The sequence below is a fragment of the Lissotriton vulgaris genome, chromosome 2_1 (genome assembly GCF_964263255.1).
Source record: "Lissotriton vulgaris chromosome 2_1, aLisVul1.2, whole genome shotgun sequence".
Taxonomy (NCBI): domain Eukaryota; kingdom Metazoa; phylum Chordata; class Amphibia; order Caudata; family Salamandridae; genus Lissotriton; species Lissotriton vulgaris.
Genome location: NC_141687.1, coordinates 741,638,429 through 741,782,607, shown reverse-complemented (window position 1 = coordinate 741,782,607; position 144,179 = coordinate 741,638,429).

The following is a 144,179-nucleotide window of genomic DNA, read 5'->3' as shown; positions in this document are numbered from 1 at the left end:
CACCCACATGGCCTGCCCCATGAACACCCCAAAAAATTGAAAAACACAGAAAAATCAGCACAATCCCAAACCATCCACGCCCTCCATGATGTTTAAATTCAAGACACCCCACAGAAAGACTAGGCCCATGCAACACTCACTACCCCTGCTGAAAAGGCCACAACAACAGGCCAAAAAAACGAAAATCACAGAAAAATCTGCACAATCACAAACCATCCAGGCCCTCCATGATGTTTAAATTCAAGACACCCCACAGAAAGACTAGGCCCATGCAACACTCACTACCCCTGGTGAAAAGGCCTCAACAACAAGCCAGAAAAACGAAAATCACAGAAAAATCAGCACAATCCCAATCCATCCAGCCCCTCCATGATGTTTAAATTCAAGACAACCCACAGAAAGACTAGGCCCATGCAACACTCACTACCCCTCGTGAAAAGGCCACAACAACAGGCCAAAAAAACGAAAATCACAGAAAAATCAGCACAATCCCAAACCATCCAGGCTCTCCATGATGTTTAAATTCAAGACACCCCACAGAAAGACTAGGCCCATGCAACAGTCACTACCCCTGATGAAAAGGCCCCAACAGCAGGCCAAAAAAACGAAAATCACAGAAAAATCAGCACAATCACAAACCATCCAGGCCCTCCATGATGTTTAAATTCAAGACACCCCACAGAAAGACTAGGCCCATGCAACACTCACTACCCCTGGTGAAAAGGCCACAACAACAGGCCAAAAAAACGAAAATCACAGAAAAATCAGCACAATCCCAAACCATCCAGACCCTCCATGATGTTTACATTCAAGACACCCCACAGAAAGACTAGGCCCATGCAACACTCACTACCCCTGGGCATAAAGGTTGAAAACTAGGCAAAATGGTTGCAGGCCTAACAACACTGCCTGAATTCAAAATGGCCGCTTGCCTCCCAGCACATGGCCTGCCTGTACCAGCACTCAAAATGGCCCCCACCCACATGGCTTGTCCCCATGAACACCCCAAAAAATCGAAAAACACAGAAAAATCAGCACAATCCCAAACCATCCAGGCCCTCCATGATGTTTAAATTCAAGACACCTCACAGAAAGACTAGGCCTATGCAACACTCACTACCCCTGGTGAAAAGGCCTCAACAACAGGCCAAAAAAACGAAAATCACAGAAAAATCAGCACAATCACAAACCATCCAGGCCCTCCATGATGTTTAAATTCAAGACACCCCACAGAAAGACTAGGCCCATGCAACACTCACTACCCCTGGTGAAAAGGCCTCAACAACAAGCCAAAAAAACGAAAATCACAGAAAAATCAGCACAATCCCAATCCATCCAGCCCCTCCATGATGTTTAAATTCAAGACAACCCACAGAAAGACATGGAGAAGTGTGGCTCAGGGGTTAGAGGCGGCAGACCCGGAAGCTGAGATCGGCCCTGGACCAGGGTTCAATTCCCCGCCTCGGCGGGTCTTGGGCTAAAAATTCCACGGTCTCGATAATTCTCGCTCCGGTGCCTTCTCGACTCACGGGTTCACGCTCTGCGACTCTGGGCAATAGCTTGCTTAATCTCCACAACGGCCCCTCGCGGCGGGATGCCTGGCTTTCACCTTGTGGATCCCCTGCCGGGGCCTCTCACAGGGGAATACCAGGACGGGTTCCCTAGGCAAGCGCCAGGATGCCCTTTGTGGTGACAGGTTGCGCTATATAAGTATACCTACATTTACATTTACATTTTTAAATTCAAGACACCCCACAGAAAGACTAGGCCCATGCAACACTCACTACCCCTGGTGAAAAGGCCACAACAACAGGCCAAAAAAACGAAAATCACAGAAAAATCAGCACAATCCCAAACCATCCAGACCCTCCATGATGTTTACATTCAAGACACCCCACAGAAAGACTAGGCCCATGCAACACTCACTACCCCTGGGCATAAAGGTTGAAAACTAGGCAAAATGGTTGCAGGCCTAACAACACTGCCTGAATTCAAAATGGCCGCTTGCCTCCCAGCACATGGCCTGCCTGTACCAGCACTCAAAATGGCCCCCACCCACATGGCTTGTCCCCATGAACACCCCAAAAAATCGAAAAACACAGAAAAATCAGCACAATCCCAAACCATCCAGGCCCTCCATGATGTTTAAATTCAAGACACCCCACAGAAAGACTAGGCCCATGCAACACTCACTACCCCTGGTGAAAAGGCCACAACAACAGGCCAAAAAAACGAAAATCACAGAAAAATAAGCACAATCCCAAGCCATCCAGCCCCTCCATGATGTTTAAATTCAAGACACCCCACAGAAAGACTAAGCCCATGCAACACTCACTACCCCTGGTGAAAAGGCCACAACAACAGGCCAAAAAAACGAAAATCACAGAAAAATCAGCACAATCCCAAGCCATCCAGGCCCTCCATGATGTTTAAATTCAAGACACTCCACAGAAAGACTAGGCCCATGCAACACTCACTACCCCTGAGCATAAAGGTTGAAAACTAGGCAAAATGGTTGCAGGCCTAACAACACTGCCTGTTTTCAAAATGACCACTTGTCTCCCTGGCACATGGCCTGTCCCCATGAACACCCCAAAAAATCGAAAAACACAGAAAAATCAGCACAATCCCAAACCATCCAGGCCCTCCATGATGTTTAAATTCAAGACACCCCACAGAAAGACTAGGCCCATGCAACACTCACTACCCCTGGTGAAAAGGCCTCAACAACAGGCCAAAAAAACAAAAATCACAGAAAAATCAGCACAATCCCAAGCCATCCAGCCCCTCCATGATGTTTAAATTCAAGACACCCCACAGAAAGACTAGGCCCATGCAACACTCACTACCCCTGGTGAAAAGGCCACAACAACAGGCCAAAAAAACGAAAATCACAGAAAAATCAGCACAATCCCAAACCATCCAGGCCCTCCATGATGTTTAAATTCAAGACACCCCGCAGAAAGACTAGGCCCATGCAACACACACTACCCCTGGGCATAAAGGTTGAAAACTAGGCAAAATGGTTGCAGGCCTAACAACACTGCCTGCATTCAAAATGGCCACTTGCCTCCCAGCACATGGCCTGCCTGTACCAGCACTCAAAATGGCCCCCACCCACATGGCCTGTCCCCATGAAAACCAGAAAAATCGAAAAACACAGAAAAATCAGCACAATCCCAAACCATCCAGGCTCTCCATGATGTTTAAATTCAAGACACCACACAGAAAGACTAGGCCCATGCAACACTCACTACCCCTGATGAAAAGGCCCCAACAGCAGGCCAAAAAAACGAAAATCACAGAAAAATCAGCACAATCACAAACCATCCAGGCCCTCCATGATGTTTAAATTCAAGACACCCCACAGAAAGTCTCGGCCCATGCAACACTCACTACCCCTTATGAAAAGGCCACAACAACAGGCCAAAAAAACGAAAATCACAGAAAAATCAGTACAATCCCAAACCATCCAGACCCTCCATGATGTTTACTTTCAAGACACCCCACAGAAAGACTAGGCCCATGCAACACTCACTACCCCTGGGCATAAAGGTTGAAAACTAGGCAAAATGGTTGCAGGCCTAACAACACTGCCTGAATTAAAAATGGCCACTTGCCTCCCAGCACATGGCCTACCTGTACCAGCACTCAAAATGGCCCCCACCCATATGGCCTGTCCCCATGAACACCCCAAAAAATCTAAAAACACAGAAAAATCAGCACAATCCCAAACCATACAAGCCCTCCATGATGTTTAAATTCAAGACACCCCACAGAAAGACTAGGCCCATGCAACACTCACTACCCGTGGTGAAAAGGCTACAACAACAGGCCAAAAAAACGAAAATCACAGAAAAATAAGCACAATTCCAAGCGATCCAGCGCCTCCATGATGTTTAAATTCAAGACACCCCACAGAAAGACTAGGCCCAAGCAACACTCACTACCCCTGGTGAAAAGGCCACAACAACAGGCCAAAAAAACAAAAATCACAGAAAAATCAGCACAATCCCAAACCATCCAGACCCTCCATGATGTTTACATTCAAGACACCCCACAGAAAGACTAGGCCCAAGCAACACTCACTACCCCTGGTGAAAAGGCCACAACAACAGGCCAAAAGAACAAAAATCACAGAAAAATCAGCACAATCCCAAGCCATCCAGGCCCTCCATGATGTTTAAATTCAAGACACTTCACTGAAAGACTAGGCCGATGCAACACTCCCTACCCCTTGGGCATAAAGGTTGAAAACCAGGCAAAATGGTTGCAGGCCTAACAACACTGTCTGCATTCAAAATGACCACTTGCCTCCCAGCACATGACCTGCCTGTACCAGCACTCAAAATGGCCCCCACCCACATGGCCTGTCCCCATGAACACCCCAAAAAATCGAAAAACACAGAAAAATCAGCACAATCCCAAACAATCCAGGCTCTCCATGATGTTTAAATTCAAGACACTCCACAGAAAGACTAGGCCCATGCAACACTCACTACCCCTGATGAAAAGGCCCCAACAGCAGGCCAAAAAAACGAAAATTAGAGAAAAATCAGCACAATCACAAACCATCCAGGCCCTCCATGATGTTTAAATCCAAGACACCCCACAGAAAGACTAGGCCCATGCAACACTCACTACCCCTGGTGAAAAGGCCACAACAACAGGCCAAAAAAACGAAAATCACAGAAAAATCAGCACAATCCCAAACCATCCAGACCGTCCATGATGTTTACATTCAAGACACCCCACAGAAAGACTAGGCCCATGCAACACTCACTACCCCTGGGCATAAATGTTGAAAACTGGGCAAAATGGTTGCAGCCCTAACAACACTGCCTGAATTCAAAATGGCCACTTGCCTCCCAGCACATGGCCTGCCTGTACCAGCACTCAAAATGCCCCCACCCATATGGCCTGTCCCCATGAACACCCCAAAAAATCGAAAAACACAGAAAAATCAGCACAATCCCAAACCATCCAGGCCCTCCATTATGTTTAAATTCAAGACACCCACAGAAAGACTAGGCCCATGCAACACTCACTACCCACTGGTGAAAAGGCCACAACAACAGGCCAAAAAAACGAAAATCACAGAAAAATAAGCACAATCCCAAGCCATCCAGCCCCTCCATGATGTTTAAATTCAAGACACCCCACATAAAGACTAGGCCCATGCAACACTCACTACCCCTGGTGAAAAGGCCACAACAACAGGCCAAAAAAATGAAAATCACAGAAGAATAAGCACAATCCCAAGCCATCCAGGCCCTCCATTATGTTTAAATTCAAGACACCCACAGAAAGACTAGGCCCATGCAACACTCACTACCCACTGGTGAAAAGGCCACAACAACAGGCCAAAAAAACGAAAATCACAGAAAAATAAGCACAATCCCAAGCCATCCAGCCCCTCCATGATGTTTAAATTCAAGACACCCCACATAAAGACTAGGCCCATGCAACACTCACTACCCCTGGTGAAAAGGCCACAACAACAGGCCAAAAAAATGAAAATCACAGAAGAATAAGCACAATCCCAAGCCATCCAGGCCCTCCGTGATGTTTAAATTCAAGACACTCCACAGAAAGACTAGGCCCATGCAACACTCACTACCCCTGGGCATAAAGGTTGAAAACTAGGCAAAATGGTTGCAGGCCTAACAACACTGCCTGCATTCAAAATGACCACTTGCCTCCCAGCACATGGCCTGTCCCCATGAACACCCCAAAAAATCGAAAAACACCGAAAAATCAGCACAATCCCAAACCATCCAGGCCCTCCATGATGTTTAAATTCAAGACACCCCACAGAAAGACTAGGCCCATGCAACACTCACTACCCCTGGTGAAAAGGCCACAACAACAGGCCAAAAAAACGAAAATCACAGAAAAATCAGCACAATCACAAACCATCCAGGCCCTCCATGATGTTTAAATTCAAGACACCCCACAGGAAGACTAGGACCATGCAACACTCACTACCCCTGGTGAAAAGGCCACAACAACAGGCCAATAAAACAAACATCACAAAAAAATCAGCACAATCCCAAACCATCCAGCCCCTCCATGATGTTTAAATTCAAGACAACCCACAGAAAGACTAGGCCCATGCAACACTCACTACCCCTGGTGAAAAGGCCACAACAACAGGCCAAAAAACGAAAATCACAGAAAAATAAGCACAATCCCAAGCCATCCAGCCCCTCCATGATGTTTAAATTCAAGACACCCCACAGAAAGACTAGGCCCATGCAACACTCACTACCCCTGGTGAAAAGGCCACAACAACAGGCCAAAAAAACGAAAATCACAGAAAAATCAGCAAAATCCCAAGCCATCCAGGCCCTCCATGATGTTTAAATTCAAGACACTCCACAGAAAGACTAGGCCCATGCAACACTCACTACCCCTGGGCATAAAGGTTGAAAACTAGGCCAAATGGTTGCAGGCCTAACAACACTGCCTGCATTCAAAATGACCACTTGCCTCCCAGCACATGGCCTGCCTGTACCAGCACTCAAAATGGCCCCCACCCACATGGCCTGTCCCCATGAACACCCCAAAAAATCGAAAAACACAGAAAAATCAGCACAATCCCAAACCATACAAGCCCTCCATGATGTTTAAATTCAAGACACCCCACAGAAAGACTAGGCCCATGCAACACTCACTACCCGTGGTGAAAAGGCCACAACAACAGGCCAAAAAAACGAAAATCACAGGAAAATAAGCACAATTCCAAGCGATCCAGCGCCTCCATGATGTTTAAATTCAAGACACCCCACAGAAAGACTAGGCCCATGCAACACTCACTACCCCTGGTGAAAAGGCCACAACAGGCCAAAAAAACGAAAATCACAGAAAAATCAGCACAATCCCAAGCCATCCAGGCCCTCCATGATGTTTAAATTCAAGACACTTCACTGAAAGACTAGGCCCATGCAACACTCCCTACCCCTTGGGCATAAAGGTTGAAAACCAGGCAAAATGGTTGCAGACCTAACAACACTGCCTGCATTCAAAATGACCACTTGCCTCCCATCACATGGCCTGCCTGTACCAGCACTCAAAATGGCCCCCACCCACATGGCCTGTCCCCATGAACACCCCAAAAAATCGAAAAACACAGAAAAATCAGCACAATCCCAAACAATCCAGGCTCTCCATGATATTTAAATTCAAGACACTCCACAGAAAGACTAGGCCCATGCAACACTCACTACCCCTGATGAAAAGGCCCCAACAGCAGGCCAAAAAAACGAAAATTACAGAAAAATCAGCACAATCACAAACCATCCAGGCCCTCCATGATGTTTAAATTCAAGACACCCCACAGAAAAAGACTAGGCCCATGCAACACTCACTACCCCTGGTAAAAAGGCCACAACAACAGGCCAAAAAAACGAAAATCACAGAAAAATCAGCACAATCTCAATCCATCCAGACCCTCCATGATGTTTACATTCAAGACACCCCACAGAAAGACTAGGCCCATGCAACACTCACTACCCCTGGGCATAAATGTTGAAAACTAGGCAAAATGGTTGCAGCCCTAACAAAACTGCCTGAATTCAAAATGGCCACTTGCCTCCCAGCACATGGCCTGCCTGTACCAGCACTCAAAATGCCCCCACCCACATGGCCTGTCCCCATGAACACCCCAAAAAATCGAAAAACACAGAAAAATCAGCACAATCCCAAACCATCCAGGCCCTCCATTATGTTTAAATTCAAGACACCCACAGAAAGACTAGGCCCATGCAACACTCACTACCCCTGGGCATAAAGGTTGAAAACTAGGCAAAATGGTTGCAGGCCTAACAACACTGCCTGCATTCAAAATGACCACTTGCCTCCCAGCACATGGCCTGTCCCCATGAACACCCCAAAAAATCGTAAAACACAGAAAAATCAGCACAATCCCAAACCATCCATGCCCTCCATGATGTTTAAATTCAAGACACCCCACAGAAAGACTAGGCCCATGCAACACTCACTACCCCTGGTGAAAAGGCCACAACAACAGGCCAAAAAAACGAAAATCACAGAAAAATCAGCACACTCACAAACCATCCAGCCCCTCCATGATGTTTAAATTCAAGACAACCCACAGAAAGACTAGGCCCATGCAACACTCACTACCCCTGGTGAAAAGGCCACAACAACAGGCCAAAAAAACGAAAATCACAGAAAAATAATCACAATCCCAAGCCATCCAGCCCCTTCATGATGTTTAAATTCAAGACACCCCACAGAAAGACTAGGCCCATGCAACACTCACTACCCCTGGTGAAAAGGCCACAACAACAGGCCAAAAAAACGAAAATCACAGAAAAATCAGCACAATCCCAAGCCATCCAGGCCCTCCATGATGTTTAAATTCAAGACACTCCACAGAAAGACTAGGCCCATGCAACACTCACTACCCCTGGGCATAAAGGTTGAAAACTAGGCAAAATGGTTGCAGGACTAACAACACTGCCTGCATTCAAAATGACTACTTGCCTCCCAGCACATGGCCTGCCTGTACCAGCACTCAAAATGGCCCCCACCCACATGGCCTGTCCCCATGAACACCCCAAAAAATCGAAAAACACAGAAAAATCAGCACAATCCCAAACCATCCAGGCTCTCTATGATGTTTAAATTCAAGACACCCCACAGAAAGACTAGGCCCATGCAACAGTCACTACCCCTGATGAAAAGGCCCCAACAGCAGGCCAAAAAAACGAAAATCACAGAAAAATCAGCACAATCACAAACCATCCAGGCCCTCCATGATGTTTAAATTCAAGACACCCCACAGAAAGACTAGGCCCATGCAACACTCACTACCCCTGGTGAAAAGGCCACAACAACAGGCCAAAAAAACGAAAATCACAGAAAAATCAGCACAATCCCAAACCATCCAGATCCTCCATGATGTTTACATTCAAGACACCCCACAGAAAGACTAGGCCCATGCAACACTCACTACCCCTGGGCATAAAGGTTGAAAACTAGGCAAAATGGTTGCAGGCCTAACAACACTGCCTGAATTCAAAATGGCCGCTTGCCTCCCAGCACATGGCCTGCCTGTACCAGCACTCAAAATGGCCCCCACCCACATGGCTTGTCCCCATGAACACCCCAAAAAATCGAAAAACACAGAAAAATCAGCACAATCCCAAACTATCCAGGCCCTCCATGATGTTTAAATTCAAGACACCCCACAGAAAGACTAGGCCCATGCAACACTCACTACCCCTGGTGAAAAGGCCACAACAACAGGCCAAAAAAACGAAAATCACAGAAAAATAAGCACAATCCCAAGCCATCCAGCCCCTCCATGATGTTTAAATTCAAGACACCCCACAGAAAGACTAGGCCCATGCAACACTCACTACCCCTGGTAAAAAGGCCACAACAACAGGCCAAAAAAACGAAAATCACAGAAAAATCAGCACAATCCCAAGCCATCCAGGCCCTCCATGATGTTTAAATTCAAGACACTCCACAGAAAGACTAGGCCCATGCAACACTCACTACCCCTGAGCATAAAGGTTGAAAACTATGCAGAATGGTTGCAGGCCTAACAACACTGCCTGTTTTCAAAATGACCACTTGCCTCCCTGGAACATGGCCTGTCCCCATGAACACCCCAAAAAATCGAAAAACACAGAAAAATCAGCACAATCCCAAACCATCCAGGCCCTCCATGATGTTTAAATTCAAGACACCCCACAGAAAGCCTAGGCCCATGCAACACTCACTACCCCTGGTGAAAAGTCCTCAACAACAGGCCAAAAAAACAAAAATCACAGAAAAATCAGCACAATCCCAAGCCATCCAGCCCCTCCATGATGTTTAAATTCAAGACACCCCACAGAAAGACTAGGCCCATGCAACACTCACTACCCCTGGTGAAAAGGCCACAACAACAGGCCAAAAAAATGAAAATCACAGAAAAATCAGCACAATCCCAAACCATCCAGGCCCTCCATGATGTTTAAATTCAAGACACCCCGCAGAAAGACTAGGCCCATGCAAAACACACTACCCCTGGGCATAAAGGTTGAAAACTAGGCAAATGGTTGCAGGCCTAACAACACTGCCTGCATTCAAAATGGCCACTTGCCTCCCAGCACATGGCCTGCCTGTACCAGCACTCAAAATGGCCCCCACCCACATGGCCTGTCCCCATGAAAACCAGAAAAATCGAAAAACACAGAAAAATCAGCACAATCCCAAACCATCCAGGCTCTCCATGATGTTTAAATTCAAGACACCACACAGAAAGACTAGGCCCATGCAACACTCACTACCCCTGATGAAAAGGCCCCAACAGCAGGCCAAAAAAACGAAAATCACAGAAAAATCAGCACAATCACAAACCATCCAGGCCCTCCATGATGTTTAAATTCAAGACACCCCACAGAAAGACTCGGCCCATGCAACACTCACTACCCCTTATGAAAAGGCCACAACAACAGGCCAAAAAAACGAAAATCACAGAAAAATCAGTACAATCCCAAACCATCCAGACCCTCCATGATGTTTACTTTCAAGACACCCCACAGAAAGACTAGGCCCATGCAACACTCACTACCCCTGGGCATAAAGGTTGAAAACTAGGCAAAATGGTTGCAGGCCTAACAACACTGCCTGAATTAAAAATGGCCACTTGCCTCCCAGCACATGGCCTACCTGTACCAGCACTCAAAATGGCCCCCACCCATATGGCCTGTCCCCATGAACACCCCAAAAAATCTAAAAACACAGAAAAATCAGCACAATCCCAAACCATACAAGCCCTCCATGATGTTTAAATTCAAGACACCCCACAGAAAGACTAGGCCCATGCAACACTCACTACCCGTGGTGAAAAGGCTACAACAACAGGCCAAAAAAACGAAAATCACAGAAAAATAAGCACAATTCCAAGCGATCCAGCGCCTCCATGATGTTTAAATTCAAGACACCCCACAGAAAGACTAGGCCCAAGCAACACTCACTACCCCTGGTGAAAAGGCCACAACAACAGGCCAAAAAAACAAAAATCACAGAAAAATCAGCACAATCCCAAACCATCCAGACCCTCCATGATGTTTACATTCAAGACACCCCACAGAAAGACTAGGCCCATGCAACACTCACTACCCCTGGGCATAAAGGTTGAAAACCAGGCAAAATGGTTGCAGGCCTAACAACACTGTCTGCATTCAAAATGACCACTTGCCTCCCAGCACATGGCCTGCCTGTACCAGCACTCAAAATGGCCCCCACCCACATGGCCTGTCCCCATGAACACCCCAAAAAATCGAAAAACACAGAAAAATCAGCACAATCCCAAACAATCCAGGCTCTCCATGATGTTTAAATTCAAGACACTCCACAGAAAGACTAGGCCCATGCAACACTCACTACCCCTGATGAAAAGGCCCCAACAGCAGGCCAAAAAAACGAAAATTACAGAAAAATCAGCACAATCACAAACCATCCAGGCCCTCCATGATGTTTAAATTCAAGACACCCCACAGAAAGACTAGGCCCATGCAACACTCACTACCCCTGGTGAAAAGGCCACAACAACAGGCCAAAAAAACGAAAATCACAGAAAAATCAGCACAATCCCAAACCATCCAGACCCTCCATGATGTTTACATTCAAGACACCCCACAGAAAGACTAGGCCCATGCAACACTCACTACCCCTGGGCATAAATGTTGAAAACTGGGCAAAATGGTTGCAGCCCTAACAACACTGCCTGAATTCAAAATGGCCACTTGCCTCCCAGCACATGGCCTGCCTGTACCAGCACTCAAAATGCCCCCACCCATATGGCCTGTCCCCATGAACACCCCAAAAAATCGAAAAACACAGAAAAATCAGCACAATCCCAAACCATCCAGGCCCTCCATTATGTTTAAATTCAAGACACCCACAGAAAGACTAGGCCCATGCAACACTCACTACCCACTGGTGAAAAGGCCACAACAACAGGCCAAAAAAACGAAAATCACAGAAAAATAAGCACAATCCCAAGCCATCCAGACCCTCCATGATGTTTAAATTCAAGACACCCCACATAAAGACTAGGCCCATGCAACACTCACTACCCCTGGTGAAAAGGCCACAACAACAGGCCAAAAAAACGAAAATCACAGAAGAATCAGCACAATCCCAAGCCATCCAGGCCCTCCGTGATGTTTAAATTCAAGACACTCCACAGAAAGACTAGGCCCATGCAACACTCACTACCCCTGGGCATAAAGGTTGAAAACTAGGCAAAATGGTTGCAGGCCTAACAACACTGCCTGCATTCAAAATGACCACTTGCCTCCCAGCACATGGCCTGTCCCCATGAACACCCCAAAAAATCGAAAAACACAGAAAAATCAGCACAATCCCAAGCCATCCAGGCCCTCCGTGATGTTTAAATTCAAGACACTCCACAGAAAGACTAGGCCCATGCAACACTCACTACCCCTGGGCATAAAGGTTGAAAACTAGGCAAAATGGTTGCAGGCCTAACAACACTGCCTGCATTCAAAATGACCACTTGCCTCCCAGCACATGGCCTGTCCCCATGAACACCCCAAAAAATCGAAAAACACAGAAAAATCAGCACAATCCCAAACCATCCAGGCCCTCCATGATGTTTAAATTCAAGACACCCCACAGAAAGACTAGGCCCATGCAACACTCACTACCCCTGGTGAAAAGGCCACAACAACAGGCCAAAAAACGAAAATCACAGAAAAATAAGAACAATCCCAAGCCATCCAGCCCCTCCATGATGTTTAAATTCAAGACACCCCACAGAAAGACTAGGCCCATGCAACACTCACTACCCCTGGTGAAAAGGCCACAACAACAGGCCAAAAAAACGAAAATCACAGAAAAATCAGCAAAATCCCAAGCCATCCAGGCCCTCCATGATGTTTAAATTCAAGACACTCCACAGAAAGACTAGGCCCATGCAACACTCACTACCCCTGGGCATAAAGGTTGAAAACTAGGCCAAATGGTTGCAGGCCTAACAACACTGCCTGCATTCAAAATGACCACTTGCCTCCCAGCACATGGCCTGCCTGTACCAGCACTCAAAATGGCCCCCACCCACATGGCCTGTCCCCATGAACACCCCAAAAAATCGAAAAACACAGAAAAATCAGCACAATCCCAAACCATACAAGCCCTCCATGATGTTTAAATTCAAGACACCCCACAGAAAGACTAGGCCCATGCAACACTCACTACCCGTGGTGAAAAGGCCACAACAACAGGCCAAAAAAACGAAAATCACAGGAAAATAAGCACAATTCCAAGCGATCCAGCGCCTCCATGATGTTTAAATTCAAGACACCCCACAGAAAGACTAGGCCCATGCAACACTCACTACCCCTGGTGAAAAGGCCACAACAACAGGCCAAAAAAACGAAAATCACAGAAAAATCAGCACAATCCCAAGCCATCCAGGCCCTCCATGATGTTTAAATTCAAGACACTTCACTGAAAGACTAGGCCCATGCAACACTCCCTACCCCTTGGGCATAAAGGTTGAAAACCAGGCAAAATGGTTGCAGGCCTAACAACACTGCCTGCATTCAAAATGACCACTTGCCTCCCAGCACATGGCCTGCCTGTACCAGCACTCAAAATGGCCCCCACCCACATGGCCTGTCCCCATGAACACCCCAAAAAATCGAAAAACACAGAAAAATCAGCACAATCCCAAACAATCCAGGCTCTCCATGATATTTAAATTCAAGACACTCCACAGAAAGACTAGGCCCATGCAACACTCACTACCCCTGATGAAAAGGCCCCAACAGCAGGCCAAAAAAACGAAAATTACAGAAAAATCAGCACAATCACAAACCATCCAGGCCCTCCATGATGTTTAAATTCAAGACACCCCACAGAAAGACTAGGCCCATGCAACACTCACTACCCCTGGTAAAAAGGCCACAACAACAGGCCAAAAAAACGAAAATCACAGAAAAATCAGCACAATCTCAAACCATCCAGACCCTCCATGATGTTTACATTCAAGACACCCCACAGAAAGACTAGGCCCATGCAACACTCACTACCCCTGGGCATAAATGTTGAAAACTAGGCAAAATGGTTGCAGCCCTAACAAAACTGCCTGAATTCAAAATGGCCACTTGCCTCCCAGCACATGGCCTGCCTGTACCAGCACTCAAAATGCCCCCACCCACATGGCCTGTCCCCATGAACACCCCAAAAAATCGAAAAACACAGAAAAATCAGCACAATCCCAAACCATCCAGGCCCTCCATTATGTTTAAATTCAAGACACCCACAGAAAGACTAGGCCCATGCAACACTCACTACCCCTGGGCATAAAGGTTGAAAACTAGGCAAAATGGTTGCAGGCCTAACAACACTGCCTGCATTCAAAATGACCACTTGCCTCCCAGCACATGGCCTGTCCCCATGAACACCCCAAAAAATCGTAAAACACAGAAAAATCAGCACAATCCCAAACCATCCATGCCCTCCATGATGTTTAAATTCAAGACACCCCACAGAAAGACTAGGCCCATGCAACACTCACTACCCCTGGTGAAAAGGCCACAACAACAGGCCAAAAAAACGAAAATCACAGAAAAATCAGCACAATCACAAACCATCCAGCCCCTCCATGATGTTTAAATTCAAGACAACCCACAGAAAGACTAGGCCCATGCAACACTCACTACCCCTGGTGAAAAGGCCACAACAACAGGCCAAAAAACGAAAATCACAGAAAAATAAGCACAATCCCAAGCCATCCAGCCCCTCCATGATGTTTAAATTCAAGACACCCCACAGAAAGACTAGGCCCATGCAACACTCACTACCCCTGGGCATAAAGGTTGAAACTAGGCCAAATGGTTGCAGGCCTAACAACACTGCCTGCATTCAAAATGACCACTTGCCTCCCAGCACATGGCCTGCCTGTACCAGCACTCAAAATGGCCCCCACCCACATGGCCTGTCCCCATGAACACCCCAAAAAATCGAAAAACACAGAAAAATCAGCACAATCCCAAACCATACAAGCCCTCAATGATGTTTAAATTCAAGACACCCCACAGAAAGACTAGGCCCATGCAACACTCACTACCCGTGGTGAAAAGGCCACAACAACAGGCCAAAAAAACGAAAATCACAGGAAAATAAGCACAATTCCAAGCGATCCAGCGCCTCCATGATGTTTAAATTCAAGACACCCCACAGAAAGACTAGGCCCATGCAACACTCACTACCCCTGGTGAAAAGGCCACAACAACAGGCCGAAAAAACGAAAATCACAGAAAAATCAGCACAATCCCAAGCCATCCAGGCCCTCCATGATGTTTAAATTCAAGACACTTCACTGAAAGACTAGGCCCATGCAACACTCCCTACCCCTTGGGCATAAAGGTTGAAAACCAGGCAAAATGGTTGCAGGCCTAACAACACTGCCTGCATTCAAAATGACCACTTGCCTCCCAGCACATGGCCTGCCTGTACCAGCACTCAAAATGGCCCCCACCCACATGGCCTGTCCCCATGAACACCCCAAAAAATCGAAAAACACAGAAAAATCAGCACAATCCCAAACAATCCAGGCTCTCCATGATATTTAAATTCAAGACACTCCACAGAAAGACTAGGCCCATGCAACACTCACTACCCCTGATGAAAAGGCCCCAACAGCAGGCCAAAAAAACGAAAATTACTGAAAAATCAGCACAATCACAAACCATCCAGGCCCTCCATGATGTTTAAATTTAAGACACCCCACAGAAAGACTAGGCCCATGCAACACTCACTACCCCTGGTAAAAAGGCCACAACAACAGGCCAAAAAAACGAAAATCACAGAAAAATCAGCACAATCTCAAACCATCCAGACCCTCCATGATGTTTACATTCAAGACACCCCACAGAAAGACTAGGCCCATGCAACACTCACTACCCCTGGGCATAAATGTTGAAAACTACGCAAAATGGTTGCAGCCCTAACAAAACTGCCTGAATTCAAAATGGCCACTTGCCTCCCAGCACATGGCCTGCCTGTACCAGCACTCAAAATGCCCCCACCCACATGGCCTGTCCCCATGAACACCCCAAAAAATCGAAAAACACAGAAAAATCAGCACAATCCCAAACCATCCAGGCCCTCCATTATGTTTAAATTCAAGACACCCACAGAAAGACTAGGCCCATGCAACACTCACTACCCCTGGGCATAAAGGTTGAAAACTAGGCAAAATGGTTGCAGGCCTAACAACACTGCCTGCATTCAAAATGACCACTTCCCTCCCAGCACATGGCCTGTCCCCATGAACACCCCAAAAAATCGTAAAACACAGAAAAATCAGCACAATCCCAAACCATCCATGCCCTCCATGATGTTTAAATTCAAGACACCCCACAGAAAGACTAGGCCCATGCAACACTCACTACCCCTGGTGAAAAGGCCACAACAACAGGCCAAAAAAACGAAAATCACAGAAAAATCAGCACAATCACAAACCATCCAGCCCCTCCATGATGTTTAAATTCAAGACAACCCACAGAAAGACTAGGCCCATGCAACACTCACTACCCCTGGTGAAAAGGCCACAACAACAGGCCAAAAAACGAAAATCACAGAAAAATAAGCACAATCCCAAGCCATCCAGCCCCTCCATGATGTTTAAATTCAAGACAACCCACAGAAAGACTAGGCCCATGCAACACTCACTACCCCTGGTGAAAAGGCCACAACAACAGGCCAAAAAAACGAAAATCACAGAAAAATAATCACAATCCCAAGCCATCCAGCCCCTTCATGATGTTTAAATTCAAGACACCCCACAGAAAGACTAGGCCCATGCAAAACTCACTACCCCTGGTGAAAAGGCCACAACAACAGGCCAAAAAAACGAAAATCACAGAAAAATCAGCACAATCCCAAGCCATCCAGGCCCTCCATGATGTTTAAATTCAAGACACTCCACAGAAAGACTAGGCCCATGCAACACTCACTACCCCTGGGCATAAAGGTTGAAAACTAGGCAAAATGGTTGCAGGACTAACAACACTGCCTGCATTCAAAATGACTACTTGCCTCCCAGCACATGGCCTGCCTGTACCAGCACTCAAAATGGCCCCCACCCACATGGCCTGTCCCCATGAACACCCCAAAAAATCGAAAAACACAGAAAAATCAGCACAATCCCAAACCATCCAGGCTCTCTATGATGTTTAAATTCAAGACACCCCACAGAAAGACTAGGCCCATGCAACAGTCACTACCCCTGATGAAAAGACCCCAACAGCAGGCCAAAAAAACGAAAATCACAGAAAAATCAGCATAATCACAAACCATCCAGGCCCTCCATGATGTTTAAATTCAAGACACCCCACAGAAAGACTAGGCCCATGCAACACTCACTACCCCTGGTGAAAAGGCCACAACAACAGGCCAAAAAAACGAAAATCACAGAAAAATCAGCACAATCCCAAACCATCCAGATCCTCCATGATGTTTACATTCAAGACACCCCACAGAAAGACTAGGCCCATGCAACACTCACTACCCCTGGGCATAAAGGTTGAAAACTAGGCAAAATGGTTGCAGGCCTAACAACACTGCCTGAATTCAAAATGGCCGCTTGCCTCCCAGCACATGGCCTGCCTGTACCAGCACTCAAAATGGCCCCCACCCACATGGCTTGTCCCCATGAACACCCCAAAAAATCGAAAAACACAGAAAAATCAGCACAATCCCAAACTATCCAGGCCCTCCATGATGTTTAAATTCAAGACACCCCACAGAAAGACTAGGCCCATGCAACACTCACTACCCCTGGTGAAAAGGCCACAACAACAGGCCAAAAAAACGAAAATCACAGAAAAATCAGCACAATCCCAAACCATCCAGACCCTCCATGATGTTTACATTCAAGACACCCCACAGAAAGACTAGGCCCATGCAACACTCACTACCCCTGGGCATAAAGGTTGAAAACTAGGCAAAATGGTTGCAGGCCTAACAACACTGCCTGAATTAAAAATGGCCACTTGCCTCCCAGCACATGGCCTACCTGTACCAGCACTCAAAATGGCCCCCACCCATATGGCCTGTCCCCATGAACACCCCAAAAAATCTAAAAACACAGAAAAATTAGCACAATCCCAAACCATACAAGCCCTCCATGATGTTTAAATTCAAGACACCCCACAGAAAGACTAGGCCCATGCAACACTCACTACCCGTCGTGAAAAGGCTACAACAACAGGCCAAAAAAACGAAAATCACAGAAAAATAAGCACAATTCCAAGCGATCCAGCGCCTCCATGATGTTTAAATTCAAGACACCCCACAGAAAGACTAGGCCCATGCAACACTCACTACCCCTGGTGAAAAGGCCACAACAACAGGCCAAAAAAAAGAAAATCACAGAAAAATCAGCACAATCCCAAGCCATCCAGGCCCTCCATGATGTTTAAATTCAAGACACTTCACTGAAAGACTAGGCCCATGCAACACTCCCTACCCCTTGGGCATAAAGGTTGAAAACCAGGCAAAATGGTTGCAGGCCTAACAACACTGCCTGCATTCAAAATGACCACTTGCCTCCCAGCACATGGCCTGCCTGTACCAGCACTCAAAATGGCCCCCACCCACATGGCCTGTCCCCATGAACACCCCAAAAAATCAAAAAACACAGAAAAATCAGCACAATCCCAAACAATCCAGGCTCTCCATGATGTTTAAATTCAAGACACTCCACAGAAAGACTAGGCCCATGCAACACTCACTACCTCTGATGAAAAGGCCCCAACAGCAGGCCAAAAAAACGAAAATTACAGAAAAATCAGCACAATCACAAACCATCCAGGCCCTCCATGATGTTTAAATTCAAGACACCCCACAGAAAGACTAGGCCCATGCAACACTCACTACCCCTGGTGAAAAGGCCACAACAACAGGCCAAAAAAACGAAAATCACAGAAAAATCAGCACAATCCCAAACCATCCAGACCCTCCATGATGTTTACATTCAAGACACCCCACAGAAAGACTAGGCCCATGCAACACTCACTACCCCTGGGCATAAATGTTGAAAACTGGGCAAAATGGTTGCAGCCCTAACAACACTGCCTGAATTCAAAATGGCCACTTGCCTCCCAGCACATGGCCTGCCTGTACCAGCACTCAAAATGCCCCCACCCACATGGGCTGTCCCCATGAACACCCCAAAAAATCGAAAAACACAGAAAAATCAGCACAATCCCAAACCATCCAGGCCCTCCATTATGTTTAAATTCAAGACACCCACAGAAAGACTAGGCCCATGCAACACTCACTACCCACTGGTGAAAAGGCCACAACAACAGGCCAAAAAAATGAAAATCACAGAAAAATAAGCACAATCCCAAGCCATCCAGCCCCTCCATGATGTTTAAATTCAAGACACCCCACAGAAAGACTAGGCCCATGCAACACTCACTACCCCTGGGGAAAAGGCCACAACAACAGGCCAAAAAAACGAAAATCACAGAAAAATCAGCACAATCCCAAGCCATCCAGGCCCTCCGTGATGTTTAAATTCAAGACACTCCACAGAAAGACTAGGCCCATGCAACACTCACTACCCCTGGGCATAAAGGTTGAAAACTAGGCAAAATGGTTGCAGGCCTAACAACACTGCCTGCATTCAAAATGACCACTTGCCTCCCAGCACATGGCCTGTCCCCATGAACACCCCAGAAAATCGAAAAACACAGAAAAATCAGCACAATCCCAAACCATCCAGGCCCTCCATGATGTTTAAATTCAAGACACCCCACAGAAAGACTAGGCCCATGCAACACTCACTACCCCTGGTGAAAAGGCCACAACAACAGGCCAAAAAAACGAAAATCACAGAAAAATCAGCACAATCCCAAACCATCCAGGCCCTCCATGATGTTTAAATTCAAGACACCCCAGAGAAAGACTAGGCCCATGCAACACTCACTACCCCTGGTGAAAAGGCCACAACAACAGGCCAAAAAAACAAACATCACAAAAAAATCAGCACAATCCCAAGCCATCCAGCCCCTCCATGATGTTTAAATTCAAGACAACCCACAGAAAGACTAGGCCCATGCAACACTCACTACCCCTGGTGAAAAGGCCACAACAACAGGCCAAAAAACAAAAATCACAGAAAAATAAGCACAATCCCAAGCCATCCAGCCCCTCCATGATGTTTAAATTCAAGACACCCCACAGAAAGACTAGGCCCATGCAACACTCACTACCCCTGGTGAAAAGGCCACAACAACAGGCCAAAAAAACGAAAATCACAGAAAAATCAGCAAAATCCCAAGCCATCCAGGCCCTCCATGATGTTTAAATTCAAGACACTCCACAGAAAGACTAGGCCCACGCAACACTCACTACCCCTGGGCATAAAGGTTGAAAACTAGGCCAAATGGTTGCAGGCCTAACAACACTGCCTGCATTCAAAATGACCACTTGCCTCCCAGCACATGGCCTGCCTGTGCCAGCACTCAAAATGGCCCCCACCCACATGGCCTGTCCCCATGAACACCCCAAAAAATCGAAAAACACAGAAAAATCAGCACAATCCCAAACAATCCAGGCTCTCCATGATATTTAAATTCAAGACACTCCACAGAAAGACTAGGCCCATGCAACACTCACTACCCCTGATGAAAAGGCCCCAACAGCAGGCCAAAAAAACGAAAATTACAGAAAAATCAGCACAATCACAAACCATCCAGGCCCTCCATGATGTTTAAATTCAAGACACCCCACAGAAAGACTAGGCCCATGCAACACTCACTACCCCTGGTAAAAAGGCCACAACAACAGGCCAAAAAAACGAAAATCACAGAAAAATCAGCACAATCCCAAACCATCCAGACCCTCCATGATGTTTACATTCAAGACACCCCACAGAAAGACTAGGCCCATGCAACACTCACTACCCCTGGGCATAAATGTTGAAAACTAGGCAAAATGGTTGCAGCCCTAACAAAACTGCCTGAATTCAAAATGGCCACTTGCCTCCCAGCACATGGCCTGCCTGTACCAGCACTCAAAATGCCCCCACCCACATGGCCTGTCCCCATGAACACCCCAAAAAATCGAAAAACACAGAAAAATCAGCACAATCCCAAACCATCCAGGCCCTCCATTATGTTTAAATTCAAGACACCCACAGAAAGACTAGGCCCATGCAACACTCACTACCCACTGGTGAAAAGGCCACAACAACAGGCCATAAAAACGAAAATCACAGAAAAATAAGCACAATCCCAAGCCATCCAGCCCCTCCATGATGTTTAAATTCAAGACACCCCACAGAAAGACTAGGCCCATGCAACACTCACTACCCCTGGTGAAAAGGCCACAACAACAGGCCAAAAAAACGAAAATCACAGAAAAATCAGCACAATCCCAAGCCATCCAGGCCCTCCGTGATGTTTAAATTCAAGACACTCCACAGAAAGACTAGGCCCATGCAACACTCACTACCCCTGGGCATGAAGGTTGAAAACTAGGCAAAATGGTTGCAGGCCTAACAACACTGCCTGCATTCAAAATGACCACTTGCCTCCCAGCACATGGCCTGTCCCCATGAACACCCCAAAAAATCGTAAAACACAGAAAATCAGCACAATCCCAAACCATCCATGCCCTCCATGATGTTTAAATTCAAGACACTCCACAGAAAGACTAGGCCCATGCAACACTCACTACCCCTGGTGAAAAGGCCACAACAACAGGCCAAAAAAACGAAAATCACAGAAAAATCAGCACAATCACAAACCATCCAGCCCCTCCATGATGTTTAAATTCAAGACAACCCACAGAAAGACTAGGCCCATGCAACACTCACTACCCCTGGTGAAAAGGCCACAACAACAGGCCAAAAAACGAAAATCACAGAAAAATAAGCACAATCCCAAGCCATCCAGCCCCTCCATGATGTTTAAATTCAAGACAACCCACAGAAAGACTAGGCCCATGCAACACTCACTACCCCTGGTGAAAAGGCCACAACAACAGGCCAAAAAAACGAAAATCACAGAAAAATAAGCACAATCCCAAGCCATCCACCCCCTTCATGATGTTTAAATTCAAGACACCCCACAGAAAGACTAGGCCCATGCAACACTCACTACCCCTGGTGAAAAGGCCACAACAACAGGCCAAAAAAACGAAAATCACAGAAAAATCAGCACAATCCCAAGCCATCCAGGCCCTCCATGATGTTTAAATTCAAGACACTCCACAGAAAGACTAGGCCCATGCAACACTCACTACCCCTGGGCATAAAGGTTGAAAACTAGGCAAAATGGTTGCAGGCCTAACAACACTGCCTGCATTCAAAATGACCACTTGCCTCCCAGCACATGGCCTGCCTGTACCAGCACTCAAAATGGCCCCCACCCACATGGCCTGTCCCCATGAACACCCCAAAAAATCGAAAAACACAGAAAAATCAGCACAATCCCAAACCATCCAGGCTCTCTATGATGTTTAAATTCAAGACACCCCACAGAAAGACTAGGCCCATGCAACAGTCACTACCCCTGATGAAAAGGCCCCAACAGCAGGCCAAAAAAACGAAAATCACAGAAAAATCAGCACAATCACAAACCATCCAGGCCCTCCATGATGTTTAAATTCAAGACACCCCACAGAAAGACTAGGCCCATGCAACACTCACTACCCCTGGTGAAAAGGCCACAACAACAGGCCAAAAAAACGAAAATCACAGAAAAATCAGCACAATCCCAAACCATCCAGATCCTCCATGATGTTTACATTCAAGACACCCCACAGAAAGACTAGGCCCATGCAACACTCACTACCCCTGGGCATAAAGGTTGAAAACTAGGCAAAATGGTTGCAGGCCTAACAACACTGCCTGAATTCAAAATGGTCGCTTGCCTCCCAGCACATGGCCTGCCTGTACCAGCACTCAAAATGGCCCCCACCCACATGGCTTGTCCCCATGAACACCCCAAAAAATCGAAAAACACAGAAAAAATCAGCACAATCCCAAACCATCCAGGCCCTCCATGATGTTTAAATTCAAGACACCCCACAGAAAGACTAGGCCCATGCAACACTCACTACCCCTGGTGAAAAGGCCACAACAACAGGCCAAAAAAACGAAAATCACAGAAAAATAAGCACAATCCCAAGCCATCTAGCCCCTCCATGATGTTTAAATTCAAGACACCCCACAGAAAGACTAGGCCCATGCAACACTCACTACCCCTGGTGAAAAGGCCACAACAACAGGCCAAAAAAACGAAAATCACAGAAAAATCAGCACAATCCCAAGCCATCCAGGCCCTCCATGATGTTTAAATTCAAGACACTCCACAGAAAGACTAGGCCCATGCAACACTCACTACCCCTGAGCATAAAGGTTGAAAACTGTGCAGAATGGTTGCAGGCCTAACAACACTGCCTGTTTTCAAAATGACCACTTGCCTCCCTGGAACATGGCCTGTCCCCATGAACACCCCAAAAAATCGAAAAACACAGAAAAATCAGCACAATCCCAAACCATCCAGGCCCTCCATGATGTTTAAATTCAAGACATCCCACAGAAAGACTAGGCCCATGCAACACTCACTACCCCTGGTGAAAAGTCCTCAACAACAGGCCAAAAAAACAAAAATCACAGAAAAATCAGCACAATCCCAAGCCATCCAGCCCCTCCATGATGTTTAAATTCAAGACACCCCACAGAAAGACTAGGCCCATGCAACACTCACTACCCCTGGTGAAAAGGCCACAACAACAGGCCAAAAAAACAAAAATCACAGAAAAATCAGCACAATCCCAAACCATACAAGCCCTCCATGATGTTTAAATTCAAGACACCCCACAGAAAGACTAGGCCCATGCAACACTCACTACCCGTGGTGAAAAGGCTACAACAACAGGCCAAAAAAACGAAAATCACAGAAAAATAAGCACAATTCCAAGCGATCCAGCGCCTCCATGATGTTTAAATTCAAGACACCCCACAGAAAGACTAGGCCCATGCAACACTCACTACCCCTGGTGAAAAGGCCACAACAACAGGCCAAAAAAACGAAAATCACAGAAAAATCAGCACAATCCCAAGCCATCCAGGCCCTCCATGATGTTTAAATTCAAGACACTTCACTGAAAGACTAGGCCCATGCAACACTCCCTACCCCTTGGGCATAAAGGTTGAAAACCAGGCAAAATGGTTGCAGGCCTAACAACACTGCCTGCATTCAAAATGACCACTTGCCTCCCAGCACATGGCCTGCCTGTACCAGCACTCAAAATGGCCCCCACCCACATGGCCTGTCCCCATGAACACCCCAAAAAATCAAAAAACACAGAAAAATCAGCACAATCCCAAACAATCCAGGTTCTCCATGATGTTTAAATTCAAGAAACTCCACAGAAAGACTAGGCCCATGCAACACTCACTACCCCTGATGAAAAGGCCCCAACAGCAGGCCAAAAAAACGAAAATTACAGAAAAATCAGCACAATCACAAACCATCCAGGCCCTCCATGATGTTTAAATTCAAGACACCCCACAGAAAGACTAGGCCCATGCAACACTCACTACCCCTGGTGAAAAGGCCACAACAACAGGCCAAAAAAACGAAAATCACAGAAAAATCAGCACAATCCCAAACCATCCAGACCCTCCATGATGTTTACATTCAAGACACCCCACAGAAAGACTAGGCCCATGCAACACTCACTACCCCTGGGCATAAATGTTGAAAACTGGGCAAAATGGTTGCAGCCCTAACAACACTGCCTGAATTCAAAATGGCCACTTGCCTCCCAGCACATGGCCTGCCTGTACCAGCACTCAAAATGCCCCCACCCACATGGGCTGTCCCCATGAACACCCCAAAAAATCGAAAAACACAGAAAAATCAGCACAATCCCAAACCATCCAGGCCCTCCATTATGTTTAAATTCAAGACACCCACAGAAAGACTAGGCCCATGCAACACTCACTACCCACTGGTGAAAAGGCCACAACAACAGGCCAAAAAAACGAAAATCACAGAAAAATAAGCACAATCCCAAGCCATCCAGCCCCTCCATGATGTTTAAATTCAAGACACCCCACAGAAAGACTAGGCCCATGCAACACTCACTACCCCTGGGGAAAAGGCCACAACAACAGGCCAAAAAAACGAAAATCACAGAAAAATCAGCACAATCCCAAGCCATCCAGGCCCTCCGTGATGTTTAAATTCAAGACACTCCACAGAAAGACTAGGCCCATGCAACACTCACTACCCCTGGGCATTAAGGTTGAAAACTAGGCAAAATGGTTGCAGGCCTAACAACACTGCCTGCATTCAAAATGACCACTTGCCTCCCAGCACATGGCCTGTCCCCATGAACACCCCAGAAAATCGAAAAACACAGAAAAATAAGCACAATTCCAAGCGATCCAGCGCCTCCATGATGTTTAAATTCAAGACACCCCACAGAAAGACCAGGCCCATGCAACACTCACTACCCCTGGTGAAAAGGCCACAACAACAGGCCAAAAAAACGAAAATCACAGAAAAATCAGCACAATCCCAAGCCATCCAGGCCCTCCATGATGTTTAAATTCAAGACACTTCACTGAAAGACTAGGCCCATGCAACACTCCCTACCCCTTGGGCATAAAGGTTGAAAACCAGGCAAAATGGTTGCAGGCCTAACAACACTGCCTGCATTCAAAATGACCACTTGCCTCCCAGCACATGGCCTGCCTGTACCAGCACTCAAAATGGCCCCCACCCACATGGCCTGTCCCCATGAACACCCCAAAAAATCGAAAAACACAGAAAAATCAGCACAATCCCAAACAATCCAGGCTCTCCATGATGTTTAAATTCAAGACACTCCACAGAAAGACTAGGCCCATGCAACACTCACTACCCCTGATGAAAAGGCCCCAACAGCAGGCCAAAAAAACGAAAATTACAGAAAAATCAGCACAATCACAAACCATCCAGGCCCTCTATGATGTTTAAATTCAAGACACCCCACAGAAAGACTAGGCCCATGCAACACTCACTACCCCTGGTAAAAAGGCCACAACAACAGGCCAAAAAAACGAAAATCACAGAAAAATCAGCACAATCCCAAACCATCCAGACCCTCCATGATGTTTACATTCAAGACACCCCACAGAAAGACTAGGCCCATGCAACACTCACTACCCCTGGGCATAAATGTTGAAAACTAGGCAAAATGGTTGCAGCCCTAACAAAACTGCCTGAATTCAAAATGGCCACTTGCCTCCCAGCACATGGCCTGCCTGTACCAGCACTCAAAATGCCCCCACCCACATGGCCTGTCCCCATGAACACCCCAAAAAATCGAAAAACACAGAAAAATCAGCACAATCCCAAACCATCCAGGCCCTCCATTATGTTTAAATTCAAGACACCCACAGAAAGACTAGGTCCATGCAACACTCACTACCCACTGGTGAAAAGGCCAAAACAACAGGCCATAAAAACGAAAATCACAGAAAAATAAGCACAATCCCAAGCCATCCAGCCCCTCCATGATGTTTAAATTCAAGACACCCCACAGAAAGACTAGGCCCATGCAACACTCACTACCCCTGGTGAAAAGGCCACAACAACAGGCCAAAAAAACGAAAATCACAGAAAAATCAGCACAATCCCAAGCCATCCAGGCCCTCCGTGATGTTTAAATTCAAGACACTCCACAGAAAGACTAGGCCCATGCAACACTCACTACCCCTGGGCATAAAGGTTGAAAACTAGGCAAAATGGTTGCAGGCCTAACAACACTGCCTGCATTCAAAATGACCACTTGCCTCCCAGCACATGGCCTGTCCCCATGAACACCCCAAAAAATCGTAAAACACAGAAAAATCAGCACAATCCCAAACCATCCATGCCCTCCATGATGTTTAAATTCAAGACACCCCACAGAAAGACTAGGCCCATGCAACACTCACTACCCCTGGTGAAAAGGCCACAACAACAGGCCAAAAAAACGAAAATCTCAGAAAAATCAGCACAATCACAAACCATCCAGGCCCGCCATGATGTTTAAATTCAAGACACCCCACAGAAAGACTAGGCCCATGCAACACTCACTACCCCTGGTGAAAAGGCCACAACAACAGGCCAAAAAAACGAAAATCACAAAAAAATCAGCACAATCCCAAGCCATCCAGCCCCTCCATGATGTTTAAATTCAAGACAACCCACAGAAAGACTAGGCCCATGCAACACTCACTACCCCTGGTGAAAAGGCCACAACAACAGGCCAAAAAACGAAAATCACAGAAAAATAAGCATAATCCCAAGCCATCCAGCCCCTCCATGATGTTTAAATTCAAGACACCCCACAGAAAGACTAGGCCCATGCAACACTCACTACCCCTGGTGAAAAGGCCACAACAACAGGCCAAAAAAACGAAAATCACAGAAAAATCAGCACAATCCCAAGCCATCCAGGCCCTCCATGATGTTAACATTCAAGACACTCCACAGAAAGACTAGGCCCATGCAACACTCACTACCCCTGGGCATAAATGTTGAAAACTAGGCAAAATGGTTGCAGCCCTAACAAAACTGCCTGAATTCAAAATGGCCACTTGCCTCCCAGCACATGGCCTGCCTGTACCAGCACTCAAAATGCCCCCACCCACATGGCCTGTCCCCATGAACACCCCAAAAAATCGAAAAACACAGAAAAATCAGCACAATCCCAAACCATCCAGGCCCTCCATTATGTTTAAATTCAAGACACCCACAGAAAGACTAGGTCCATGCAACACTCACTACCCACTGGTGAAAAGGCCACAACAACAGGCCATAAAAACGAAAATCACAGAAAAATAAGCTCAATCCCAAGCCATCCAGCCCCTCCATGATGTTTAAATTCAAGACACCCCACAGAAAGACTAGGCCCATGCAACACTTGCTACCCCTGGGCATAAAGGTTGAAAACTAGGCAAAATGGTTGCAGGCCTAACAACACTGCCTGCAATCAAAATGACCACTTGCCTCCCAGCACATGGCCTGTCCCCATGAACACCCCAAAAAATCGTAAAACACAGAAAAATCAGCACAATCCCAAACCATCCATGCCCTCCATGATGTTTAAATTCAAGACACCCCACAGAAAGACTAGGCCCATGCAACACTCACTACCCCTGGTGAAAAGGCCACAACAACAGGCCAAAAAAACGAAAATCTCAGAAAAATCAGCACAATCACAAACCATCCAGGCCCGCCATGATGTTTAAATTCAAGACACCCCACAGAAAGACTAGGCCCATGCAACACTCACTACCCCTGGTGAAAAGGCCACAACAACAGGCCAAAAAAACGAAAATCACAAAAAAATCAGCACAATCCCAAGCCATCCAGCCCCTCCATGATGTTTAAATTCAAGACAACCCACAGAAAGACTAGGCCCATGCAACACTCACTACCCCTGGTGAAAAGGCCACAACAACAGCCCAAAAAACGAAAATCACAGAAAAATCAGCACAATCCCAAGCCATCCAGGCCCTCCATGATGTTTAAATTCAAGACACTCCACAGAAAGACTAGGCCCATGCAACACTCACTACCCCTGGGCATAAAGGTTGAAAACTAGGCCAAATGGTTGCAGGCCTAACATCACTGCCTGCATTCAAAATGACCACTTGCCTCCCAGCACATGGCCTGCCTGTACCAGCACTCAAAATGGCCCCCACCCACATGGCCTGTCCCCATGAACACCCCAAAAAATCGAAAAACACAGAAAAATCAGCACAATCCCAAACCATCCAGGCTCCCCATGATGTTTAAATTCAAGACACCCCACAGAAAGACTAGGCCCATGCAACACTCACTACCTCTGGTGAAAAGGCCACAACAACAGGCCAAAAAAACGAAAATCACAGAAAAATCAGCACAATCCCAAACTATCCAGACCCTCCATGATGTTAACATTCAAGACACTCCACAGAAAGACTAGGCCCATGCAACACTCACTACCCCTGGGCATAAAGGTTGAAAACTAGGCAACATGGTTGCAGGCCTAACAACACTGCCTGAATTCAAAATGGCCACTTGCCTCCCAGCACATGGCCTGCCTGTACCAGCACTCAAAATGGCCCCCACCCACATGGCCTGTCCCCATGAACACCCCAAAAAATCGAAAAACACAGAAAAATCAGCACAATCCCAAACAATCCAGGCTCTCCATGATGTTTAAATTCAAGACACCCCACAGAAAGACTAGGCCCATGCAACACTCACTACCCCTGGTGAAAAGGCCACAACAACAGGCCAAAAAAACGAAAATCACAAAAAAATCAGCACAATCCCAAGCCATCCAGCCCCTCCATGATGTTTAAATTCAAGACAACCCACAGAAAGACTAGGCCCATGCAACACTCACTACCCCTGGTGAAAAGGCCACAACAACAGGCCAAAAAACGAAAATCACAGAAAAATAAGCATAATCCCAAGCCATCCAGCCCCTCCATGATGTTTAAATTCAAGACACCCCACAGAAAGACTAGGCCCATGCAACACTCACTACCCCTGGTGAAAAGGCCACAACAACAGGCCAAAAAAACGAAAATCACAGAAAAATCAGCACAATCCCAAGCCATCCAGGCCCTCCATGATGTTTAAATTCAAGACACTCCACAGAAAGACTAGGCCCATGCAACACTCACTACCCCTGGGCATAAAGGTTGAAAACTAGGCCAAATGGTTGCAGGCCTAACATCACTGCCTGCATTCAAAATGACCACTTGCCTCCCAGCACATGGCCTGCCTGTACCAGCACTCAAAATGGCCCCCACCCACATGGCCTGTCCCCATGAACACCCCAAAAAATCGAAAAACACAGAAAAATCAGCACAATCCCAAACCATCCAGGCTCCCCATGATGTTTAAATTCAAGACACCCCACAGAAAGACTAGGCCCATGCAACACTCACTACCCCTGGTGAAAAGGCCACAACAACAGGCCAAAAAAACGAAAATCACGGAAAAATCAGCACAATCCCAAACCATCCAGACCCTCCATGATGTTTACATTCAAGACACCCCACAGAAAGACTAGGCCCATGCAACACTCACTACCCCTGGGCATAAATGTTGAAAACTGGGCAAAATGGTTGCAGCCCTAACAACACTGCCTGAATTCAAAATGGCCACTTGCCTCCCAGCACATGGCCTGCCTGTACCAGCACTCAAAATGCCCCCACCCACATGGGCTGTCCCCATGAACACCCCAAAAAATCGAAAAACACAGAAAAATCAGCACAATCCCAAACCATCCAGGCCCTCCATTATGTTTAAATTCAAGACACCCACAGAAAGACTAGGCCCATGCAACACTCACTACCCACTGGTGAAAAGGCCACAACAACAGGCCAAAAAAACGAAAATCACAGAAAAATAAGCACAATCCCAAGCCATCCAGCCCCTCCATGATGTTTAAATTCAAGACACCCCACAGAAAGACTAGGCCCATGCAACACTCACTACCCCTGGGGAAAAGGCCACAACAACAGGCCAAAAAAACGAAAATCACAGAAAAATCAGCACAATCCCAAGCCATCGAGGCCCTCCGTGATGTTTAAATTCAAGACACTCCACAGAAAGACTAGGCCCATGCAACACTCACTACCCCTGGGCATTAAGGTTGAAAACTAGGCAAAATGGTTGCAGGCCTAACAACACTGCCTGCATTCAAAATGACCACTTGCCTCCCAGCACATGGCCTGTCCCCATGAACACCCCAGAAAATCGAAAAACACAGAAAAATAAGCACAATTCCAAGCGATCCAGCGCCTCCATGATGTTTAAATTCAAGACACCCCACAGAAAGACCAGGCCCATGCAACACTCACTACCCCTGGTGAAAAGGCCACAACAACAGGCCAAAAAAACGAAAATCACAGAAAAATCAGCACAATCCCAAGCCATCCAGGCCCTCCATGATGTTTAAATTCAAGACACTTCACTGAAAGACTAGGCCCATGCAACACTCCCTACCCCTTGGGCATAAAGGTTGAAAACCAGGCAAAATGGTTGCAGGCCTAACAACACTGCCTGCATTCAAAATGACCACTTGCCTCCCAGCACATGGCCTGCCTGTACCAGCACTCAAAATGGCCCCCACCCACATGGCCTGTCCCCATGAACACCCCAAAAAATCGAAAAACACAGAAAAATCAGCACAATCCCAAACAATCCAGGCTCTCCATGATGTTTAAATTCAAGACACTCCACAGAAAGACTAGGCCCATGCAACACTCACTACCCCTGATGAAAAGGCCCCAACAGCAGGCCAAAAAAACGAAAATTACGAGAAAAATCAGCACAATCACAAACCATCCAGGCCCTCTATGATGTTTAAATTCAAGACACCCCACAGAAAGACTAGGCCCATGCAACACTCACTACCCCTGGTAAAAAGGCCACAACAACAGGCCAAAAAAACGAAAATCACAGAAAAATCAGCACAATCCCAAACCATCCAGACCCTCCATGATGTTTACATTCAAGACACCCCACAGAAAGACTAGGCCCATGCAACACTCACTACCCCTGGGCATAAATGTTGAAAACTAGGCAAAATGGTTGCAGCCCTAACAAAACTGCCTGAATTCAAAATGGCCACTTGCCTCCCAGCACATGGCCTGCCTGTACCAGCACTCAAAATGCCCCCACCCACATGGCCTGTCCCCATGAACACCCCAAAAAATCGAAAAACACAATAAAATCAGCACAATCCCAAACCATCCAGGCCCTCCATTATGTTTAAATTCAAGACACCCACAGAAAGACTAGGTCCATGCAACACTCACTACCCACTGGTGAAAAGGCCAAAACAACAGGCCATAAAAACGAAAATCACAGAAAAATAAGCACAATCCCAAGCCATCCAGCCCCTCCATGATGTTTAAATTCAAGACACCCCACAGAAAGACTAGGCCCATGCAACACTCACTACCCCTGGTGAAAAGGCCACAACAACAGGCCAAAAAAACGAAAATCACAGAAAAATCAGCACAATCCCAAGCCATCCAGGCCCTCCGTGATGTTTAAATTCAAGACACTCCACAGAAAGACTAGGCCCATGCAACACTCACTACCACTGGGCATAAAGGTTGAAAACTAGGCAAAATGGTTGCAGGCCTAACAACACTGCCTGCATTCAAAATGACCACTTGCCTCCCAGCACATGGCCTGTCCCCATGAACACCCCAAAAAATCGTAAAACACAGAAAAATCAGCACAATCCCAAACCATCCATGCCCTCCATGATGTTTAAATTCAAGACACCCCACAGAAAGACTAGGCCCATGCAACACTCACTACCCCTGGTGAAAAGGCCACAACAACAGGCCAAAAAAACGAAAATCTCAGAAAAATCAGCACAATCACAAACCATCCAGGCCCGCCATGATGTTTAAATTCAAGACACCCCACAGAAAGACTAGGCCCATGCAACACTCACTACCCCTGGTGAAAAGGCCACAACAACAGGCCAAAAAAACGAAAATCACAAAAAAATCAGCACAATCCCAAGCCATCCAGCCCCTCCATGATGTTTAAATTCAAGACAACCCACAGAAAGACTAGGCCCATGCAACACTCACTACCCCTGGTGAAAAGGCCACAACAACAGGCCAAAAAACGAAAATCACAGAAAAATAAGCATAATCCCAAGCCATCCAGCCCCTCCATGATGTTTAAATTCAAGACACCCCACAGAAAGACTAGGCCCATGCAACACTCACTACCCCTGGTGAAAAGGCCACAACAACAGGCCAAAAAAACGAAAATCACAGAAAAATCAGCACAATCCCAAGCCATCCAGGCCCTCCATGATGTTAACATTCAAGACACTCCACAGAAAGACTAGGCCCATGCAACACTCACTACCCCTGGGCATAAATGTTGAAAACTAGGCAAAATGGTTGCAGCCCTAACAAAACTGCCTGAATTCAAAATGGCCACTTGCCTCCCAGCACATGGCCTGCCTGTACCAGCACTCAAAATGCCCCCACCCACATGGCCTGTCCCCATGAACACCCCAAAAAATCGAAAAACACAGAAAAATCAGCACAATCCCAAACCATCCAGGCCCTCCATTATGTTTAAATTCAAGACACCCACAGAAAGACTAGGTCCATGCAACACTCACTACCCACTGGTGAAAAGGCCACAACAACAGGCCATAAAAACGAAAATCACAGAAAAATAAGCTCAATCCCAAGCCATCCAGCCCCTCCATGATGTTTAAATTCAAGACACCCCACAGAAAGACTAGGCCCATGCAACACTCACTACCCCTGGTGAAAAGGCCACAACAACAGGCCAAAAAAACGAAAATCACAGAAAAATCAGCACAATCCCAAGCCATCCAGGCCCTCCGTGATGTTTAAATTCAAGACACTCCACAGAAAGACTAGGCCCATGCAACACTTGCTACCCCTGGGCATAAAGGTTGAAAACTAGGCAAAATGGTTGCAGGCCTAACAACACTGCCTGCAATCAAAATGACCACTTGCCTCCCAGCACATGGCCTGTCCCCATGAACACCCCAAAAAATCGTAAAACACAGAAAAATCAGCACAATCCCAAACCATCCATGCCCTCCATGATGTTTAAATTCAAGACACCCCACAGAAAGACTAGGCCCATGCAACACTCACTACCCCTGGTGAAAAGGCCACAACAACAGGCCAAAAAAACGAAAATCTCAGAAAAATCAGCACAATCACAAACCATCCAGGCCCGCCATGATGTTTAAATTCAAGACACCCCACAGAAAGACTAGGCCCATGCAACACTCACTACCCCTGGTGAAAAGGCCACAACAACAGGCCAAAAAAACGAAAATCACAAAAAAATCAGCACAATCCCAAGCCATCCAGCCCCTCCATGATGTTTAAATTCAAGACAACCCACAGAAAGACTAGGCCCATGCAACACTCACTACCCCTGGTGAAAAGGCCACAACAACAGGCCAAAAAACGAAAATCACAGAAAAATCAGCACAATCCCAAGCCATCCAGGCCCTCCATGATGTTTAAATTCAAGACACTCCACAGAAAGACTAGGCCCATGCAACACTCACTACCCCTGGGCATAAAGGTTGAAAACTAGGCCAAATGGTTGCAGGCCTAACATCACTGCCTGCATTCAAAATGACCACTTGCCTCCCAGCACATGGCCTGCCTGTACCAGCACTCAAAATGGCCCCCACCCACATGGCCTGTCCCCATGAACACCCCAAAAAATCGAAAAACACAGAAAAATCAGCACAATCCCAAACCATCCAGGCTCCCCATGATGTTTAAATTCAAGACACCCCACAGAAAGACTAGGCCCATGCAACACTCACTACCTCTGGTGAAAAGGCCACAACAACAGGCCAAAAAAACGAAAATCACAGAAAAATCAGCACAATCCCAAACTATCCAGACCCTCCATGATGTTAACATTCAAGACACTCCACAGAAAGACTAGGCCCATGCAACACTCACTACCCCTGGGCATAAAGGTTGAAAACTAGGCAACATGGTTGCAGGCCTAACAACACTGCCTGAATTCAAAATGGCCACTTGCCTCCCAGCACATGGCCTGCCTGTACCAGCACTCAAAATGGCCCCCACCCACATGGCCTGTCCCCATGAACACCCCAAAAAATCGAAAAACACAGAAAAATCAGCACAATCCCAAACAATCCAGGCTCTCCATGATGTTTAAATTCAAGACACCCCACAGAAAGACTAGGCCCATGCAACACTCACTACCTCTGGTGAAAAGGCCACAACAACAGGCCAAAAAAACGAAAATCACAGAAAAATCAGCACAATCCCAAACCATCCAGACCCTCCATGATGTTAACATTCAAGACACCCCACAGAAAGACTAGGCCCATGCAACACTCACTACCCCTGGTGAAAAGGCCACAACAACAGGCCAAAAAAACGAAAATCTCAGAAAAATCAGCACAATCACAAACCATCCAGGCCCGCCATGATGTTTAAATTCAAGACACCCCACAGAAAGACTAGGCCCATGCAACACTCACTACCCCTGGTGAAAAGGCCACAACAACAGGCCAAAAAAACGAAAATCACAAAAAAATCAGCACAATCCCAAGCCATCCAGCCCCTCCATGATGTTTAAATTCAAGACAACCCACAGAAAGACTAGGCCCATGCAACACTCACTACCCCTGGTGAAAAGGCCACAACAACAGGCCAAAAAACGAAAATCACAGAAAAATCAGCACAATCCCAAGCCATCCAGGCCCTCCATGATGTTTAAATTCAAGACACTCCACAGAAAGACTAGGCCCATGCAACACTCACTACCCCTGGGCATAAAGGTTGAAAACTAGGCCAAATGGTTGCAGGCCTAACATCACTGCCTGCATTCAAAATGACCACTTGCCTCCCAGCACATGGCCTGCCTGTACCAGCACTCAAAATGGCCCCCACCCACATGGCCTGTCCCCATGAACACCCCAAAAAATCGAAAAACACAGAAAAATCAGCACAATCCCAAACCATCCAGGCTCCCCATGATGTTTAAATTCAAGACACCCCACAGAAAGACTAGGCCCATGCAACACTCACTACCTCTGGTGAAAAGGCCACAACAACAGGCCAAAAAAACGAAAATCACAGAAAAATCAGCACAATCCCAAACTATCCAGACCCTCCATGATGTTAACATTCAAGACACTCCACAGAAAGACTAGGCCCATGCAACACTCACTACCCCTGGGCATAAAGGTTGAAAACTAGGCAACATGGTTGCAGGCCTAACAACACTGCCTGAATTCAAAATGGCCACTTGCCTCCCAGCACATGGCCTGCCTGTACCAGCACTCAAAATGGCCCCCACCCACATGGCCTGTCCCCATGAACACCCCAAAAAATCGAAAAACACAGAAAAATCAGCACAATCCCAAACAATCCAGGCTCTCCATGATGTTTAAATTCAAGACACCCCACAGAAAGACTAGGCCCATGCAACACTCACTACCCCTGGTGAAAAGGCCACAACAACAGGCCAAAAAAACGAAAATCACAAAAAAATCAGCACAATCCCAAGCCATCCAGCCCCTCCATGATGTTTAAATTCAAGACAACCCACAGAAAGACTAGGCCCATGCAACACTCACTACCCCTGGTGAAAAGGCCACAACAACAGGCCAAAAAACGAAAATCACAGAAAAATAAGCATAATCCCAAGCCATCCAGCCCCTCCATGATGTTTAAATTCAAGACACCCCACAGAAAGACTAGGCCCATGCAACACTCACTACCCCTGGTGAAAAGGCCACAACAACAGGCCAAAAAAACGAAAATCACAGAAAAATCAGCACAATCCCAAGCCATCCAGGCCCTCCATGATGTTTAAATTCAAGACACTCCACAGAAAGACTAGGCCCATGCAACACTCACTACCCCTGGGCATAAAGGTTGAAAACTAGGCCAAATGGTTGCAGGCCTAACATCACTGCCTGCATTCAAAATGACCACTTGCCTCCCAGCACATGGCCTGCCTGTACCAGCACTCAAAATGGCCCCCACCCACATGGCCTGTCCCCATGAACACCCCAAAAAATCGAAAAACACAGAAAAATCAGCACAATCCCAAACCATCCAGGCTCCCCATGATGTTTAAATTCAAGACACCCCACAGAAAGACTAGGCCCATGCAACACTCACTACCTCTGGTGAAAAGGCCACAACAACAGGCCAAAAAAACGAAAATCACAGAAAAATCAGCACAATCCCAAACCATCCAGACCCTCCATGATGTTAACATTCAAGACACTCCACAGAAAGACTAGGCCCATGCAACACTCACTACCCCTGGGCATAAAGGTTGAAAACTAGGCAACATGGTTGCAGGCCTAACAACACTGCCTGAATTCAAAATGGCCACTTGCCTCCCAGCACATGGCCTGCCTGTACCAGCACTCAAAATGGCCCCCACCCACATGGCCTGTCCCCATGAACACCCCAAAAAATCGAAAAACACAGAAAAATCAGCACAATCCCAAACAATCCAGGCTCTCCATGATGTTTAAATTCAAGACACTCCACAGAAAGACTAGGCCCATGCAACAATCAGTACCCCTTATGAAAAGGCCCCAACAGCAGGCCCAAAAAACGAAAATTACAGAAAAATCAGCACAATCACAAACCATCCAGGCCCTCCATGATGTTTAAATTCAAGACACCCCACAGAAAGACTAGGCCCATGCAACACTCACTACCCCTGGTGAAAAGGCCACAACAACAGGCCAAAAAAACGAAAATCACAGAAAAATCAGCACAATCCTAAACCATCCAGACCCTCCATGATGTTTACATTCAAGACACCCCACAGAAAGACTAGGCTCATGCAACACTCACTACCCCTGGGCAAAAATGTTGAAAACTAGGCAAAATGGTTGCAGCCCTAACAACACTGCCTGAATTCAAAATGGCCACTTGCCTCCCAGCACATGGCCTGCCTGTACCAGCACTCAAAATGGTCCCCACCCACATGGCCTGTCCCCATGAACACCCCAAAAAATCGAAAAACACAGAAAAATCAGCACAATCCCAAACCATCCAGGCTCCCCATGATGTTTAAATTCAAGACACCCCACAGAAAGACTAGGCCCATGCAACACTCACTACCTCTGGTGAAAAGGCCACAACAACAGGCCAAAAAAACGAAAATCACAGAAAAATCAGCACAATCCCAAACCATCCAGACCCTCCATGATGTTAACATTCAAGACACTCCACAGAAAGACTAGGCCCATGCAACACTCACTACCCCTGGGCATAAAGGTTGAAAACTAGGCAACATGGTTGCAGGCCTAACAACACTGCCTGAATTCAAAATGGCCACTTGCCTCCCAGCACATGGCCTGCCTGTACCAGCACTCAAAATGGCCCCCACCCACATGGCCTGTCCCCATGAACACCCCAAAAAATCGAAAAACACAGAAAAATCAGCACAATCCCAAACAATCCAGGCTCTCCATGATGTTTAAATTCAAGACACTCCACAGAAAGACTAGGCCCATGCAACACTCACTACCCCTGATGAAAAGGCCCCAACAGCAGGCCCAAAAAACGAAAATTACAGAAAAATCAGCACAATCACAAACCATCCAGGCCCTCCATGATGTTTAAATTCAAGACACCCCACAGAAAGACTAGGCCCATGCAACACTCACTACCCCTGGTGAAAAGGCCACAACAACAGGCCAAAAAAACGAAAATCACAGAAAAATCAGCACAATCCCAAACCATCCAGACCCTCCATGATGTTTACATTCAAGACACCCCACAGAAAGACTAGGCCCATGCAACACTCACTACCCCTGGGCAAAAATGTTGAAAACTAGGCAAAATGGTTGCAGCCCTAACAACACTGCCTGAATTCAAAATGGCCACTTGCCTCCCAGCACATGGCCTGCCTGTACCAGCACTCAAAATGCCCCCACCCACATGGCCTGTCCCCATGAACACCCCAAAAAATCGAAAAACACAGAAAAATCAGCACAATTCCAAACCATCCAGGCCCTCCATTATGTTTAAATTCAAGACACCCACAGAAAGACTAGGCCCATGCAACACTCACTACCCACTGGTGAAAAGGCCACAACAACACTCCAAAAAAACGAAAATCACAGAAAAATAAGCACAATCCCAAGCCATCCAGCCCCTCCATGATGTTTAAATTCAAGACACCCCACAGAAAGACTAGGCCCATGCAACACTCACTACCCCTGGTGAAAAGGCCAGAACAACAGGCCGAAAATCACAGAAAAATCAGCACAATCCCAAGCCATCCAGGCCCTCCGTGATGTTTAAATTCAAGACACTCCACAGAAAGACTAGGCCCATGCAACACTCACTACCCCTGGGCATAAAGGTTGAAAACTAGGCAAAATGGTTGCAGGCCTAACAACACTGCCTGCATTCAAAATGACCACTTGCCTCCCAGCACATGGCCTGTCCCCATGAACACCCCCAAAAATCGTAAAACACAGAAAAATCTGCACAATCCCAAACCATCCAGGCCCTCCATAATGTTTAAATTCAAGACACCCCACAGAAAGACTAGGCCCATGCAACACTCACTACCCCTGGTGAAAAGGCCACAACAACAGGCCAAAAAAACGAAAATCACAGAAAAATCAGCACAATCACAAACCATCCAGGCCCTCCATGATGTTTAAATTCAAGGCACCCCACAGAAAGACTAGGCCCATGCAACACTCACTACCCTTGGTGAAAAGGTCACAACAACAGGCCAAAAAAACAAACATCACAAAAAAATCAGCACAATCCCAAGCCATCCAGCCCCTCCATGATGTTTAAATTCAAGACAACCCACAGAAAGACTAGGCCCATGCAACACTCACTACCCCTGGTGAAAAGGCCACAACAACAGGCCAAAAAACGAAAATCACAGAAAAATAAGCACAATCCCAAGCCATCCAGCCCCTCCATGATGTTTAAATTCAAGACACCCCACAGAAAGACTAGGCCCATGCAACACTCACTACCCCTGGTGAAAAGGCCACAACAACAGGCCAAAAAAACGAAAATCACAGAAAAATCAGCACAATACCAAGCCATCCAGGCCCTCCATTATGTTTAAATTCAAGACACTCCACAGAAAGACTAGGCCCATGCAACACTCACTACCCCTGGGCATAAAGGTTGAAAACTAGGCCAGATGGTTGCAGGCCTAACAGCACTGCCTGCATTCAAAATGACCACTTGCCTCCCAGCACATGGCCTGCCTCTACCAGCACTCAAAATGGCCCCCACCCACATGGCCTGTCCCCATGAACACCCCAAAAAATCGAAAAACACAGAAAAATCAGCACAATCCCAAACCATCCAGGCTCTCCATGATGTTTAAATTCAAGACACCCCACAGAAAGACTAGGCCCATGCAACACTCACTACCCCTGGTGAAAAGGCCACAACAACAGGCCAAAAAAACGAAAATCACAGAAAAATCAGCACAATCCCAAACCATCCAGACCCTCCATGATGTTAACATTCAAGACACCCCACAGAAAGACTAGGCCCATGCAACACTCACTACCCCTGGTGAAAAGGCCACAACAACAGGCCAAAAAAACGAAAATCACAGAAAAATCAGCACAATCCCAAGCCATCCAGGCCCTCCATGATGTTTAAATTCAAGACACTTCACTGAAAGACTAGGCCCATGCAACACTCCCTACCCCTTGGGCATAAAGGTTGAAAACCAGGCAAAATGGTTGCAGGCCAAACAACACTGCCTGCATTCAAAATGACCACTTGCCTCCCAGCACATGGCCTGCCTGTACCAGCACTCAAAATGGCCCCCACCCACATGGCCTGTCCCCATGAACACCCCAAAAAATCAAAAAACACAGAAAAATCAGCACAATCCCAAACAATCCAGGCTCTCCATGATGTTTAAATTCAAGAAACTCCACAGAAAGACTAGGCCCATGCAACACTCACTACCCCTGATGAAAAGGCCCCAACAGCAGGCCAAAAAAACGAAAATTACAGAAAAATCAGCACAATCACAAACCATCCAGGCCCTCCATGATGTTTAAATTCAAGACACCCCACAGAAAGACTAGGCCCATGCAACACTCACTACCCCTGGTGAAAAGGCCACAACAACAGGCCAAAAAAACGAAAATCACAGAAAAATCAGCACAATCCCAAACCATCCAGACCCTCCATGATGTTTACATTCAAGACACCCCACAGAAAGACTAGGCCCATGCAACACTCACTACCCCTGGGCATAAATGTTGAAAACTGGGCAAAATGGTTGCAGCCCTAACAACACTGCCTGAATTCAAAATGGCCACTTGCCTCCCAGCACATGGCCTGCCTGTACCAGCACTCAAAATGCCCCCACCCACATGGGCTGTCCCCATGAACACCCCAAAAAATCGAAAAACACAGAAAAATCAGCACAATCCCAAACCATCCAGGCCCTCCATTATGTTTAAATTCAAGACACCCACAGAAAGACTAGGCCCATGCAACACTCACTACCCACTGGTGAAAAGGCCACAACAACAGGCCAAAAAAACGAAAATCACAGAAAAATAAGCACAATCCCAAGCCATCCAGCCCCTCCATGATGTTTAAATTCAAGACACCCCACAGAAAGACTAGGCCCATGCAACACTCACTACCCCTGGGGAAAAGGCCACAACAACAGGCCAAAAAAACGAAAATCACAGAAAAATCAGCACAATCCCAAGCCATCCAGGCCCTCCGTGATGTTTAAATTCAAGACACTCCACAGAAAGACTAGGCCCATGCAACACTCACTACCCCTGGGCATTAAGGTTGAAAACTAGGCAAAATGGTTGCAGGCCTAACAACACTGCCTGCATTCAAAATGACCACTTGCCTCCCAGCACATGGCCTGTCCCCATGAACACCCCAGAAAATCGAAAAACACAGAAAAATAAGCACAATTCCAAGCGATCCAGCGCCTCCATGATGTTTAAATTCAAGACACCCCACAGAAAGACTAGGCCCATGCAACAATCACTACCCCTGGTGAAAAGGCCACAACAACAGGCCAAAAAAACGAAAATCACAGAAAAATCAGCACAATCCCAAGCCATCCAGGCCCTCCATGATGTTTAAATTCAAGACACTTCACTGAAAGACTAGGCCCATGCAACACTCCCTACCCCTTGGGCATAAAGGTTGAAAACCAGGCAAAATGGTTGCAGGCCTAACAACACTGCCTGCATTCAAAATGACCACTTGCCTCCCAGCACATGGCCTGCCTGTACCAGCACTCAAAATGGCCCCCACCCACATGGCCTGTCCCCATGAACACCCCAAAAAATCGAAAAACACAGAAAAATCAGCACAATCCCAAACAATCCAGGCTCTCCATGATGTTTAAATTCAAGACACTCCACAGAAAGACTAGGCCCATGCAACACTCACTACCCCTGATGAAAAGGCCCCAACAGCAGGCCAAAAAAAACGAAAATTACAGAAAAATCAGCACAATCACAAACCATCCAGGCCCTCTATGATGTTTAAATTCAAGACACCCCACAGAAAGACTAGGCCCATGCAACACTCACTACCCCTGGTAAAAAGGCCACAACAACAGGCCAAAAAAACGAAAATCACAGAAAAATCAGCACAATCCCAAACCATCCAGACCCTCCATGATGTTTACATTCAAGACACCCCACAGAAAGACTAGGCCCATGCAACACTCACTACCCCTGGGCATAAATGTTGAAAACTAGGCAAAATGGTTGCAGCCCTAACAAAACTGCCTGAATTCAAAATGGCCACTTGCCTCCCAGCACATGGCCTGCCTGTACCAGCACTCAAAATGCCCCCACCCACATGGCCTGTCCCCATGAACACCCCAAAAAATCGAAAAACACAGAAAAATCAGCACAATCCCAAACCATCCAGGCCCTCCATTATGTTTAAATTCAAGACACCCACAGAAAGACTAGGTCCATGCAACACTCACTACCCACTGGTGAAAAGGCCACAACAACAGGCCATAAAAACGAAAATCACAGAAAAATAAGCACAATCCCAAGCCATCCAGCCCCTCCATGATGTTTAAATTCAAGACACCCCACAGAAAGACTAGGCCCATGCAACACTCACTACCCCTGGTGAAAAGGCCACAACAACAGGCCAAAAAAACGAAAATCACAGAAAAATCAGCAAAATCCCAAGCCATCCAGGCCCTCCGTGATGTTTAAATTCAAGACACTCCACAGAAAGACTAGGCCCATGCAACACTCACTACCCCTGGGCATAAAGGTTGAAAACTAGGCAAAATGGTTGCAGGCCTAACAACACTGCCTGCATTCAAAATGACCACTTGCCTCCCAGCACATGGCCTGTCCCCATGAACACCCCAAAAAATCGTAAAACACAGAAAAATCAGCACAATCCCAAACCATCCATGCCCTCCATGATGTTTAAATTCAAGACACCCCACAGAAAGACTAGGCCCATGCAACACTCACTACCCCTGGTGAAAAGGCCACAACAACAGGCCAAAAAAACGAAAATCTCAGAAAAATCAGCACAATCACAAACCATCCAGGCCCGCCATGATGTTTAAATTCAAGACACCCCACAGAAAGACTAGGCCCATGCAACACTCACTACCCCTGGTGAAAAGGCCACAACAACAGGCCAAAAAAACGAAAATCACAAAAAAATCAGCACAATCCCAAGCCATCCAGCCCCTCCATGATGTTTAAATTCAAGACAACCCACAGAAAGACTAGGCCCATGCAACACTCACTACCCCTGGTGAAAAGGCCACAACAACAGGCCAAAAAACGAAAATCACAGAAAAATAAGCATAATCCCAAGCCATCCAGCCCCTCCATGATGTTTAAATTCAAGACACCCCACAGAAAGACTAGGCCCATGCAACACTCACTACCCCTGGTGAAAAGGCCACAACAACAGGCCAAAAAAACGAAAATCACAGAAAAATCAGCACAATCCCAAGCCATCCAGGCCCTCCATGATGTTAACATTCAAGACACTCCACAGAAAGACTAGGCCCATGCAACACTCACTACCCCTGGGCATAAATGTTGAAAACTAGGCAAAATGGTTGCAGCCCTAACAAAACTGCCTGAATTCAAAATGGCCACTTGCCTCCCAGCACATGGCCTGCCTGTACCAGCACTCAAAATGCCCCCACCCACATGGCCTGTCCCCATGAACACCCCAAAAAATCGAAAAACACAGAAAAATCAGCACAATCCCAAACCATCCAGGCCCTCCATTATGTTTAAATTCAAGACACCCACAGAAAGACTAGGTCCATGCAACACTCACTACCCACTGGTGAAAAGGCCACAACAACAGGCCATAAAAACGAAAATCACAGAAAAATAAGCACAATCCCAAGCCATCCAGCCCCTCCATGATGTTTAAATTCAAGACACCCCACAGAAAGACTAGGCCCATGCAACACTCACTACCCCTGGTGAAAAGGCCACAACAACAGGCCAAAAAAACGAAAATCACAGAAAAATCAGCACAATCCCAAGCCATCCAGGCCCTCCGTGATGTTTAAATTCAAGACACTCCACAGAAAGACTAGGCCCATGCAACACTTGCTACCCCTGGGCATAAAGGTTGAAAACTAGGCAAAATGGTTGCAGGCCTAACAACACTGCCTGCAATCAAAATGACCGCTTGCCTCCCAGCACATGGCCTGTCCCCATGAACACCCCAAAAAATCGTAAAACACAGAAAAATCAGCACAATCCCAAACCATCCATGCCCTCCATGATGTTTAAATTCAAGACACCCCACAGAAAGACTAGGCCCATGCAACACTCACTACCCCTGGTGAAAAGGCCACAACAACAGGCCAAAAAAACGAAAATCTCAGAAAAATCAGCACAATCACAAACCATCCAGGCCCGCCATGATGTTTAAATTCAAGGCACCCCACAGAAAGACTAGGCCCATGCAACACTCACTACCCCTGGTGAAAAGGCCACAACAACAGGCCAAAAAAACGAAAATCACAAAAAAATCAGCACAATCCCAAGCCATCCAGCCCCTCCATGATGTTTAAATTCAAGACAACCCACAGAAAGACTAGGCCCATGCAACACTCACTACCCCTGGTGAAAAGGCCACAACAACAGGCCAAAAAACGAAAATCACAGAAAAATAAGCATAATCCCAAGCCATCCAGCCCCTCCATGATGTTTAAATTCAAGACACCCCACAGAAAGACTAGGCCCATGCAACACTCACTACCCCTGGTGAAAAGGCCACAACAACAGGCCAAAAAAACGAAAATCACAGAAAAATCAGCACAATCCGAAGCCATCCAGGCCCTCCATGATGTTTAAATTCAAGACACTCCACAGAAAGACTAGGCCCATGCAACACTCACTACCCCTGGGCATAAAGGTTGAAAACTAGGCCAAATGGTTGCAGGCCTAACATCACTGCCTGCATTCAAAATGACCACTTGCCTCCCAGCACATGGCCTGCCTGTACCAGCACTCAAAATGGCCCCCACCCACATGGCCTGTCCCCATGAACACCCCAAAAAATCGAAAAACACAGAAAAATCAGCACAATCCCAAGCCATCCAGGCCCTCCATGATGTTAACATTCAAGACACTCCACAGAAAGACTAGGCCCATGCAACACTCACTACCCCTGGGCATTAATGTTGAAAACTAGGCAAAATGGTTGCAGCCCTAACAAAACTGCCTGAATTCAAAATGGCCACTTGCCTCCCAGCACATGGCCTGCCTGTACCAGCACTCAAAATGCCCCCACCCACATGGCCTGTCCCCATGAACACCCCAAAAAATCGAAAAACACAGAAAAATCAGCACAATCCCAAACCATCCAGGCCCTCCATTATGTTTAAATTCAAGACACCCACAGAAAGACTAGGTCCATGCAACACTCACTACCCACTGGTGAAAAGGCCACAACATCAGGCCATAAAAACGAAAATCACAGAAAAATAAGCACAATCCCAAGCCATCCAGCCCCTCCATGATGTTTAAATTCAAGACACCCCACAGAAAGACTAGGCCCATGCAACACTCACTACCCCTGGTGAAAAGGCCACAACAACAGGCCAAAAAAACGAAAATCACAGAAAAATCAGCACAATCCCAAGCCATCCAGGCCCTCCATGATGTTTAAATTCAAGACACTCCACAGAAAGACTAGGCCCATGCAACACTTGCTACCCCTGGGCATAAAGGTTGAAAACTAGGCAAAATGGTTGCAGGCCTAACAACACTGCCTGCAATCAAAATGACCACTTGCCTCCCAGCACATGGCCTGTCCCAATGAACACCCCAAAAAATCGTAAAACACAGAAAAATCAGCACAATCCCAAACCATCCATGCCCTCCATGATGTTTAAATTCAAGACACCCCACAGAAAGACTAGGCCCATGCAACACTCACTACCCCTGGTGAAAAGGCCACAACAACAGGCCAAAAAAACGAAAATCTCAGAAAAATCAGCACAATCACAAACCATCCAGGCCCGCCATGATGTTTAAATTCAAGACACCCCACAGAAAGACTAGGCCCATGCAACACTCACTACCCCTGGTGAAAAGGCCACAACAACAGGCCAAAAAAACGAAAATCACAAAAAAATCAGCACAATCCCAAGCCATCCAGCCCCTCCATGATGTTTAAATTCAAGACAACCCACAGAAAGACTAGGCCCATGCAACACTCACTACCCCTGGTGAAAAGGCCACAACAACAGGCCAAAAAACGAAAATCACAGAAAAATAAGCATAATCCCAAGCCATCCAGCCCCTCCATGATGTTTAAATTCAAGACACCCCACAGAAAGACTAGGCCCATGCAACACTCACTACCCCTGGTGAAAAGGCCACAACAACAGGCCAAAAAAACGAAAATCACAGAAAAATCAGCACAATCCCAAGCCATCCAGGCCCTCCATGATGTTTAAATTCAAGACACTCCACAGAAAGACTAGGCCCATGCAACACTCACTACCCCTGGGCATAAAGGTTGAAAACTAGGCCAAATGGTTGCAGGCCTAACATCACTGCCTGCATTCAAAATGACCACTTGCCTCCCAGCACATGGCCTGCCTGTACCAGCACTCAAAATGGCCCCCACCCACATGGCCTGTCCCCATGAACACCCCAAAAAATCGAAAAACACAGAAAAATCAGCACAATCCCAAACCATCCAGGCTCCCCATGATGTTTAAATTCAAGACACCCCACAGAAAGACTAGGCCCATGCAACACTCACTACCTCTGGTGAAAAGGCCACAACAACAGGCCAAAAAAACGAAAATCACAGAAAAATCAGCACAATCCCAAACTATCCAGACCCTCCATGATGTTAACATTCAAGACACTCCACAGAAAGACTAGGCCCATGCAACACTCACTACCCCTGGGCATAAAGGTTGAAAACTAGGCAACATGGTTGCAGGCCTAACAACACTGCCTGAATTCAAAATGGCCACTTGCCTCCCAGCACATGGCCTGCCTGTACCAGCACTCAAAATGGCCCCCACCCACATGGCCTGTCCCCATGAACACCCCAAAAAATCGAAAAACACAGAAAAATCAGCACAATCCCAAACAATCCAGGCTCTCCATGATGTTTAAATTCAAGACACCCCACAGAAAGACTAGGCCCATGCAACACTCACTACCCCTGGTGAAAAGGCCACAACAACAGGCCAAAAAAACGAAAATCACAAAAAAATCAGCACAATCCCAAGCCATCCAGCCCCTCCATGATGTTTAAATTCAAGACAACCCACAGAAAGACTAGGCCCATGCAACACTCACTACCCCTGGTGAAAAGGCCACAACAACAGGCCAAAAAACGAAAATCACAGAAAAATAAGCATAATCCCAAGCCATCCAGCCCCTCCATGATGTTTAAATTCAAGACACCCCACAGAAAGACTAGGCCCATGCAACACTCACTACCCCTGGTGAAAAGGCCACAACAACAGGCCAAAAAAACGAAAATCACAGAAAAATCAGCACAATCCCAAGCCATCCAGGCCCTCCATGATGTTTAAATTCAAGACACTCCACAGAAAGACTAGGCCCATGCAACACTCACTACCCCTGGGCATAAAGGTTGAAAACTAGGCCAAATGGTTGCAGGCCTAACATCACTGCCTGCATTCAAAATGACCACTTGCCTCCCAGCACATGGCCTGCCTGTACCAGCACTCAAAATGGCCCCCACCCACATGGCCTGTCCCCATGAACACCCCAAAAAATCGAAAAACACAGAAAAATCAGCACAATCCCAAACCATCCAGGCTCCCCATGATGTTTAAATTCAAGACACCCCACAGAAAGACTAGGCCCATGCAACACTCACTACCTCTGGTGAAAAGGCCACAACAACAGGCCAAAAAAACGAAAATCACAGAAAAATCAGCACAATCCCAAACCATCCAGACCCTCCATGATGTTAACATTCAAGACACTCCACAGAAAGACTAGGCCCATGCAACACTCACTACCCCTGGGCATAAAGGTTGAAAACTAGGCAACATGGTTGCAGGCCTAACAACACTGCCTGAATTCAAAATGGCCACTTGCCTCCCAGCACATGGCCTGCCTGTACCAGCACTCAAAATGGCCCCCACCCACATGGCCTGTCCCCATGAACACCCCAAAAAATCGAAAAACACAGAAAAATCAGCACAATCCCAACAATCCAGGCTCTCCATGATGTTTAAATTCAAGACACTCCACAGAAAGACTAGGCCCATGCAACAATCAGTACCCCTGATGAAAAGGCCCCAACAGCAGGCCCAAAAAACGAAAATTACAGAAAAATCAGCACAATCACAAACCATCCAGGCCCTCCATGATGTTTAAATTCAAGACACCCCACAGAAAGACTAGGCCCATGCAACACTCACTACCCCTGGTGAAAAGGCCACAACAACAGGCCAAAAAAACGAAAATCACAGAAAAATCAGCACAATCCTAAACCATCCAGACCCTCCATGATGTTTACATTCAAGACACCCCACAGAAAGACTAGGCTCATGCAACACTCACTACCCCTGGGCAAAAATGTTGAAAACTAGGCAAAATGGTTGCAGCCCTAACAACACTGCCTGAATTCAAAATGGCCACTTGCCTCCCAGCACATGGCCTGCCTGTTCCAGCACTCAAAATGGCCCCCACCCACATGGCCTGTCCCCATGAACACCCCAAAAAATCGAAAAACACAGAAAAATCAGCACAATCCCAAACCATCCAGGCTCCCCATGATGTTTAAATTCAAGACACCCCACAGAAAGACTAGGCCCATGCAACACTCACTACCTCTGGTGAAAAGGCCACAACAACAGGCCAAAAAAACGAAAATCACAGAAAAATCAGCACAATCCCAAACCATCCAGACCCTCCATGATGTTAACATTCAAGACACTCCACAGAAAGACTAGGCCCATGCAACACTCACTACCCCTGGGCATAAAGGTTGAAAACTAGGCAACATGGTTGCAGGCCTAACAACACTGCCTGAATTCAAAATGGCCACTTGCCTCCCAGCACATGGCCTGCCTGTACCAGCACTCAAAATGGCCCCCACCCACATGGCCTGTCCCCATGAACACCCCAAAAAATCGAAAAACACAGAAAAATCAGCACAATCCCAAACAATCCAGGCTCTCCATGATGTTTAAATTCAAGACACTCCACAGAAAGACTAGGCCCATGCAACACTCACTACCCCTGATGAAAAGGCCCCAACAGCAGGCCCAAAAAACGAAAATTACAGAAAAATCAGCACAATCACAAACCATCCAGGCCCTCCATGATGTTTAAATTCAAGACACCCCACAGAAAGACTAGGCCCATGCAACACTCACTACCCCTGGTGAAAAGGCCACAACAACAGGCCAAAAAAACGAAAATCACAGAAAAATCAGCACAATCCCAAACCATCCAGACCCTCCATGATGTTTACATTCAAGACACCCCACAGAAAGACTAGGCCCATGCAACACTCACTACCCCTGGGCAAAAATGTTGAAAACTAGGCAAAATGGTTGCAGCCCTAACAACACTGCCTGAATTCAAAATGGCCACTTGCCTCCCAGCACATGGCCTGCCTGTACCAGCACTCAAAATGCCCCCACCCACATGGCCTGTCCCCATGAACACCCCAAAAAATCGAAAAACACAGAAAAATCAGCACAATTCCAAACCATCCAGGCCCTCCATTATGTTTAAATTCAAGACACCCACAGAAAGACTAGGCCCATGCAACACTCACTACCCACTGGTGAAAAGGCCACAACAACAGGCCATAAAAACGAAAATCACAGAAAAATAAGCACAATCCCAAGCCATCCAGCCCCTCCATGATGTTTAAATTCAAGACACCCCACAGAAAGACTAGGCCCATGCAACACTCACTACCCCTGGTGAAAAGGCCAGAACAACAGGCCGAAAATCACAGAAAAATCAGCACAATCCCAAGCCATCCAGGCCCTCCGTGATGTTTAAATTCAAGACACTCCACAGAAAGACTAGGCCCATGCAACACTCACTACCCCTGGGCATAAAGGTTGAAAACTAGGCAAAATGGTTGCAGGCCTAACAACACTGCCTGCATTCAAAATGACCACTTGCCTCCCAGCACATGGCCTGTCCCCATGAACACCCCCAAAAATCGTAAAACACAGAAAAATCAGCACAATCCCAAACCATCCAGGCCCTCCATAATGTTTAAATTCAAGACACCCCACAGAAAGACTAGGCCCATGCAACACTCACTACCCCTGGTGAAAAGGCCACAACAACAGGCCAAAAAAACGAAAATCACAGAAAAATCAGCACAATCACAAACCATCCAGGCCCTCCATAATGTTTAAATTCAAGGCACCCCACAGAAAGACTAGGCCCATGCAACACTCACTACCCCTGGTGAAAAGGTCACAACAACAGGCCAAAAAAACAAACATCACAAAAAAATCAGCACAATCCCAAGCCATCCAGCCCCTCCATGATGTTTAAATTCAAGACAACCCACAGAAAGACTAGGCCCATGCAACACTCACTACCCCTGGTGAAAAGGCCACAACAACAGGCCAAAAAACGAAAATCACAGAAAAATAAGCACAATCCCAAGCCATCCAGCCCCTCCATGATGTTTAAATTCAAGACACCCCACAGAAAGACTAGGCCCATGCAACACTCACTACCCCTGGTGAAAAGGCCACAACAACAGGCCAAAAAAACGAAAATCACAGAAAAATCAGCACAATACCAAGCCATCCAGGCCCTCCATTATGTTTAAATTTAAGACAATCCACAGAAAGACTAGGCCCATGCAACACTCACTACCCCTGGGCATAAAGGTTGAAAACTAGGCCAAATGGTTGCAGGCCTAACAGCACTGCCTGCATTCAAAATGACCACTTGCCTCCCAGCACATGGCCTGCCTCTACCAGCACTCAAAATGGCCCCCACCCACATGGCCTGTCCCCATGAACACCCCAAAAAATCGAAAAACACAGAAAAATCAGCACAATCCCAAACCATCCAGGCTCTCCATGATGTTTAAATTCAAGACACCCCACAGAAAGACTAGGCCCATGCAACACTCACTACCCCTGGTGAAAAGGCCACAACAACAGGCCAAAAAAACGAAAATCACAGAAAAATCAGCACAATCCCAAACCATCCAGACCCTCCATGATGTTAACATTCAAGACACCCCACAGAAAGACTAGGCCCATGCAACACTCACTACCCCTGGGCATAAAGGTTGAAAACTAGGCAACATGGTTGCAGGCCTAACAACACTGCCTGAATTCAAAATGGCCACTTGCCTCCCAGCACATGGCCTGCCTGTACCAGCACTCAAAATGGCCCCCACCCACATGGCCTGTTCCCATGAACACCCCAAAAAATCGAAAAACACAGAAAAATCAGCACAATCCCAAACCATCCAGGCTCTCCATGATGTTTAAATTCAAGACACCCCACAGAAAGACTAGGCCCATGCAACACTCACTACCCCTGGTGAAAAGGCCACAACAACAGGCCAAAAAAACGAAAATCACAGAAAAATCAGCACAATCACAAACCATCCAGGCCCTCCATGATGTTTAAATTCAAGACACCCCACAGAAAGACTAGGCCCATGCAACACTCACTACCCCTGGTGAAAAGGCCACAACAACAGGCCAAAAAAACGAAAATCACAGAAAAATCAGCACAATCCCAAGCCATCCAGCCCCTCCATGATGTTCAAATACAAAACACCCCACAGAAATAATCAGTCCACCCACCACTGAGTACCCCTGGGCAAAAGGCCCCAAAACAGCCCAAAAATTGAAAATTCCAAAATTGTAGTTGCAGCAACTGTAATGCCCCAAACAAACGTACTTGTGAAATTTCTAATCCAAAAGTGATCCAAAGAAAGTCAAAAAGGCCTCAAATCCAAATATCCAGCAGCATCCACAAAAAGTAATCCTTTCAGCTCCAGATCCAAATGAAAAGTGACCAGGAGATGGACAAAGCACTGGGAGGAGCCTGCAGGACAGGAACAGGAAGTTGAAGACTGTGGGGCACTTCCTTCCTCCCACCCCCCCCCCTCCCCAAAATGGACTCCTCGCAAAAAAAGTGCAGGCAAATGTCAACCTGAGGAGTTATTCAGATAAAAATCATCATTTCAAGAAGGTTTATGCTGATTGCTGGTGGATTTCTTGTGTAGAATTGCAAATTTGGTATTTTCGCGAGTGCAAGATTGTTGCTGCTCGCCGCATCTACAAGCTCGCAATTGCGAAGTCCCGCGATAGGGGATCACGGCGTACTCGCGTTGACAAACTCTCTCTGTGCAAGTTGGCAAGCCGCGATGACTTAATCGCGCTCACCAAATTCCCGCGGGATCCCGCAGCAAGATCCAAAATGGCGCAGCACTCGCAAAATATCGAGAAAAACAACTCTGCAAACGCTGAATGACGGTAAGTAAACGCCGCGCGCCGCAAAATTGTATCACCAAGAAAAAAAAATCCACTGCGTGCAAATTTGCGGATTTTCGGTAAATTCGCGAGCGTTCGTGGATTGCAAATTTACCGAAAATCCGCAAAATCCGCGAGCGTAACGGATTTTCCACCCATGCTTAATTTCTGGTAACATGACCTCCAGGCTCCTGACCTCAATTACGCATTATGAATATCTATGTATAATATGCTACCCCGGTGTCCTTCAGCATACCACCTTGTCTGGTACGCCTGAGCTGCTTTCAGCATAATTGCCAAGCGTGTTGCAGGCCGCAGGACCTTACGATGGCACACTCCCTCGGTGCATTTAAGACACTGGAGCGCTGTAGATACAGGTGCCTGGCCTTACACCATGCATGCATGGCATAGTGTTCATCCTTTTTCACACTCGCACACAACAATCTTAGCACGCATGTGCAGCGCATTAATGCCTTCCAAACTATGAATGGTACTTCATGCATTTCAGAATTCTGAGCCCTGTAGACACAGGAGTTTGGCCTTAGACCACACGTGCGCTGCTTAGTGTTCATCATATTTCATTCGCCCATGGGCAACACAATCAATCTTAGCAAGCATGTGCAGCATGTATGCCTTCCAAACTGCGAAGAGGACACCGTCCCCGCCCAGGGCACTAACTACCTGCCCTCTAACACGTCCTGATTACCGTCTGTCTGATACATCCGGGATGCATATTAGGATGGTCAGGCAAGCCTCCGGATCTCCATCATAGCGTTACTTTGGGACACAGGATCCCACACCCCCGGCTTCTGAGTTAGCGGTGATTAACAATTAACACCTTAGGCTCCCACTATATAAAACCAGACGCGGGCTTGCTCGAGGAGCGGAGGAGCACAAATTTAGGCACAGAGGCGGAGATCACATCTAGTTACAGTAATAGTATGAATGTTGGGTGAATGACTTCGATTTTACAGGTACCATGCTATTTTGAAGCACTACAGAACCTCATGTGTTTTTGGCAGTACCTTACTTGGTTTAAACATCTTGTGTTTGGGGGAGGCAAGATGGCCGCCGTAGCTCTGTAGAGAGTAGTCACATTTTTACTCTCTCCTATCCTAGGGTGATGGAGTATTGTTGAATCCAGGGATGTGGGGTCTGGTTAACCTGGTTCATCGTGGTTCGGCAGATAGACTTAACCCAGGCTGGCTGGGGGGTCTCACGACAAAGAAGGTGACAAAGAAGGTGATAAACTAGCTGAACTGTTGGAAAAGTGTGATAAGCAGCGTGAAAGTGCCCTTTAAGATGTTCCAAAGAACTAAGGCGGACAGAGATAAACTAGCAAACACAGGACCGATTAAAGCTTCAGCCGCTGCGGTGAGAGAGGGGGCAGTTCCAAAAACTATGCCTCTGAAAAAAGCAACGGAATTTCCTAATCGGTCCTCGAAGAATGCAGCAGCAAAGAAACCCGAAAAACAAGAGAAGAAATCTGAAGCGGGTCCGGAGACCCGATCGGCAATGACTAAATCGGCGAGGGAAATAGCATTGGACGGAAAAGCTCAGCGCGCACAAACGGTGTTGATGACTGCAAAAGATCAGAAGCGGCAAGCGACCTTACCAGAGTCTTTCACCCCAAGAGCACCTCCAGCAGTCCCGCGGATAGAGATTCAGGTAATCGAACCACACCAGAAGGAAATGCTGGCCGGGAAGGTAGCGTTACCGCTGTCGGCTGCAGGCGTCCAGGGAGACAGATGGGAGGCGAATGCGGAAGCAGATTCAGCGGACCGCGAGGACGCAAGCGTCGAAGGCTTGGTTGCCGGGCAACCACCGAGCACTGCAGGAGACGGTTCGATGCAAGCAGAGCTGAATGCAGAAGCCGCAGAAGCCGCAGAAGCCGCGGAAGCCGGGAAGGCGAACAAGGAGGCTGGTAAGAATACCAGCTATGATGACATTGCTTCAAATCAACTAGAAAAGCATAATAACACGCAGATGATGGACGCTCTATTGTCTGTGGAGGTAGGGACACACACCAAATATATGCAGGGTGCTGAGTCAAGTTGGGGCAGCACCCAGAGTCTAACGGAGCAGCAAGGGCTACATTTGGATCAAGACATTGGCAGGAATAATAAAAGCACAGATAGAAGCATGAGGGGAGGCTCTCCTGAGTTCTTTTCAGTCTATGAGGGTTCGGACTCATCAAATGCTAGTGAGCAGGAGTCAGAGGAAGAGGAGAGCTGTACTGAACGCACCTCTGATTCAGATACTAGTAAGGGCTCTAGTGAATTTGTGACGAAAAAGAAAAAAGGAGCTGGCGGTGGTAAAAAAAGAAATGGAAGAGGATCAAGGAGGAGCATGACTAAGAAATTATCATGGGACTACTCCGCTACTTCAGAGACCTACAAGGAAAACGAGCAGGAAGGAGGAGAAAAGGAGGGGAGGCAGAATACCCAAAATGTAACCCTCGAAATGTTGTTTGGGACTTTGAAACAGATGCAGAAGGAGGCAAGAATGGAGAGTAGAAGAGCAAAAAGAGACACAAAAAAACTTCAAGCATCGCTAAGAAAAGTAAGTAGAAAACAGGAAGAGGTTGAGGGGAGAGTCTCGCAAGTTGAGGAAAGGACAAGCAGGGTGGAAGACGAAGTGACAGAATGGCAGACTTTTAAAGCGGATCAGGAGAAGGTGGTTGAAGATCTCCAATGGAAGTTAGAAAGCTTTGAAAATCGCCAAAGGAGAAACAATGTGAGACTTTTGGGACTGGAGGAAGGAAAGGAGGGGCAGGACCCCAGAGGTTATGTGGTTAAGATTTTGGAAGAGGCCTTTCCAGAGTCAAAATGGCACTGGGATGTTGAAGTGCAGAGAGCGCATAGGTTCCCATTGTTCAAAAAGAAAAATCGGGGAGGGCATGAGAAGGAGCTCCCAAGAGCAATGCTGGTTTTTCTAGGTAATTTCTTAGCAAGACAGGAAATAATTGACAAAGCTAGGCCTGACTCAAGAAAGACAGCTGATGGGAACACTTTTTTCTCTAGGCCAGACTTTTGCCACGTTACTGTGGAAAGAAGGTGGAAACTAAGACAGATGATAGGGCCTTTCCAAAAACAAGGGGCAGAAGCGTATCTGTTGTTCCCGTCAAGGTTGAAAGTAATCAGGAAAGGTTATACCAGAATGTTTACATCTGAGATAAAAGCAGCAGAATATTTAGCAGAAATTTCGGAAGTTGGTAAAGGTAAGGAGAGTAGAACTAGAACCAGAACCCCACCAAGGTCTCCTATGAGAACTCCACCAAAGACCCCGTAAGATGGTAATGCTAAATAAAGGTATTTAGCAATGCTGGACAGAGAGGAAAACAGGATAGGAGAGAGTAGCGATTCTGCAGACTACAGGGGGCTACACATAGGCCAGGATTGGCCTATTTGCCTGTAGCAAGGGGGAGGGGGCTCCTAAGGGGTGGGGGGTAAGGGGGTGAGGGGAGGGTGGCGGGGGGGAGAAAAACACGTTGGTCTTGGGCACAAACATGGTGTAGGAAAAAGAGGTAAAAAAGATACAAAAAAAGTTGCTTGGGGTAAGGTACACAAACGAATTCAAGGAAAAAATGTGGGGGAGAATTCAAAGATAATTACTAAATCCTGCTGGTCTAGATGGAAATACGAAATAGGAAAAACTATGAATTATAATGACCTGTAGAATAGTCTCAATAAACATTTGTGGACTCAATGAGGTAAATAAGAGGTTAAAATCTGCTTCTTTGTTAAAATCGCTAAAACCTGATCTAGTGTGCCTTCAGGAAACACACATTGAGGGTACTAAGGCTTACTTACTTGATCAACTTGGCTTCAATGTTTTAGCAAAAACCAATCAGAATACCAAGACAAGAGGGGTGGTGATTCTGGGCAAGAGACAGGACACACTTGTTAAGCGGAAGCTGGAGGATCAATGGGGCAGATGGGTTATAGCAGAACTAACGTTTAGGGGAGAAACCTTTACACTTGTTTCAGTTTATGGGTCTACTGGAGATGATCCAGACATTTTTCAATTTCTAGATGCGGAACTTGCACAGTGGCCGGAGCCTATTATCTTATGTGGCGACCTGAATATTCATGATGCAGATAGTAGCTTTTTAGACTCTAATAGGAAGTATGCGGGGAGAAAAAAAAGAACTTACAGGGCCTTAGCGGATATGGCAAGGAATAACTCTCTAGAGGATCCATGGTTAAATTGCCATCCGAATCTTGACGGGAGTACCTTCTTTTCAGCTCCCCATCAGATTTTAGTCAGGCTGGATTATTTTTTAATCACAAGAGGTTTGATAGATGGTGCAAGGATAGTAAGAGAACCTAGGATCATATCAGATCATAGCCCGTTAGTGTTACCTGTAAATCTTGGGCAAAGGAGAAACAAGGAGCCAACACAATGGACGTTTGACAGAATGCTTCTCCAGGATCAAACTTATAGGGAGAGAATGTCTGAATGGATTAAGGAATTTTGGGAAATCAATAGAGGTACTTCAACACCAGGGATTGTGTGGGATGCTTTTAAAGCCGGAATAAGAGGAGAGACCCTGAGTTATGTTATTAGTGCACAAAGAAGGGAGAGGGAAAAAGCAAAGAGAGATAACAAATTAATTAGAGAGGCAGAGGAGGAACTTATGTTGGCTATACATGCGCATTCACCAATTGAGCAGATATTGTTGAAGTTAGTCGCTCTCAAAGAAGAGGTTATGGATGGGATGGCAAAAAAGACAGTGGAGAAGTATGTAGCCAATAAAGAAAAGGCGTATGAACTTAGCGAGAGAGTCGGTCATATATTAGCGGTACGAGCTAGACAAAGAGATGGGATGGCTGACATTAAGGAGATCAAAAATGGTCAAGGAGCCAAAGTTAAGGGCGCAGAACAGATCAGAGAGGTTTTTAGGCAGTTTTATATGGAGCTTTATCAATCAGATGGGTATGAAAGAGAGGAGGACTTATCTGAGGGAGATAGAGCCCTCAATATTGGAGGAGGCAGACAGAAAAGAGCTGGAAGAGAAATTCAAGGTGGATGAACTGACTGAGGCTTTGAGGGAGCTGCCATCTGGGAAGGCTGCTGGCCCGGACCAGATCCCAGTAGAATTTTATAAAATCTTCCAATCCTCTTTGTTAGCAGATATGTTTAATCTGATGTTGTTAGCACAATTGGGTGAGTCTGCTCCACACTCTTGGGGAGGCGCAGACATCATTGTTATTCCAAAAAAAGGCAAACCGGTAGACGTCCCGGGCTCCTACCGACCCATTACTTTAATGAACGCCGATGTTAAGGTGTTCTCCAAAATGTTGGCAAAAAGATTATCCAGGATAATTGAATCTTTGGTTATTCCCTCTCAGCATGGATTTATTCCAGGTAAGGGAACAACCCAGCATACTAGGCAAGTAATTACGGCATTTGATGAAGCAGACACCCTAGAAGACCCAATGGCAGCGGTGTTTCTCGACGCTGAAAAGGCATTCAATAGGGTCTCATGGAGATATTTATGGGATGTTTTGAGGTGGCACGGTATAGGACCAGGATTTATAAAGGCTCTGCAGACACTATATATAAATCCGACGGCCAAGATAAGAATCAATAGAGGTTACTCGGCTGCAGTTAATATCCAGAGAGGCACAAGGCAGGGTTGCCCCTCTTCTCCCCTGCTTTTTGCTCTATACCTTGTCCCCTATATACGAAAATTGGAAAATAACCAACAGATATCACCTTTAGTGCTAAATGGTTGTAGACTTAAATCATTAGCCTATGCGGATGACGTCGCTATCTTGACTCCAGAACCCTCAGTTGCCATCAGGGCAATTGAAGCAGAAGCTGAGAGGTTTGGTCAGTTTTCTGGATATAGTTTGAACACCACTAAAACACAGATAGTTAAAAATCAATGGGTAATTTGTAATGATGATAGAGTGACGAATATGGCAACCTATCCAGGGGTACAAATGACAGCAAAAGTAAGTAAAATTGTGGAAAAGAATATGGATCCCTTGATAGCTCAAATGAAAAAAGATCTGGAAAGAATGAACAATTTACACCTGTCGCTAGTTGGATGTACAAACATCATCAAAATGATGATTTTACCCAAATTTTTGTATGTGTTCCGGGCTGTACCTTTGTTGATTGAAGCCAGCTGGTTTAACGGTATAGAGGCTATATGTAACAGGTTTATATGGGCCCAAGGTAAAACCCGGAGAGCTTATAGGTATATGACACTCCCCAGAGAAAAAGGGGGATGGGGGGCACCAGACTTTCGTTTATATTACATGGCTACTGTGCTGCAATACATTCAAGGTCTTATTGGTGGAAACTCTGATGATGTAAGACTGCAGAAGATGTCTACAGAGGTTTATGCTGTCGCACTTGGGGTAAATGCTGAGAACTGTTTCCTAAAATGTATTGACTATAGTTATTTTAAGAGGACTAAGTTTAAAACTGTCAAAGCGGCAGTTACGATCTGGAATGCATTTTTAAAGAAAGTAAAGATGGGGAGGTATAACAGGTATGTCTCATTAATTAACAACAGGTCACTCCCTAAGGAAATATTTGCAGATCACACTATGGCAGAGTGGGCTCTAAGGGGGGTTACGCAAATTGGAGATTTATTCTCACAGGATGGTTTTAAGCAATTTTCTGAGCTAAGAGACACGTATGGCTTAGATAATAGGGGATTTTTCAAATATCTACAGGTTAGAAGTTTCCTTAATAACAAAGTCGGAGGTCCAGCAGGTTTTAATAAAATAGAAATAATGGAGAAAATAAAACTGATGGGGGATTGTTCTATCAAATCCTTTTATGCAGCATTGGTGAATGATAAGCAGGATGATTTAGTTAAATTTAGTAAGAAATGGGAGGATAAATTGGGAGTTGATAGTAGCTTGTTTTATGATTCTTTGAATTTAGGATGTACGATACTATGTGCTGCCCCGCTGCAATCTCAGCATTATAAAACACTTTATTTTTTGTACTTTACACCTGCAAAGATTGCTAAATCGGGGGGAATCAAGGAATCAACTGTCCTAGATGTAATGAGCTGGAAGCAGATAGCGTACATATTTTCGCAACATGCCCCCAATTACGAACATTGATTAGTGAGATTGAGGGGTTCTTGGCAAGATCACTGGGTATTGAGATAGCCCTTACACCAGCTTGGATTATGCTAGGTGTGAATGATGAAGAGCAGGTTCAATATGCTGAATTTTTGTTTGTAATAATGGCTGTCTATAGACTAACAATATCTAGGGCTTGGCTAAATAAAAGCCCTCCGAAATTGCAATGCTGGCTGGCAAATACCCTGTATGCATATAATATAGAGGAAAAAATATATGCTCGAAAGGGGAAGAGTGGAAGACGATTGGGGAGAAGAATTTGGGAGCCACTATGTAAATGGAAAGAGAGACAACGAAGGAATAACTAGGTGAGGGGGTGGGAAGATGTTGCCTCTACAGTTTTCGGTTTTTTGTAGATTTCGGATTTTGCTTTCTTAATATAGCTGAATTGCATAATGTGTATGCTTTCTTTGTGTAGCTGTATTGTATAATTTGTATGTTAGTACTTAAGGTTGGAGTTTAAATAATGCAAAAAAAAATATTGTAATGGATAAAATTGTGATATATGTAAAGCTCATAATGATATGTTGTAATGAAGAAAAATAAAAAACTTATAAAAATAAAAAAAAATAAAAAAAAATAAACATCTTGTGTTCCTGTGTTTTCTCCTTATTACTTTTTTCTAGCATTCTGGCCTAAGGGGTCTCCTTTCTTCACCCTCCTATGGGCCAAAAGTGTCCTCAATACAGGTTAAGCATTTTGGAGACAATTTCTCCTAAATGGTGCACGGATGCCTGTTACAAACTGCTGCACTCTTAGCCACTCACAATATATCTTTGGTGTATGTGGCTGAACTTGTTATGTTATGTGTGTCCAAAGCTATTTGAAAGTTTGTTTGTCTATTTTTTCTTTTACCTTTCAGGCTTAAGACATAAGCCAAATCATGGTGGAGTGTGATCTTCATCACCCCACTGAGTGGAAATCCTCTCACCATAGCTTGGTAAGAGTGGAGCCCATTGTCTTTGTTTATCTCAGTCCTGATGAATGCTGCGGACCCAACAGGGCCTTTAGGTAGAAACATGTTGACCCTGTTGATAGCGGTGGTGGAACAATACTATCCCCATTACACTGATCACTTTGTTTTAACTACCATATAGATGCCAACACTATTAAATTTAAGTTGACATCTTTAATGGCCTTTTAACTCACTTTCTTTCCCATGGGCCCCCACTTAGTTTAGAAGTGCATCCCTGTCGTCAGGTGTATGCCCGCCCTCTATCAAACCAAGTTTTTAGAGGGGGAGGACTGGTCTATGATGAAGCATGACACCAGGCGGTATGTGAGACCGGTCCTTCACTTTTTGTGAGATGCCAGCACTCACAGACTAAACTGCTCTAGCACTAGTGATACCCCACTGGGAGCGGCGTCTTTGTGGTACTCAGTTTATGTTGGAGTCTGCGGACTCCCAGCACCCCGTGCCTCTGGTTCCCTCATCCCAGATCTGGTCTGGATTTTGTGGTTATACATCACGATCAGACAGCCTTCCTCTTAAACACCAGACAACATGGCCACCAAGATCCCTAGCACGGACATAATGATCATTACATTAAATGTCAGAGGCATGCACACAGCAAACAAGCGATACGCCACCTATGCATATATCAAGAGACAGAAGGCACAGATAGCTCTCCTACAGGAGACACACTTGACAGCCGCTGAGGTGGATCGCCTGCGTAAGAAATGGCGGGGTATTATATGTGCCACAACATACTCAGCATTCTGTATGGGTGCCCTGATATGGATACGACCTTGGATTCCCTTCAGGGAACAGACACGTACAGTAGATAAAGATGGATGATACACCCTGCTGGAAGGTTTTTTAGAGGGTCAGACAATACTGTTAGGGAGCATATACGCTCCTAATGTAGAACAAGATAAATTCTGGGGGCACCTTATGGGAGTGTTAACCAAATATACCTCGGGCTCATGGCTCTTAGGGGGCAATTACAACTGTGCCTTGGACCTCCAATTTGATAGATCCCACCCCACATCAGCGCAGTCACATGCACTCAAGTAGACGGACCAATATAGATCCTGGGTAGAGCACTGGGCATTGACGGATGCATGGCGGGAGCGGAATCCACACACCAAACTATATTCTTTCCACTCCATCCCTCAAAACCTTTGAGTGCGACTGGATAGATTTTTTTGCTCTACAACAATACTCCCAAGAGTTCAACACACAGACTACCTGGGTAGAGTTCTAGCGGATCATGATGCACACATAATCAAGCCACCCCACCCCCCATACCCGCCTGGAAACTGCCACAAGATTGCCTCACAGATCAGGAATTTTACCACAAACACGAGGAGCACATCCAAGAGTATTTCACAGTAAACACTGGCACTGCGACGTCCATACTGATAGAATGGGATGCATTCAAAGTCACCGCCAGGGGGCATTGCAGACAACAAATAGTGGGGGTACGTAGAACACTCGAAAGATCACTGCAAAACACTGAAGTAGCACTAGCGCATTAACGAAAAAGGCTGACGTGGATGAAGCCACCCCAGCCCAAGTGGCAGCAACCAAGACCCATGCTGAGGCAATGAGGGATCCATGCAAATATAATTTTAGGGTATATGCTACCAAGGTGCATATAGGAGGCATAGAGTCGGGACACTCCTAGCGTGGTTAGCCAAGGAAGACATGGATATAAAACCGGTTACGGAAATAATGGACAGGACCGGGGCCCCTCGACACTCACAGGTAGATATCCTGCACACCTTTCATGACTATTACTCGAGTATCTATCAGGCCATAGCGCAGGGAACACACAACACGATAACCCAATTCCTCCGCCCATTGCTCATACTTCGTATCCCACCCGTAGACAAAAAAGCTCTATAGGCGAAGATCACATCTCCTGACGTCATTCAAGCAATCAGAACATTGGCGCGTAACAATGCACCGGGAATGGTTCGCCATGTACGAAGATGCGTTGGAAAGAGGTGAGCTCCCAGGCCCACTCAGGGAATCTATTCTAGTCCCATGGCCAAAAGCACACAGAGACCCAACGCTCATCACCTCGTACAGACCCATAACACTGCTAAATGCAGACTGTAAAATACTGGGTAAAATACTGGAGGACCGTTATGCCCAAATCCTCTCACCACTGATAAACCCAGATCAATGTGGGTTATTCCCGGGGCAGAATACCTTGCAGAATCTACGCAGGCGAGTGCTCAATTCCCTAATGTATTATGTCTGATTCCAGACCTCTAAAAGGCCTTTGACACCCTTATCTGGCAGTATATATTTGCTGTCCTCAGTAGAATAAACATAGGGCCTACCCTGTTGGCATATACGCAACTAGTATAAAAAGGCCTAACCTCGTGGGTGAGAATAAGTAAGTACATTTCTGCCCCTTTCCCGATAGAATGAAGCACGAGGCAGGGCTGCCCCTTGTTGTCCCTCCTGTTTGCCCTGGCAGTAGAGCCCCTAGCATTATGTTTGCGTCAGAAGGACAAGACATGGGGAATTACGATAGCAGACACATTACATTGTGTATCATTGTATGCAGATGATCGTTTGGTATATGTCCGAGACATCACGAGCGACCTCTCCCCAATCTGGACGGTGTTGCAAGACTTCGCGGAGGCCTCCGGCCTCAAAGTTAATTGGGACAAATCCATGATTTATCTGCTGAGCCCCCATCTTGCCCCTCTCAACATATCTGTAGGAGCTGAGAGAATTTACAGTAGTGCTGCGCGCCTGAATATCGGGTGGTGAGGCTGTACCACTCTCCAGAGGACCTGTATGAATGGAACTACTGCAAGGCACTAATGGAGATACGAACGGCAGTGGGCTTTTGGAAAACATTGCCCATAACCACCATTGGACAAGTAGCCCTGGCCAAAATGATTATGTTCACCAGACTACTCTACCACTGCACAAAAAATCAAAGGGGGGAGGTAGAGTAACTGATCCGTTCAGTCTCCTTTAGATACTCAAAAAATCATAAGGGAAGGATCACTTGTCCTGCATAACCAGGGTATGCAGGTAGGTGCGTTGTGTCTCACAAATTAAAAGACCCTCATGCACGTGTATTCTGAGTGTTTGTAGCGGTATATGTTGTCTCCCCGCTCTTTTACACGTGTGTGCATAATCCTTGGGTCAGTATTTATGCAACCTCCACCTGGAGGATTTACCCTTGGTTAAAACAGTAGTGATCGTGAATAGTGGGGTGGTAGGGGAGTGAGTTAAAATACCCGGACAGCCAGATACATGACTTTATTAGGTCTGGATTTGGGTAACTCAAGGGGGCGGTAGGGTGTGCCACCAGTACGTCATGAAAAGTGACGTACTGGTGGCGCACGGGGCTTGTAAATCTGACCCTATGTATTTTAGCATTACAGATCAACCACCTACCTCCAAGGTCATCTGTAGTGTTTTCCAATCTAGCTTACGCAGAGTTCTTAAAGTTGATTGCTACACCTTTTACATTGCATGTTTGACTGGTACATGCAAATTGTGTGATCCATATATTCCCTTTAAGGATTCCCTCCCATTCCTCTTGACCTAGGTGTGTCTCTGCAATATTATGACATCATTGTCTGACTCTTTAGGTAGTGCCAGTATCTCCCTTCTCTGACTTTTTACCCTTAGCCCGTTCACATTCCATATCAATACCCTCAGATCCTGGGCCTTTCTACAGTGTACTATCATTGGCATATACATTCGGTTCCCTGCTCCTACTTGTCTTTGATCTTCTTATACACATTAGGACTCTAGATTATAAAAAAGAAAATCCCTAGTTTGCTCCCACACCTGTGTTCAAATGAGTTAAAAAGTGTATCCCTTCCCTTGCCACCCACCCAATCCACTCTGGAGAACTCTCCCTTTCTCCAAGTTGGGCAATGCATTATACCCTCTGAGCTTTTTGTTCCAATCTTATTTTATAAGCCTTTCTGGGCCTTTATCTGTAGAACCAAATTTTCTGCCTCAGACACCTATTTTATGTTATTCATTTTGTTATTCCACATTACTTTCATCAATGCTGGAAATTACAACTGAGCATTAGCCGGCAAAGTTCTCAATTCCTGTATATGTCCCCCCAGTTCCCATTGGTGTATTTGAGTAGCTTTTGCCTTGTCAGATCCTTATTAAATTGCTTGCTTTAAGAGCTGCTGTCAGGATTATTTCCTTAATCATGTAGGAGCGAAAGTTTATTAAGATTTTTCTCGTTTTTTCTCTACGAGGGTTCCTCTTAAATAGGTCCCCGTGCATTCTCTGGATATCCATTTCCAAGTCATGACCTACTGTTTCTGGAATGCTTTTATATACCCTCCTTCCGTTCCCTCTGGGAAATTTAAAAGTCTTTGGTTATTTTGCCTTGAGTTGTTTGCCATCGCCTGTAGCTTGTCTCTAATTTCCTTCTCTCCATTTTTTAGAATTTGAATCTCTTTACAATTAGATTTTACTTCCTCTTGTAATGCTCCCAGGGATTCTTCCATTGTAGCAAGCCTTTCTGTGATGCTAGATACTTTTTCCTCTACATTTTCACAGACCTTCTGTATCTTCTCTTGATTTTTCTCTGAGATCGCACATTTTTCTATTATGACAGAGACAATAATATCTTGCTGACATCTATGCTAGCCAATTCTGCATTCTTATTGGCATAATTGCTGTCTTTTCCTGAGAGAGGAAGTAAGTCCTCCCCAATATATGATCCGTCTGTGAACTATCCGTTAGTATTTCGGACTGATTAGAGCTAGAGATGGGTTGAGCAACATTGTGAGGAAACCCTAACTGTCCATGTTGAGTTGAGTCTCAAGACTGTGTATGCTATTAATTGAATTAGAGATTGCTCTAGAGCTAGAGATTTTAGTTTGGCTCTCTGTTCCCTTAATATTAAAAAAAGATCTTAATGAGGGGTGGAATTTTAACTTTCCCGTTGTTCCCAGACACCCCAGCCGTTTTTTCCCCTTTCCGAGAGGAATCTATTTATTTTGTTTGTGAAATGAGGTAGAGGCGGGTGCTTTCTTGGGGGGTCCTGGGATGCACACCACTACCCTCTCAAGTAACTGGGTACGTGTGTGGGCTTATTCTCCGACTGCCTGCACTTGTTGTGTTTCAACGTCGATGTTTCTCAGAGCATACCTATTTTTTCCCTGTCTCACAGAAGGGAATACTAAATTACCGCTCACTGTGTTTATTTTTGTGCTAATTCAGCCCCAGTATTTAACTGCACTTTAGTATCCTTAGAGATGTCCCTCGGGGGTCCCGGAGAGGAGGGTGGATTCAGGTAGTTGTGGTTAAAAATTGTTTTTGCTTTCACAGATTTTTGGGGGGTCATGTGTGTTCCTGCTGATACCCCCTCACAGACAACTCAGACAACTCAGTAGGAGACCCCAAACCCCTTGTATCTGTTACTACTATAACAGTCCTACTAGAGATCCCTCGAAAGCTGAGGTGTGCCACCGCCCATCTGCCGCAACAATTCTGCTTCATGGCAGAAAACCAAGGGAGGTCGGCAGTTACGACCGTTGCCGCAAACGCCACTTCAGCTGCTACAACAGCTTATCCAGGGACGCTGGAGACAGAAAGAAATGTCAGCAAATGCCACAGGGTGTAAAGTTTGGTGCAAACTCCCTGAGACACACACCCGGGAGCCTGAGGGAGATTCTGGGTGAAAATCCAGAAAGAGAACCATGCTCAGGTAAGGCTATATTCCAAAAAATAACAGAGTAGATCAGAGCTGCGGAGCTCGCGGCCGGAATGCTAGCGAGCTGCCATTGTAGTGTAGTTCCTAGTTTCCCACTAGGCCCTGCGCATTGGAATAACATAAACAGTAGTATCGACGTGGAACTGCTTATATTCCAGGCCTCCACTGACTATGCTAAACTTAATTGGGTTGTGTTACCAACTAGCTCAGAGGTCACTGGAAACTTTCTTCTCTGCATAGGAAGTGATCAGCTTCCTTGGCACAGACAAGAAGGGAGTCAGTTTTCCAACAACCGTGCAACATGACAACTTTGCTCCTTGGATCAAGAGTCGATCTCTAGGGTCGTGTGAAACAATAGACATAGATTTCACTCAGTCAGTCTAGTGCAGTTTACTTTCACAGTATGTAGAGAATAGAGAGACGGGCGTTTATCAATAACGGGTTAACATTTATTGAACAGTCTTTCTTCTCGTACAAGAGAAATGTATTGCCACAATTGCAATAACTGTTATTATAAAAAGTACGTACAGTAAGATAAGGATTGCGAAATAGAACTGTAAAAGCATTGATATGGTTTCTTAGCCATACAATGGTTTAAAAGTAATAAAACATATATACAGTCATATATACATTAGGCTAACATACTCAACTGGTGCTTCTAACTAAGCCTACCCCAGTGTGCCTGACCTAAGCCTAACACGTGAGAAGGGGAGCAAGTAAGTAGCTTAAGTTAAGTTGGTTTTGCCAAGGTTTGTTTCAAGAATTCTCGTCTAAGGGTTTAGTCAACACCATACCTCTGAATAGAATGATGGAGGATTGGTATCTCCTTCAGGGGTCTCTCTCGATATCCCAGTCACCCGCGAGGGTAAACCGGAAGCGCCGGGACTGGATTTCTCTGCACGAGAAATGCAGCGGCTTCTCTCAGCGCGTCGAGGAAGGAGGGGGGACAGCGTCCGCGGGCAGCTGGGCTGGATGTCTTCGCAGAGGACGGCTGCTCGGCTCCTCAAGCGTACTGAACCACAGTTCGCGCTGTAGCGGCGATAATGGTAATCAGTAGCTTCACCACCACAGGATAGCAGGCTGCAGCGACAGAGTGCTAGTTGTTACCAACACGGGGTCATGCAGGCAGCTGGCATCAGCAACAGGTTCGCTCACAGCTAACAGCTCACAGCTTCGCATTGCTTAAGGCAACGTTGGTAATATTTATACCTGACAGGTGCCGGGTTTGACGCAAGTTTGCTGGACATAAGACGTCAATTAAAGATGTCACTAGGAAGTGACAGTTATCAGTTGCTCATTAGAGTTCCATTACTAATCAAAACATAGCAAGCGGGGATTTCCAGGTTTGCTAAGTTTTTATCTTGTTGAAGAACTCGGAGTGTTATCTAGGAATATCAGATAGTGGCTGCTGCTCTGTCATTGCACTAATTGGTCGCAAAGGAAGTAGCAGAGAGTCATGCTGGAATGTGGCTCTGTTCGTGTGAGGCCAGAGATGACTTTTCAGAAAATCGCACTTGAACGGTTATGCCAATATAGGGAATAAATGGTTTTATGGCCGAATAGGGGCATAAGGTCACAGTATCGATCAGGAACCTAGATAAGCACGCAACACCCACTCCACGTATACATGTCCATCAAAATTACTAAAACTAAGCAATTAGATGTATGTGTAACATTGCCCACCCCAAAATACATAAATGCATTCGAAATAGGCGTACTTGCAATACATGGAATTTAGGTACTGTACGTTTTTTTAAAGCATAGTAATCATTCAAAAAATTATTGCATATGAAGTCAATGAACGATTATGCAAAAGGAATTACACATGAAGTATCTCTGACAGAAGAAATGCGAGATAAATCATCACATAAAAATGCACTGTAATAACATGTGTGCTAGAGGCTGGTGTTATGTTGTTATGTCTCTAGATGTGTTTAGAAATAGAAGTGTGAAGCTTCTGTTCTCTAAGAATAGTTTTTACGTTAAGCAAAGAATTGTTCGTGCCAAAAAGAGGGGGTCAATATTTTTAAAAAATTGTCCAATTCAAAGAAAAATAGATTTCCAAAGCTCCTGGCAGTTTTTGTTGATCAAAACTGAAGGCCGAATTCAGAGTTCATGGGAACGCTGTGTGTCGGAAAGCTTCTCAAAAGTTATTGTTTCTCTATGGGTGAGAACATCGTATCAGACAGGCTCGCAAAGAATTGGTCTACAAAATCAGGTGATAGTTCAACCAAATTAGATAGCGCTGTAACTTGGCAGGTGTGAGAATGATTGCTGTCATCGAAGTCAGGACCAGCAATGCTCACAGAACGTTGTACCTGGATGATGTTGCTTTTGTCACTCGCTCCACTGTTACCACTTGGCTGTAGTACAGGAGTCTCCACGAATGCCGTCATCAGGATTGGTAGCCGCTGGGGACAACACAATGCGTGAGCCGTTATTGGACTTAGCAAAGTATCGACGTCCATTGGTACTGCTGATGGAAGTGAAAGACAGATGTCCAACACGCATTCATCGCCGCAAAGCATACACCGTAGCACAGGTAAAATGCAATTTTGCCATATCGGTCTGAATGAAAGGAACCAGGTCATGTTTAGATCTCTCAGCCTGGCCAATCCGAGGACGTTAGTTATCCTGTCCCTGTAGCGCATTGCTAGGATTGTCTCTTCCATTCCCATGGGAGCTATGTCTGAGCCGAGGCTTGCCATAACGTAGCAGGATGGTCAAAAATAGAATCCCTGCGATGAGTCCCAAAAATAGTGGAATACCACCAAAGATGGAGTGCACAAAATTAGGAAAGATTCCCAAAATTGCCTGGAAGGGTGTTAGCAGTCCCGTAAAGACTGTCTTAAATATGCCTGGGATGCTTGTAGCACTAGACATGTTAAGGAGTTGGCTGAACATTTCTACGAAATGCACGGGGCAATTTGTTGATAAAAGGTCATGGACCTCAGTAGCCGTCCTTGCGACTAGAAGATCATACGTCTCTTTAGATGACGTTATAGGCACTGTTGTCTGTAAAAGCACAGATTTCATTTTGCTTAATGTATCAATTCGTATAGAATAGAGATTCAGACGAGGCCAGAGGGGAGTCACTATGTCTGGAGGCCCGCTCGGGAACAATGCTTGCATGCAACATTTGACCATGGACGTTACTTGTACTAGATAACTTTTCCCTGGCGCGAGGCCACAGCACCTGTGATCCGTTCTAAGAATGTAACTCCCGTTTGCGAGTTGCATAAAGAAGGGCTCTATCTGAGTTGCAGGTGTGACTAGCTGGTGGCATGAGAGGTTGTTTGAATTTCCATCACATGCTCCGTGTAAATTAATACCCTGACACAAAAGTATACCGCTTAGTGAGTGTTTACAGTTGTCACCACTAAGAAATACATTTTTGTCACTGTCACTATAGCAAGAATGAGTGTATGGTAATTTCCATTCGGATTTAACATATCCCTTACCCAATTGTTCATACTGGCCAGCAGGTATGTACTCAAGGCATTTATGAAATCGGAAAGTTGTTATCGGAATTGTGATAATTCCGTGTATTATCCATTCAATGACAGGACTCTCTGACATTGTCAATGGTAATCTCTCGAGTTTCTCGATGCTCAAGATTGTATAGTCTGCTCCTTTCTGTGCCAAACTGATCTGTTTATCAGTAAGGTTAAAAATGGAAAATAATGACGTCGTGTTGATTAAACGCCAAGGCACATAGCCTGAACGAAGATTTTGCAGCGTCCAGCCTAGTTCTATAATAGAGCGTAATTGAGACTGGCCATGTTGTAACATTAGCAAATCTCTGTCTATCACATCAAAGGCAGAGGATACAATATTGTCCAAAGAATATATTCTGGAAGACAGAGTCATTAACCCATTGTCTACCACAGAAAGTGATTTCTCCAAATTAATACGATCAATTTCTCGTATTTTTTCAGCAGTTTCAATTTGCTTTACTTTCCAAGCCTCGTTGTAAGCAGCATAGATACTGGTCGCTATGAAACGCTTCTGACGCTGTTTGCGTGGTCCAAGAATGAAATCGCGCAAATCAGCACCATCTTTTAGCAAAGACAAGTGTTGCTTAATTTCAGCCAGTGTGGATGTAGTTAGCCATTCTAGGCAGAGTTTCCCTACACTGTATGTGGTTATAATCCCTGGATGTTGTCTCTGGGAATATCTAGAGTCTAATCTGGTCATTTTTAACCCCTGTGTTTTATTCAGGAACCTATCTTGACAGTTATTTGTGTCTGTAGGCCAGATTAACCACTTTTTCCAATCAGGATGTGTTCTGTTGAAATGTAAAATGTGTGACACGTCTAACTCAATATCAGCTGTTGCATTTTCAGGTATTGGCTTTGGTATAGACGGTGTTTTCATTTCTTTGTTCTTGGCTAGGCCAAGACAAGATGTTTGGTGTACAGTGTCATTTAAAAATAACATTTGTTCTGGTATCATGCAGGTTCTAAAAAGTGCTTCTATGCCTTGCACCTGCCAATCTTTTGTACCCCAAATTGTTTTCGTTTCAATATTATTTTTCCAATAATCAAAACCAAATGTCATCATTTTGTCATAAAATGCTTCTGAATATATCAATTTAGAATTTGTCAGCATTGTTTTCATTCCTGTTTTATCTAACAGTTTATAATAAAACGTTTCTGCATCACTGGTGTTAAACCCTGAGAAGTATTTGAATTTCTCAAAAAATGCTTTAGAACTGCTTTTAGACGGTGTAGCACAATGTTCCCATTGATTATACATAAAAACATTTCTAGGCTGTGCAGATTTATGCAAGTAATGATCCCCATAGTGGGTATAACAGAATAACTGCTCATAACTAGATGAACCTTGTAAATAATCATGATCTGTGAATCTAGCTGACATTACTAAATCAGACATCATGTCATTAATACTGTTAAAGTCCCAATCATCAGAGAATATACTAGGTGTCACAAAGTCACTTAAGGAAACCTTTAGTTGATGAGGATACTTCAGGATTTCGACCGGACCATAGATCTCATAGTCTGTTTTCTCCCATACTACCCCACCAGGTATTGGAATTGCTGTGACATTTACTGTTGACAGTTCTCTTTTCTTCACGTGGGATGATCTGTGTGGTTTCAGGACTAGGTTGATGTTCTGACTTGCTGTGTCCATTGTAATATATTTTCCCTCAATGAATTTTCCCAAACACAGTACCATGATGAGCCAAAGCAGGAGGAAAAATACACCTAGACCAAACCAGAACTCTAGCCACGGGGAAATTAGGTAGATTTCCTTCAGTTGATGAAAGAGTTCCGTTGCTTTTTCTTTAAAAGACTTTTTTGTTTCTGGCATCACTTCGGGGTCATTTAAATCTTCAGAGAAGTTGTCGAAGTTGATGAAATAACCAGAGGCAGTTCTGTCAATTGATGGGATTGTTCTTTCAATCTGTCTCTCGGTAGCACTTTCTGATGCCACATTAGTGTAGACTGGTGTTGTTTCTTGACGAACTGTTTCAAGCTGTGTTTCAAGAGGCACGAGTTCCATGGCATTATTGCATAGTCCTTCATTGTGCACTGCAGGCTGATCGAATGTGATTAGTCTTTCAGTTTGAACCTCTTGGATTGTTGCAAGTTTGGGTATTCTGTTGTTTCTTGGGAGTCCACTGGGCCTACTGTTGATTATAGGCCACATGCTTGTGGTTTTACCAGGTCGATGGACACGACTCTGTTCTCCTTTTTACCAGCAAGGGGCGGTAGCACGACTGATCTTGTTCCGGTGACTGCCAAGACAGGTACTGCTTTTCTGTAAGAAGGCCCAAATTCCTTCTTAACCGCGATCTTTTCTCTGACTAGATCCCCAATCTTTGGAATCCAGACAGGCCTTGCTGGGGCTGTTGCGGGTGGTGCCTCGTCAGTGGTACTTGGCTGTTGCTTTAACTTTATGTTGCTTAATGATTTTCTTGTTTCATTCAGTTCCTGTAAAACAGCCAAACGGTCTTTTACTTCAAACTGTTTTGTTTCTTCTTGTACCACTGACATCTGACTATCGAGGTCCTGAACGTTCATTCTAATTCCGAACAATAGTTCGTATGGGCTGAAACCTTTTAGAGAATTTCTTGGCATGTTGTTAAGACTAGTCTGGACACTTATTAAATGTTTGACCCACCCAGCGCCTGAACCTAATACCTTCGCTGTTATAGATTGCTTTATGTCCCGGTTTTTTCTTTCTACCACACTATTCCCTTCGGGATGCGACGGACAAGAATACCGCAACCCAATTCCCATGCTGGCCATGGCCTCCCTATAAGCTCGAGAGCTGAAAGCAGGACCCTGGTCAGAATGGAACGTGGTAATTGCGTATGTGCCGATAAAGACTCGCAAATCTTTTATAACCGTTCTAGCGTCAGCCGAGCGCTGGGGCCACATCCATATGAACCTCGTACAGGAATCCACTGCTACCATGATATATCTATAGTTACCGTCCCTTTGTAGGGGACCACAGTGGTCCAGGTAAACGCATGCAAATGGTTTATCCGAGATGAGAAGGGGTGTCTGCGCTGGTCGTTTCACTGTTGATACTTTTATCCTTTGGCATATGTCGCATTCTAATACATACTTTTTAGTTTGTATTCTCAAGCGAGGCCACCAATATCTCTGTTTTAATAGTGATACTGTTGCGGAAACGCCAGCGTGTGCAGAAGCAAGCCCTTCGTGTGCCGCTTTTATTAGTCCTAGTCTGTGTTCCTTGTTTGGAATTACTCTATCCCCCACTCCAGGGATTCGAGCAAAAGGAACATTATTTGTATCCGTTAAGTACAAGTACTTTTCAGGAAAGCCTTTTGGGAGTGTTTTCTTATCATTTTTTACTGACGCACTGACAGCTTGTAGAACATCGCTGTCTATTTTTGTTTGTGACCGAGTTATCGCAGCTACGGAAGCCGTTTGCACAGCTGCCTTCGCGGCTTCATCAGCCAATGAATTCCCTGCAACGTGAACGCCATCACGTTGATGACTCAGTGTATGTATCACGTGAGTCTTTTGTAGTTCTTTTTGTAAAAGAACTACCTGTTCCCAAAGCATTTTATGCTTTATTGTGCCACCTTTTGCATCTTTGAAACCATTTTCCACCCAATTCTGCAAGTATTCATTATAAGATTGTACGCAATAAAAAGAATCGCACACTATTAGTGTGGGGAATTCGCGATCAGTATTTTCTAGCGCCATCTTAAATGCTACTAATTCAGCTCGTTGAGCCGAGCAATCTCCTAGAGATTGTGTTTTAGTGACCAATGGTCTAAATTTTCCTTTGTGCCAGCGACCTTTAACAATCGCGCACGCAGCACTGTAAGCTTGCTTACCCCCAACTGCGGGTTGTGCTGATCCGTCAGTATATATAATACTTCCGTATTCTTCGAGAGGCAGGATTTCAATTGGCAGAGGACATTCATATTCATATTGTAAAAATTCCTGTGTTTTTAAGTTAGGATCAAATTCGTAAACTACGTCTGTTGCAGCCAGAGAATTAACCCACTGAATCCATCTCGGATGCAAAGCTTTAGCATTAGGAATGCTTGCTTTAGTTACCGCTTCTAAAGCCGGTATAGGTGTTACGATTATTATTCGTTTACCTTGTGCTAGGGGCCTTTCTTTCGCTACAGCAGTCTGAACCGCAGTTAGAATTTTCTCAGTTGAACTGAATTTTATTTCAGCCTTTGTGTACAAATGTGATTTGTAAGCTATTGGTACCTTTTCTCCCTCATTAGAGGTTAGGTATGTGAATCCGCATCTTCCAGGGATGACACGTATTACAAGATCACGTGTGTTGTCACGTGTATCTAATTTTGTTTTTGCTAACATGTCTGTTTGCAGTGATCTCAAAATTTCTGTGTGTTTTTGAGTCCAATTGATTTGTTTTAAATCAGGTTTTATTAGTTCGTAGAGAGGTTTAACCCTCTCTGCGTAATTTAGGATGTAAGTTCTTCCGAAATTCAGAAAACCTAGTATTGATTGTAAATTCTTCAGCGTTTTTGGAGCTTGGAGTACAGCGCACTTCTCTAAGAAGTTGTCCGCTAGGCTTTTCCCTTCACTTGATAATTCGTACCCTAAGAACAGTACTGTCAGATGGGCAATTCGGGACTTTTTAAAGTTGAATTTGTAACCCTCTGCTGCGAACCCAAGTATAATGGTGTTCACTCTTTTCAAGTGAGTATCCAAGTCGTCGTCTGTGAGATAAATATCATCTACGTAAGATAATGCTTCATCATCATAGATTTGTAGTAACTCTGTTACCCTAGCTGAGAATAGTCCTGGGCTGTTCTTGAACCCCTGTGGGAGTCGACAGAATTTTTTCTGCGACCCAAATGCAGAGAAAGCGGTCAGATATCTGCTTTCTGGTGCAATGTTTTGACAAAAGAAACCATTAGAAATGTCTAATGTCGTTTTGTATTTTTTCCTAACTATGTTATTCATTAGGGCTGCACTATGCGAGTTTTGTACTGCAAAAGTTTTGCAACATGTATTAAGATGTCTGTAGTCCAAAACTAGACGATATGAATTGTCTGGCTTGGAGACAGGAAACAAAGGATTGTTCATTTGAGAGGTGCAAGTTTCAATCACCCCCTGGTACTCAAGTTGATCTAAGATCTCCCTGACTTGTTTTTTAGCTTCTTGCTTTATGGGATACTGCCGTTGGGCAGTTGGTTCACTTTTTAGTTGGATTTTGTGAGGCGGTGAATCCTCATCCCATCCTACATGATTTTTATACAATGCAGGTGCCTGGGCTACTGCCCATTTCCTTGCATATGTATATTTTTTATGAATCGGTATGTGATTCGAGAAGGCAGGCATAATCACTTCTTCGCCACGAGGGCACTCCCTGACAAACTCCGGGGGCCAATCTTTTTCAGCTAACAGAATATCATAGCCTTTTGAGAGCTTATCCCAAAATAGACCCTTAATTTTCCTAGTCTTATCACCCTCTATACGCAATGTTATTTCGTATATTTTATGGGGCTCGCTAAGTCTGGCGTCGGCAGTTTTAACCTGAATGTATTCATTCGTGTCCACTGTCTCCAGATGACTCATCAAGATCTTGCGTGCTATACTGATTTCTGCTGCACTGTCCAACATTGTCAATGCCCACTCCCCGTTTTTCAACTGTGTCCTCAGTATTCTCGGCATGGTTGATTACTCTAATACTGGCTACCTTCTTTGTCTGAAATTGAGATTTCTTATTTTGAGCAGGTTCCTTGTCTTTGGACTTGGTGTGCTCTCCTGGGTCTGACCGTCCTCTTCTTTCCGAATTCTGTGGAGAAGATCGAGAGGGACGTGTATCAATACTTTGATATCTATCAGGTTTTTTTATATTATCCCTATTTCTAAGGTTATATCTTTTCTCAGAGGGCTCCCGTTGGGGAGACTGGCGTTCTCGAGTCGGAGTTCTTTCCCTCCGTCGAGGAGACCTTCCTCTGGACTGGAAAACTTTTTCCTTGGGAGTGGATTGTTTATTTCCATCCCAGCTCTTTTTAGGAGTGTTTAAATTATTTTTAATAAATAATTTTTCAGGATTTTCGAGCAGTTGGGGCTTAACTGGTTTTCCACCCAAGCTGTCTCTACCTAATTCTTCATAGCATTTTTCTATGATTTTTGCAAGCTCAACAGGATCTTTTATATCTGTTTCCCTCAACTTCTGGCGAATCGCCACAGATGCTGCATCTCCCTTTACGTTGGCTAATAATATAGCCGTGACCTGCTTGAAGTCTTTCAGTAATTTCATACCTAGATTTAAAGCGGGCTCTGGGCCGAATTCATTTTGAATCTGTTTTAGCACGTCTGGTATTACCGCCATAGACGGAACACCGTGTGTTTTTGTGTAAATGGAAGCAAAGACTGTACCCCAAGTGTCACAGTCCTCCACGTGTGGTGCGATTCCCATAGGAAGGCAGATGGTCAAGATTCTGTGTTTCTCAATAGGGGTAGTATCAGGAAATACTGCCTCTATTTGAGTGATTTTCTGGGCTAACCAGAAAGGAATTTGTTCCCGTTTTACGGGTGTTTTACCAAGACATGACTGTATGTTCTGTGGTGTAATTTTATTTGTGTTCCCCTGATGAGGGGTCAGCTGTGGTGAATTAACAGCTGGCTGGACTGTTGCAGTCCGCATTACATATTGGACTAATTGCCTATGTATTTTTATTAATGTGTTTAGCTGTTCTAACAACTCTTCCTTAGACATTTTTGCAATGTCAGGATGTGGTGTGTAGCTGGCTAGAACCGGCCACGTGGCTCCTGGTCTACCTAGTGGACCGAGCCTAGTTATGTGATCATTGTGTTTTAGGGCGCCATTAAACCAGAGCAGGTGCTCTTGAAATTTAAGTGGAATTTCAACCTCCTCGAAAGGGGCGTACTCATCCGGAGGTTCCTCTATTTTGTAATAGTGAAACTCTTGTGTTATAGCGTTTACCGCTGGAAAGTTTATCCATGAATAGAATACCTCTGTCTGCCGATACTCGTGAGCCTCTATCACGAAAATTACTGTACCACCTTGAGGTGGCAGTCCGTTTTCTATAAGTTTTAAAGTTATAGATCTTCTTAACTGGACCGGGATGATAATAGCATCCGGGTCTGTGTATTCGGGACCTTGCTGAGTCGCATCTACTGCGGCCCCAGGGGCTCCGTTTTCTGGCATTGTAAAAATGCGAGTTTTGCAGAGTAGGTCTCCAAGGAGACAAAGATTAGATGCACAATATTTTGGAACACTGTATCCTTCAACGTTGAATAAACCAGAGCTTTACATAGGAATCTCTTCCTACTAAGGTCGGGCGGATTTTAACCTTTCACCCACTCCAGACGTCTATTGGAGTATTTACGGGAGAAAGGGGTGTGAAATATGCACGACTGAGTTACTCTACAAGTCTTACGTTAGTTTATCGCCTTACCAAACGTTGGGCGTCATGTAGTGTAGTTCCTAGTTTCCCACTAGGCCCTGCGCATTGGAATAACATAAACAGTAGTATCGACGTGGAACTGCTTATATTCCAGGCCTCCACTGACTATGCTAAACTTAATTGGGTTGTGTTACCAACTAGCTCAGAGGTCACTGGAAACTTTCTTCTCTGCATAGGAAGTGATCAGCTTCCTTGGCACAGACAAGAAGGGATTCAGTTTTCCAACAACCGTGCAACATGACAACTTTGCTCCTCGGATCAAGAGTCGATCTCTAGGGTCGTGTGAAACAATAGACATAGATTTCACTCAGTCAGTCTAGTGCAGTTTACTTTCACAGTATGTAGAGAATAGAGAGACGGGCGTTTATCAATAACGGGTTAACATTTATTGAACAGTCTTTCTTCTCGTACAAGAGAAATGTATTGCCACAATTGCAATAACTGTTATTATAAAAAGTACGTACAGTAAGATAAGGATTGCGAAATAGAACTGTAAAAGCATTGATATGGTTTCTTAGCCATACAATGGTTTAAAAGTAATAAAACATATATACAGTCATATATACATTAGGCTAACATACTCAACTGGTGCTTCTAACTAAGCCTACCCCAGTGTGCCTGACCTAAGCCTAACACGTGAGAAGGGGAGCAAGTAAGTAGCTTAAGTTAAGTTGGTTTTGCCAAGGTTTGTTTCAAGAATTCTCGTCTAAGGGTTTAGTCAACACCATACCTCTGAATAGAATGATGGAGGATTGGTATCTCCTTCAGGGGTCTCTCTCGATATCCCAGTCACCCGCGAGGGTAAACCGGAAGCGCCGGGACTGGATTTCTCTGCACGAGAAATGCAGCGGCTTCTCTCAGCGCGTCGAGGAAGGAGGGGGGACAGCGTCCGCGGGCAGCTGGGCTGGATGTCTTCGCAGAGGACGGCTGCTCGGCTCCTCAAGCGTACTGAACCACAGTTCGCGCTGTAGCGGCGATAATGGTAATCAGTAGCTTCACCACCACAGGATAGCAGGCTGCAGCGACAGAGTGCTAGTTGTTACCAACACGGGGTCATGCAGGCAGCTGGCATCAGCAACAGGTTCGCTCACAGCTAACAGCTCACAGCTTCGCATTGCTTAAGGCAACGTTGGTAATATTTATACCTGACAGGTGCCGGGTTTGACGCAAGTTTGCTGGACATGAGACGTCAATTAAAGATGTCACTAGGAAGTGACAGTTATCAGTTGCTCATTAGAGTTCCATTACTAATCAAAACATAGCAAGCGGGGATTTCCAGGTTTGCTAAGTTTTTATCTTGTTGAAGAACTCGGAGTGTTATCTAGGAATATCAGATAGTGGCTGCTGCTCTGTCATTGCACTAATTGGTCGCAAAGGAAGTAGCAGAGAGTCATGCTGGAATGTGGCTCTGTTCGTGTGAGGCCAGAGATGACTTTTCAGAAAATCGCACTTGAACGGTTATGCCAATATAGGGAATAAATGGTTTTATGGCCGAATAGGGGCATAAGGTCACAGTATCGATCAGGAACCTAGATAAGCACGCAACACCATGTTCCCCCTATAGCTCCTACAACCTTTTGTCATTTGCATAGTGAGTGAATATAGCGACCAACCAATTTCGTGAATGCAATATGCAGACTTAGTGAATTGGCCCGTCAAAGGGGTTTGAGATGATTGAGAATGAGATCGGAACTTAGAAGCAAATATAATTTTTTTGCAATTCATTCCAAGGTATTTAGAATAGACGGGCTAGGTTCTAGTAGGTTTAGGATTCAAGAATCTGAAAGGAATAATAAAGATAAGATGGTCCGCGACCATGATACTAGTCTACTGCTAATCAATCTTATTTAGAATAGGTCAATGTTATTGCAATTGCTGTTTCTTGTCAAAAAATCTTTTTGGAGCGATTCTTTTATATTTGTTTAACAACAATCAATTTTTGTCTCTTTAATTATTTCTTACATGATCAGCATCCAGGGGCAAGAAGAAGACGGGGTCTGCCAAGGAGAGTGCGGGAGCTGTATGTGTCTCCCAGCAGGAGAGATCCTCTGCAGATGGCTCTGCTGGCCCCAGTAAGTCATTCTCTTGTTAATAATAATATAGATTTCCCTAACTTTTACTGCACCTTCCTTAGAACTATTGTTTCTGTTTCCTAATTTTATTTTTTAACAAATCTTCTTTGATCCATCTGTTTCTAAATTAGTGTTATCCCTGCATTACCTACCAACTTAGTTATTTATATTTCTAGTGTCTGTTTTTTACATCAAATCAGACTGCCTCTGATTCTGTATTAGTCTGTCTGTATCTTGCTCTCTTCTGATTATTCTGTCAGTTTTCCTACTCCCCTTATATATTTTGTGGACTGTCTAGCTGTAGTACTGTTAGCATTAGCGGGAGACAGTAACTAAAGGCCTCTTCTATCTTCAACTCAGCAAAGTTTTATGAAGAAGAGTAAGAGTCAGATGACCTTGATGGGTATATGGAAAAGGGAAAGAAGGAGGGAAGGAGGAAGGATGGGTGATATGTAATATATGACTAGCAGGGAAGAATGCGTGAGTGAAGGAAGAGGGCGTGGGATCCATATAGGTGGTGAAGGAAAGGATGCCTGCCTGGGTGGGTGAAACTGTATGGGTGAAAGCAATCCTCTGGGGTGTTTGATGGTCGATTCAAAGGTAAGCAAGGACATATCGTCAATGGTTAAATGACAAATGTATGTTGTTGGTGAAAGGTTTGTTCAGGATTGGGAATGATAGCCATGTTTGGATGAATGGATGACAGGATGATATTCAATCATCGTAGGTGGAGACTGGATGAAGAGAATGTAAAAGAAAAGAAAACTGTGCCAGAGTAGCAAAGCCAAGGGTGAAGAATAAAAATAATGCTGGAAGAGCAATGCAATGATAAATGGTAAAAACCCTGGAAAGAATAAACACAGTCTGTTTTTTTCTTCAAGGTTCTTCATTCAAAGGGAGGATGTATTTTAGAATACACCCTTCACTCACAGTAGTTTGCAAGCATAACAAATATATTGTGTATGTGCCCACCCGTCATCAATCTTCTCCCTCCAATTCCGAGGCCCACTCCCACTTCCACTCGCTACCCATGTAATTTTTGACTGTGTCAGCCATGGGTAGCCTATCGGCTATACCCTCATTTGTCCTACTATTGTCAGTGTCCCCTCCTAGTCTATGCAATCCGCAACTAAAACCCTTATGGACTCGGAAGGGGTGTGGGTGTGTGAATCAATTTTCATAGCATATACATTAGAGCATCACCCAAAAATACTTTTCTCACCTGTGATTGATGATTAGGTGAAGCAATTACTGCATGGTGATGGTTTGGTTTCCCAGTGCCATGGTGGTGGCAGATGGTATTAGTAGGGATAGTAGCAGTTGTGAAAAAATAAATTGAAAAAGTAATCTGAGGTAGACTAGAGAACGACTAGCAGAAGTACAGTACACAAGAAGAAGACTACCAAATGAGAAACTGCGGAGAACAATAAAACAAGTCTAATAAAACAGAATGGTGGGCTAGCCTAGTACAAGTTACAAACTGAAGTGGGCTTGAGCTATGAACTTTTGAAGTGGACAAGCGTAACCTTAGTGCCTCAAGGGTGATGATGCTGGCAATTATGATGGATTATGTTCCTCTACATTTTTTTTATTGATTATCGAATACTGTCTGTGCATGGTTGGCCAATCTATTATATGGCAGTGTGGGCTACAGTCAGTTATACAGTACTTAGAGCAGAACTTAAGATTCTTGCCCTGTCTGCCCTTGAGTTGGTGTTGATTTCACCGCATTCGCCCCGCCATGTTTTCATGTCCCTTAGCTTAGTTCCATCATGTATATACTGATTACTGTTAGGATTCGGTTCCCAGTCCTCTTTTGCTGACCATAGCCTTCACCATCACGTGACACGCCAGCAGTATAAAAAGGAGTCTTACCATAGGATCCTTGCTTGTTATTACAAACCTGTGGGTTCCTGCTTCTTTTGGTTCCTGAGAAAGCTGTTAGTCGTTGCCGTTCCTCACGGGCCCGTGAGGAACTTTGAAATACTTGCCTTTTCCCCGTATCCCTTACCTTGACCCCCAGTGTGGATAATTCCCTGATCCTGTTCCCTCTTGTTCCTTTGTGATTACCCACCCGGTGTTCCCGTAGTGAGTTAGTTAGTGTTCCAGTTCCCGTTCCCCTCCTACCCCCGTTAGAGATTCTCCAACGACATCCAGGGGCTCCTGTTTGTCAGACACTAATTTTTGTGTCTTTTTCCCTTTGGACCCCGAGACTTGTTAAAGCGTTAGATCGGGCGCTAGACGTTCGTTCAATCAGCAAGTCTTGTGGAGTTTATCCGCCTCGTTGTAGACGGATCTGACGTTGCGAGCTAATTCCTGGCTGGGAATAGTTTTTACTTCCACTCGTGAAACGAGCATTATCGTTTCTCATTTGTTTTTGTTTTATCACTTCTCACTCGTTTTTGAAATACAGGGGTTTTTTGTTCATGCACGTTCCTTTTGCATGTTTTTTACCCTGAGCAATCCCGTCACGCCAAAACCTGATACACCCAAGAAATCTGTTTTATCATTCCCCTCGAAACAAAACCTGCATTTGCTAACGGTAAGTGTCAGTGTGGTGAACTGCGCGATATGGTCTTTGTTCGCTATAGCAGGATTGGGAACTGAAAATTATCGTGTGCTATTCCTTTTTTGTTTCCCTGTTCCTGCAGGTGCGGAAGCGAGGAGGAGGGTGTTGTATGAATTTCCGTTCTACAGGGGTGGAAGGTGTGGAGCCATTTGTTTCCACCCCCTTTTCTGGTTCAACGGTTAACTCATTTGGGCCATCTAGTGAGTGACCGGTGAGTCGGGGAAGTGGGTGGGACTTGCAACGTTCCTGCAGTGTGTGGGTTGGGCTGGAGCCTAACAATTACATACATTGCGTCCTATCCAAACTACATAACGGTCTTACACAGGTGCCTTTTACCCAATAGCTGACTTCTGTCTCTCCGACATCAGGTTCTTAATAACAAATCTTAATCCCTGCTCCTGATGTACACAAAACATATTCCCAGGCATGGTAGATTTATTCTGTACCACTTTTTTCAGTCATGGCGGCAAACAGCAAGCTTCATATGCTCATGTTAGTTTAGAAAAGGATTAGCAGGGGATTAGCAAATGTTTTAAACATATCGATCTAGAAAAAACCTGGAGTGACCACTTTAGTATAAAAGACTCTCACTCCCCCTTACCAGAGAGACGAAGAATTCCTTCCAGGCTGGACCGAGACTTTGCAGGCTGATCCTTCGACAGGCAGAGATCTGACATCCATTGTGGGGTGCCATCCTCGATGCAGAGATGGGGTCCTTCATTCAGAACCATCAATTGAGGGGTTAGCACTTCCCCAGGGGAATCCTGGCTCTATTAGGTTCCATTAAGACATATCCTAGCACTACCACATACATGCTTCACCTACACATCCAGGCTATGTACGGTTAGGGAGGATACACATCATATGAGCACGCCAATTCTATTGTTTTATGTAATATGCTTTTATTCATCTTATTAGCACTATGGTAGAAATGTATTTTTTTCACAATATTGGTACTAGCGATTACATTTGTCTGCTCCTGTCTTTTGATTGTCACAGCTAACATGTTTCATGCTAGACTGACACTTGACCAATAAATACTTATTGAAACCATTTCAAACGTCATTCTATATAATCTGAGAAAAGCAAGCACGAGTGACTGAGCAAAAGATACCGTATTGTTTCCATGATACCTGAGGAATCAGGGTCGTCATGTTCAGTGGTTGCCAGAAACTACCTACCGCACTATATATTACAGAGGGGTGATAGTGTCACTGTAGAGCTAGCAGGTCTAATGGCTAACACATTGTGTGGGGGTGTCCAGAGTCTGTCTGCACACCAGTGTCTCAGTTTAGGTCATCCAAAATGCGAAGGTACTGGGGGATACTAGGAACTACACGACAAAGTGTGTGATGAATGAATGGTGTAAATTTAATTTATTCACATCAATAAATCACACAGCTTGGGGGAAGAGGGTTAGGGGTTCGATGAATGGATGGAAAGGGGGATTTGAGGGAAAGTTTTGACAAAGACAAACACTATGGACAACACATTCATCTTGGAAGTTGGGAGACGACCATCGTATATCTGATGAGAGGAAAAGTATAATGCATGCATGATGAATAGTGGTAGACTAGTACATGGCAGTATAATAATTATCCAATTGTCTGTCTGTCCCCAGAGAGACCCAAGTTACATACTTTATCTTTCATTGTACCAGACTTTGAAAGATAGTAAATAAAACAATGCACCACAGTCATAATGATTGAAGAGTAAAAAAAGATACTGTATGTATTTCCAAATTGATGGTTGCATCTCTGCATTCCTCTTGGACTGTCCATTCGTCAATCCTGGGTGCCTTGCAGCTGCTGTTTGGTAAGGTAAGTGTGAGTTGTTTTTCCACTATGGCACAGGGTAAGGGCCTGTGGATAGAAAATCAAAAAGGATATTGAAAAATCAAGGAGGAAAACAAGCATGTTAAATGGCATAAAGAGGAGTGCAACAAGAAGATTTTCAGAGGCAGCATGGCTAAATCATGTCTGTTTCTGGCAGTTACCTCCAACAAGAGGCCCCCCACCCAACCTCTACTTAACTTCCAATATGAGCCAGTCCACAGTGAGTTAGCAAGCACACAGCAACATTACCTTTTCCAAATGAAGTAAACATTAAATCAATGCACCGCTGAAAGTCACATCACCCTCTTCATCACCACTAGCACTACAGAGACATTTAGGTTGTTGTTTACCTTTAGGCCACTTCATAGTCATCATCATTTTCCAAATTGGTTGGTTTCAGTGAATTTGAAAACTTCCATCTTCTTCTGGTGGCAATTATCGAAGTAGTTACGCTCACTCCCGAGTCGCTCCATCAATCATCTCTGATCCTCCTGACTCTGACTCGAGAAGGGTGTCCAACTCCCTATCAACAGTCCACACTCTTCGGATTCAAATGCAATGGATCAGCTTGCAGTAGTACAATTTTGTTATTGAACCAGAAGAAAAGTGAAGATTGACTTGAGTGAGTGGAGTCACTTTTTCGAGTGGAGAATGAGAATAGTAGTACCAAAAAACACAAAAAATCCCAAGAACACGATATAGTTTATGTCAGAGTATACCTTATCTCGGTTTGGAACATGAGCATCTAAAATTTGGCAAAGCAATCAGCAACACAAAATACAACAATGCCAGTACACCAGTTGAGCACAGTAAAAAAATGCAAGATATTTGATAAAAAATTATATAATTAATTATTGGTAACAGGAATAAAAAGAGGATTTCTCATCCACAGATTAAAAAAAATATACAATACATAATTAGAAAATAAAAGTCGACACAGCATTTCAGTGAGTGGTCAATCAATCCCCTTCTTCAGGACAGTTTTCTAAATAACAAAAAGGTGAATTATTCACAGGCTCATTACTTACTGACGTAAACAAAAATTATATTTTTTTCTCAATTGCAGTATCAAAACAAAATCTGTTTATTTTAACACGGAAATGTTGGTTCAATCGGAACACTGGTACATATTAGTTCAACTAAACACACGTTATACATTTGTATTTGAAATTGTACATAAAAAAATATATATTATATTTAGGCTAGGTAAGGATAGATATATAGTTAGGGCCCAGGGTTGGAGGCAGGCACACATTTCTTTGTTTTTGTTCTCCACATAATGCCTGACTTGAGGTAAAAAGCTTTAGGGCTAGTCTGGACTCTGGAGTCATGACTTACTTCTTCACTGACTACACAGTGCACGCAGTTGCAACTCCAATGCAGCAATAAACGCATAAGGCGGTGGGGATGGATTTGTGAACCACAGACAGACACAAATGATAAAGTAAATAATGTTCCTTAGCTATATTTTTTTAGGTTTTTTTTGGGACGTCAAAGAAAGAAAGAAAGTAACTAGAGCAACTAAACTTTGCCTAGTTGTCAAGTAAGTAGAGCTTGTCCTTAACCTCTGGTGGTTTGCCCAGAATAAGTTTTGTAGTTGGAAAAAATCGATGTCTGAAAAAGGGATGAAAGTCTCCAGTAATGGTTTATATTGTGGATCAAGAATTGTGGCACAAATGTAATGGTTGGATGACTCAATGCCTCTTCTCACCCTTGTATTTTTAGATAAGCGAGCCTGTACTGCTCAAACAGTCGTTCAAGCATGTAATAAGTAACATTTCAACGTTTTGGCACCTCCTGGATGAGTGCTTTTTTTATCATGTCAAATGATCCTCAGCTGCTTCTGAGCTTGAAAAGAATGGCTGAAATGTGTGCAGATTCTGCTCCAGGTGTTCAGTGAGTTGTTAACTCGGTCTTCTTTTTTCAGAAAGTCTTGAACAATTATGTTAATCCAATGTGCCAACCACAGGACCCTGAAATAGCCACCATAGCCCATGGCCTTAACTATATTACTGCCATTGTCCGTGGCAAACAAAACCAATGTTTATCCCCCTTGGTCGCAGCCCTTCAAAGACCTTAGTGTTAAAGTCTGCCAAAATGTTTGCAGCTGTATGGGATTTCTCCATTGTGAACATGGCTACAGTAGCAAGCTTCCAAGCACCATTATATATGTCAGCATTGTCAACAACACTTGCAGGAGATATCTTTTCTCTAATCCACACAAAAGAGATCCAGTGTGCAGTGATGCACATATAATCAGTGGCTTGGCAACTGGTCCAATTGTCTGTTATCAGGTGGATTGTGTGAACAGCACTTTGCTGCAAAGCGTGTCCAAGCAATTCCAGCAGGTTGTGATCTAGTGCTGGAACAGCAACTCTGGCAAAATTGAACCAGCTTGGAACATTCCATTTCGGGTATATGGCTACCATAAATTCAAGAAAACCCACCCTTTCCACAAAAAAAGGAAGGCGGTCCAGCGCTGACACTTTAGCCAGCTTCTCGATGTACAAATGAAATGTACCGTTGGGTGGTTGCATTTGTACTGCCCCTCCAACCTAAACATGCTGAGAATGGTAGCCTGGATTTATTTCCTTTCTGGTGCCACTGATGCTGGTGACTTCTTGAGACCAAATATTGTTCAGCTCAGTGTTCATTTTTACGTTGCTGTACTCTCTCGCCTTGAACTCCTTGGTGTCTCGACCTTACTCTTGTGCCTTCGCGATATTGCTGAGGATGGTGTGGGTAGTACCACTGTACTGCTGGGGACAGGGCTGTTTTGTGTACCTGAGGAAATGTCTCCTTCTTGTTCACCTTCCACCGTGATCAGATCTTCTTCATCCCCTCCACCAACAACATTGGGAGTATTTTGGTCGCTAAGATGTGATTTCCACTGGACCAAGTGGTGTTTTCTCAGATGAGTTGTTTGCCCCCCGGTACCATAGTTTGTACCAAGCTTATCCTGTCTAACACTAGCTCCACAAATGGAGCATGTAGCAATGTTCACCTCCTTCCTGCTAACCAAAAAGAAGTCCCAAACTGGGGAGGTCAATTTTCTGATACTGCTGGTGTCACTTGCAATGTCGGAGGAGTTGGTAGGTGAGCTTTTGACTCTCTGCAGTACCTACTTCTATTGAGGTGGTTGTTGTGGTGGATATAGGCCGCTGCCACAACTTTATAAATATGGAGCTGTCGGTGGTGTTGCTGGTATTTGTGTAAGTGGTATCACTGTCACTTCCCTCATAGCAATTTTGGATGGGGTAATGTCAGACTCCACATGCACGTGGCTAAATCTCATGATGACTGGCTCGTCATCATCATCCTCCTCTTCTACATCTACCTCCAAGTGGCATCTAGATCATCAGAATGGGGGCTTGCAGAAGTAGTTGATGGACTAACCCTCCTTTTCCATGCTGGGCATCTGGAAGATAATGGATCTTCTGAAAGACTGGCTCTTCTTCCTCCTCAGCAGGAAGCTCAATCTCCTGAACTGCCCCTACTTCGCGAGGAACATCTGCTATTGGGGTTGGTTGCAGCTGTTGTTGCCTACTTATCTGAGTTTCTTGCATTGATTGGGTACTACTTTGCGAAAATGATAAGTCAATTTCAACATCACTGCTGATCAGCGTTGTTGTGATTAGACTGGCTGCCTCTGTGACAGACATGGGCTTGGCCCTAGGTTGGTGGGGTAGGTCCACTGATGCAGGGGGTGCTGCTCCCAGCTTGCCTATTATTTTCAAGACTTTGGTTTGGGGTTTTAGGTCCTTCCATGCAACTGGCCTTCCTAAATACTTAAATCGCTTCTAGCATTATTGTCTGTTATTTTGATAAACCTCTTTTCAGTCTAAAATCTATACGAGGGAAAGCCTTTCCTGCTTTGGGATTCAAACCTTGTAACCAACTTCCTGGTTTTCTTCCTCTCATGACTAATGAAGCTAGCTTTAAGAAGGGCCTGACAACTTGGTTGTTTTTCAGTGCCAGATGATTTGTGTCATTGTCTAATGTAGCTTGTTTCACTGAGTCACCTTGTGACGGTTGATGTGAGGAATGGTTCGTGAGCCAGCACCAGGATGCTCAGTTTGAGTGAGCATATGCTGTACAAGTACTTTTGTTCTTCATTTTCATGCAAGATTAGGACAATTTGGAATGTGGGAATTGTTATGGCCAATAGGTCGAGGGGAACAGAATAAGCAAAGAAGATTAAAGGGGTTTACCAAGGACACCAGGAGGAACAGAGCTAAGACCCAAGACCAGAGCAAGGATGATGAGAAGGCTAGGCATGAAGAGGACCAGGAACAGGCCTAGGATTGCCAGGGTGACTGTGACCAGAGGACCAGAGCCCGAGTACCAGGTAGACCAGAAACGCCAGGACCTAGGGGTAACAAAGTCAGGTGGACAAGAACATCAGGAAGACTAAAGGGATTGGATCCGGATGTCTAGTTGGATCAGGACCAAAATGATGATGTTAAGAAGCACCAGCACAAAGAGAACTAGGAAGTAGAGAGCCCAGGCCATTGGGTGCAGATCCATAATCATCATGTAGACAAAGCACAGGGCCAGGATGATCCAAACCAGGAAGATAAGGGCTTAGAGGACAAGGACTAAGAGGTCCAGAACATGAAATTCCATGTGAACTGATGGGACCAGCAGAAACTGAACTGATGTACTAGGCATTGGATGAGCAGGGTGAGATGGATCAGAATGACCAGGTCAAGGAGATAAGTGTTGAGAGAATCAGGGAGGAAGAGACAGGATAAGGGGACTGGTAAGGATCAAAATGGGCAGTAGGGAAATAGCCAAGAGGATTAAGCATGCTAAGACCCAATCAATGAGGACCAGAAACAAAAGAATCAAGGAGAATCCTGGTGTGAGGAGTCTAGTGGGCACAAACCAGGAAGAGAGCATAGAATGTGAGGACCAGGAATAGGAACACAAGCACTTTGCAATACAGACTGAGAGTGGGGAAGATTGGGAGAACAGGACCTGGAGAATCAGAAGGAGATGGCCAGGCAACCAGAGCCAGCAGGACAAGAAGTAAGAGGAGCAGGCCAAGGGGGACCAGCAAGACCACAACCCAGGATAAAAGGAAAATCAGGTGTCTGGGACCCAGAACTAGAACAAGTAGATAGAAGGACCAGGGCAAGAGGGCTAGGATGACAGAAGTCAGGTCGGGGGTAGATCCTTTGGAGTAGCAGCAGCCAGACTATGGAACAAACTCCCCAGGGAGATCAGGCAAATTAGAGAACTTCCCCCTTTTAGGAGACGTGTTAAAACCTGGCTGTTCCCTAAGAACTAAATGGATGCCTCTGCCTGACTCACTTCTACTCTTTGAGCTGCTTAGCACCAGGATGCCTGCAAGGTGATAGTGCGCTTTATAAGATGAATAAATAAATAAATAAGTAAGGATGACCAATATGGATGTATAAGAACATGATGACTTGAACAACGAGGATCAGGACTGAGGGAACAAGTAAGTGCAGAAACAGATTGACATGAAACAGGTGCACCAGGGCCAAGAGTTTCACAATAAGTTGGAGGAGAACCAGGAAAAATAGTCACAGCAGAAGGACTAGGGTCATTGAGACCAGGGACTAGATGGGGAGGATTCAATGGACTTGAAGAATATGATAAGCAGGACAAGGAACTAGGAGAGGAGTACCAGAAGAGTCACAACCAAGGGAACTAGCACATGAAGTACCAAGTGGAACAGGAAGACCAAGAACCTGGAAATTAGAACTCGGCTGGCAAGGATCATGTGGACCTGGACAACCATCATCACAAGGACTGATGAAACCAGACTAGGACCATGATCAATAGGCCCTGCCCAGGAGGACCTTATAAAGAGAACCGTGACCAGTGGATGCAGTTCCAGGTGGACTATGAAGACAGGGCCAGGGCAAGGAGAATCGGGATGACCCAAACCTGGAAGACTAAGAGTGCCAGATCTTGGAGAACCTGGTCAACAGGGTTAGGTAGTGAAGGACAGATCAGACCAGCAGGATCAGGGTGAGGATCAGCAGCACCAGGCTCAGGAGGCCAAGGAAGTACTAATACAAGAAAGGGCAAGGAGCAGGGCCACAAAGAATAGGGTTAGAAAGGACTATAACAAGATAAGGAGGAGCAAAACAATCCAGAATAAGAGGACTTGGAACATGACCAGGAGGATGACCAACACCAGAAGGCAAAGAAGGATCTGGAGGAGAAGGGTGAAGATCTGGAACGGGAGGACACCTATGTTATTCAATGCCATATGAATTAGGATAGCCAGAACTGTTACACTCTACCTCTGAATAATGTAAGACACTGTCTGACACAGGTACAGTAGTCTGAGAGTTGACTGAAGGTAGAGGTACTGAAATGTGGCTAAGGGGTCTACTAGAGGTGTATGGGTAAAAAGGAGTGTGGTCTGTGAAGAGTGTGAACTCGTCAGCAGGCACGTGCGTCAGTGAGTCTTCAATTAAGGATTCACTATGGAAACATATATAATCATATATATATATATATATATATATATATATATATATATATATATATATATATATATATATATATGAGTTTTGAAAATCAATCATGATAATTGATACATTGTGTGTAGCCATTAACTACAGTACTGTGAGCTAACCATGCAAACCAGGTCTCAAAGGCGTGAGTTATAGTATCCTTAGCTAACTATATCTACTGAATTTCTCTGTTTTTGTATGAGTGAAATGTAAGTCTAACAATAACGTCCCTGTAACCTTTATTTTTTCCAGTGAATTAAAAGAAAATTAAATTCTATTTCTTAACTATAATGTCACTGTATCCTTAGTTTTTTCAATGGAATTCTAAAGTCTTTTTTTAATTCTAGGATATCTTCGCAGAACTGATATCCTGTGCCCCTCATACTGTCTTTGCCAAAGACAGACATGGAAGTGGTCAAATCGATTATGTCTGCAGATTGCCAAAGCCAGGAAGCATGTTAATAAAACAGTTTCTGCTTTCCTCAGAGACCATAACATGGGTTCTATCATGGAATACATAGAGGTGATGGAGTTCACTTTACAGACGAAGGGAACTGGGTGTTATTAGGAAACCTGAAACTTTGCATTCAGTCTTATATGTAGCTGTCATACAAACACTCTCAAAACAAAGGCTTTTGTCAGAGCCACCCAAGAAGATGACATTTTGTTCATTCTCTTGTAATTTTTTTAATTTTATTTTTAAATTTGCCACATCGTGATGATCGTTACCATGCCACAAAATCGCAAAGGAAATGCAAACTTTCAATGACCACCACCACATAAAAAAATGATAACTTAAAAAAATTAATTCTAACTAATACAAATCACACATTACTAACTTAAAGAATGTTTGTATACATATATTTGTAGTAGCTTTTTTCAAAACTGTGTTTGAACCCTACTTTCAATGTTTGCAATTTACAGAGAGAGTCACAATGACTTTGGTAACTGCGATAATTGCTCCTTTTTTAAGAGGTTTAAACAGCCCGATACATAAAATGGTGGCTGCAACTTTCTGTTCAGGTTTCATCCAGCAAATCACATCATTCCCATTGGCGCACTTTTGTGATGTACCTCACACACATCGCGATATAACCACGATCACCGCAAAACCGCCAAAACCTTTGTTAAGTTTGCACCTAGTCAATCAGAACATTCCCTCTGGCATGTGCTTCACAATATACCTTGAACACCACACGATTTATCCACAATAATCACAAAACCATTGTGAAAAATCAGCTAGCAGAGATACCACTATACAGTTCAGCTTTAATTTCTAAAGAACTACTGAAAAGATTTGTACAAAATAACAAAAAGCTCAATCTGTGTAACAATATCTACCTGTCTGCCAAATTTGGTGTCAATCCGTCCAGCGGTTCAGGCTGTAGAACGTTATAGTTAGGCTCAGATTTCACTCTGACAAAACCATAGAAATCAAACAGTTATAGTTACCTGAGCTAACTATAACTTACATGACCTGCAGTGCACTACTTATGAAATCACATACTACATCACTCATGACATGGTCAGTGACATCACTAATGGCATCACTCATGACTTCTCAAATCATTTAGTGAGTGTAAGTATTTTCTAAGAATATATGATTGTTAAATATATATACTAACCTACTACAAAAGTTAAATTAGTATACTAGGTGCACTAGTACTGAGTAATACTACTTCTAACATATATTTATGTGAGTGGTTGTGTGCTGTATGTATCCATGTATGTATGGGTATGTGAGTGGCTGTATGGGTATATTAGTGGGTGCGTGAGTATCTGTGTAGCTGAGTGAGTTGCTGTTTGAATGGTTGTATTGTGAGGGAGTCGGTGTGGCAGTGGCTTTATGGCTAAGTGAGTAGCAGTGTTAGTGGCTCTATGGATAAGTAGTTATGTAGTGACTGTATGGGTGAGTGAGTGGGCATCTGAATTGCTGTATAAGTGAGTGGCAGGGTATATAAGGGGCTGTATGGGTGAATGAGTGGCTATTTTGGTGGGTGTTTAGTTAAGTGACTTGGTGTCTGAGTAGCTGTATTGGACAGTGAGTGTCTGTGTGAATGGTTGTATGGGTGAGTGAGCAGATGTGTGAGTGTTTGTATGGATTTGAGAATGGGTGTGCAAATGGTTGTGGGGGTATGTGGGTGTGTGTGTGTGTGTATGCTTATATGGGTGGGTGAGTGGCTGTGTTGAGACGCTGTATGGGTAAGTGAGTGTGTATGTGAGTGACTGCATAGGTAAATAAGTGTGTGTGTGAATAGCTGTATTAGTGAGTGGCTATGCACATGGCTGTAGGGGTGATTGACTGGTTGTATGAGTGGTTGTATGGGTGAGTGAATGGTAATGTGAGTGGGTATACAAGTGGGTGGGTGTGTAAGTGGCTCTATGGAGGAGTGAGTGGGCGTGTGAGCACTGGTGTGGGTCTGTGAATGGGTATGTGCGTGGTTGTGTGGATATATGAGTTGGTATTCAAGAGGCATATGTCATCAGTGATATCATTTGTGGTGTCATCATTGATGTCATCTGTGATGTCACTGACCATGTCATGAGTGATGTGAAATGTGAGGTCATAAGCAGTGCATTGCGGGGCTGTAAGTGATAGATAGCTCGGGGACTATAACATCCCTGTAACCTTTGTTTTTTCCAGTGAATTTCCAACGTTTTTTTAATTCTATTTCCAAACTATAATGTCCCTGCAACCTTTGGTATTTGCAGTGAATTTCTAAGATTTTTCTAATTCTAATTCCTAAGTATAACGTCCCTTTATATATATTTATTCACTGAAAAAACTATAGGTTTCTGGGACGTTTTAGGTTTTATAAATATTATAAATATTAAAATATGAAATTCACATTTAAAAAACCTTTGAAATTCACTGAAAAAATCATAGGTTTTACAGACGTTATAGTTAGGAGTTAGCATATAAAAAACCTTAGAAATTCACTGAAAAAAACATAGGTTTCAGGGGCGTTATAGTTAATTGGGCCTTTGACTCATATAAAACCAGAGAAATTCGCCTGTTATAGTTAGTTGAGCTAACTATAACTCACGCACCCGCAATGCACTGCTGATGATGTCACATATTATATCACTCATGACATGGTCAGTGACATCACTGATGACATCACTGATGACATCATCCAGTGAATGTGTGGTTCTGTAAACTTTAAATATTTTTCATATATATCTATGCTAAGGTGTATTGAAGAATGAGTGGATTTACTAGTGCCTGAATGGATTATTGTGTAGGTGCATGACAGACTGTATAATAGAGTGATTGAACGTGTCTTACTGAATACATGGATTAGTGACTAAACTGTGTGAAAGTCTGTATTAGTCTCTCAGTTGGTGTGTAAGCAGCTGCATGGATTGTTGAGTAGCTACATGAGTGTCTACATAGGTTATTGATTTGTTGTCTGAGTATCTGTATGGGTGCCTGAATGTCTGGGTGGATGGGTGAGGGGGTGTGTGACTCTGTACATTGATGTTTGAGTGGGTGATTCACTAGTTCTATGGATTCAAAAGTGCATCTGTAAAGAGCTGTATGCATCACATAGTGTGTGCATGGGTGTGTTGGTGAATGAATGCATGTCTCAGTGGAATATGTGTAAGTAACCACATATGTGTTAAGGCAGCACGTTTCACTGGTGAAGTATATAAATGAGTATACATAAGAGTAAGCTATTTGAAGAGTTGGTATATAAATGACTGTCTGCTCATATCAGTGATTGTATAAGATACTAAGTATGTGTTAGTATCTGAATAAGTAAGTGATGTGGTGTGTGTATAAATAACTCAGTTGGTGTATATAACTGTATACATGAGTAAATGAGTATGTAATTCATTCTTTGCATGACAGACTAGGTGTGTGAGTAACTCTATGGATGAGTGTGACTGTATGTATAGGTGTATGAGAACATATTATATACTGTATTGATGAGTAACTATATGTATAAGACACTGGATGTGTGTATAGACATAGTAGATAGTCGGTGGTATGTCGTATCTGGCATTGTTGTATGTATGCTTTAAAAAATAGTAGTCTGTATTTTACACAGGGTGTATCAAAGTTTATATTAGAGCATCAGTATGTGTATCAGATTATCACATGGATATGTCATCAGTGATGTCACTGACCATGTCATGAGTGATGTATTATGTGACATCATCAGCAGTGCACTGCAGGAGTGTGAGTTATAGTTAGTTCAACTAACTCTAACAGATGAATTTCTCTGGTTTTATAAGAGTCAAAGGTCCAATTACCTATAACGTCCCTGAAACCTATGTTTTTTTCAGTGACTTTCTAATGTTTTTTAAATGTTAATTCCTAACTATAACATCTGTAAAACCTATGATTTTTTCAGTGAATTTCAAAGGTTTTTTAAATGTGAATTTCATATTTTAATATTTATAAAACCTATAATTTTTCTAATTGTTTTTTAATATTTTGCAACACTATCATTCTTTTTTAAACTTTAGAAATGATATAATCTTTTATATCTTCCCTAAAAAATATATATATATTTTTTTTTGTTGAGAAAACTACAGTCCCGTACCGGTAGTCTACCAAGCTCGTTCAACATGCGAATCCTATCCACCACATTTAAATGATGCGCATTTCGTATCTGACAGGTTTTTGACACCACGTCCCGCTTAACAACATGTACGTATGAAGTCGCACCAGCTGCTACAGTGGTATTCCACCGGTACGCACTACCAAGCAGCACCTTACGTCATGTACGTTTGGGGTGGCACCCACTGTGCGTTCCAAATGCGACAAATGCACGCTGCTATGCCCTGTGTTATGTCATAGACTTCCGATGTTGCAACGCATGCGCCATTCCCTAATTTGTTTTGTCTCAAAACTATATCTAAATAACTTTAAAGTGTATATGAGAGCAAGCGATAATTAAAAATATTTTAAACAGTTATATATTTCTAACTGTAATAAACTTTATAAAGGTTACAGGGACGATATTATAATAACTATATTTTCTCAAAATCACATCGAGCGTGGTCTCTTTGCACACTGGCTGCACGATTGCCATGTGACCATAATAAAAAGCATTTCATTAGTTCAAAACATTTCCCTATGTAACAGTTCGAAAACGCCACCCATTTTAGTCAATATCTGTACTGCATTTCATGAGACACACCTCTTCTGCTTAGAGAGCTTTGTTCTACACTTTTAGCAATATACACATATCTTACACTACACACAACATGCAACCATCATTTTCATCAATAGTTATGTTCTGTAAAGTAGCCTTCCACATATGATAGCTATACACCTAAAAGTTACATTACCAAAACTTTCTCCAATACCACAGGTAACATGGTTGCATACGCTGTCCACAGTGCAACATAATATAGTACGGCCCAGAGACAGTATCAAGCATAGATAATGAACACACGGACACAGATAGATAGTGGAAGTGGATCCGGGCACGTACGCTCGAATCCTTTTTATTACCATGGTGACATATCCAGTGACGTCTGTGCTGGATGTGTATGGGGTAAGTGTAAATCAGCCTCAGGGAATGGGTGCTGCTAGCATCAACTACTACAGTAATCATTGGATCACACTTACAGAGATTCAATATTAAAAGAATCAATAATTTATGCTGCAGTAAGGTAAGGCAGTAGATGTGAAATAATACACAAATAATTCTATCGTAAAACAACACCAACTTGTGGTATACTGACCCACAATCAATAGATCTTAAATAATACCAAAAAAATATTATAGCATAAACGCTCCATCAGTTCTAGTGCACTCACATAGCCACATCAAAAGCATTCAGCATGTGCGCAGCCACCGATAATGCGTGCTGTAGACTGGCCGTCCTAGGAGCAATATCTGTTGCCATCAACACTGCATCATCTGCAATAGCGACTCAATCTGAATTATTAACACTGCTGTCTGCAGTGTAGGCCACAGAGTGTGGTCAGCAAAGACCCACAGGTACGTAAGGTAACTTCACCTGCCCAGTTTGTAGTCAGCAAAGCACCAAAAAAGCCTGTGCGCCGCCTGCAATGATACATATGCGTGGTGCAGACAGTATGCACTGGAGCAATGTATTTTCCTACAGGACTACCTCATCTACAAAAGTGACTCAATATCAATTGTAAACACTGCTGTCTGCAGTGTAGTCCAGAGTGAGCGGTCAGCAAGGGCCCACAGCCACGTGTCATTGACTTGAGCTCTACAGTTTGCAGTATTTGAAGCAAGAAAACCGTGTGCAGCGCCTGCAATGATGCGTTTGAGTCATGCCGACAGAGCACACTGGAGCAATATTTTTCCTACAGGACTCCATCATCTACAATACCGACTCAATGTCAAATGGGAACACTGAAGTCTGGAGTACAGGCCAGAGAGAGCATTCAGCAAGGGCCCACAGCCACGTGTCATTGATTTGAGCTGTAGAGTTTGCAATACGCGAACCAAAAAAACATGTGCAGAGCCTGCAATGATGAATATGAGTGGTGCAGACAGTACACACTGTAGCAATATCTTTTCCTACAGGACTACCTCATCTACAATAGCGACTCGATCTCAATTGTGAACACTGCTGTCTGCAGTGTAGGCCAGCGAGAGTGGTCAACAAGAGCCCACAGCCACATGGCATTGACTTGAGCTCTAAAGTTTGCAATACACAATGCAAAAAAAGTGTGCAGAGCCTGCAATGATGCGTATGAGTGGTGCAGACAGAGCGCACTGGAGCAATGTATTTTCCTACAGGACTGCATCATCCACAATACTGACTCATTGTCAAATGTGAACACTGAAGTCTGCAGTATAGGCCAGAGAGAACTTTCAGCAAGGGCCCACAGCCACGTGGCATTGACTTAAGCTCTACAGTTTGCAATATGCAACGCAAACAAAACGTTTGCAGAGACTGCAATGATAAATATGAGTGGTGCCGACAGTACGCACTGGAGGAATGTCTTTTCCTACAGGACTACCTCATCTACAATATCGACTCGATCTCAAATGTGAACACTGCTGTCTGCAGTGTAGGCCAGAGAGAGCAGTTAGCAAGAGCCCACAGCCACCTGGCATTCACTTGAGCTCTACAGTTTGCAATACAGGAAGCAGAAAAACATATGCAGAGCCTGCAATGATGCATATGAGTGGTGCAGACAGAGCGCACAGGAGCAATGTCTTTTCCTACAGGACTGCATCATCTACAATACTGACTCAATGTCAAATGTGGACACTGAAGTCTGCAGTATAGGCCAGAGAGAGCGTTCAGAAAGGGCCCACAGCCACGTGGCATTGACTTGAGCTCCATGGTTTGCAATGCACAAAGCAAAAAAAAACGTGTTCAGAGCCCGCAATGATGCTTATGAGTGGTGCAGACCGAGCACACTGGAGCAATGTATTTTCCTACAGGACTGCATCATCTACAATACTGACTCAATATCAATTGTAAACACTGCTGTCTGCAGTGTAGGCCAGAGTGAGCGGTCAGCAAGGGCCCACAGCCACGTGTCATTGACTTGAGCTCTACAGTTTGCAGTATTTGAAGCAAGAAAACCGTGTGCAGCACCAGCAATGATGCGTTTGAGTCATGCCGACAGAGCACACTGGAGCAATATTTTTCCTACAGGACTCCATCATCTACAATACCGACTCAATGTCAAATGGGAACACTGAAGTCTGGAGTACAGGCCAGAGAGAACATTCAGCAAGGGCCCACAGCCACATGTCATTGATTTGAGCTGTACAGTTTGCAATACGCGAACCAAAAAAGCATGTGCAGAGCCTGCAATGATGAATATGAGTGGTGCAGACAGTACACACTGTAGCAATATCTTTTCCTACAGGACTACCTCATCTACAATAGCGACTCGATCTCATTTGTGAACACTGCTGTCTGCAGTGTAGGCCAGCGAGAGTGGTCAACAAGAGCCCACAGCTACATGGCATTGACTTGAGCTCTAAAGTTTGCAATACACAATGCAAAAAAAAGTGTGCACAGCCTGCAATGATGCGTATGAGTGGTGCAGACAGAGCGCACTGGAGCAATGTATTTTTCTACAGGACTGCATCATCCACAATACTGACTCATTGTCAAATGTGAACACTGAAGTCTGCAGTATAGGCCAGAGAGAACTTTCAGCAAGGGCCCACAGCCACGTGGCATTGACTTGAGCTCTACAGTTTGCAATATGCAAAGCAAACAAAACATTTGCAGAGCCTGCAATGATACATATGAGTGGTGCCGACAGTACGCACTGGAGGAATATCTTTTCCTACAGGACTACCTCATCTACAATATCGACTCGATCTCAATTGTGAACACTACTGTCTGCAGTGTAGGCCAGAGAGAGCAGTCAGCAAGAGCCCACAGCCACCTGGCATTCACTTGAGCTCTACAGTTTGCAATACAGGAAGCAGAAAAACATATGCAGAGCCTGCAATGATGCATATGAGTGGTGCAGACAGAGCGCACTGGAGCAATGTCTTTTCCTACAGGACTGCATCATCTACAATACTGACTCAATGTCAAATGTGGACACTGAAATCTGCAGTATAGGCCAGAGAGAGCGTTCAGCAAGGGCCCACAGCCACGTGGCATTGACTTGAGCTCCATGGTTTGCAATACACAAAGCAAAAAAAAACGTGTGCAGATCCCGCAATGATGCTTATGAGTGGTGCAGACAGAGCACACTGGAGCAATGTATTTTCCTACAGGACTGCATCATCTACAATAACGACTCAATGTCAAATGTAAACACTGAACTCTGCAGTGTAGGCCAGAGAGAGCGTTCAGCAAAGGCCCACAGTCACGTGGCATTGACTTGAGCTCTACAGTTTGCAATGCGCGAAGCAAAGAAAACGTGTGCAGAGCCTGCACTGATGCGTATAAGTGGTGCAGACAGAGCACACTGCAGCAATTTCTTCTCTTACGGGACTGCCAAATCTACAATAGCAACTCAATCTGAATTGTGAACACTAATGTCTGCATTGTTAATTTAAGACAGTACTCACACACACAATCATCAATACTTTTTCTCACTCTCTCTTTACAAAATAAAACAACATACATTACAGAGACTTCTACAATAAATAAATCAAAACAATTCAAATTGGGATTTAATCTGTCCACAGTCTACACTATTCACTATTCCTTTGGACTTACAAGATACATTTTGTCATTGCATTAAACCTATAACTCACATAAAAAAATTATTCAAGCAAGTGTACTAAAACAATATTGTGTATGTTTCAATAGACGTTCTAATTACTTAACTACTGGATTCTGTAATTAAACAATCACCATTCAATATAAATTGTGAAGCCTGCGAACCGCAGTCTAGACCAAATCCAATGGTCATTCACAACTCACAGCCACATACCATTGGATTTGAAAGCACAGAGTTTGTTGTTTGTTCAGAGGGGGTACACAGAAATCATCACAGACTTTAACTTATGGCATCTTCAATCATAGAATCAAGAACCCATTTCACTGTGCACACCTGCTGTACCACAGTATACTCCAAAGACTAGTGTCAACCAAGCCCAATAATCATGTCCAGCAGTTAGCTATGGAAGCACAGAGTGTGATGCACCTCAACACACTTCTGTGAAAAACAAACAGCAGGTAATATCGGACATCATCCATTGTGGCATCAAGACACCGTTCCACTGTTGGGACCTAGAATTGGGTGCAGCTGATTGAAGAGAGTACATTAATCTCCACTCTCAAATTCAGTTCTAACGTCGTCCATTGTGGAGTCAACACACCATTCTACTTTTGTAACCTAGAGTTGGTTGCAGCTGGTAGAAGGGAATACCTCCATCTCCACTCTCAGATACAGTTCTAATATTGTCTATTGTGGGATCAAGACACCATTCCACTGTTGGGACCTAGAGTTGCTTGCACCTCATCGGAGGGGGTACACAGAAATCATCACAAACTTAAACATTTAACATCCTCAATCATATAATTAAGACCCCATTTCACTGTTTGGACCTGCTGTACTGCAGTGTATTCCAGCGATAGCAGTCAACTAAGCCCAATAACCATGTGCAGCAGTTAACAACAGAAGCACAAAATCTGATGCACCTCAACAGAGGGAGTATTGTGAAAAACCAGTGACAGGTAATATCGGACATCATCCATTGTGTGATCAAGACACCGTTCCACTGTGAGAACCTAGAGTTTCTTATACCTACTCGAAGAGAGTACCTTCATCTCCACTCTCTACTCTCCACTCTCCAGTTCTAACATCGTCTATTGAGGGATCAAGACACCATTCTACTGTTGGTACCTACAGTTGGTTGCGCCTCATCAGAAGCTATACACAAAAATCATCGTACACTTTAACTTCTGACATCCTCAATCATAGAATTAAGACCTTGTTTCACTGTTCGTACCTGATGTACTGCTGTGTACGCCAGCAACTGCAGTAAACCATGCCTAATAATCATGTGCAGCAGTTAACTACAGAAGCACAGAGTCTAATCTACCTCAACAGAAGGAGTTCTGTAAAAATCAAGCTGAATGTTATATTGGACATCTTCCATTGTGGAATCAAGACACCGTTCCACTGTTGGAACCTAGAGTTAGTTCCACCTGGTCAAAGGGAGTACCTTCATCTCCACTCTCAGATGCAGTTCTAACATCATCCATTGTGGAATCAAAACACCGTTCCACTGTTGGGACCCAGAGTTAGTTGCAGCTGTTCGAAGGGAGTAATTCCATCTCCACTCTCAGATGCAGTTCTAACATAGGCCACTGCGGGATAAATACAGCATTCCATTGTTGGGACCTAGAGTTGGTTACACCTGATTGGAGTGGATACATTGAAATCACCACAGACTTTAACTTCTGACATCCTCAATCATAGAATCAAGACCCCGTTTCATTGTTTGGACCTGCTGTACCGCACTGTAATCCAGCGACTGCAGTCAACAAAGCCCAATAATCCTGTACAGCAGTTAGCTATGGAAGCACAGACTGTGATGCACCTCAATGGAGAGATTCCTTTCAAAACCAAGCTGCAGATAATATCGGACATCGTCCATTGTGGGATCAAGACACAGTTCCACTGTTTGAACCTAGAGTTAGTTGCACCTGATCTAAGGAAGTACCTTCATCCCCACCCTCACATATAGTTCTGGCATCGCCTACTATGGTATTAAAAACACTGTTCCACTGTCGGTACCTGTCGGACTACTGTGTTAGTAGTATACAGAGCACTCCACGCTCCTGGGCTCCAGGTAGGGCGCAGTGTGCCTGTGTCGCGGTAGCCAGCATTAATCTCAGGAGCCTTCCGAGCTCACAAATCTTGGCCCAGGAGCTTCTGTCGGCACGTGATGGGCCCTCTTTCACATACGGCGGTGTCGAAAGGTGAACTGTGGAGCATATATGCGTCGCAGCGGCCATTACACTTTCTAGATACCAGCACGCCGAGAGCATCATTAACCCAGCCACCTTCGCTCACAGCGTCAGCTTCGTTGCGTTGTAAGCTACGCAGACCTGGCAGACACGTTCGCTAATCCGGAAGAGAACCACACCCCGAGAAACGTGCCTCTTCTTCATACCTCTACGCAACCCTTGCATACGCCGAGTCAGCCTACTTCCCTAAGTATTTGGGCGGGGGAGGAGACACGTTCGCACTACCTTTCCGTAATCTTCTCTAATGACTGTACTATCATGGTTGCATCCACTGTCCACTTCACTCAATAGACCATCAGTGTATGTTGACATGTACTTGTCTGTGCTCTGCATACTCAAGTCTGTCCGCACATCCCCTCAAGACGTTGCATTAAATACTTTTATAATCGATAATTACTTACCACCTTCGCACATACTTTGCTCCCATCTATCCCCACATTCTGCGTTGAGAGGCAGAGGTGCCATGCCATGTTTGGTTTGTGTACATGGCTAGCCATGGTTCTCACAGAATGTAGTGTCATTGTGTCTTCTACGTGTACATGTTGTTTGTCATGTTGCATATCATTATATAAGGTAGCACCTTTATTCTCGAGCAGTGCTTTGTCCCATTTACATATCGCTGTCTTAAAGAGCATACAGAGGTTTTTCTCACAGGTGAATAGTGCGACCACAATGGCAGTCATTCATTACTATCCAAGAATGTCCAACCACACAGCGCTTTTAAGCTTACAGCCCCCAATCTTGTGTCCTTTCTTAAAAGGACACCAACTCCCACAATCACACCAACATTCACACAGCTTTCTAACAACAGTTATCTGCTTCTCAATAACATGCACTCCTACGGAATGTGAGCTGGCATACCGCATGGTTTCAAACACAGTAACTTCCTGTGGCAATATATATTCCCACTCACACAAACTAACTCCCAAACTTCAACTTGGTTTTCAATTTCTAGTTTGAACACATTTCAAGAAACAAACCAAACTAAAACACCTTTGCTCAGAACAGAAGTCTCCCTCACTTCTGCAAAAATAATGTATTGACTGCAGATACCATGAACTTCAAATAAAATAGACTCCCTTTTAAATACGAACCGCCAATTACACTTTGTGAATTGTTACACAATTTTCAACACATGTCACACTCAATGTCTGGCACACTTACGGTCTCCTACAGCCTTCTAACACGCTTTAAAACTGTTCTTCTTTTAATACCAGACTAGATTCTGACATTCATTTAATCATCTCTGGAATAACAAGAACAGTGCCCATATTTCTGCCCTCTTTGCGGCCATCTTACTACTAATTTTACTTCTAGAAATGGCTACGCTCTCTATGGTAACAACTTTGTCCGACAGAATATGCCTGTATGCCAAGCTACTTCAATACTGTAAAAAAACGGAACAACTTTTCGGGTACCTGCCTCTATCTATTATTAGCTATGGAAGCACAGACTGTGATGCACCTCAATGGAGAGATTCCTTTCAAAACCAAGCTGCAGATAATATCTAGCTACAACAAAACATTTATCTACACTTATGCAATATGCCTACAACCATCGTTTGATTGCAAAACTTGCCCATTCAACTGGCGAATGGATGAATGCCTTGCCAACATCTCAACAATCGCTTCAGATATCCAGCAGGCAATGGAGTATCTTGAAAACCATGAACGTGATTGTTCCGGCAGCGGAGCAATTTGAAAGCAATGCAAAAATGAATCGCAGCGGAATGGGATTTTTGCGCAGCCGCAAAAGATCTCCTGCAACGTACGACCGTTCACAACATCGCAGATTGCCTGCCCATTCAAATTACAGCTCCAACATTCAAGGAACATTACTGTCCCTTCGAGGATATGAATCGGATCGCTTCGCTTTTCTCACACGATGGCAACAATAGCCTCTTGGAACATTATCTATCCCAAGCCGCTGAAGAACTTCTGGACTGGAATCTCCAAGACCTGTAAGAAACTCAAGTTATTCTTGAATGGATTTTTTTCCATCTTTTTTTACTTTTTCCTTTCCATTTTTTATAATACACTTCAATCCTACTACTTTGATATAATAACTTTCTAAGTATACTCCGACATTTGAACTCTATCTTCATTATTGCCCCTTTATTCTCCACTCTAACCAGGAATCGGTGGTGTATGGCCTATACAAATACGCGATATACTTACTAAATTAACCTAAACCCGACACCGATTTAGAAACCACGTCTATTCTTTGTGCACATGCCTCTCTGCCTGTCTGTTATTCACAAAGAATGTTTTTGTTGAAATAACTGAAGACAATAATGTACGGTTTGACTACAAAGGTACCGAATGTACTTCTCAGAAGCGGAATCTTTGTATTCATCCTCAAAGTTCCAATGTGGGTAGAACTAGTACCAATTCTGACACGCACCACATTGAATATACTGCACAACAAAATGCTAACTATTCTGCTGTTGATAATTTTCTGTTACAAAAAAGCACGGCCAAGGTACCTAAAAAGTTTGATGAATACATTTTGCAATTTCTTTTTTATTTGTTTCTTTTCTTAAATGATACATGTGGTAATCGTATCTTACCTTTATTTTCCCTATAGAATGTAGAGTTATTCAAGTGTAATAGCTATTGTGTGTTTCACATGTAACTGTAACATGTGATATACAATTCACCGATGCTGGAGCTTACGTTTGAATATAGCAGAAGTGATTCAACTTTGCATCAGCTGGATACCCTAGCTCTTGCACCAGTGGGTCCAATTATCGCACTTAAATAAACACACTTTCTATATAATTTTCAAAATCCATCCCTTTATTACACACAACCACTTTCTTAGACACAACTCATTTTACCATTTTCCTTCACTGCATTGCAATATTCTGCATTATATTCTTCATGATTATTCCTTTATTCCTGCTTCCTAAAGCACTACATTCGACTCTTCAGACCAATAGGGATGAGTAATTCATTTCCCACTCCCTGTATAGAATAAACTCACGCTAACACTACTTACACAGGTATGCTACAGCGGTCAGTATGCTACAGCGCCCACAGCACATCACTTCACTGAGTACCTATCTTCCCACTCCCGCTATACTCTGAACTCATACTTAAACCACCTGCACAGAATGCTACACCGCCCAGAGTACACCACATTACAGCACTCAGCTCACAGTTTAGATGCACGGTTTCATCCCCGAGTAGATGTATGACGTTACAACGCATACTTTTACCACGCATACCATTACAACGCGGTATTTACAACGAATACCGTTACAACGCATAGCGCTTAGAGGTGCTGGATAGTGGTAAGTATAATTTTATATTCCAACTTCAGTCCCCGTGGACACTAGGAAAGGTGTTGGATATAAAATTATACTTATTCCCTATCCTAGAGCGCCCCCCAGCGCAATGCGTTGTAATGGTATGCGTGGTAATGCCTGCGTTGTAATGGTAGTACGTGGTAAAAACTTTGTTGTAACAGTTGTATACCTCCCCGAGTTATAGTGGTACTTCATCTCTGCACCATCTCACTCTACACAAAACAGCACTTTCACACCAGTAAGGGTAAATACTTTGGTTTTGCCAGTATGCTACAGACCATTCAGCTCACATTTTAAGCGCACGGTTTAATCCCCAAATGTACCGGCACCTCACCTCAGCACCATTTTGCAGTGGGCAAAACAGTACTTTCACACCAGTAGGGGTAAATACTTTGCTTTACACTCCCTCTATAGCACACCCTACCAAACCTAGAAGCCTCACAGCGCTCCTACCCTCTTCTTTCCCTCTTTTTTCTCCCTTTTTTTTCCCTCACTGGCTTCAATGGAATCGCAAAATGGTGGCCAACACTTCCTAGTTGCAACCGTTCGCAGCCAATCAGCACCAAGCTCATGCTCATAACGCCTCAGCCAATCAGATGGCAAAATTCCCAAAGATCGATATCTGTAAATTTCAATATTTCTAAAAAACAACTGAATGAATTTACACCAAATAAACAAAACCGTGCTTTCTAGACCAAGACCCTTCTCCCTGCAAAATGTGGGGTAATTCCTTTCACCCATTCGACCTGTAGCCTTGTCTAAAGTTTCCTATGGAAATTAACATGGAGAAAACACATTTTGGGACCTTCTTTTTTCTCGGCCCCCCCCTTGATGAATCACCCCCACACTTTCAACATAGGAGCTTATATCAACAAAAAATTAGTTTTGAAATCTGGTGAAGATTCGTCAATCGGCGCCAAAGTAATTGGTAATAGAATGTTGCCATTTTCCTATGGTAACTAGGTCCCAACTATAACTACCTACTGGCGACCGCCAGTAGGTAATATATATATGTATATATATACCAACGTAGAGTTTAGCCCTGAAGGAAAAAGCCACACGATCGGTAGAATTTGCATCCATTTCATTAGGGAGCAACTGCAACAGGAGATGCAGAGAGAACAGTCACCATCATTCTTTGCAGCAAAACTGGTTTCGGGAATCCTTTCCCTATCTCATTGGCATCTGCTAACACTGATAATTAAGCATGCACTGTATTTAAAGAGCCTGCCTCCGTGGGCATGGTCACATAAAACGGCCTCCTGGATCTTGTAGTGCATGAGCCAATAATCTCGAGTGAGTTCATCATTGAAGCAGTGAAATAAAACAAAATTGTTAAAACCACTGTGGGCTGATGAAATGTTGCACTGGGTGTCCTATTGTCTTTACCCAGCTGCTCCTGGACACCGATCTGCCGTATTCTGATAGCACCACTGGGCACCATCACGGGTCCGCATCAAGCGGCTGGCTTTCTTCCGTGGCTGGGCTTTCGCCGTAAACCTACCAACGTAGAGTTTAGCCCTGAAGGAAAAAGCCACACGATCGGTAAAATTTGCATCCATTTCATTAGGGAGCAACTGCAACAGGAGAGAAAGAGAGAACAGTCACCATCATTCTTTGCAGCCAAACCGGTTTGGGGAATCCTTTCCTTTTCTCAATGGCATCTGCTAACACTAATGATTAAGCATGCACTGTATTTAAAGAGCCTGCCTCTGTGGGCGTGGTCACATAAAACGGCCTCCTGGATCTTGTAGTGCATGAGCCAATATTCTCGAATGAGTTCATCATTGAAGCAGTGATATAAAACAACATTGTTAAAACCCCTGTGGGCTGATGAAATGTTGCACTGGGTGTCCTATTGGCTTTACCCAGCTGCTCCTGGACACCGATCTCCCATATGCTGATAGCACCATTGGGCGCCATCACGGATCCGCATCAAGCGGCTGGCTTTCTTCCGCGGCTCGGCTTTCGCCGCAAACATACCAACGTAGAGTTTAGCCCTGAAGGAAAAAGCCACACGATCGGTAAAATGTGCATCCATTTCATTAGTGAGCAACTGCAACAGGAGACGCAGAGAGAACAGTCACCATCATTCTTTGCAGCCAAACCGGTTTCGGGAATCCTTTCCCTTTATCAATGGCATCTGCTAACACTGATGATTAAGCATGCACTGTATTTAAATACCCTGCCTCCATGGGCGTGGTCACATAAAACGGAGTCCTGGATCTTGTAATGCATGAGACAATAATCTCGAGTGAGTTCATCATTGAAGCAGTGAAATAAAACAGAATTGTTAAAACCCCTGTGGGCTGATGAAATGTTGCACTGGGTGTCCTATTGTCCACACGGACACCTTTAATGGAGTAAATGTGGCATGATGCATTTCGTTTTCGTCCTTATCCAGCCTTCTTCAAAAGCCTAATTAACAAGAGGCTTAGAAACACCTTGATTTTAAGTGTCCAGCAACTTTCTCATTGGTGGGGAACCGCTCTGTCCCCTCATCTCGTACTCACTCACCAACCAATAGCTCATTGAAACTACAGGTTCCAGGATGCCTCAAAAGTCCAGGTAGGTGCTACAGGGGAAATTTTGCTGTCCAAATGGAATTGTGGGGTGCAGGACATGCGATGGTGAATCAAGCTTGCCAATTTCCTGCTCAGATAATTTTCCAGGTGCCTCCTCTGGTCCTCCGGTGCACATCTTTCTTACCATAATCATGATAAAGGAACAAATCACTCCAGTTGTGGATGCAAATTAATCCAATTTATTTGGGCATAAAATAACGTGTTTCTACCTCTTTTGGGGTGTTGGTGAGCTAACTTGGTTAGCTGAGCCAACTATAACTTACTCCCCTGCAATGCACTACTTACGACCTCACATATTACATCACTCATGATATGGTCAGTGATGTCACTGATGACATCTCAAATGACATCACTGATTACATTAATGCTGACATCATCCACAGAATTACAGACACACTCACTTACATCCCTATACAACATCTCGTACACCCACTCCCACACAACCACTGCTATACCATTTCACTGACCCATACAAACACTCAAACACCAATGTACTGATACATAGAGCCACTCACACATCAACTCACCCATAGAGCCACAAATACAAGCAGTAACTCACATATACAGCCACTTATTCAAGCTCTCAATGACCAATACAGCTACTCACACATCCAGTCTTACAGACATGTAAACACTTACACACCCACTCATATACCCATAGAGCCACTCACACACTGAATCAGTCACCCATACAGCTACTCTTATACCTACTCACTCACCCATACAGTTCCTCATACAGCTGCTCCCTAACCCATACTGTTACTCACATGCCCACTATCTCACTAATACATATACTAAAACATATACTCACTCACATATGCAGTGACTGAGACAAACACAAACTGTCTCAAACAACCTTTCCCACACCCACTTTCTTACCCATAAAGTCATTCACACTCATTTACTCACTCATATAGCAAATCATATAGCAAATCACACACCCACTCACTCACCCATGCACCCACTTACACACCCATTCATGCACCCAAACAGCCACTCATTTATACACTCACTCACCAATGCATGCTTTTATGTACCTGCTCAGTCATCAATACAGCCACTCATTCGACCTCCAATTCACCATTTACAGCCACTGATACAAACATGCACTCACCCATACAGTCATTCTTTAAGTGTCTCATTCACCATTGCACCCACTTACTTTCCCACTCACTCACCCATACAGATGCTCACACTGCCACTCACTTACTCATACACCCAATGACAAACCCACTCACTCACCCATGCAAATACTCACACATCCACTCACTTACTCATAGACCCGCTGACTCACCCACTCACTCACGTATACAGAACTCACACACCCACTCACTCATCTATAAAGTCTCTCACATACGCACTCACTCTTCTATACCCCTCTCTCACATCCACTCACTAACCTGTATAGACACTTTCACAGCCACTTAAATTAGTAGATATGTTTAACACTCAGTAATTTTTAGAAAACACAGACAATCACTGGATGATGTCATCAGTGAAGTAATTTGAGATGTCATCAGTGATGTCATGAGTGATGTCACTGACCATGCCATAAATGATGTAATACACGAGGTCATAAGCAGTGCATTACAGGAGCATAAGTTATGGTTAGCTCAGGTAACTATAACTGCTGAATTTCACTGGTTTTGTACGAGTGAAATCGGCCTAACTATAACGTCCCTGTATCCTTTGTTTTGTCAGTAAATTTCTAAATTTTTAAATTCTTTTTCCTAACTATAACATCCATGTAACGTTTGTTTTTTTGAGTGATCAGCTGGCCCCACTCAAGCTTGCTGCTCCTGCCCCCTTTCCTCCTTGCCATTCATTTTCCATGTCCATGCCCCTGCTTCCGGCCCTATTCATTTTCTCCGCATCGTCTGTTGTGTGAGTCTATGCACCAACCCCCTCTATCCTGCCCTGCATGGTACAATGTGCTTCCACTGCCCTCCATTTAGCTTGATGTCCCTGCCGACTCCTCCTGCCCTCCATTAACCAACTTTATAACCCATCATTGCTCTCCTGATCAGCCCTTGTGCTTAGCTTGCTGCCCTTACTCTCCTTCCCCTGTCCTCCGATGCCTGTGTTCATGTCCCTGCTCCCTCCTTTTTGCCCACCATGTTCCATGGACCTGCCACTGCCCCTTTTATCTACTCTGCTGCATGTCCCTGCCACCCTGCCTGTCTGGGTTCCATGTCCCTATCCCCTCCCTTCTGTCCTGCATGGTCCATTTTGCTGCTACTCCCGCCTGCCCTCCATGCTCGGTCATGCTGCAACTGCTCCTCCTGCCTGCCCTGTGCGGTCTGTTGTGAAACCCTTTTCGCGCCCTCTCTTGTTCTATCCAGCCCCTGCCCTTCCCTTCTGTCATCCTTGGTCATTTCAGCATTCCCCTGCCTCCTCACTTTTGCCCACTGTGGTCAGTGTGCTACCACTAATCTTCCTGTTTGCCATGCATGGTCTTCTCTTCTGTCAAAGCCTCTTCCCCCTGCCGTGTGTGGTCAGCTTGCTTTCCCTGGCCCTCTCCTACCTTCCCTTAGTTTTCTGTATGTATGCCATTATAGTCTCACTGTTGCCCTCCACTGTTCATTGTGCTTCCAGTGCCCATACTGCCTGCTCTCCATGGGCAGCTCGCTCCACCAGTGCCCTTTCCCCGTGCCCTATTTTTCCATGTGCCTCCCTCCTGTCTTGTGTCTTGTCTAAACCCTTGTCTTGCTCCTGACTCCTACCTCCTGCCCTACTTGGTCCATTATGCTGCTACTGTCCTTCCTGTCTGTCTGGTATAGTAAACTTGCTGCCCTCCCCTCTTTCTCTTCAGCTCTCTGTTGTCTATGTGCATGGCCCTATCCCCTCACTAATGCTTTCCATTGTATATAAGGTCAGTTGTTTTTGGGTGCTTTAGTCCAGTTATTTGAATTGAGATCGCCAAAGGGCCTCATTTTAAATTGATGTAATTATGTTTACCAGGGGGCCCTGGTAATTCAAGGAGCAGGGAAACTACTATAGGGATGTCAAGTTTTTGAAGAATAACTTGTGGAAATTGGTGTTTCTGTGTTGATCACTGTTTACATTTCCCTGTTGTCCCAAATGAACACTTAAGCTGCATTCAGCAGTCGAAATTTCCATGTGAGTACATATGGCTAATTAATATTTCAAGGGCACATTAATGGAGGCACATCAACCAGCAGAAGACTTGCAGGTATGACCAGCCTCTACAACAATTAACACTGTGCCTGCAAAATGTGGTACTCATAATTGTGATGGCCAAATCTTTTTAGTACATCTCTGTCATCAGGAAACTTTGTCCTCAGTCAAGTTGGCTATTGTTACCTCACTTTGCCCAGTTCTCTGAGGTGACTTTTAGAGCCCAAGCCCACATATCGTGATCATTTGAGAAACTAGGATTTTCTCTGTGCAGGACATTCTTGAGCAGGAAATTGTGGCAGACTGCAACTGTTCTGGTGTAATGTGCAATGTTCCAGTGAAGAGTGCAAGGAATAGTTGAGAGAGCAGGGGCAGCTCTGGGGTGGTCAAAGATAGTGAAATTAGGGTGGGGCACAGGTTGGACTTGGCCCATGATCCTGCAGAGACAAGATTGAGCTCCAGGCTAAACTAGTAAACCTAGAATCTGGAGTGATGGACTTTGTGTGGGGGCCCAGAGCATGGGAACGTAGGTGGCTCAAAGAGGTATCACTCTTCCTATTGGCTTGAGTAGACCCTCTCTGCAGCAGTATTTCCTGCTGTTATGAAACCCACAGACGCTACTGTTGTATGTCTTCTTTTAAAGTTTACAAGCATTGAACTTTGCAAAGATTTTTAAAATGTATGAGTTAGGTGACTTTGCTTCTTTGAATACCCTTCCTTACAATATTGTGAAACAGCAGGTCATGTGACTCTGAATCTCACATCCACAATATCTCCTCAATGGGGCATTGTTGGGGCAGGACTAAGCCATTTATGTAGAAGTTTAATAAGTAAACAATGTCCCCTCAGCTTTCCTCAATAGAATTCTCTGCATGTTATACTTGCATTGGGTAAAAAGTAGAATCTCTTCTATCATGTAAGGATGTTGCTATTAATTTCTAAGCATGTGCATTTGTGTGTGTGCGTGTTCGAGTGTCTGCATGTCTGTGTGTGTGTGTGTTTATTCTGTAAGAAACTGCTTTCAAACTAATGATATCAATGACCCTGAAAGAACACCTGTACAAATGGTCTTCATAGAAAAACAGAAGTAATGTCCTACGAGGGAATGGGAAAGATCATATTCAGCTTGCAACAGTTGTTGTAATTTGGCAGTGATCGGGGTTAGCATCTAGCGGAAGCCATCTTGGATTTGGCAGCCATTTTGTATGCCATGTGCTTCCACATGCTCATCATGTACTCTGTCCTACCTTTCTGACATCTACTCTTGTACTCTGCCTAGTGACAAATTATATTTAGCCTCTTCTACTTTGCACATGCTCATTTGAGCTTGCAGCTGTCTATGCAGCTGTCATTAGTCGGTAACTGTCAGGATGTGTTTACTAGAATTAGCAACTGCTAGCTCCTCCCACTTGTTGATTGTGCATTTTTCTGTGTGAACTCATATGTACCTAAAATCTTCTTTTTGTTCTTATACCACCTTCTTTTGAGCCCTTGTGTGGGTATAAAAGGTCCATGTTCCTCTTGTTCGGTGTGCTACTTCATACACTACCGAAGGGCGTTTTGTGAATGTAGTTCCACCTCTTGAGGTTAATAAAGTACTTAGTTTTGTGTTGCAGTTTCCATGCCAACTTCTTCCTATTGGTCTAAGGACTTTGTGCAGAGAAGGGCAAGCGCCTAGCACCGGTAGGCCTAGCTGAGGCTCACCACAACACATTGGCACCCAACCAGTGGGGCTCATCAGCTACTCAGATGCCCAAAGGAGTGGTTGAAATGAAGGATTGGAATCTCGCTACGGATCATCATAGCCCGAGGAGACCCGCTTCTTGGCAAACCACAGTGTTTTTCCTCTCTTTCTGATCTAACCATCCAGGTGGCGCCGGTCCTCGACTAAGATCTCTTCTGTTGATTCGCCGTGCAGTGACCATTTGGTTGAGTCACGAACTTGGCAGTTGGAATCTGGACGCCTGGGATTGGTAAGGTCGTTTTGCGACGCTTGCTGTGGCTATGGGAATTTGTATTGGCCAATTTGGGATATGGGAGTAGTTGATTTATATAAATTGCAATTTATATAGGCAGGTAATGAGGAGAACTTTCTCTGTTTTGAATTGATTTGAGCGGCACAACATACAAGCGTACTTTAAGTGCTACTTTGGATATAATACTGCATATTCAGCACTATTTTTGGCATGCCTGTTTCTAGCACACTTCGTAGAATGTGTTGCTTTTGTAATGGTAACAGTTTTGGAATTGATGAAGCACAAACGGCTCCCCAGGAATGGACGCCTAAATGGGATATGTCTATTAAATATGGTATTTCTTCTATAATGTAGAGCACGTTATGGAATAAATATACTCATAAGGATCCGGAGTTGCGTTGGCCTATGCATGGGTCATTTGATTTGCAGAAGATTCAGTATGTGGAAGAACAAATGTTTAAGCATAAGGCTAGGCAAGACATGTTTGACTGTGTAGGTATGTGGGAGAAAGAAGTATGTGAATGAATGAAGCCTGAGCAAGCCTTGATTGAAAGGAACAGCATAAGAGCATTCATGCGAAAGCATTAGAAATGAAAAATAGAGAAATTAAAGAGAGAGAAGATAGGGAGCGTCATTTACAGGTAAATGGCCAATATGCTGTTTGTACACCTCTCTATCCTATCCTTAATGAACCCCAAGATGATTCTCTTTTGTTAGACCATTCTCCTCCTCCGTATACACTCCCTTCTGCTCATCATGAGTCAGATGAAGACTCTTCTACAGAGCAGAAGAAAGCACTGGAAACTCGTTCTATGTTGACCGCTAAGCGTGCGTCTGAAATTAGATCTGCTGCTCATAAAGCCTTTCGTAGTGTTGCCCCTGCTTCTGAACTTTTAGATGACATGAAAGATCGGCAGGAAAGGTAGCAAATATATTTTACCGAGGTATTTGCTGCAGAGGTCATTGAGCAGTCTAGGACACATTCTGAGGAATTGGAGCCCGATGATATAGCAAATAACTGTAATCAAATGCGTGAAGGTTTTTTTGTTTTCTCCCAGGTGGCTGATACAATCAGACATTTGGTTAAACTGCGTGCTGATGCAGTCCGTTTGCAAGAGGAGAAAAAGGCAGCAGCAGCTGCACAAACATCTCAGACCGGCGTGGCACAAGCTTTTATCTTCGGAACAGATAAGACTATGATAGTTCATGCAAAACCTATGCGGGAAGCCGCACCTTTGTATGTTCCTCCTTGAGGCACGGGAACTAGTGATGATAAGGATTCTACTAATGCAAAGGGTTATTTTGTATATAATTGGGTTTACACTCCTTGGAACAGAGCGGATGTTATGGCTCTTAAAACTGCATTACCTGATCCACGGAAGAATCCAGCAGCTTTTTATGAGGAAGTTGAGGGTGCTATTAGCTCTTGTACTATGACTCTGCCTGATATTGACCTGTTTTTCGGATTGATATTACCGCCTGATATGTGGAGAACTGTTTGTAAAGTTAATGATCGTACAGCTTTTGGTGCGGAATGGAAAGATTTAGAACGAATGGATGAAGAAAGGGAACCAGCACAGAAACCATGTCAGTTAATATTAGATCTCCCCACGGCTATCATAGTAAAATTAAAGACAATTATTCCTCCTAAAAAGATAGACTGGACAGTATTAGCATTTTGTAAGCAAAAGGTAAACAAATCGGTTTCTGACTTCTTTACACGCTTTGAGGAGGCATTCCACGATTTTAGTGGCCAGTCATTGACAGATGACATGGGCAGGCATCTGTTTGTCAATAAATATGTCACTAACCTGCTGCTAGGAATAGCTAGTCGCCTAAAGGCCAGTGAGAGTTCATGGACTACCTCTTCTCCAGCTTCCCTTTTAACTGTGGCTCAGTATTACAAACAACAGGAGTTAGAAGTGAAGGGCAGTGAGGATAAAAAGACTAAAGAGTTAAAAACTAAGGTTATGTTGGCTCAGGCTTATGGTCCGCCTTCGAGAGGCAATGATAGAGGTGGACGTGGAGCTTATGGTTCGTCCTTCCCTTCCTATACTCGTTCAAATTTGTCTGTCGACCAGTGTGCGTACTGCAGGAAATTTGGACATTGGGCTTTCGATTGTCCGGCACTACGTGCTCAGCAGTATCCACGCGGACGGGGACAAATGCGAAATCGTTCAGGATATCCAGGACCTAGAGGAAGCACGGATGATCGTGATAGGTTTGATTCTAATATGCGTGGACAGGATGGGTTTAACACTTTTTGACAGACAAAATCAATATCAAAATGTCCGATTATATGCAGTCTGATTTCAAGGATTCCTTTTATGCATAGGATTGCCTAGGATGGGGTAAGGAATCAGTTGAAGTTCCAGTAGATCAGAAGGGTCCCTATGTTACAGCACATGTTTTGGGTTGTTCTGATCAGTTTTTGGTTGATACAGGAGTTACTCATAGGGCCTTATCTAAACACTTGGTTCCAAGGGCTCCCCTGTCTGGATTAACTATTACATCAATAGGTTTCGATGGAATACCTTCCCTTAGCCCACTGTCACAATCACTTGCATTCCAAGTTGATAAATTTACTGCTCCATGTTCATTTTTGCTTTCTCCAAACACACCATACAATATTGTGGGTCTTGATATGCTCAAACATTTTATGGCTACGATACGATGTTCTCCGGAAGGAGTACATGTCATTTTGAATGACAACTACCCCGTGATTGAGAGATCCTGTATTGTTAAAGAGGACATTGCATTAGCTTCACTTCCTAGTACTTTCTGGGCTACTTCAGATACCGATGTAGGGCAAATGGTTATTCCGCCAGTACATATTAGTGTCAAGGAGGGTGCCTCACTGCCACGATTGCCTCAATATAAAATATCTCAAGAAGGCTAAGAAGCACTTACACGCATTGTCCATGATTTGATTACGGTGGAGGTTGGGGAAGAAGTTCCTTATAATGTTTGCAACAGTCCTATTCTTCCCATTTTGAAAAAAGACACTGACACTAGGATTTACAGATTTATTATTGATTTACGAGGAGTCAACAAGATTGTAGTACTACAATACCCTGTGGTTTCTGACATAACGACACTGCTCACCTTAGTTCCTCCAACAGCAACTACATTTTCTGTAAGAGATCTGAAGAATGCTTTCTTCTCGATTCCTATTCATCCTGATACCCGATATTTGTTCGGTTTCACTTTGAATAATAGATCGTACAGATTTTTTAGAATTCCTCAAGGGTACACTGAGAGTCTGTAGCATTTATAGTCAAGCACTGAAACAACAACTTGATTCTTTTACTTTGCCTGAAGGCGTGGCTCTCATACAAAATGTCGATGACATCTTGTTGGCAGCCGATATGCCTGAGCAATGTGAAAAATGTACTTTGTCTTTACTTTCTTTTCTTGCTACACACCACCATAAAGTGTCACGGAAGAAATTGCAATTCTGTAGACCGAAGGTTACCTACTTAAGTCACCTTCTGTCTAAGGAGGGGCGTGCACTCACACCAGATCGCATACAAGCAATTTTAGACACCAGTGCCTTCTACTCAGAAAGATGTTTGTGCATTCATTGGTTTGACCTCGTTCTGTAAGCAATGGATATTAGGTTTTTCACACATCATTAAAACCTTGGTCGCACTTTTGACTAAAGACACTCCAATTCCCCTTCCATGGACAGATGAATGCCAGGAAGCTTTTCATCAGCTACAACAAGCTCTTTCTTCTGCACCAGTATTAGGCACTCCAGATTACACAAAGGTTTTTACACTCTACGCACACGAGAAAGATGGTTGTGCATTGTCAGTTTTAGTACAGACACACGGTGATAAGCAGCGTCCCTCTGCATATTTTTCAGTGGTTCTTGACCATGTTGCTCGTGCATTGCCTGGGTGCTTCCGTTCAGTTGCAGCAACAGCTGTGTCCAAACGTCAGTGTGAAGGGATAGTTTTGTCACACAAACTGTTGGTGCTAGTACCCCATGCGGTCGATGCCCTTTTGAATCAGACTAAAACCCAACACTTAACTAGTGCTCGCTTCACAGGATACGAATTGACATTGTTGGCCCCTCACATTACACTGAAGAGATGGGTGACACTGAACCCAGCTACTTTGTTGACATATCCAGCGACTCAGACTCAGTCACAGGAATCTCATGATTGCATCTTCCTTACTGAGGAACAGACAATGGGTCACACCGATTTGCAAGATACACCCCTTTTAGATGTAGATGGGGAACTGTGGGTTGATGAGTCCTGTTTGAAGTTACCAGATGGCACGACTTCAGCTACATTTGCAATTACAACACTTGAGACAGTAGTGGAGACAGCTCATATACCACAAAAGTCAGCTCAAGCAGCTGAGTTAATAGCTTTGACACAAGCTCGTGAACTTAGCACTGATTTATGTGTGAACATCTATACAGATAGCTGCTATGGCCCATGATTTTGGCTTACTCTGGAAGGAAAGAGGCTTTTTTACATCCCACACGATGCAGATAATGCACGGAGAATTAATGCATAATCTTTTGACTGCATTGACATATCCGAAGAAAATAGCTATTGTTAAGTGTAGTGCACACAATAAAGAAATTGATAAGACAGGACAAGGCAACGCCTTTGCAGACCGCGTAGCTCGTGAGACTACGATGCAATGAAGTACTACATCTATGTACATAGTGAAATCACAAACTAAGCATTGGCATGATGGTAGACAAGAAGTATTAGATATACAGAGATCTGCCTCTGTGGAACAACTTGAGTAATGGTCCAAAGAAGGAATGTTGGACGATGAGGGCTGTTGGCGCAACAAAGAGATGAATAAGTGGAAATTGCCTGCTGCTTATTTAATATTTGGCGCAGTTGACTGATAGTTTGATCTCTATTCATCAACAGGTTCGAGAAGCTCTTCCTGACAGATCTACAGGTGAGGCCCATGAACTCCGACCTGGAGACCATGTGATGGTCAAGGCCTTCGAACAGCTGGGAACCGAGGTGGCGAGGACCGGAGCAGGTTCTCCTAGCAACTAGGACAATGGTTTGAGTGACGAACAGAGAGAATTGGGTCCATAGCACTCACTGCAAGCAAGTGTTGGCTGCCTTGGTGGAACCTGCTGTGTTGACTGATCATCAAGAGATTCTGGAAACGGAGAAGGGCCATGCTATTTCACCTGATGAATCTGAGGGAGTCTTCCTGGACCACACAATCTCTGGAGTATCACGATATCAACTGTGACCGAGGAAAGAATCCGTCTTGTTGAAAAAGACTGTTGAGCTGCCGTCCTGGGTTGGTGAAACGGAGTGCCGATGTGGCAAGGGGGGGATCAGTCCTGCGTAGTGACACCCATCTTGACCCTTGGTGATGAAATCAACGGCTGCCCAGGTCTTTAGAGCTCCAACGATTGCCTTCAACAACGCACAAATCATGTCTGCAGAGAGATCAACTGTTGGTATTGCCAAAATGAATAACAAAAGGATCATTTGTGTTGTAGGGTTTGTTGTTGCTATGGTGGCTATAGCAGTAATAACTTGGTTTGTAGAGAAAGTGGCTCCTGCTCGACAATTGCTGATTGCCACTACTCCTGAACCAGTTGAGCATCATTACTTTACGCTTTCCTACCATGAGCAGAAGCATCGGCAATCCTACCTGAACAACACGTTCATTCAGATGCTGCATCACACCCATAATGCCACGAATAATACTGACTGTTGGGTGTGTGGGATAATACCTGCTCACCAGAGGAAAATGGTTCTTGTCAAGCTTGGTTTGCGCTTTTGATTGCTTCAAAGAAAGCGACAGTGGGCAGGATTGATCATCACCTTAATAAAGAGTGTTACCCTGAAGAAGATGGTTGCCCTCAAGCTAAAGGAACTAAATGGGACTGGGAAGAGTATCGACCTGACAATATTTCTGTACCATATGTTTTCACGAACACAAGAATTATAAAGAACACTAGACCATTTGTAATTTCTGTGACAAGAGCCAAAGCAGATTTATGTATAGGAAGTGTTGGGAAAGTTCCAGTGGGAAGGAGTGAGTGTACTTTGACATTAACTATTGAAGGTGCCAATAATAGTAGTTTCACATCATCTCATAACACATATTTTGTATGGGGTAATAAGGGATATTACCAATCCCCAATTGGATGGTCCGGAGTATGTTATGTGTCCTTTCTGTTAACCCCTGTGTTCCTTGCACCTCCATCGTATCACCAAGATTTTAAGCTATATAATGATATATCTAAGAACAGATTAAAAAAAACAATAAGTGTAGATGAGGTTGATCAGACTGACACCACTTTGCAACAATATGTCAACTTTAATTTGGGCTTGTTTTTCTTTGTGGATGCTGCATTAAACAGTAGAAAGATAAGGCAATTGACTTGTGTTGTGGAAGCTGTTACCAATCAGACAGCTATGGCACTTGGGAACATTACTGAAGAGCTGCAAATTGCAAGGATTGTAGCACTCCAAAATCGTATTGTTCTAGCTGATCGAGGTGGTGCATGTCGCATCATCCGCAGCAGCTGTTGTGTTTGCATTCCGGATTACTCACCTTCAGAATTTAATGCAATATCCAAACTGCATTACTGGTTGTACACCTGCTAAGCGAAATGTTGCAGAAATAAAAGCCCAACAAATGCTGAATAAAGAAATTGCAGAAATTATGCAAATTAATATACAGGATGCATATTTAGATTACCCCAAATGAACGAATGTCTTCAGCTAATGCAAAAAAGGGTCGTCTGTTGTAATTTGGCAGCGATCGGGGTTAGCATCTAGCTGAAGCCATCTTGGATTTGGCAGCCTTTTTGTATGCCATGTGCTACCACATGCTCACCATGTTCTCTGTCCTACCTTTCTGACATCTACTACTTAGCGGCTTAAGGTAGTTGTGTGCGCCTGGTAGGGATCTGCCAGCGCGGCCACACGCTCTTTTACTGTCCGTTTTTAACATTCGTTTTTTAACAGAGTGTTTACTTGTGTTATTTTAAAATATACCTTCTGGGCTATTATTGCTATTCTGCACTGCTGAGGGGATGAGGGCGGTGTTTCTGCCAGAGAATTTGTAGATTGGCGTGGTCCTCCATGCATTCGGACCCGCCATCTTGGTGGTAGTGGGGCGGACGCTCTAGTGGTTGCAGCCACTTGCAGCCATTCGCTCGCTCAGGGCTACTTTACCCGGGATGGCGCGAGAACGCAGCGGACCCGCGTGGCACGCCAAAGGCAAGCCCGTTTGTACCCATCCGCGCTATGGCTATGCTCAGCGCCAGCCATGCTGCCCGTTTGACCTCCGGCGGGGCTTCTATGGTGGATCTGTGCCCAAAAAAATACTCCAGGGAGCGCCTCCTTCAAATTGGTGACTCTTACGCCGATAAAGGCACCCTTGATCTTTCAGTCTCGGAAACTCCTATTCGAGACTTCCTCAACAAAGGGCTGCTGATATGCGGACTCCTTAACGTGAGGTCACTCCCTAAACAAAATGTAGAAATTCAGTTGCTCGTACAACTTTACAAGCTTGATGTATTATTTATGACCGAAACGTGGACCAGCACTGACTGTGAGGTCGATTTGGGGTGGGCATGCCCACCGGGGTACAAAATCCATCATCAACCCAGGTCTCATGGGAGGGGGGGCGGAGTTGGAGTCATTTACAGAGACTCCTGGAAGATTATAAATTTTAATATTGATGTGATTATGGACCTAGAACTACTTGGTGTGACCATAAAAAATAAACTGGGTCTGGTCTGCTCTGGGATTGTATGCTATAGGCCTCCTGGGGCCTTTAGTGCCCAGCCACAACACTTATTGCTTGAATCCTTTACCAATTTGGCGGCCACCCACCATAAATTGATCATCCTGGGGGACTTTAACCTGTGGCTTAATGGTCCTCTCGACCCTGGTCTTTATAATCTGCTTCACTCTTGTTAAGGTCTTGGTCTTTACCAGCAGGTCTCTAAGGCTACACACAAAGCCGGTCATCTCCTTGATCTAGTGATCTCCGAACCCCACCTTCTTCAGATGGGTGAGGTCCTTCCTGTGGACTGGACAAATCATTTCTTGGTGAAATTCTGTGTCAAATCTAAGTCTCGTCAAACTCAAGTCCGGCATCCAATGACGGAATATGTTAGCAGAAACTGGAAGACGCTCGCACACATGAGGAGCGGCTGTCCTGTGTTTAAAATTATGGAAAGCTTTTCGCCCGATAATACTGTTAAGGAGAATTATGTCTCACTGTGTCTAAAGATCACTTCTATCCTTGACACTTGCGCCCCTCTTAAAAAGCATAGAGGTAAAGGAAAAGCATCTGCTCCATGGTTTAATGCCTTGTTAAAAGACCTGAAACTTGGATGTAAACAGGCGGAGAGGAGATGGAGGCATGTCTACAAGGATACAGACAAGCAGCTGTGGAAACATAAAATTGAGGAGTATAAACATGCGATTAAAAAGACCAAAGTTGATTCACCTCCATCATTTGCAATGCTTCAAATAGTGCTTGGAGTATTTTTAATATCTTAAACAGTCTTACCAGCCCTGATTGCTCCAAGAATTAAATAGTTCCCTCTCAAGACCTCTGCGAAAATTTGGCTAATTTCTTCCAAGAAAAGATCCAATTGATTATTAATGATCTTGCTGGTGGCCAACTGGCCATCAGGAACCCCATACCTAAGACCAAGCACCCAGGAGCCCCTACTAGGGAGGAGTCGGAGGGTATGGATAATGGCTTGGGGTGGCAGGATGCTGAAATCCTATCTGAGTTTAGACCACTCTCAACGGAGGATTTCAATCGCATGGCACATGGTATTACATCAGGTCCACCTTGGATCCAGTGCCAAATAAGATCTGGAAGGAGTATGAGGAGGTACTCCTCCCTACCCTTCGGCTGATCTGTAATCAGTTACAGGTGAGTGGAATAGTGCTCATACAATGGGAACATGCACTAGTGTCCCCGCTACTGAAGAAGCCATCTTTAGATCCGAAATGCTCTAAAAATTATAGGCCTATCGCCCTATTGCCATTCCCATCTAAAATTGTGGAACGTGCTGTTGCCATCACACTTTCCGAGCACCTTGAACAACACAACTGGCTGGAAGAGGCTCAGTTCGGCTTCCGGCCAGCACATGGGACGGAAACTGGCCTGGTGGCCGTCATGGATGAGTTTCAAAAGCGGGCAGACAGGGGTCAAGCAGTTGCGTTGATTCTGCTTGACCTGTCTGCCATCTTTGACACGGTAAATCACGGGATTCTGCTGAAGAGACTCAGTGAGGCTGGATTGAGAGGCTGTGCTTTAAACTGGTTCTGCTCCTTCCTGCATGATAGACAGCAGGCAGTGTCCCTCCCTCCCTTTCAATCCGCCTTTTCTAATGTGCGGTATGGTTTGCCTCAGGGATCGGCAATTAGCCCTATTCTTTTTAATATTTATTTAAAACCTTTGATTGCAGTCATAAAATCTCACGACATAGACATGGTAAACTATGCCAATGATACCCAGATGATCCTCTCCATTGAGGGAGAGGATTCAACGTCTGTGGAGGTTTTCCATGAGTGCCTGCAGGATACGGCCTGATGGCTCCGGGCCGCCTCCCTACAATTTAATGCTGGAAAGACTGAGATGATTGTGTGTGCTGTGAATAAAATCCCCATTCTATTCCTGACAACTTCTGGCTCCCGGGCATTTTTAACATTGTGCAGCCTATAAAAACTGCTCGTAACCTAGGTATTATGTTTGACTGCAAGCTTTCCCTGGAAGCCCAGGTTACAAAAACAACAGCCACCTGCTTTGCAATCATCAGGTCCCTCCGCAAAATGTTTCCTCTTCTACCTTTTCAGGCACACGCCTCAGTGGCGAGGTGCACAATCCTCAGTAGGCTTGACTACTATAATGCTCTCCTCCTAGATTCCTCTAAATTTCTCCTGGACCGGCTACAAAGGATCCAATCGGCGGCTGCCAGGTTGGTGCTAGGGCTGTCCAGAAGGTAATCTGCCTCTGCTGCCTTGGCAAAACTTCACTGGCTCCCCCTGGGACAGAGAGTGTACTTGAAATTGCTCTGCCTGGTTCTTAAAGCCCTTCATGGGGGTAGACCAGTGACTCTGCCCAAATAATTTGACTGGTACACTCCATCGAGACTGCTTTGCTCGTCCTCGGCCAGACTGGTGAAGGTGCCAAGCTTTAAGAAAGTCAGGTCAGGAGGTAGATCCTTTGGAGTGGCAGCAGTCAGATTGTGGAACAAACTCCCCTGGGAGATTAGGCAAATCAAAGAACTTCTCCCTTTTAGAAAACGTGTTAAAACCTGGCTGTTTCCCTAAGAATTAGACGACTGCCCGACCCACCCCTACCTTTTAAGTAGCTCAGCGCCAGGATACCTGCTTAACAAGTTGAATAAATAAATACTTTTGTACTCTGCCTAGTGACAAATTATATTTAGCCTCTTCTACTTTGCACATGCTCAGTTGAGCTTGCAGCTGTCTATGCAGCTGTCATTAGTCTGTAACTGTCAGGATGTGTTTACTAGAATTAGAAACTGCTAGCTCCTCCCACTTGTTGATTGTGCATTTTCTGTGTGAACTTATATGTACCTATAACCTTCTTTTGGTTCTTATACCGCCTTCTTTTGAGCCCCTGTGTGGGTATAAAAGGTCCATGTTCCTACTGTTCGGTGTGCTACTTCATACACTACCGAAGGGCGTTTTATGAATGTAGTTCCACCTCTTGAGGCTAATAAAGTACTTTGTTTTGTATTGCAGTTTCCATGCCAACTTCTTCCTATTGGTCTAAGGACTTTGTGCAGAGAAGGGCAAGCGCCTAGCACTGGTAGGCCTAGCTGAGGCTCACCACAACACAGTGACTGATCGCTGCCGATTAGCCTTCAGTAATGGTCAGACTGGTTATTACTTGCTGCTTCCAATTTCTCAGTGTACCCCTCACTTCATGCAGCTGATTTTCCTATATTTTGTAACATAATTAGCCCCTGATGTACAAAGCTTTTATACATTTGCAAATGGTCCGATTTGCAGAATGGGGCAGTTTCCAAATGCAAAAAGGCATTTTTAAATGTTCAAAGGCCCAATTGCAATTCAGTAACCTATAATAGAATTGCGATTTGGGTTTGTGATTCAGTATTAGGAAGGGTTATGTTTATGGCATCTCGTCATTTTAATGAATGGCAGTGGTATTTATGAATGTTTTGTGACTGAAATGTGGTTGCAAAGCATTCACAATTTACCACCAACTTCAAGTTGGTGTTAACCCATTCCCAAATGGAAAGGGGCCCACAAGGGGACCCTTTCTCATTTGTGAATGTTTGTAAAAACATTTTTTCAGAGCAGGCAGTGGACCCACAGACCTCTGCCTAGACTTAAAAAATGAAAATAAATATTTTCTTTTTTTCTTTTTATTAACGCATACCATTTTCCTTAAAGGAAAACAGGCTGAATAAAAAGAATTGCTGTATTGAAAAGCAATCACAGACCTGGTAATCTGCTGACCCTTGCAGGCCACCATCCCTGTGATTTTTTCGATTCCCAATGGGTCGCAAACCGAGACCTACCTCATTAATATTCATTAATTAGGTCTATTTGCGTCCCACTGGGAATTGCAATATATGTCATACACACATTTATACGTGGGTGTTTGTGATTACCAAATAGCTACTTGGTAATCACAAACAATTACCTACATACATCTGACCTTCATTGTTTATTTGTTTATTTAAAGCAGCAAAAATCAATTTGTAGGAAAATAGCTACAAATTAGGGAGGATGTGAGTCCTTCCCAAAAATTAGTCAAACATCTTGGCTGGTCTAACACACAAGTTTAATAAACCTGGGCTGTTAGAATCCCTAGATCTTTGGATGGCTGAGGTAGGTACCGTAGGCCAAACAGGGACCCACGAGTCCCCAACATTAGAGAAAGACAGGTCGCCTCTAGAGATAGCCCTCGTTCCACCCCCTTGGTAGCTTAGCATGAGCAGCCAGGCTTATTTTCAAGGCCAATGTGTACCTTTAAGTCTTTCGGTATTCACAGAAGGCAGTTAGGAGTCCTAAAGTTAGGAGTCCTAACTTTACTACTCCTAAACTGAGACAAATCCTAGCTTTAAGACTTTTGGTTTTCACAGAAGGCATTAGGAGTCCTAAAATTAGGAGTCCTAACCTTACTTTTCCTAAACTGAGAAAAATCCTAATTTTAAGACTTTTGGTATTCACAGAAGGCATTTAGGAGTCCTAAAGTTAGGACTCCTAACTTCTGTGAATACTGAAATGAGTAAGTGCCTTCTGTGAATACCAAAATGGTAGTAAGTTTAGGATTTTGTCTTAAGTTAGTTCTGTGAATCGAACCCTCTGTTAGGAAAAAGCAATGCAAAGTGTAATACAGTAATCAGGCAGTTCGGTATGCAAAACGAATGCAATGCGGAACATATATATATCAGGAAGTTCGGTATGCAACACTAATGTAGTGTGTAATACGATAATCCGGCAGTTTGTGATGCAGGACTAAGACAAGGCGTAACACATCTATCAGGCAGTTCGGTAAGCAAACCAGTGCAATGCATAACACACCTATCGGGCAGTTTGTTATGCAAAACTGATGCAATGGGCAATACAACAAACAGGCAGTTTGTTGTTCAGGAATAAGGCAATGCTTCTTACAATTATCAGATACTCAATTGTGCAGTAATAATGCAATACATAAATTACTCCGGCACCATTCACTGTGCCTCCGGCAGTCTTTCTGCTACTCGTGCTGGCTTGTGGTTAGTCTCTGCCCACATTTGCCCCCCCACACTGGTAAGATATAACACAGTAAATGCAGATTCACACTCCGGCCTCGGTGCTGCCACTCTCTTGGCACACAGGCCGCAATCCGAGCCGAAGCAAAGACTGATGCTGCAGGACAGAGAAATAGGCCGAGAGTGTCTCCCTCCGAGCTCAGGAGTCGACACACATTACCTGGGGGCATAAACCCACTCTCCTGTCCTCGTATAGCCAATTGGGCCTCTGATGCAATCCCTCTGAATTTCTGGGCAATTGGAAGGACCCAGGTTGCATACTACACCTGCACTCTGTCAATGAGTCTCACTGGACTCCGGGTGCACAATAACCAGACAACTCCTCACGTGGGTCTCATGCTGCTCACCAAACACACACACAGAGTGCTGAGACACACTTGATCTTCTGGTGCCTACGATCATAGGTCACAACTTGCGCAGTCTCCGGCGGTAGAAAGCAGACACACTCCGCATCACGGAGACACACTTTATGTTCTGGCGCCCCCGATTACAGGCAAAACTTGCGCAGGTCTCGGGCTGTAGAAAGCACACGCACACAGCATCGCTCGAGACGCGTTTGATCTTTGTGCACCCTCGATCACAGGGCACCTGTGGCGTGGGTCTCAGGCTGCAAACAGCACACGCACACAGCATCGCTGAGAAATACTTGGATTCCCGGTGCACACGTTCACAGGACGATCCTCTCGAAGGACTCAGGCTGCACCAAACACACTCACACTGCATCGCTGAGTCTCGGTTTGAACTCCACGTGCCCAAGATCACAGGGCACAACTTACGAAGGTTTCAGGCTAGACAGAGCACATGCACACAGTGTCTCGGAGAGTGTTCTCTGGAAACTTTTGTGTTCCTGTGTTTCAAAACAGGGAGCTAGCTCACCTCAGGCCATTGGGGACAGTTACTTCACGACACAGCACACAGCAAAGTCCTTCAAGCAGGGGGACACAAGACACAGCAAAATCCCTTTAGCCATTCCTTGGTTGAAACAGCAAACTGCAGGCCATCCCCAGTTCACACAGCAAGGGCAGTCCAATCCATCAGTCCCTTCAATTGTTTCTTTCTTGGCAAAGGTTCTCTTGACTACGAAGTAGCTCCAGTCTTGTTCACACTTGATCAAGCCATTCACCAAAGTTCAGGGGCTTCAACTCGCATAGTTATAACCCTTAAGGGCTTTGATGTCTTTGTGTTACAGGGGGCACTGACCCCTGCTCAAACCAGTTCTGGGTGCCTCCCTGTCAGTGACACCTTCTTCCTTTGATTAGTGGGGTCTGGATTCTCAATCACTTAGCAGGTGATGGGACAGTTGATTTATAGCACCAGCCCAGACCTCTTCACTTTTAGGGCTCCTCCTCCCCCTACCATAGGGGTGTCTTCTGTGCACAGAAAGTGAAGGGTAAGTTCGGCAAGTGAGTACACTTGATAGAATAACATAGCAGTTTTACAAATTGCGTACAGGCCCTGTAAAGGCAGGCCTGAGTTTACTTTTTAAGGCTACTTGTGTGGGTGGCAAAAATAGTGCTGCAGGCCCACTAGTAGCATTTGCATTACTAGCCTTGACACACATAGTGCACTTCACTAGGGACTTCACTTAGTAAGGCAAACATAGAAATCATGGACAACCAATTACCATTAATTTATACAGGGAACACTTACACTTTGACACTGGTTAGCAGTGGCAAAGTGTCCAAAAGATCTAAGTTGGTAAAAAATGTCAGAAAAAAGGTCTAGGGGAAAAGCAAAAAGGTTAGGGAACTTTAGCCAAAAAGGGCCAAGTCTCACATGGACTCAACCCTGGTATCTATGCCACAGAATAAATAGGTACTGAGCAGCAAAATTCTAATTTTGTGCCCACCAAAGTCCTCTTGCCAGTCAGATACTTTTTGCACCTTCGCCCATTCAAGATTTATACCATTTGTATTTAAGGCCTAATTTGGATTTTGATGGATAGGGTACTGTACCACAAATGTACCCGGTCCATCGAACCCTCAGCCTGCCCAACTATTTAGAGTTGGTTGAACCTTACATTTTTATCATCAGAGATCTGTTGAATCCGTCACTGTAAAACTTTTTCCCACAGCCTAATGGAGTTGAGGCCATCAGAGGAAGAACATTACACCGAGCACCCTATTTAGGGATGACAGTAAAATGTAGTTTCTTTTTCTGTCTATCACTGCCAAGAAAAAAGTCTGATGGTGAGGGACAGAAAAAAGTATTCTCCCTAGTGCTTTGGTAGTTTGTTTTGAAAAAAAGATTGATGAATGGCCGTCAAAATGATGGTGGCAATCCACAAATATTTTTGTACATTGAAAGCAACTGCCATGATGGCGGTTCCTTTCAATATACAGGGATGATCGCTGGGCTAGAAGTCATCTCTTAATTTGATGGTTAGTTTTCCATTAGGGAGGCAAAAGTAATGCCCTCTGCCACCCTGATGGATATCAATCAATCAATCAATCAATCAATCAGGGGTGTGTTAAGCACGACTACTCACCCGTGAGGGTCTCAAGGCACTAGGGGGGGTTGCAGGATCCAATCCATCAAGGAGGGCTCTGTCAAAGAGCCAGGTTGAGGTTTCTTGCGAAGATGGGGAGTGATGTTGTCTGACTGAGTTGGAGCAGAAGGGCGTTCTAGGTTTTGGCCGTTAGGAAGGAGAAGGAGCGGCCTCCCGATCTGGTCTTTCTGAGGCGGGGGACCACGGTGTAGAAGAGCTGGGCTGATCGTAGGGTCCGTTGGGGTCAGTGGAATTGAGTGGGCTGTTCAGGTATGCTGGTCCGGTGCCATGGAGGGCCTTGTGTGCATAGGTGAGTATCTTGAAGGTGATTCTTGCCTCGATGGAAAGCCAGTGGAGTGTGCACTGGTGCTGAAAGAGGTGGAATTTTTTTAGCTGGTTGAGGATCGGAAGAGGATGATTTGGGTGTCATCTGCGTATGAAACAATATTAAACCTGTAGGTTCTGACAATGCGATCAAGCAGAGCCATGTAGATGCTGAAGAGCGTCGGGCTGAGGGAGGAGCCCTGGGGGACTCCGCAGGTGGTAGGTGTAGGGTCCAAGAGGAAAGGGGGGAGTCTGACCTGCTGCGTTCTGCTGGAGAGGAAGGAGCTGATCCAGTTGAGCGTCTTGTCCTGGATTCCTGCATCATGGAGTCTGCGTTTTAGGGTGTGGTGAGAGACTGTGTTGAATGCCGCTGAGAGGTCGAGGAGGAGGAGGGCTACTGTTTCTCCTTTGTCCAGTAGTCTGTTGTGGTCTGTTGTGGTGAAGAGGGCGGTTTCCATTCTGTGTATTTTTCTGAAATACAGGAGCAGGTGCTGGTGTCTGTGGATGTTGGGTGTTCTGGAGGGGAAGTGGACGCATTGATGGGCGGTCCATAGTAGTTCGGTGGTGTGGCTGACGGTAATGGGGTTTCCTGTAGTGAAGAGGGGGTCAAGGGTGTGTCCTGCTGAGTGTGTCGGCTCAGTCATGATCTGGCGGAGTCCAATGTTATGGAGGTGGTCCAGGAGGGTTGCGGTGTTGGGGTCCAGTTTGTTGCCAAGTTGGAAATCAAAGTCTCCCGGAAGCGAGTAGTTGGTGGATGAGATGGACTGCGGGGAGATGATGTTCGTGATGGAGTTAGCGAAGGGTCCGCAAGGCACAGGCGGTCGGTAGATCAGGGTTCTTCGGAGGGTGGCGGTGGGGCTAGCCAGTATCTTGAAGTGGAGGTGTTCTTTCAGGTCTGTGTGCTCGTCTGGGACTGTGCTCAGGTGGAGGGTGGATTTGTGGATGATGGAGATTCCTCCTGCAGGGAAGGTGGGGCAGTCCTTCCTGGACATATTGTATCCTTGGGGGATGGTGACAGTGATGTCTGGTCCCAATGTGGTGGTGCTCCAGGTTTCTATGAAAAATGCTACGTCGGGGTGGTGCTGTCAAGGAGGTCCCAGATTTCAGTGGCATGTTTGTGGAGAGATCGGACGTTGAAGAGAATGCATTGCAGGGTCTTTGATTTGGTTGAATTCTTGTGGGCGGGTTTTGCTGGATCTGTGTTCTTGGCGGTGCTGCAGGTATGCCTTCAGCGGTGACAGCTGAAGGGATCATGGGTGTCGGCTGGTGATGCTAGCTTGCAGTTGTTGTTGCAGCCTCGGTTGAGAGCGTGGAGTGCTGCTGGATCATAGACTTGGCGGGGCGGAGGTCCAGGGTTCCTGCCGCTGGTTGTGTCATGAATGGGCACAGACCGGCTTGCCTTTGGCTCAACTTTGTCACGCGGGCGCTATGCGGCTGAGCAGCAGCCACCATTAAGTAGGGGTCATGGAAGGCTGGACAGCTGGGAGGCGGGTACGGGGAGGGGAGCTGGATTGGTCACGCTGGTCGTGCTGGGTGGATGGGCTGCGGGGGCAGCAGCTGTGGGGGGAAAACAGGCAAGAAATGAGGAGAGTGGGGAAAAAGGGGGAAAAAGAGAGGACAAGCAGAGCACAGGAAAGTGCAGAAACACTGAAAAGCTGAAATTTACATTTAGAAAAGAGGGTGAAAAATGGGTGAGAAAACGAGTGAAAATGAGTGAAAAACTGGAGCGGAAACGGGAAAAAGAGAAGACAAGCAGTAGACAGGAAAGTGCAAAAAGCAGAAAAAAGCAAAAATCTAGATTTAGAGAAGAGGGTGAACACTCACACTGCAGAGTGCAGGGGCCTGGGCTGGGGGAGGCCTCACTCAATGGTGGAGCTGTAATGGTGGGAGAGCAATTTCACTGACAAAGAGTCAGGGGTCAGATGTCAAATGCTAAATCAGGCCCTTACTCTTTTTTCATGACTTGTTGTGTCACACAACATGACAGCCTTCTTGAAATTATAAATTTACTATTATCTGTACTTTGCAATTGGCCGCTATTTTCTGTCACCTCCCCCACCTTACATCACACCACCTTTATTTATGCATCATGAAAGTCATTTTGAAAATATACAAAATGCACTATCAAGTGTGCTGGTCACTGCTATTGCTTTGAGAAAGCTGGCATCAATCAATCAATCAATCAATCAGAATTTGTAGAATACAGCACTGTCAACCAGAGCGGATCCTGGGGGTAGAGAGTCTCAGTCAAAACGCCAGATCTTGAGTTTCCGTCTACCTTTTCATGGCGGTCTAATCATCATGAAAAGCCAGTCAGAAAGGGACATCCTAATCCCTACGGTGGTGCCTGCGCAGGCTCCACCTCTATTTTAGGGATAGGATTCTGACCACTGCCCGATGGAATCTTGAATCCTTTCGGAGGCAGCAGTCTCTCCTCCAACTTCTGTGCTCTGACAACTGGTTTTATAATCTTTCAGTCAGACCAATGGCCTGGATGTAGGGCGGACTGCCTCCGGTGGCCTATCAGTGGTGGCCTGCCCACCATCGTAATGAGGCCTATTGTGTATTACTCCTTAGCCTTGCCGGTTCAAATTATTTTCTTTTTGAGTGTTCCACGTCTATCATCGCTTTTCCAAAGCACCCGTCAAAGATTTTTAAATGTATCAACAACTTTTACATTGACCTAATCTTTAGCCATCAAGTCAAAACTAAATAGAAATACAATTTTTATCAACTTTGTATCCTCTGACGAATCCTCCCTATGCTACTACTTTTGCATATGTTGCCACTGGTCATAGGTATGATAATGTCAACCACTGATAATTCCAGTGGTATGAAGAATTGTTTAACTTTATAATTAAAAAATAAAAAGAAATTGGTGACTAATATTTTATCTTTATTTTAGCTACTTTCAATGTTGCGATCAGGAACGCTAAATGCTTGCCAACCTGATATAAAGTGGAATTCATCCCCCCATTTTCCTGGCATATGTTCACAATTGGTGGAGATTATGAACAGAAGATGTTTGCTATCTATTCCTTATTGTTTCGAATCATCACTCTTATTGGTTGTAAAGGTATGGTTGGGCACTTGTTTATCTTCATAACCTTAGTCTGTTACCTTATTACTCTTTTTGATGTGCTAGTCTTTTAGAGTTTTAGTTTTACTGTACATATATTGATAGATTTTTAGATATTATTAACATTTTGTGTCTTTACAAGAACTCACAAACCAAGCAGGAAATCTGCATGCTCGTTGCAACTCTGATTATTGTGTTATGCTTAACCTCACACCACTTTTTTTTTTAACTTAGGGGCTAATTTATAAGAGGCTTGTGCCGACAAGCATCATTTTTATTGAAGCTTTGCAGTGCAAGTCTCTCAATCATATCCATGAGGCGACGTAAAGCCACTCTCCATGACTTTGCATGGCCTCATAGATATGGAGTAGGACAAAGCCGCACAAGTCGCTGCCTTGCCAAGGAGCCGTCCCATGAGCATTGCAGTGGTTTTTCCCACGCAACATCCATGGATTTTGACACTACCACAGATTTACTTGATCATGTAAACCTGGGGAAGTCCCAAAACCGTAAGCCTCCCCAGAGCAGGCGAAAGAAGGAGACATATTTTTATTGCTCCTCATTTTTTTCCCGCTTTCCATGTATGCTGCATTCTGAAGCACACATAGAAAGTGGAAATGCCTCTCAGGATTGTTTTTGTGCAGAAATGTGCTCCTTCCTGCACTAAAACAATGGAGGCACCCACATGATGCAAGGATGCCTATGTTGGCGCTAGGCAGCAAATTATGCGCCAGTGCAGGGGGAAAGGAATGGAAGGCACCGTATTTCATAAATACGATGCATTCCTGCCTTTTCACATTGGTGTAGGGCAGCACAGCAATACTTGAGGGGCTGCCGTACGCCAATTCCCCATTAATGAGGCCCTGAGTCGTGACTGCTCTTCAGCTGATGCCCAGAGAGTCACGGTGGCTTGGGAGACCGACTTTCCATTGCAGATGGTGTACCCAATATACTGAATAAAGAGGAACACCAGCACATTTTCTTCCATATTGCCTAGCTGTCATTGTAACAGGAAGGGGGGGGGGGGGGAAATGGCTGGTAAATGATGAGTTCACCTAACAGGATCAAGTGTGCACTTGCGAGGGCGTGGAAACCACGGAGAGTTCCTTTATTCCTTTTGTTATTTTGGTTGCACATTGTGCTAAAGTAATGCCACCGTACCGTTCGTTATGTCAAAGTAAACAAAGAGCAATTATGCATTGAAAAACAGTTGAAATGCCCGCCCAATACAAAACATCACGGAATATAATTTTTAATGTGTTTTTTTTTAATGCAGCAATGTTGATAACTGTACTGGAGATTAAAGTGCAAAGTAAAATTTTTGCTCCATGATTCATAGTAAAACGAAATTGATGACTGCCATATTTAGCAAGCTTAAAAGGAACCGTTTACAATTTCCTGAAGAAGATGATTACTTATTGTTGCCTTTGATGTTGACATTAAAAGCATTTTTTAATGAATTATATGAGCCTGCCGCTGCTATCGTCACTTAAACAGGCTACTCTAGCAGAGAGAAATGTATAAATGACATTTAGCTGAACTCACGAAAAACATGGACATTGTATGCTTGAAATCAAAATAGATTTCCGGACGGTTGACAATATGCAATCTAATGTCATTGTTTTGTTAATTTGAGATAGGCAGTAAATCATCTCTGATGTTCCTCTTTTCGCTTAAATATGTAATTGTTCAAACCAACAGAAAGCACTTCGAACATTTGCAATCCGTGTACAGTTTTATTCCTTGTGTGCTTCCACTGTTAAAAAGAATCGGGCACAAAGGGAGTAACTTATTCGACAACAACATGAAATACATATCGCTGATCAATGAGACACCATTTAGCTTTTTAACACTTTTTGTCATTCAAGTGGATTGTTGGTAGCTGCTTTTCCTTCTCGCTTAAATTCTAGGAGCCTCTACCAGCTTTTTTGCACCCCCGGAACGTCACTTTTTGACGTTTCGGTGGCACAAGCATATTTGTAAGGCCACGTAAAGCCACTTTACCTGGCTTTTCATGGCCTTATACATGTGTGTCCCTGTCACACAGAAAACTGAGTGAAAGGGGCATTTACCAAGGGTGTTGCTGTGGGTGTTCCCACACAACACCCATGGAACCTGACACATTCCCAGATTTACGAGGAAATTAACGACACCCCAGGGGTGGCGTTAGGGAGGTGCAATGAAGAGAAATGAAAACAGGTGGGTGGAAGAGTTTTGCCCCACTGCTTTCTCACAGTGCGAGAAGCAGAAACATAAAATGGTATTATAAATAATACCATTTTAAAATGGTATTATAAATAATACCATTTTATGTTTCTGCTTCTGAGCAGAAGGGTTTGGTTGGGAATGGGTAGGTGGGCGGTCCTGCTCTAGGGCAGGGGAGGAGTGGTTTGCCCCCTCTGAGGGTGCCGACTGTTTGGTCGGCCCCAACCAAAGCGGTCATTCGCACTCCTCCTTTTCTCCATGTAGGCTGCATGGACGATGGGGGCTGCCTGCTTCCTGTGAGGAGCAGAGAAGCAGAGATGACGTGGGACCAGATGCAGCCAGTGGAGGTAAGTTAACTTTTTAAATTTTATTTGAATCAAACCTCCTCCCGCACAACCACCTTTCCGCGCGAATCCCTATCCGCGAGTCATGCAGGCCGTGACTGATTTCTCCTCATGCTTGCATTTATCTCTGGGTGCTGCATTTTGCAGCACACATAGAAAAAAAGGAAAGGGACTTAATGGATTGATTTTGTGCAGGAAAGTGTCTTTTCCTGCACAAAATCAATCAGCCCCGCAAGCAGGCACCCTTGTACCTTGATGCAAGGGTGTCTGCATTGGCGCACGGCAGCCCGTTGTGCGTCGGCATAGGGGAAAAGGACCGGAATGCGCTGTATCACACAGATACAGTGCAATACTGCCCTTTCCTTTTGCCGTAGGGCAGTGCAGCAGGGATGCCTGCAGCACTGCCCTACGGTAAAAGCCCATAAATAGGGCCCTATAATATGGTACATTTAAATGGATTTGAGGTTTTGCATTTTTACACTTTACAAAGCGGATCCTACTATAGTTTATGTCAGCCCAAACCATAGTAAAGTGAGTTTTGTTGTGAGCTCGTAAGTGCCTGGAACATATAAAATAGACTTATTATTGCCTGGTTGCCGGAGACTGAGATTTCCTATGTAACCTAGAAATCACGGTTTGAGAAAAGCAGCCTTGCTAATTTCCTTTTTATCAATTTCAGGAGAATTTTGAATCTCCACCTGGTCTGTGCTAGTGTCCAATTAACTGTGTTCTGTGCCGCTGTAATTTAGTTGAATGTAGAAATGTTTTTTTTTAGCAGAAGCTGGAAGCAAATTAGATTAAGGAGGTAGGGTCAAATGGGTGATAGATGACCCATTACTGGCTCTCTGAAGGATGCCACATGTTAGTTGGTGACAGATACATATGGACAGGAGGTCCCTGGGTTCAAGCGCTTAATATCATCTAGCGGTTGCAGGTGAGGTCCACCTTCTCTCATTTTGGGAACCTGCACTTATTTTCCACAACAGACTTTGGGGCATAATATCAAGCAGGGCGTTAAAGATTATCGCCATTTTAGTGGCAGAAAACTGCTGCTAAAGCGGAGATAATGGGCTTGATAATATGGCCTTTTGAATTCCAATAGAAACCCATGTTCTGGTGTGAATAGGGGCTTCAATTGGAATTCTCCAGGGCATATTATCAAGCCCATTATCGCCACTTTAGCTGCAGTTTTCTGACGCTAAAACAGCAATAATTTTAATGGCCTGCTCGATAATATGCCCCCTTGAACCTGATCAAGAGAGAGAAAAGAAAAAAGTGGAAAAGAGGAAGAATGAGAAAGAAGAAAACAACAGTGACAAAAGGTGAAAGTGGAATGGAGAAGAACCTGTAAGAGTAAGTTAAAGAGGCAGGAAGTACCTGGTGGTGGATAAACGTGGCATGAAGTGGACTCAAGACTGGGCAGCTTTCACATTTAGCTCCCCAACCTTTGATAGTGCTTATTAACAGCATTGCAGCACAACTTTGGACCACAGTGCTTACTCTTTCACAAATAAAGCACTACTGGCTTCAATACATGCAGTTGGCAGTGAATCACAGTAAGTTGCGATGCTTGTAGGTTGTTTGCTACCATAGAAGCTGCATAGAAGCAGCTTCTGTTTTTGAAAATGTTGGCAGCAGTGAATGCATATTCCTACAAAGCAAGCAGGGCGCCTGCTAGTCACAGAAATATGGAACCTAACTTTGCTGTGGGTTGGCCACTTGGTCTCCTGGGGTGTCTGGTGACACACAGACTTCCAACAATCACGAACAATCCTCATCAAGCATACACAAAGAATGCTCACTCTCCACTGCACCAAGGAGTGTGGAACTCCATTTGAGACCACCAAGCCAGAGGTGCAGCTGCAGGTTTTAGTGCATTTACTCTTTAATAACACTGGAAGGTACAGGAGAAAGAACAAGCAAGGACAATTTCCCTTGTTAGTTATTGGCTTACCTTACATTGTCCCTAGTCTTCCTCTGAACCTCTCCTAACATTAATGGGCGGAACGGGGGTGGACCAAAGGTGAAATGTATTAATAAAGCAAACATTGTCAGAGTCCTGGTTTATTTAAACAAAAAGAATGTTCTTCTAGAGGGGTTGCCCAATGCAGAAGAAATAATGCTATGTTCCATCACTTCAATTTTTCTTCTGTCCCTCAGTTTGCTGAATGCAACTAAAAGAGTTTTAGGTCTTTACTTAGCCATCAATTGGAGATGAAGCTTCCACATGGCTGGATTGCCTCCTCCACACTCCTTCCACCACATGTAGAGGGTTTTCCCATGCCAGCAGGGTTTTTTCTCAAAAGAAGAGAAACACAAGAGGATCCAACCAAATTCAAGTCCATCCAAGGTTTGTTTTGGATTTTGTTTAAAAAATCCATTGAATCCCATAAATTAGATGGTAAGGCTGTCACATAAGGTGCTAAGAAGAGATCTCTATACCTTGAGGTGTTTTCTAAAAGTGAGTTTAACGTGCTGACTATGGGATGCCCTGGTGGGTTAGTCAAGCTTTTATCTATTTTTGGAAGAAAATAAATGGTGGGAATTGTAGAGTGTAATCCCTTGAAATACTTATGTTCCTCATCATCACTCAATTCTTGTTGGTTCCATATCTGTAATTTTTCATGGAATTCAAGAGTGATTTTTTGTAAAGGATCTTCCATTAAATTTACATAGTGATGCCTATTCCTTAGTTGTTTTTCAGCCTCCATTTGATATTTGTCATGATCTTGTATTTCAATATTATCACCTGATCCGATGCCTTAATTAAAATGTGTGTGTCTTCCTGTAGCAGTTAATGTTTTCTTTGCCTTGTGATGAGTTTCTTCTGGATAATTAATTAACATTTTCAGTTACCAATTTTGGGAACAGATCTATCTTGTTCCCTGTGGTAACTGGGGGTAGAACGTGGAATGTGATTTTCATTCCATTTACCTTTTCCTTCTCCAGTGTCAGTGCCCAACTCCATCATTTCTCCCGCTTGGGTTATGGGCATTCCCCCAGCTGCCTCCTTTCTAGCACTGTTAGTTAAAAATCAACCTTCAACTGTTGTGTTTTATGGGTATTCGTGCTATGCCTTCTATTTCCACTTTTTCTTTGTGCCCTTTGAAGCTTTTCAGGTCTGTTGCCTCCGCTATCTGGCTTGATGCATCAAGCGGGTTTTTTGATTTTCCCAGCTCCCGGGTTCGCATACGGTTGCAATACAGATGCCACTGACCGGAGGTAGGATCAACCCTCCACCCAAGCCCCCTCTGAAGCATTCATGTCTCAGCGCTGCAAACCCCGCTCCCCGGTCGCACCCTATTTCATGCTCTCACAGCTTACCACGAGTTGCCAACACCGTTAGCTTCTCTTCAGTTCAAGGAGAGGCATCGGAGAATATCACCAGTATTTCGGAAGGCTGTTGCAGTGTTCAATCTCTGTTTCGCCTTCATGCTTGGGTGCATGCCTGTTGCAGCACAGTTGCTCCAAGGAACTTGCTTTTATGACTGCGGGGGACAGTATTTAATACATATATTATTGTATCTCTTTAAAATAATAATTAACTTAAATAATTTATAACTATTTCCATTCAGAACCTTTAGTAATTATTACTACAGAATTAATTAATATAAAAATATTACTTTGGGTACCTATTTGTTAAGGTATAAGACATTTTAACTTAGCGATATCAGTTGTGATAGTTCTCTAAACTTTCACGGTATTTCCTGCTACAGTACATAGCAATGACAATTATGTGATTGACTAACGACTGCCTCTACAAAATTTAAATGTAGCCTTGTTGTTTATAGGTACACTTTGCTGTGCTCTACACTTTGCCCTTAGGTAAGTATTAGATTTGATACTTTCCAATAATAGAGTTAATAAAGTGGAAATAAATAGAGAAAAATATTTACAAGTTTCTATATTTTTAATATTGTGGTACTGCCTCACGAGTACTACGGTACCAAAAATAAATTAATAATAAAAAATTACAAAATAAAACCTACGGCCTTATTATGAGTACAGAGGTCATAGGACTGCCGTACTCCCTGTGGTGGTCTGAACGCCGCCACCAATGTGGGTCCACCTGCAGGTATCAGAGTGTTGTTGTCGGACCGCCACAAGACCGACCCGTTCTCTGGAAATCCAGTATTCTGTGGAGGTCATGCAATGAAAGGGGGAAGCAATGTGCTGTTGGTGCAGCTGCGACAGTTGTAATCAGACAGATGGGCACTGAACAGGCTTGGCGGTCCTTCTGTCGTGTGGCTGTGGAAAGCCGACAGGAGGACTGTCAAACTCGTAATAAGGCCCTTAACCCACAATGCAGCGAAACGCAGAATGCAGACAAAATATCCTGAAAACGACATGGCTGCCCTTTACTTTTGGTAATCACAGCCATTAACCAATCAAATACTGCTTTATGATACGCATGTACAGTGGTATACCACAAATTTACCACGGTACACAACATCACAATATTAAACTAAGTATTTTAAAAATTATAACTTTTAAACTACTTACACCACTTACCCTATTCACACATACTACCAAACATTACCATTTATACCAAATAATTACATGTACATCGTTTAACACACTTTCACACTACTTCTGTTTCAATTACCACGCTCCACTGTATACACCTATACTCTATGCAATTTCACTTTATGCCACTCCACTCTATGCCATTCCACTCAGCGCCACTCTAAAATACCCTATTCCACTGTATGGCACTGCACTCTGTGCTAACCTACTCGACTACTCTCTACTCCACTCCAATCTACGCCACTCCACTTTATGCCACTCCCCTCTATGCCACTGTAGTCTTTGCCACTGCACTGTACGCCACTCCACTTTATGCCACTCCACTCTACAACAATCTACTGTACACTAGGAGACTGTACATCCCTCCATTCTATGCCCCTCCACTGCACACCAATCCATTTTACACCTATCCACTCTACCCTACAACACTCTACACTATTCCACTGAAAAACAATCCATTCAATCCATTCAAAGCCACTCTAGTGTACGCTATTCCACTGCACTCTATTTCAATACACTATACACCAGTAACACTCATTGTTGTTCCACTCTACGCCACTCTATTTTACACTACTCAACTGTGTGCTGTGAGCCACTCCACTCTACTTGACTAGCCACTATATTCTATGTTATTTCACTGTATGCCGCTTCACTCTAGATCTCTCCACTCCACACCACTCCACAGTACGGTATTACACTGTATTCCACTACAGTCTACCCCATTACACTCAAACCAAACCACTCTATACATCTCCACTCTATTCTATTCTATTGTAGAACACACCACTCTATGTCACTACATTCCATCCGACTCCAGTCTATAGTATTCCACTGTACTCCACTATGCTGTACCGCACTCTACTTTGTGCCATTCTACTCTGTGTTATTACAATCTACGCCTCTCCACTCTACGCTACTTAGATCTACCCACTCCATGTAGCTTTTCTACTGCATGCCACTCCAGTATATGGCGGTCCACTCAATGCCACTCCACTCTACACTATTCAAAAGTATGCCACAATAATACCTCACTCCACTCTATGCCACTTCAATACAGAAGTGCACTGTGCACAACTCCACTGTATGCTACTCTACAGTATGTTGCTTAACTGTATGACACTCTGGTCTATGACACTCTGTTATATGCTTAGACAATCTACACTATTCCACTATGCACAACTCCACTCTACGATACTCCACTGTACGCTATTCCACTCTATGCTCCACTACTCTACACTGGTTTACTCTACGCTACTCTAATTTATGCTATTCGACTGTTCACCACTCTACTGTACGCCACTCCACTCTGTGCCAATCTACTCTACCTCACTCCACTCCACGCCATGCCACTGCACTCTATGCTACTCCAAGCCCTGCTACTACACTGTAAGATACTTGACTCTACGACCATGCACTGTAAGCTAATACAATGTACATCACTCCATTCTCCACCACTCTATTGTTCACCATTCCACTCTATGCCAATCCACTCTACCATACTACCCTCTACCCTATCTATTTGACTACACTACATGCCAGTAATACTCACCATTATTACAGTCTAATTGGGGTGGGTGAAGAATTCTGCTCCACCGGCTGAGTTCGCAGAGTTTTGCCCACTCGAAGTTCCCAAAAACTCAGCGAAGTGACTTGGAGTAGTGTTTTTTATCTCAAGCTGCTCACCGACGGTAAGTTAGTGAGTGTTTGTGAGAAAAAATAATGTCCTAGACCTCTTGGTGAGATTTCTCATCACAGGCAGTTGTGCCAGGTCACGACTGATTGTGTTGAGAAATCTGCCATTCATGTTGAGGAAGCTGTCACTTGAGTAGATTGTCTTCTCGAGCAGAAGAAAGCAGCAGCACCCCCTAGCCTGATGTGTAGAGCTGTGTGCACTGATTCTACAGTGTGGGACAAACTTCTAGCGCTACAAATCAGTGTGAGCACCACAATTTAACAGACTCCTCATCTGGTAGAGCTCTGCGGAGAATGGCTGAGTTTTCTGACACTTGATGAAGTACACCCAGGCTTACAATCTTAACCACTCCACTGCACAATACTCCATTTATTCTTTTCTTCTGTACGCCTCTCCACTGTACACTACTCCCCTCTACAAAACTCCACTCCACACTATTCTACTTTACACCTCTCTACTATATGTCACTCCATTTTACTGCTCTCCACTAAGTAACACTCCACTCTATGCTATTCCAGTCTGCAGCACTGTACCCTACCACATTCCACTCTGCTCCACTCTAAGGCATTATATTCTACCACAGTCCACTTTACAATATTCTCCTCCACTCTGCTGTACCAAAGCCCACTTAATGACACTACACTCGACGACAGTAAACTCAATGTTTTAAAAAAAATGTATTAGAAAGAAGAGAACATTAAAATTCAATTAAAAAACCAAAGGTTAAGCCTTTGCTATAGTTAGTATGTTAGGAGAAGTGCAGAAAGAGTCAAGAGAGGTGCAGAAAGAGAGAATTGAGGTGCAGAAACATGCAAGAGGTGTGCAGAAACAGGCAAGAAAAGTAAAGAAAGACACAACAGGGGTGCTGAAGGAGGCAAGAAAACTCCAAAAAGAGGCAAGAGAGTTACAGAAACAGGCAAGAGAGGCTCAGAAAGAGGAAAGAGGGGTGAAGAAAGAGGCAAGAGATGTGCAGAAAGAAGCAAGAGAGGTATGGAATAAAGTAAGGGAAGTGCAGAAAGAACCAACAGAGGGGCAGAAAGAGGCAAGAGGGGTACAGAAAGAGGCAAGCGAAATGCAGAAAGAAGTAACAGAAGTGCAGAAAGAGGTAAGAGAACTACTTAAAGAGGCAAGAGAATTCTAGAAACAGGCAAGAGAGATGCATATATAGGGAAGAGGGAGGCAGACATAGGCAAGAGGGGTCAGAAAGTAGCAAGAGAAGTACAGAAAAAAGCAACAGAGGCGCGAAAGGATGCAAGAGAACTATAGAAAGGAGAAAGAGATTTGCAGAAACTGTCAGGACAGGTACGGAAATAGGGATGAGGTATGTATAAAGAGGCAAGAGGGATACAGAAAGAAGCAAGAGAGGTATGGAAAAAATGACAAAATTGTGCAGAAAGAACTAACAGCGGAGCAGAAAGAGCCAAGAGGGGTGCAGAAAGAAGCAACATAGGTGTAAGAAGAAGCAATAGAAGTGATGAAAGAGACACCAGAGTTGCAGAAAGAAACAAAAGAGGTGCAGAACAAAACAAGAGAGGTGCAGAAAGAGACAAGTAATGTGCAGAAACATGGAAGAGGTGTGGAGAAACAGGCGAGAGAATTGAAGAAAGAAGTAACAGGGGTGCAGAAGGAGGCAAGAGAGTTTCAGAAACAGGCAAAAGAGGTGCAGAAAGAAGAAAGAGGGGGTGCCGAAAGAGGCAAGAGAGGTGCAGAAAGAAGCAAGAGAGGTATGGAAAGAAGCAATAGAAGTGCAGAAAGAACCAACAGAGGTGCAAAAAGAGGTTGGGCATGGCTTGAAAGCCGATGGAGACGGTGGTGTGAGCTTCGAGCTCTGTGCCAGCCGCGCCATTTATCCTGCACAACTGCTGATCCCCCAGTGCCGGAGGTACATGCCAGCCCTCACTGTTGCCGAATGGTAACTGGACTTGATAATTGAGGCTTCCGGCACCCAGCACTGTGATAGACACCAAGCTCCGAAGAGGGGCAGGCTGAGGATTTACGGAGACAAGATGGCAGCACTTGGAGGATCGGGTGCCCAGGGACCACATAGCAGCTTTTTCCCGGCCCCATGTCTCTTAATCTGGCTGTGGAGAAGTAACGCGGGGCCAGGCAGCCGGGCTGAACACCTGAGAGTGGGCAAACTTTGCACTGTATGATGGGGCAGGTTTTTTGTGATCTCCGTACATGCCAGCTTGACCCTGGAGGGCAACCGGAGGAGCTCTGCCTGATTGGCTGAGTGCTGAAGAAGCGATTTGCGTTGTTAATAAGACGAAACATGTTTATTAGTGTATTACAGTTTACTTCGAGAGGGCTGATTACAAGCAAGTCTCTTTACGAGTGAAATCTTGCTCTATCAATCCCCTCTTTGATGATATTTTATATCATCACAAAATACAGAAACGGATGCCAACTTTTCAACATCTACACATTTATATTTCTTCAAACTCTCTGTTAGAGTTTTACCATTATTCATGTGAAAGTTTTTCTTCTTTTTATACAGATCACCATTAAATTCCTCAAGCTCGATTTCACTGAAGTTTCTTTTATTCCCTTTCTGAATTTCTTTAGATGTCTTTTTATGTTTGCGACATTTGCAACAAATTATAACAAATTATTATCCCGAAAATCAGCAGTGCTACTCCCACCATTGACATCAGTATTTTACCTACAAAACTCTTTCCTACGTTAGTGAACCAACTACCGATTGAAGAGAGACCACTAATTTGTCTCTTCAATGCACTGTCAACCTCCAGTGGTTTCAATTCTTCTCTCAAATTGGTAATATTTCTCGCATATTTTTTAATTTCTACACTTTCGTCTGGCATGTAAGTGCAATAATGTTGCATCTTCAACATTCTACAGACTCCGCCCTCTTTTGCCAATATTATGTCACGAGCAAGTTGATTTTGTAAAACCATTGATCTTACCGCAACTAATTCAGTACGGATCATCAAAAATCCACTAGCAGTATCAGTCGATAAGTGATCCACCACTGTTGACAATTTGCAGATTCTTTGAGTGTTCAGAACCACTTCCACTGAAGGAATTAATGCACTAAATATGTCACCTACTATTTCAACAAATGATGCTCTTTTACTACGAGTTAATCCATTAGGTTCTTCATTGCTTCCAGTGATTTTCTCCACATGGTATACCTTTGGGAATACTATTCCAAAATAGCAACTCCCATAGCAATGATCAGGCAATTTAAAATGGGGTCTGTTCCCACAAATGAAATAAATTCCACGATAAACTGGTTCAGTTCCATCTTTGAAACACCAAACCCCAATAACTTTGAAATTATGTTCACATTCACTGGAACTAATGAATGTATTGTTATAATAATCTGTTTTCTCTCTATGGAGACAGAGTTTCCCTTTCTTTTCGAAATCCAGCAACATAGCAGCTTGAGTCTTGCCATTAGAGTTAAACTCTTTATTTTCAGCCCATTTAAGAATCTTTCGTTTATGATCAGTTGCTTTTCTATGGAAATCCTGTCTCCTTTTCTCTACTAAATCTATAAAAATCTTTTCTTTCTCTTGTAATGTGCATGTTAGATTGTTTTTGTGTGCTTCAGCTATGTCTATTAATCCTACTGTTAGAAAATAATCTCCGATAAAGTGTGTAGTGTCTCTAGTACTAGAAATGCGATTCAAATTTCTGCGTAAAGGAACTTCAGAAACGAATACATCAAAATTAGAATAATATTACTGTAATTTTCCAGTTCTATAAAACAGACTAACTAAAATGCTACATGAAATACCGTAGGTCAGTGGTAAGTGATGGTAAGTGACCCCTTCAGCTACTGATGTGGGCCACTTCAAGTACACGTAGCAATCACTGATTTCCATAGCGTCTACATCATGTACTAACAAATTAGCAAATACATTTAAATGTTTTCTATTTCTAGCTCTTGTGTAATGTAAATCTCCCTCATATGGTGCTTCTAAATCTACTCCAGGTTGCTTAAGACTAACTGTTTTCTCGTGTGTATTTGTATCTACTGTCTTAGGTGA